The sequence below is a fragment of the Equus przewalskii genome, chromosome 15 (genome assembly GCF_037783145.1).
Source record: "Equus przewalskii isolate Varuska chromosome 15, EquPr2, whole genome shotgun sequence".
Taxonomy (NCBI): Eukaryota; Metazoa; Chordata; class Mammalia; order Perissodactyla; family Equidae; genus Equus; species Equus przewalskii.
Genome location: NC_091845.1, coordinates 56,924,903 through 57,069,081, shown reverse-complemented (window position 1 = coordinate 57,069,081; position 144,179 = coordinate 56,924,903). Strand labels below are relative to the sequence as shown.

At 37.2% G+C, this 144,179-nt stretch overlaps 1 protein-coding gene across 9 annotated transcripts; it reads left to right on the top strand.

The window, feature by feature from the left end:
• The first annotated feature begins 53,817 nt into the window (after nucleotides 1–53,817).
• On the top strand, nucleotides 53,818–143,631 carry CMC1 (C-X9-C motif containing 1). Of its 9 annotated transcripts, XM_070575940.1 has the most exons (6): nucleotides 54,840–55,036; nucleotides 82,115–82,191; nucleotides 82,779–82,868; nucleotides 131,443–131,537; nucleotides 139,814–139,904; nucleotides 143,367–143,631. In XM_070575940.1, exons 4-6 carry the CDS (start codon nucleotides 131,495–131,497, stop codon nucleotides 143,485–143,487), a joined length of 255 nt encoding a protein of 84 aa, XP_070432041.1. In that variant the 5' UTR covers nucleotides 54,840–55,036; nucleotides 82,115–82,191; nucleotides 82,779–82,868; nucleotides 131,443–131,494; the 3' UTR covers nucleotides 143,488–143,631. The 9 variants fall into 9 exon arrangements, with proteins under 9 accessions (XP_070432039.1, XP_008538174.1, XP_070432038.1 ...); XM_070575937.1 differs by lacking the exon at nucleotides 131,443–131,537 and having other exon boundaries at nucleotides 54,802–55,036; XM_070575941.1 differs by lacking the exons at nucleotides 82,115–82,191; nucleotides 131,443–131,537 and adding an exon at nucleotides 111,935–112,050 and having other exon boundaries at nucleotides 54,832–55,036.
• Nucleotides 143,632–144,179: the final 548 nt, after the last annotated feature.

The window sequence follows — 144,179 nt, the reverse complement described above, 5'->3', positions numbered from 1 at the left end:
TAATGAAACTGAAATAAAGTCAGTTTTTAAAGAGAAGACTACCACTGGATAAAGAGGCAGGAGGCTTAGAATAAAAAGAACAGTCTCTGGAGCAAGACGGAGCCAGATATGAGTCTCCATCCTTTATGAGCTTTGTGACCTTAGGCAAATTACTTAACCTCTCTGAACCTTCAATTTGCCATCTACAAAATAAAATAATCACTTGGCTGCCTTTAAAGTGTTAAAAATAAGGCATGTAAAGCACTGCATGGTGCATAGTATTTCAATATTATAAAAAGAAATTAAGCAATAAAGATTCCTTAATGCCATTTCAAAATGTCAATCCTACTTGACAAAATGATTTTCAAATTATTCTCAACATCACTTTTTCTAGTTTACCTTGAACCTCTGTTGAAAACAGCACATTCTCTCCCCAGAGTAATGCACATATTGATACGCACTTGAAATTTTACAAACATTTATTGGGGAGGCTCTAAAACTATTTTTGCAAAACTGTTGGTGGGCGTCTTTTAAAACAGAAACTGAGCTGCCAATCACAGAAGTGTAATTCCTCCTAAGCCCCACCCTCAATATTCCAACTTTCTTGGCAAGGTCACTTAACGTCTTTCTCCCTCTGTTGCTCGCTCCCCTTCTCTACCTCTGGTCTAACTGACCTCACTAAGCAAATGGGTAGGTTACAAGTTACTATCGGACACACAAAAGGAAAATCATATACAGTTTCATAATAAGGAAAGAAGAAGATCATGGAAGGTCCCAGCCATCACCACAGAAATGCTTTTCCTGTGGTGATTTTTGTCCTGAAAAATTGGGACAAGTCTGACTGTCCCTGAAATATACAGTCACATTGTCTCCTTCATTCCTCCACTAGGATAAGGTAACCCAAATCTTTGTGATTTACCACTGGTGCTAAAAGACTAGGACCATAAACACTCATCAATATCTAAAAGGACAACCCTTCTCAGGAATCTTGAGTAGTAATTATAGCAGCTCGCAAAGGAAGTCATCATCAAGATACCACAGACCTTATACTAGTTTTCTAGAGCTGCCGTAACAAAGCAGCACAAACTGAGAGGCCTAAACAGCAGAAGTTTGTCTCACGGTGCTGGAGGCCAGAAGTCCAAGTCAAGGTATTGGCAGAGTTGGTTCCTTCTGAAGGCCATGAGAGAGAACTTGTTTTATGCCTCTCTCTTACTCCTAGTAGTTTTCTGACAATGTGGGGCATTCCTTGGCTTCTAGATGCATCTCCCTGGTCTTTTGTCTTCATGTTCACATGGCTTTCTCTACAGAGGTACATTGTGTGAATGTCTACCTCCGCACATGGCATTCTTTTTATAAAGGACACCCTTGGAGTATGGTGCCCACCTTACTCCAATGACTTCATCGTACCTTTACAAATCACATCTGCAATGATCCTATTTCCAAATAAGGTCAAATTCTGAGGTACTGGGGGTTAGGACTTTGAACAAATGAATTTTGGGGAGACATGATTCAACCAATAACAATACTGAAATGAATCATTTTTATTTTAAATTTATTTATGCCCCACCCCCAAAGATTCTATTTGAACTTTTCTAGTTTAAAAAGATTTGAAATGGGAACTTTCTCAACTTAACAAAGAATATCTATAAAAAGTCTATAGCTAACATCATACTTAATAGTGAAATTTTTGAAGTTTTCCCACTAAGATCAGTAACAAGACATGGATGTCCCCTCTCACCACTCCTTTCCAACATTATGCTAGAAGTTCCAGCTAATGCACTGAGATAATAAAAGGTATACAGATTGGGAAGGAAGAAATAAAACTGTCTGTTTGTAGATGACATGATCATCTATGTAGAAAATCCAAAGGAAGCAAAAGAATCCAAAAAAACTCTTGGAACTAAGTGACTATAGCAAGATTGTAGGATACAAGGTTAATATACAAAAGTCAATCACTTTCCCATATAAGAGCAATGAACAAGTGGAATTTGAAGTTTAAAAAACAATGCCATTTACATTAGCACCTCCCAAAATGAAATAGTTATAAATCTAACAAAATATGCACAATACCTATATAAGGAAAACTACAAAACCCTGATGAATGAAATCAAAGGAGAACTAAATGAGTGGGGAGATAGTCCCCGTTCATGAATAGGAAGACTCAATATTGTCAAGATGCCAGTTCTTGCCAACTTGATCTACAGATTCAACACAATCCCAGTCAAAATACCACTCATTTATTTTGTGAATGTTACAAACTGATTCTAAAGTTTATATGGAGAGGCAAAAGACCCAGAATATCCAACATGATATTGAAGGAAAACAAAGTTGGAGGACAGACTCTACCCAACTTCAAGACTTACTCTAAAGCTACAATAATCAAGACAGTGTGATACTGATGAAAGAGTAGATAAACAGATCAACGGAACAGAATAGAGAGCCCAGAAATAGACTCACATAAATATAGTGAACTGATCTTTGGCAAAGGAACAAAGCAATACAATGGAGCAAAGATAGTCTTTTCAACAAATGGTGCTAGAATAACTGGACATCCACATGTAAAAAACAAAAAAGTGAATCTAGACACAGATCTTACACCTTTCATAAAAATTAATTCAGAACAGGGCCCGGTCCAGTGGCGCAGTGGTTAAGTTCGCACGCTCTGCTTCAGCGGCCCAGGGTTTGCTGGTTCAGATCCTGTGTGTGCACCTACATGCTGGTTGTCAAGCCATGCTGTGGCAGGCGTCCCACATATAAAGTAGAGGAAGATGTGCACAGATGTTAGCTCAGGGCCAGTCTTCCTCAGGAAAAAGAGGAGGATTGGTAGCAGATGTTATTAATCTTCCTCAAAAAAAATAAGTAAATAAGCATATGAAAAGAGGTTCTACATCCTACCTCATCAGGGAGAAGCAAATTAAAACAATGGATACCATTACATGCTTATTAGAATGGCCAAAATCTGGAACACTGATAAAACCAGATGCTGGCGAGGATGTGGAGCAACAGGAACTCTCATTCATTGCTGGTGGGAATGCAAAATGGTACACCCACTTTGGAAGACAATTTGATAATTTTTTAGAAAACTAAGCATACCCTTTTCATACAATCAAACAATCACACTCCTTGGTATTTACCCAAAGTTGAAAACGTATCCACACAAAAACCAGAACATGAATGTTTATAGCAGTTTAATTCATAATTGCCAAGACGTGGAAGCAACCAAGATGTCCTTCAGTGGGTGAAAGGATAAATAAACCATGGTACATCTAGACAATGGAATATTGTTCAGCAATAAAAAGAAATGAGCTATCAAGCCATAAACAGACATAAAGGAACTACAAATACTTATTACTAATGAAAGAAGCCAATCTGGAAAGAATATATACTGTATGATTCCAACTATATGACAATCTGGAAAAGGCAAAACTATGGAGACGGAAAAGAGATCAGTGGTTGCCAGGGGTTGGAGGAGGTTGGGGCAGAAAAATGAACAGAGGGTTTTTAGGGTGGTGAAAATACTCTGTGTGGTATTCTAATGACGGATACATGTCTTTATTATACATTTGCCCAAACCCATAGAATCTGCAACACCAAAAGTGAACCATACTGTAAACTATGAACTTTGGGTGACTATCACATGTCAATGTAGGTCATTAATTGTAACAAATGTACAACTCTGAGGGGGAGGCAGATGTTGATAATGAGGGAGTCTATTCACGTGTGGGGTCAGAGGTATATGGGAAATCTCTGTACTTTCCCCTAAATTTTGCTGTGAACTTTAAACTGCTCTAAAAAAATAAAGACTTAATTTAAAAGTGTGACTCTTTTTAAAAAGATATTAGAGCTACTTGAGTCATTCCTGTTTAAAAAGATATTTCCTTTGAAATATTATGCCTTGTTAAAAAATATACAGCATTGTAAAAAGGGATTAAAAATGGAAAAGAATCTGATGCAGACATCCCCAGAGGACCACCCCTGCCACCACTTGTTCTCAGAGTTGACATTTGAGTCCCAAGGGTAATCAAGAACATGGAATTCATTCCGAAAATCTCTGCTGCTCAGTTGGAACAACTGTTCGTGTTTATAAGGCACATGGTATGATGAAGATTACATTTATTTTAAATTAATCTTGGGGATGGCATTGTTGCTCTGAAAGTCTGAAGATGAAATTACAAATTTAAACAGTTCGGTTAGTAGCAAAGCCTGCTGTTTGCCGTAGCAGATGTTGTCACTGCTCTGCCCATATCCTGTAGGCACTTGTCCTGCCAAAATCACCTGTGACTCTCTGCCACAGGGCTTTCTTTAGTCCTGCATGGGGCGCAGGCTGGAAGTGCTGGGGGGTTAGAACCACTGGGAGGAACCCTTAGCCAATGGCAGATGGGAGTTGGCAGATGAATGCTCCAGGTTCCTCACAACTTCTTTGGGATGACCGAGAAATACCTACACTGACTCCCAGCATTCCCCAGCTAGATTAATCTTCAGTTGCCCATTCTTGGAACGTGATTTACAATGCACCCTTATTAGCTACCTTCCCTTCCTCCTCTCACTTCCCTACTTCCCTAATGATCCTGGTTTCATCTCCTAACTAAACTACTTACACGTTTTTTAAGGATCTGCTTCTGAGATCTAAACTAAGAGCATTATCTTTCCAATAGTTATTCCATTCTTCCTTGCTAACATGACTTCAATTTTCCTGAAGTTCTCACTCTCCTTTCTAGTATCAGAGGCTTCAAGGGAGGCTGGTTCATCCTCCCCCAGGGAAGGGATCCCATCCCATTGTGGTGTTCCTGTTCTTCTAACATGAGCAGTTGGCTCAGTTATGACCAATAAGGCTTGAAGGAAAATCAGCCAGGACACTTTAAGATGTAGGAAAAGTCAATGCATTTTCAGCCTCTGGATTTTGTCGTGTCTAGATGTGATGCTCGAACTGGTATAGTCATCGTGCAACAATGACAGGAAGGACAGAGCCAACACAGAGGAGGGCAGAGCCATGAGAACCCCCAAAAAGCAGAGTCAAAGCCCTAATTATATTAGACGTGGAGCTGCTCTGCCTTTGGAATTCTTGTTGTGTGAAATAATTCCTGTTGTTTAAAGTAGTTGAGTCAGGGATATTTGTTACTACAGGCAGAAAGCAACCAATTAATAACCTTTTACGACTAGAGAAAACAAAACCCACTATCCTTAGAATGTCAAGAGACTGGATATAGCCACCGAAGCAAAAATCAAGAGCCAAAAGGAGTCAAACAGACATCAGGAGAAATAATTCAAGGGCAGGGGGAGGAAATATAGAATTATATTTACCAAGTAATCATGGTAAACAAAGATGGGAGAAGTGGAGCACCAAGAGTGGATAATCTGCCAACTTCTCTTCTCCCCTTCCTTAAACTATCATTTATTGAGCCCATACTCTATCCCAGGCACTTCTAGGAATTAAGCATTCAGTGATGAGCAAAACTGACATGGCCCTTGGGAAGGTTGCATCCGAGAGCATCATTAATAAGTTAGAGCCTGAGTGCATTGTGGAATAAGAAGAGGGAAGGTAGACACATGTAAGGGCCCAGATAAAACTCTGTCAAGGCAGCTGAATACTATTTCCGCTGCTCTTTCACACAACATGTGGCTATCTCCACTCTAGGCCTCCAAGAAGCCAAGAATGAGTTCTGACTTAGACAATATCAGCGTCTAAGCTACCCCTAAAGAAAGAATATTCTTTGGAAGGCCTCAGCAGAACCCTGTCAACTTGGGAATATTTGGTGAAAAGGCTCTCTAGAAAAGTCCCTTTTATAAAAAATATCTCATGAGATGGAGACTGGTACTTGGCAAATGATTGTTTTCCCTCATGTAAGGAATGACCTAAGTTGGGAATATCAGGTAAGTTCAAACAAAACTCTACCAGGAAATCTGTGTTAGTAAATCCATGCTCAATAGGAAAAAAAATACTATGATATTTGTCATGGGCAAAAAAAGGATGATAGCCACCCAGATATCCACTTGCTGTAGCCTAATTGCAGCAAAACTTGGAAGAAGGGAAGTCTTGACTCCTCTCCATCCCTATAGGAGAAATCACTTTGTAACTAAGAGGAGAAGAGAGTCAAAATGTAAAACATGCTTGTTTCTCTTCTTGGAATTTACACCATAAAAACTGAATCTTGAAGATGGCAGGTACCCACTCCTGAGTGGTGAGCTATGAATCGACTCAAATCTCTCTTAAATGTAAAGTGCAGTGTTACTTATACAATTTAAATGTAGATTATGTTTTACTATTTATGACTCTCAGAGATTTACTTAAAATGTTTTACTGTTTAGCATTTGTACATAAAATCTGGTAACACCTTTTTTTTTTTGCACTCACTTGCAGATGGCTGTGTTACCTATTGTGCTGCTTTGCATATGATTTGCTTTATTTTCAAAAGTATCAAAAATATCCACATATACACATTTATGCTCTCATTTGAAGGTAATATGGCTGATAATTATGTTACAAAAATGTATGATTATTGTTAAATGTGTGTTTTTGTGCATACTATGGAAGCACAATGACTATTTTTGATTCATTTATTTACTCACTCATTCAACAAATATTTGTGGAATACCTATTACATGCTAGATACTGGAATACTGGGCTAGAAGCTAGATTTGTCACTATAAGTTTGTTTGTAGAAACTACTTTTCTACTGTTACCTTATAATGGAGCCAGTTAACCATGAGTCATGAGTACCAAGGTCTAAATAATAAATCATTACAAGATGGCAAAAAAAAAAAAAAGAGTCAAAAAACAGAAGAGCTTTGATGAGACATGAGAACCAAGTTTTTGGGGCAAAAGCAGAGTCTAAGCAGGGCCAGATTCAGATACTAAGATTCATAGAATGAAAGATACAAGATAAAAATGATCAAGAGAGGATATGAAGATCATGGGAAAATCTAGAGGCCAATGACCACAGAAGCCTACAAATAACAAAAAAAAGGCTTCTTGAGTCAATGCTTGGTTGGTGTGAGCAAATTCTCATTGACAGAGAACTGTGTTGAAAACCCTGATCCCCATCCTCTGGCCCCAAGTGACATCTGAGAGATGAACCTACAAGTACCTGCAAAGCACTATCTTCAACTATCTGAGACATCATCACAGAAAGCCAATCCTTCCACAGACTCTGCTTTATGGTTTTTTTCCTTTTTAGCTTTTTTTGGCCTGAGCTGAAGTCTCTTTCCAATCTTCCTCTTTTTATTTTTTTCTCCCCAAGGCCCTAGTATATAATTGTATATCATAGTTGTAAGTCCTTCTAGTTCTTCTATATGGGATGTGACCACAGTATGGCTTGATGAGTGGTGTATAGGTCCTCACCCAGGATCCAAAGCTGTAAACCCCAGCACGCTGAAATGCGGAGCACACAAACTTAACCACTATGCCACTGGGCTGGCCCTGCTTTACGTTTTTTCCTATGAAGTTCCAGTTACCTTCTAATTCTGAATGCAGAATTCCAGTGCTAAAATTGTAGGAGGTGTGATTTGGATTTTTTTGACCACAGCATCCTCTTTGGTTCATGACATAACAGTCATTTATGCTACCTGAACATCCCTGTCTTCTAAGATGCAAAGAACAGAATATCACATCATCAAAGTCAACAAGGTAGAAAATGGGAGACTTGAAGGCAGCAAGCTACAAACTAAGATAATCCCCCAGAAATGTGCAATTCTTAATGAGCGAGGTAGGAAAGTTGGCAGGGTAATGCTTAGAGAGTACTGAAATCTAATCAGTGGTATATATCGGAAATTCTGCTTTATTGTTTTTCACAGAACTAATTAGGCCCTGGAAATTGACTTAACTTTATCTCAGAAAAGACAGAAATATATATCAGTAGATCAATTGCTTATTTATGGTCAAAATCCGTATGTCACCTTTCTCAACCTCAAGGGACTTATAAAACCCATCAGGAGTTTTCTTGGGGACCATGGACTAAGAAGAACAAAAGTCAAATGGTCTTGAAGGGTCTTTTCTGCAGGCAGTGGCAAAGCCTGGTGATCTAACTGTTCCACATCATCTACGTGGTCATACCAAGCAGACAGAGCTGTGGGGCTCTGAACAAGCCTTCATTTCCAGGAACTACAGTTCTGAGACTCTGGAATGAGCACTAGAATGGAGTGGAGTTAACTCAGAGACTAGTTGTAGGAAGCATGTAGAGAGATAAGGATGGGGTTATTCAACATGCAAAGAACCAAAAGGAAACTCATGACTGAGCCAAATGGACAGTTAAGCTTCAAGCAGATAGGAGGTAAGGTCCAGGGAGACTCTCAGTATGTGGAGTTAGGCTCAGAGACCCTTTTCCGGGGCACTTATGGGCCTCACCAGTTGATGGGGAGAGATCTGTCAAGGATGCAAAGTAGTTCAGATACATGACAGATTCCACTGGAATTCCATGGACTGGAAACTGGTGTGCTCCTACAATCTGCTGGATAAAAACTGACAGATTTACCTGTTATGTTTCTGAACTTTGTGAAAATTACCCCCTTCTCTATGCAATCTATGAGTCTTGTTAAACATTAACGACAAGACTGAACGACCAAAATTGAGGCCTGGCACTCATTTGTTTGATCAGTCTTACTATGTAATCCCACAGACAGGAGGAAATAAATGGAATTACTCAGTAGCATATAGTCTCCTAGGAATTTTGAAGATAATAGGTTAAACCCAATACAGCACAAAGACCATCTCTGTTAAATGTTCTCTGTTTACCCCTCGACATCCACTCTCTAACCTCATCTGACCTGCTCTGTGCTGCAGGAAGCTAACTTTTATGGACACATCAACCAGATCATCTCCTTCTCTGGCTTCCACTTCTGTTCAGCCAATGGGAACCACCTACAGGAAGGCAAAAAGTCGAAGATGAGATTATGACAGCAGGCCTCAAACTTTCTGGTCTCAGGACCCATTTATACTCTTAAAAGATAAAAACTATATCTATTGATACTAGAAATTAAAACAAAAATTGTATCTATTGATTTCATCATATTAGAAATTAAAGCTGAAAAAATTATATCTATTGACATAGATATTATTATATGTTATAGATATAGATTAATATTGACAAATAAAAATTATATCTATTGATATTATAAATTAAAACAAAAATTATGTCTACTCATTTTACCACATTAGATATTAAAACTGAAACATTTTACATTAATTTATTAATTTATTTCAAAAACAAGAGTAAATCCATTGTATGTTAACATAATAGCATGTTTTTATGAAAAATTTATTTTCCCAAACAAGTAATAATTCATGAAAAATTGGCATTGTTTTACATTTTTGCAAATCTCCTTAATATCTGGCTTAATATAAGACAGTTGGAGTTTCATATCTTCTTCTGCATTCAATCTGTTGCAATACAATACCATATAGTCCCTGAAAAACTCCACTGTACCCTCATGAAAAAACTAGAGTAAACAAGGCCAATGATATATCAATATTTTGTGAAAGTAGTTATGAAAGGTCTTGAAGACACCAAGGAGTTGCCAGACCACTTTGAAAGCTGCTACTTGGACAATGCCCCTGACTTCCCCACTTCAAGTTGGCAGTAGCATTGTTTCCTTATCAGAGCTGCATCTCCTGTTGGGCAGCCAGCCTTCTCCTGCAATTATAGGATTCACTTTCCAGCCCCTCCCACACCCCCTGAGGCTGTTGTTCTAGCCCTGGCCTGCTGCTTTCTCTTAATCTTGCCCATACCTTTATAAACAGGCTCTTCATAACACTCTGATCAATCATCTTTTTTAGTGTGTGCCTGTGGTGGACAGACACCAAGCTGCCCCTCCATGATCTCTACCTCCTGGTATTCATGTCTTTGTGTAATCCTCTCCACTTGAATGTAGGAGGGACCTGTGATTTGCTACTAGCTAATAGAATGTGGTGAAGGCAATGAGACGTCACTCCTATGATTACATCATGTTGTATAAAACTCTGTATTGCTAACAGATACAATCTAGAGACTCTGCTTGCTGCCTTGATGAAGAAAGCAGCCATGTAGGAGAAGTGGCCCCCTGACAAGGAGCTGGAGACAACCTCTAGGAGTAGAATGCAACTTCCCACCAACAGCCAGCAAAAAGCTGGACCTCAGCTCCACAGCCACAAGGAAATTAACGTTGTCAATAATGTGAGGGAGCTTGAAAGCAATTCTTCCCCAGTTGAGCCCTAGATAAAACACAGCCCAGTCAACACCTTGATTGCAGCCCTGTGGGATCCTAAGCAGATGATTTAAGCCATGCCCAGATTCCTGATCCACAGAAACTGAGATATTAAATGCATGTTGTTTTAAGCTGCTAAGTTTTTGAGAATTTGTTACACAATAATAGATAATACAGTGCCATTTTTTTCTCCAAAAACTTTGACTCATAAACCATCCACACACCAACTTTTAAAAAAATCCTTTTTATCACTGCCTTTCCTTTTTAATAGCCTTTCCCATATTTATTTCCATATTACATGATAGCTACAAAGGCAGTAACAACAAAGACATGAATAAGTATGTAGTGATACTGGTATTTACCATTTTAGTTGTTTAAAACCTTGCTCCAGTTGACTTTTTTCTGGATTAGAAGGATATAGTCTATAATGGTCATACATGGAAGACTCTTTTGCTTTTAATTCCAGAGCAATTAATATCATTACAATCACACAGAATATTCGCACGTGGCTCAATATAAAGTATGTGTATAGTTTTAAAAAATTATAGTATCATGAGTGCCTGCATACCCACCACCCAACTCAAAAAACTGAATATGACAAAAACCTTTGATGTTAATTCCCTGGGTGTACATCTAAAAGGCTATATTTTTGCCTCCCCAACCAGGTAACCAGTATCCTGTATTTTGTGTTTGCCATTCCATTGCCCTTTTGTTATCAGTCACCAACTGTATATGTACATCTACCAGTCTAGTGTTTAGTTTTACATGTCTTTGAGCTGTGTGTGTGTGTTTGTGTATATACGGATGTGTATATGTATTCCTCTGCAACTTGCTTTTGTTTCTCAGTATTACTTTGAGATTCACCTATGTTACTGTATGTAGCTGTAATTCATGTTTTTTTGTACCTGAGCTTAGTTATCCACTCTCCTCTCTATGTATATTTAGATTATCTCCAGTTTTTGTTATGAACAATGTTGCTTTACACAGAAGCAGGAATTTCTCAACTCCAGGGTGTACAACTAAGAGTGGAATTGCTGGATTGTAGGACATTAATTTTTTGCCTTTTACCAAATAATGCCTAGCTCTTTTCCAAAGTGGTTCTACCATTTTATGCTCTTACAAGCAGTACATAAGACTTGCTGTTCTACATCTTGCCGACAAGCATAACTCACTTCTAAGTAGCATATTTACATTGTTCTTCATTTTCCCTGCCATGACTAAGCATAGGGGCAAAAAAGTAAAATTATGTCAGTTACAGAAAACAAAGAAAGCTGTATTTTCTTTTTTCATTAATTCATTTATTCAACAAATATTTGTTGAAAGCTTACTTCATATCAGGCACTGTTCTAGGCACTGTGGATATAGCAGTGGAAACAAACCACCCGACCCCATCAAACTGACATTCTACAAGAAGCAGACAGAGAGTAAATGATAAAAATAAGTAAAATATGTTGGAAACTGATCAATACAGTGCAGAAAAAAAGTCACAGAAGGAAAGAAAACAAGGTGCATTGGATGAGAAGAGGGGTACAATTTTAAATCGATTGGCCAGGGAAGGCTTCGCTGAGAGGACATCTGAGTAGAGACCTGCAAGGAAGTGAAGGAGGAGCCATGAGAAGTCTGTGGGAAAACAAGTGCAGCAGCCCAGAGGTGGGAGCACTTCTATTACACTCAAAAAAGAGCAAAGAGGTAAGGCTGGTGTAGTTGAGTGAGGTTATGAGTAATGGGAGGATGGTCAATAGAAGAGAGATACAGATTAAGTACGGCATTTAGGTCTTTGACAGGACCTTGACTTTTACTCTAAGTGACACAGGAAGTCATTGGAAGATTTTGAGCAAAAGGGTGGCATGACTTGACATGTATTTTAAGGGAATCACTGGCTGCTAGGTTGAGGATAGATTTTAGGGGACATTGCTGGGAGCAGGAGGCTACTTAGGAAATGAAGGCAATCATTTAGGCAGTAGATGATCTTGGTTTGAACCTAGGTAATAGTAGTAAAGGTGAGATTTCAAGATTGAGCACCAGTTTGCTGATGGATTTGTCATGAGGGATTAGGGTGGGAAAGAAGTTGTCAAGGATGATTTCAACTTTTTTGGCTTGAGCAACTATAAGGGTAAAGGTGCCATTAGTTGAGCTGGGAAAGGATGCAGAAAGGGCAGGTTTGGGGGGACATCAGTCAGAGCTGAGTTTTGGAGATGTTAAATTTTAAATGTCCAATAGACATCCACGTGGACATGTTAAATGTGCAGTTGTGTATTAGAATGGAGCAGGGTTTCTCAACTTCAGCAGTGTTGACATTTTGGGCCAGATAATCCTTTGTTGTGGGGAGCTGTCCTGTGCATTGTTAGATATTTAGTAGCATTCCTGGCACTCTATCCACTAGATACAAGTAGCACCCATCCCCCCAGTTGTGACAACCAAAAAGTCTCCAGTCACTGTTAAATATCCCCCAGGATGGAGTTTGGGGGCATAATTTTCCTGAGGTAAGAACCACTGAGATGGAATGAAGTTATGAAGAGAAATCTAGGCTGAAGATATAAGTTTGAGAGTCATCAGCATAAAGATGATATTTAAGGTTATTAGACCAATTGATATCACCAAAGAGTAGATGTAAAAGAGAGGGGGTCCAAGGACTGAGACTGGGCTGGGGATAGGTAGGGCTCCAATATTTGGAAGTCAGAGAGATGATGAGGAACCAGCCAAAGTTCAGCAAAAGAAACACATAAGGAACAGTCATTCCAGTGGAGAAAAATCAGGAGACTGTGATGTCCAAGTGGAAAAAAAAATTTATCAAAAATGGAGGGAATATACAACTGTGTCAAATATTGTCAATAAATCAAGTAAAATAAGGACTGAGAATTGATCATTGGGGAAGTTATTGATAAATGACATCATTTTTAGAGTGATTGGGGCAAGAAATGTGTTTCTAATTGATGCCAGAAATAATAGAAGGAAAATAATTATAGACATTGAGTACAAAAAAATATTTCCAGGGCCAGCCCCAGTGGCCTAGTGGGTAAGTTCATCATGCTCCGCTTTGGCAGCCTAGGTTTGGTTCTTGGGCATGGACCTACACCACTCTGTTAGTGGCCATGCTGTACTGGCAGCCTACATACTAAAAAATAGAGGATATTGGCACAGATGTTAGCTCAGGGTGAATCTTCCTCAGGAAAAAAAAAATTTTCAATGAGCTTAGCGTAAAAGGAAAGAGAGAAATCAGGCATCAACTAGAGGGAGAAGTGGAATCACCATGGGAAAAACGGCAGAGCATGTTTTATAATGATGCAAAAGCAAATCCAAATCAGAGGAAATTTTGAGGATGCAGAAGAGAAAGAAGAAAATTGTTAGAGTCACATCTTTGCGTAGGCAAGAGAGAATTTGAGTCATGATATGCACGTTTTAATATATTTAGCAGGCCAAGCATGTTAAGTTTGAAATATATACAGCAGATGCCCGTATCCTCTTGGTGCTTTGCATCCTGTACATGCAGGCTTAGTCCGAAAATGTTGGCCTCCCCTCCCTAAAGCAGTCCTCAGCCGATGACACATGGGAGTTGGAGTACAAGTACCCTGGCTTCTTCACCTCTAGTGAGAGGTCAGCTCTAAGGAGGTTTCTATGCCATCTCCTAGAGGTCTCCAGTGGAATTGGGCCCAAGCTGCCCACAGCAGGAATCTGCTCATTAGCTCACCCCGGGCTGGCTGCTTCCCCTTCCCTGTCTCACTCCTCTCTCCTACACTGCCAGTGCTTCCTGGGGTCATCTCTCAAACAAGCTATGACACTTGAAACCTTGTCTCAGTGTCTGCTCCAGGAAGCCCAACCCAAGACAGCGTAAATTCAAATAATTTTTACTAATCTCTACCTACTAGTTAATAGTACAGTACTTCCTACAAGTTGCATAGAAAAGTTGTCATTCCAGACTAACTTCAATGTCTATATGACTTAGCAGATTCCAACCCAGAATATAGCACAGTGGAGTATTTATCTTGCCTAAAATGGCCCCATATCTGTGCTTGAGTGTCATTCTCTGTCACATCAGCATGACAGCACTAAGTGTTTAGCTTGAATAAGTGGTTCCCTGTCCTTTGATAATACACCATGAGTCCAGCATCCTGCTCACTACAATTTTCAGCTCCATCAAGGGAAGCTGAACACATCTCAGAATTCCCAGAGATTTTCAAACTGTGCTTCATTTGTTCTGTTATGCGCTCAATCTGTCTTGTCCCTTTGAACTGGATTCCCCAGGGAATACAATTAAATAGTCACTTTTTCTTTTTTTTTCTTTTACTCTTTAGCCTACCATTTCATTTTCAGTCTGAATTGTTGTGTTGTTTCCTCATCCCCCACCTACCCCACCTCATTCACCTTTCATTTAAAATCCCACAGAGTTAGACAACTATAATAAAGTTCTTTCTCCTTTCTTAACACCAGAAGATTTCATTTTGCATAGTTAGGTAATAGTAGCTAATATTTATGTAGTGCTTCATATGTGCCAGACACTGTTGTAAGTGCTTTACATGAGTTGTTTTTTTTTTCTTCTGAGGAAGATTAGCCCTAAGCTAACTACTGCCAATCCTCCTCTTTTTGCTGAGGAAGACTGGCCCTGAGCTAACATCCATGCCCATCTTCCTCTACTTTATACGTGGGACCCCTACCTCAGTATGGCGTGTCAAGTAGTGCCATGTCCGCACCTGGGATCCGAACCAGCAAACCCTAGGCCACCGAAGTGGAACATGCGCACTTAACCGCTGCACCACAGGACAGCCCCTGAGTTTTTTAATTCACATCAACTCTGTGTAGCACGTGCTAGTATTATCTCCATTTTTTAAGATTGAATTATGGTGAATTTTAATTGTTACATTTTTAATTCCACAGTACCTCAGGGCAAGAAAACACCTTGAAAGTTCATTTAGGTGATCTTTTCTTGATAAATAGAGATATTTCCAAGTTCTGCTAGGATAATCATAGACCAAAATCTTTGAAATAGTTTGTTGATGCTGTGGTTGGAATTGTGTCGCCCCATCCCCAAAATTCCTATGTTGAAGTCATAACCATTAATGTGCTGGCATGTGGAGGTGGGGCCTCAGGCAGGTAATTAGGTTTAGGTGAGATCATGAGGCTGGGGCCCTCATGGTGGTATTAGTTCCCCTATAACAAGAGACCAGAGAGCTTGCTCTTGCTCTTGCTCTCTGTCCACCATGTGAGGACAGTAAGAAGATGGTCATTTGCAAGCTAGGAAGAGAGCTCTCACCAGGAACCAAAATGGCTGGCACTTTGATCTTAGACTCCTCAGCCTCCAGAACGCTGAGAAATAAATGTCTGTTGTTTAAGCCACCCAGTCAACAGTATTTTGTTACGACAGCCTGAGCTGACAAAGGTAACAGGTTTCTTCGGGACCCAGCCCTGGCTTCTCTCTCCAGGCCAATCTCCCATCACTGTCCCCTCTTACTCCAACACTCCGGTCACAGTAGCTTCATTCTGTTTCTCCAATAAGACAAACTCCTTCTATTTCCGGGCTTTGATAAATGCTGTTCCCTCTGTCTTACACTCTCTGGTAGACAAAATAACGGCCCCCAAAGATGTCCATGTTCTAATCTCTAAAACCTGTGAATATGTTGCATGACAAAGGGACTCTTGGCATTGTCGTGGCAGGATTTCAGAGAAACCCACCGGAGGCCACCTGGAATCTACACTGAACCGGCATTCGGTACCAATAAGGGCCCATTGAGCCCCCCGGATCACTGCATTCTTCAGGTGACCCTGGTGAGTTCTCCTGTGACCCGGACCTCCTTATTTTAAGTTGACGGCCCAAGAGTTTATATGAGCTGGGTAAAGTCTTAAGACTAGAGGTTTTGAGGAGTACTGGTACAGTTCCTAGGTGGAGAAAAACCTAGAGAGAATTCCTAAGCTGCAGGAGCTTAGAGGAGCTTGGAGTGAGCTGGGTTGGTTGTCCTTTTAATTTGGCTTTAAATTGGAAAGAATTGTATTTATAAAGTCTGAACAAACTGCTTGATAGAGAAATGAGAGACTGAACGTATTCAGCTCCAAAGAAAAGGGACACTTGCTCCTCCCGGCCTTTACCAAAAGGCGCCCTTAGGTGACTAAGGACCTCAGCGGGAGTGTCAGAGGATCAATCCTCAAGACGTGCAGCGGTCCCATAGGGAACTCCACTCTCATTCACGGTAATTAATTACAGGCTCGTCTGGGGACGTGCACATAAGGGCTGGTCACCCGCGCTCCGAGCCCCACGGTGGTTTTAGACTGCCGGAGGAAAAACCGAGGCACGTAAGAGAGTGTTTACGACCTTTCTATAGGGAGTAACACTCACAAGCAGCACACTTCTGACCCACTACACTGTCCTTAGAAGTTGTTCAGACTTTATTTAAAAAAAAAAACAGACAAGCAAAAAGAAAATGGGAAAACCGTGCTTTTTAAAGCTGGCCAGCTCCCGGATGGACAACCTCCCAGTGGAACTCCAGCTGGTTTCCTGTATGGAGACAATGCTTGCAAGTATCTAACAAAATGGGAAGGACTAACTAAGAATGACTTAAGTGGCCAAAGTGGGGAACGTTCGATATCTCAAAGCTACTGTATTTGCACGCACAAGTAGAAAGAGGCGGCTCTAAAACTAAAACGAAAGAATGGGAGGCTTATTATGATTGGCATTTAGAGGCTTCAAAACGTAATAATGATAAAGTGAATTCTTTACAGGAGACTAACCGTAAATTGGCAGAGACTGTATCTGAATTAAAAAAGGGTAAGAAGCCAGAGACCGTCCCAGCCCGCTTATCCCTTCCATCTCCTCTGCAGCTGCCTTTGGAATCTCAGAGCTCATCTCCTTCTTTTCTAAAGAGCTCTATTCCATTGACTTAAAGTAAGTTCTTACAAAAGGTTTTTCTGAATAGAACTAACCCAAATGTCTTCATCACTCTTAGAGTTACAATGGCCATGTTCACCTCCTTTTGAGCTTTGCAACCAGGAATCAAAGAAATCTTTAAAGAGTCAAAGGCTCCACCCCTGGGAGCCCCAACTTTGGGTTTCTGGGCCTGATCACCCCAGCAACCCTAAGTGGGGTGCCCTCTCTTGACAGTTGACTCATTGGGTATTGTAGTCACCTAATGAGTCAGTTATAAGGGTAGGAGACCTGTGATTTATTCTGTGAACTGTCCTGCTGGGGTTGTGTGCCCAGCATAGGAACTGTTGTGTGACTCTTATCTTGATGACCCTCTGGAAGAGGCCATGAGGGCGAGGTCTGATCTCTTCTCTTCTTTTCTTTGTCTGTTTTGCTCATCATCTCTTCTGTTGTCACCAAGTCGAGGTTAAGTTCAGGCTGGACCTGACCAGAACCTGGACCTTCTGTAAAATCAGAAACTTGGGTTTCTCTGTGCCTTTGTGATGCAGTTGGACAGGTAGATCAACCTGGAATGTAATTTGAGTTACAACCCAGTTTCTGGGAAATCAGGAGCAACTGTCCTTAGAAAATCCTTGCAAGACTGGAAATACTGCTCTAGAGGCAGTTGAGATTCCACCCAGTTCCTTTATCTCGAAAAGGATTATCATCTCCCCTCTCCAGGAACTACTACCTAGCCCATCACTAATTCCTAAGACTGAAGAAAAAAAAAAGGGGGAGAGGAAAAAACAGCTTCCAAATTCTTTTTGGTAGCAATCTTGAGTTCTGCCAAGTTAAGTGATAAAAATCTGAGTATCTGGGTAATTTTTGGATTGGATAGGACAAACGTTGCTAAACATCTAAGTTTATCTGCTTTTGGTTTTTATTGCAGAGATGCTAAAAGTCTTTGGGTCTTTTACTGTAAAGTGATGTGTTCCTAGAAATTATGAAGTGTTTAGGATGCTGATATAAAAGACAATTCATAATTGCTTACCTTTTGTCTGTTAATGGTTAAAAGTTCTAATTAGCGCTATTGGAAATTAATAAGGAAAACAGCTCTGCATTCAAGGAAAGTTAAAATGTAAGTTTTCAGTAAAGAAGGTATAAAGAATGGAAATATTTTTGTTTGGTTGTTTAAGAAAGATAAATTTGTCCTAATGTTCTAGAAGGCAAGAAAGAAAGCATGGGACAAATTCTGAAGGCAAAAAGAGAGTTATAGAAGGTTTGTGAAAGAAATTCTGAAAAGAGTTTTGTACCTGGTCAAGTTGGTTAAGATTGAAATGAATCTAATTAAGTAAATGGGTTTTAATATGAAAAAAAAAAAGGTAGACTGGTACAAAAATTAGAATTTGGCTCTCTCTCTTAAAAGGATAATTTTCTTAAACTCTTAGTCTGCTCTTGATAACAAGATTATAAAAGGTTTTTCCTTCTGAGTAAGTTTACAAAAGATCTATGTTTTGTTGTATCTATGTTTATGTTTCCTAGGTGCAAAAAGACAGAGGTCTCTCTATTAAGGTTTTTTTTTTTTTTGCTGTTGATACCTAAGCATTGTTTCATAGTGAGCATTGCTTAAATAAGTGTTTTAAAAACCTTTTGATATTTTTGACAAGATTTTCTCTCAAAATAAAAAAAATTATTCAAGTCCTAAATAATTTGACCTGAATGAAGCAAGAGAATTTCTCTGAGGATTTTCAGAGGGCCCCTGAGACTTCACAGAGAAAATTTGCTCTCTCTTTCTATAAGGTGGAAGATTCTAAACTAATTAGACTTATTTTGTCTGTTAAATTACATTGGAAGCATTGTCAGATAAGTGATGATAATCTTTCTTAGTTGGTATTATGTGGGTAAATGTTACTGATATAAGTGTTTTGAAAATTATATAACATTCCTAAAATTCTGATCTGTCCTGGTTATCAGTCATAATTCTAATTATTAGTTTAAGGTGGTGTATACCACAGGAATAATAAGTTTCTTGTCAATTGCCATTTTTAAGTCTTTTGTTGTTTACAGTCAGTTGTTTTACTCTGATGCTTTTTGCTTTTGCAAACATGTTTCATCTTCAGAGGAATTCACGGAAAGGACTCTGACGCTTACTCTGGAATACAGGTTTCTGACAAACTTTCAGATCATAGAACTGAACTGGGTAAGAAATTGCAGAAATCTAATGGAGAAACTAATGACCTCATAAAACTGCTAGTGAAAGATTAAGATCAACGATTATACAGGACTGTCTGAACTGATGAGGATGATTATAATTTTTTATGACTTCTGTTTGAAGTACTGAGTTTTGATGTTTGTTTTCTCAGATTTGAGAAAATCTTTTTCTCTTTTCTCTTATGCCAACTATGACTTAGCAATTTGGTGAAGTTGTACCTTTGTGAGCAAAACCGAAACATTTATCTTTTTCTCCCTACCTGATCTCTCCAGAATTTGGAAACTCTTTGTGAGTGAGTATGGTTATTTCATGGCAATATAGTTATTTGCATAAGTTCAATAAGAATCTGTTCTCCTTATAACAGGACATTTGTTATCTTACCAAAGCTTTGACTGGAATGTCATGTTTGAGAGAAACATACAGACTCAGATATGACAATACTGCCTTTGAGGAATAAGGTTGACTTTCTGGGAATAAAGCCACTTGGAAATATGGGCCTGGTACCTTGCTTTGCAGAGAGATTCCAGCAATCTTACCTGGTAAGTAAGGAAGCTTGCTTATCTGGCAGGTGCAATGAACCTCGAAATATTTTGGGGAATCTCAAGAAAGGAGAGAAATTCACCCAAATCTAAGGTATTGCAGGCAAGACTTGATGGCACAAATCCTTGGCTTGGCTTTCCTGGCCTCGAGAGGTCTTTAAAGTTCAATCTGAGATTCCTCATAAAAAAATTCCAGCAAAGCAGATTTAAGAATCTATATGATCAATTGCTATTCTTGCTGCACTTATGTAAATAATTGGGCCAAGTTTCTTGAAATTAAACTTATTTTGCAAACCAATTAGTCTTAATTTGACTATCTTTGGTCAAAATGAGGGTGATTTTAGAGAGAAGAATTAGGCTTCAGTGAAAAACTAAAATACACATTTGTGGATGTTGGATCTAGTTCTGTTAATTGTCTTTGAAGTTTTTTTTTTTCTACCTGTGAACTGTACCGGACCCTCAATTCTGCTGAAATATCTGGTTACAAATCTCCAAACTAATGTTTTCAATTTTTACCTCATTTTCATTTGGAATCATTGAGAATTGAACATGCTCTTTTTCCTGAAACCTTGCAAACTGAAGCTGAACGACTTAATAGAAACTTAAGAGAGATTCCTGTCTGTTGCTGTGTAAGGTGTAAACCGCTCAAAAAGATACCTGAATGCCCGATGACATCATCAGAGACCTTTCAAGCTGCAAAAAGATGCTTTGACTCTGACATCTAGAAGTCTTCTTGACTGCCTGCTCCCAGGACACAGGAACTAATTTATAATTTGCTCCAACCATTAACCTTGTTACCTTGCTTCCAACATCACAAGGGAGAGAAGACCACAACTGCATTCTATTGTTTAAAAACTATTTGGTTTACAAATGAGTCTTACTTAAATGATAAGTGAGGATGTTACACTGTCTAGCCTCAAGAATGGCTGCTACTTTCTGTTAACTCTGCTAACCCAGTAAAAGATTTCCTTCTACAGGCTCAAGAAATTGCCACGGATCAAGAGAAACAGATATGGCAGTCAAAAGGGGGAATTTTTGGCACCCCCTCGCAGATGTGGTTCGGGCCCAATAAGAAACCCACTCCATGGGTCACAAGGCCACTTTCCCTTCCTAAGGGACCCTTTGAGGTATGACAATTGGACATTGTCCAAATGCCACCATCTCAAGGATAAATATGTCTTGTAATGATCTGCATGTTCTCACATTGCTTTAAGGCCTTTCCTTGCAGAAGAGCAATGGCTTTAACAGTAGGTAAATTACTATTAGGATGATTCCTGTTTGGGGAATTCCTACTGAGTTACACAGTGACTGGGGAACTCAAATCTGTTTGTAATGTTTAGCCAATATTGCAGCATTTCCACTGTGCTTACCATCCTCGATCCTCAGGACTGGTAAAACTAACGGCACAACTAGAACTTAATTGGCAAGCTTTCAGAAGCATTTACTCTCTCACGGCCAAAAGCTCTTGTGCTAGTGCTCCTTAATCTTAGATCTACACTTTTTGTAAACATCAGCTGTCTCATTCTGAAATAATAATAAAACAGCCTATGCAATTGGATAAAGAAATACATGACCCAGCTTTGCTTAAGGGATGTATTACCTTGTTTTCATGGTCTTATTGTGGTGCTTAAAAGAAATGAAAGATTTGCAGCTGATTCTTTCACAGAGAAGTCCCAGAACTTAAGGATCATGGACTGTAACCTGAAGAATTTATTTATTGAAAGAGACATCAAACAAGACTCTTTGCAGCCCTGTTGAAAAGGACCAAACCAGGAGGAGAAGAAGACAACATCTGTTGTAGACAGCTGTCCCAAGACTCCGGACCAGGCCTGTATTCCCAACCTTATATCCCCTCATTTAAACATTTGTTATGCTTAAACTGTATACCTATTTTATAATTTGTTTGAAATGCTATCATACTTCAAGTGATTAATTTGGAACAGACTGGTCTTGAAGGCCAGGAATTTATCGAGTGACTCCTAATGGAACTCACTGGTTATGTGGATCAAATCTTTGGCCTTGGCTACTGCCTGGATGGCTAAAACACTTCACCCTGAGTTTCCTTTAAAAGCAGGGAAGGAGTCAGGCTGAGTTAAAACCTGTTGCCAATCTCCCTCTCTTTAAGGCCAGATGGGCTTGTTCAGTGTTCCACTGGTATGGCTATATTTGCAGCTATATTTGCTCCTTCTTTGGAGCTAAAAGACGTCATTATTACATATGGAAGATCTGACTAAATTTACTCAAGAAGCCCTTAATGATAGTCAAGCAGGAATGGCCTTATTAAATACTGAAATGTCTTTAATGAGAAGGGCTGTCCTTCAAAACGGAATGGCTTTAGATATTATTACTGCATCCCAAGGTGGTACATATACAATCATTCAGACTGGATGCTGTGCTTTTGTACGTGATGAATCTTCCAATGTGTCATCTCTGCTAAAACATATGAAGAAGCAAGTGGATGCCTTATGCGATCCGACACCCAGTCTTGAGTTGTTTGGTTAGCTCCCTTCCGGTATCAGTTCCCTTTTCCGATCCAGATTGGAATTCCTATTTCTACTACTTCTTGGAATTCTTGTACTAGTCATAATATTCAAACTAATTGTTGTTTTCTTTACTCAGTGTTGTAAGAGTAGCATACAAACTAGAGTAATGATTGCTCGACTGCTTGAGATGGTTGATCTGTCTTATAACCCTGGACAAATTTCCTTTTCTGATAGGGACTATGACTAAGAATTCATTTCAGACTAATCCTTTTAAAAATTCTGAGTTATTATCGTTACTGTACTTGTTCTATAATCATATACAATGTAAATGTGAAGTGTCATAAAAAAGCACATATACAATGTTTGCGCAACAATCAAAAATTAATTGGAAATTACATGACATATGAAATGCTTCCTCTGTTAATATATATACAACTCTATGCTTGTCCACTATTTCCCCCAATGTGGATGACTAGACAAATAAATGAAATAAAAGCCTAGCACCGAGGGACATGATGGACCCAGGGCAGGGAGCAACCACCCTGGCGCCGAGGGACAATATTTTGATCATCAATGCTTTCTATCGAAAGATTAGAGATCAAAAGGGGAAAATGACAAATAAAAATGGCAAGCAATAGGATATATTGGAGTATATGAGGAAGCCATTTGGTATAAACCTAATTCGGCCTGACTTTGTCTTTTCCAAAAGGGCCTGACTGTGGCTATTGAGCACGCATTGTATATCTGCGTAGACATTTCTTATGGCCAGAACAAAGGCTCTTGAGATAAAGGTGCAACTTCCCCCCACATTGGCATTTCCTTAGGGATAAGCATTTTTCCTTAGGCTAGGAACTGATTGCTGCACTCACCTTTGACCACCCAACTCACCTATGACCACTCAGCTGGAGACAACAGACTGCCACCCTGCTGTGTTCACTGAGACAGAAGACCTACCTGCTGTTTCCATCCATCACTGTGCCGACAGAGCAGTCTTGCAACTATTGTAAAAGGGACATTTCAATCCTATGTGAAACATCCTCTCTGGGGGTATATAACCAGTCTGTGCACCCCACTTCTTTGGTACCCTTTCTTCCTTCGGGAAGAAAGGCTCCGGGTTATAATCCTCAGATTTAAGCTCAGAATAAACTCACCCAAATTTTCATTTATAGATTGGTTATGGATTATTTTCGTCGACAGGACTTAGCAAAAGTGATTAAGTTAAGGATCCTGAGATGGGAAAATTATCTTGGATTGTCCAGCTGGGCCCAATGTAATCACAAGAGTCCTTAGAAGGGGGAGGCAAGAAGTTCAGAGTGAGGGAAGAAGATATGACCACAGAAGTAGAGCTCAGAGTGACACCATTGCTGGAAGAGGAACACGAGCCAAGGCACGTGGCCAACTCTAGAATCTGGAAAAGGCAATTCTTCCCTTAAACAGACTCTCCCGTAGAGCCTCCAGAAGGAATGATGCCCTGCTAACTCATTTTAGATTTCTACACTCCAGAATTTTAAGATAATAAACTGTGTTCGTTTATGCCACTAAGTTTGTGGCAATTTGGTACAGCAGCAACAAGAAACTAATACTCTCCTCCCACATACTCTCCTCTTCATTTTAACTCTTATCGATCCTTCAGGTTTTGATTCAAATATCACTTCCTGGGGAAAGTTGCCATTACCACTTCCAGAACAAACTCACCAAAGAAATTCCTCTGTTACATTTTCACAGCATCCCACATTTTCCTTCATGGCACTTAATATTGTTTGATTATTTGATTAATATCTGTGTAACGCCCCAGAGCACACCTTTTGTGAGGTCAGTCTATGCTGTTTTATCTCACCGGTATATTCCTAGCATCTCATACAGTAATATCACAAGCACTCAATAAATAGTTGTTTGGTGAATAAATAAATGAATTAAGTAATTAATATAGGATATGAAAATGATTTGATAGCCCTAAGGAACAAACAAATATTATTGTTATAATTTTAACTGGTTAAGCCTCCAAACGATAATCAATGTTTTATATAAAAGGCATCCCAACATGATGTCTATGAAGTATTATTTCTGTATTAAAAAGGCATCAGAAATTTACAGTTGCTGGTGAATGAGAAATTAGAGGCTTCCTCCTCATTTCTAGCTCCTTTTCTGTTTCTAAGTCATGTGGTTTTTTTGTTTCTACCGGTTTAAGTATACGAAAACTACCTTGAAAAGGAAATAAGCTTTGAAGTTGCTTTTATAATGCTATTAGTCAAGATAATCCCTGCTGTAACATAGTAACAAACCCTGAAATCTCAGTGGTTTCAGACACCAATAAAATTATTTCTTGTTCTTGCAATGTCTGAAGAGGGTCAGCAGAGTTGTCTTCCCTCTAGCCATTCAAGAACTCAGGCCCCCTGGGGTCAGCCCAGTGGCGCAGTGGTTAAGTTCGTAAGTTCCCCTCCGGCGGCCCGGGGTTCACCAGTTTGGATCCCTGGTGCGGACGTACATACTGCTTGTCAAGCCATGATCTTCCTCAAAAATAAATAAATAAATAAATAAATAGTAAAAAAAAGAATTCACCATTCCAACTTGTGCCTTCCAAGGCTAGTACATCAGGACAAAGGATAAAGAACTCAACAGTCTTTAACTACCTTGGTCCAGAAGTAACACATATCACTTCCACTCAAAGCCATTGGTCTGAATTTGCCACATGGGCCCGATCCAAATACAAAGGAGACTGGGAAATGTAAGGTGGCCTAGGGAATATTTGGTGAGTACTGCTGTAAATCAAAATTTTGTTTCCCAAATAATATTTTGATGCACTTAAAACTTCCAGCTCTTCAAAGAAGCGGTACAGTGACTCCCACTTTGGAGAGTCTTGTGAATATTTCTTCAAATATGTCTCTTATAAATAAAGACAGATATATTTATGTTGGCTTTTCTTAAAGTGGTATAATCATTCGTGTGCTAGAGCCAGCTCACACCAGCTCAGGAAGCTGATTTTGCACATCTCTTCCCAACTCCCAAGTGCGTGTTAGGTGACATCACAAGGCGGAGTTAAACGTGGCCACAGTGAGATTATCTATACCATAGAAATCAGCATGTGCTACAAATCAAGACTTTTCTCATTTTTCAAAGACCCAGTTGTTAAACATTTACTAGCACACTTCTGTATACACTAATAGTTAAAATGATTGTTTGGTCCTAGAAATCAGATTGTAACAAAGCACTGAAATGATTGAGTTATAAAATTTTTAAATCAAATTATGTTTTGTGCCCATAAGTACACACGCACATGTGTTGTGCACACGGCTGGTGATACACTATAGTAATAGGCTCTAAACAAAAGATCAGGCAACCAAAGGTCTATTCCAGATTCTGCCACAATCATTTACAAATCTGCAGCCAAATTGCTTAATCTCTCTCAGACACAGTTTTTCAAATGTAAAGTAAGGATATTGACCCAGCTGATCTCCCAGGTCCTCTCTTGTTCTAATATTTAGGATGCAAGTATGAGGCTGAGTCAAGTTGTGATCCTCATACTCGTTATGATTATACTCGTTAAGATTGAAGCTACCTAAAAACACCTAATTGTTTCAAGGGCAGAACGTTGTAATTTATTTCTAGATGATTCTGTTGGATTTGTGTTTACTTTGTAAGAAGTATGCAGGTATAACACCAAAATATATGTGAAAGAATGGCACTGCAGTATTGTAAAGTAAGTGAAAGATCCACATTGCAAGAAATTCACACTGTAAGCTCCACCCTCTTGAGAATTCATCTACCACAGCCATGGCATTTTCTTTCCTTTTAGATCGTGCTCTTAAATTGGCTTTTGTGTCAATTATCTATTGCAGCATAACAAATCGCTTCAAAATTCAATGACTTAAAACATAAACTAGTTTACTACATTGCACAATTTTTCTGGTCTAGGAATTCAGACACATACAATCAAATAGGGTTGCTAGGTTGTATTCAGCTGGCAGCTAAACTCATCTGAAGGATCCGAGACGTCTTTATTTATAAGCCTGGTGCCTTGGCAGGGACAGCTAGAGGGCTAGGCTCACCCTGGCCCCTTTCTTACGCTTCAGCAAAGTAGTCAGACTACTACATGGTGACTCAGGGTTCCCAGAAACCAAAGCCGAAGCTTCCAGTCCTCCAAAAGGGTGAGTCCAAAACTGGCATAGTGTCATTGGTGGCATACTCTACTTACCAAAGCAGTCACAGGCCAGTCCAGATCCAATGGGAACAGTGTCAAATAATTTGTGGCCACTTTTAATCTTCTGTAAAATCAAGATATATCTTAAATGCCACCAGTACTTCTTGAAGACCCTCTGTAATCCTGCTCTCCCCCAAATACACCCCTGCCACCACCACCAACAGAGAGATCAAATGTCTTTTTTACTCCCGCTACACTATGCCCTGCCCCTCTATATAAACCTTGCAACATTTAACACAGTGTTGGTATATAACAGCTGTACAAAAATATGTTAATTGTATCAATACATTAAAAAATGTTGTCTAGGGGCCATCCCGGTGTTGTAGTGGTTAAGTTCACGTGCTCTGCTTTAGAGGCCCAGGGTTCGCAGGTTCAGATCCTGGGCACAGACCTACACACCGCTCATCAAGCCAGGTTGTGGTGGCATCCCACACACAAAGTAGAGGAAGACTGGCACAGATATTAGCTCAGGGGCAATCTTCCTCAAGGAAAAAGAGGAAGATTGGCAACAGATGTTAGCTCAGGGCCAATCTTCCTCACAAATAAAAGTTTTTTGTCTACAAAATTGTATAAGTTATGGCTAGTGTGTTAGCAAAGGATTCTGCAGAGAAACAGAACTAATAGGATATATCGATACACACATATATATAAATTATATGTACTATATATAGTATATATAAAATATGTATATATTTATGAAGAGATATATCATAAGGTATTGACTCACACAATTATGAAGGCTGAGAAATCCCACTATCTACAGACAGCAAGCTGGACACCCAGAAAAGCCAGTAGTGTAGTTTGAAAGCTTGAGAGATGAAGAACCAATGGTGTAGTGTAGATTGCAGTCCAGGTCTGAAGGCCTGAGAACTAGGAGTGCCAAGGGTAAGAGAAGGTCATGTCCTAGCTTGAGCAGTCAAGCTGAGTTAATTCAACCTTCTTCTACCATCTTGTTCTATTCAGACTTCAGCAGATTGGATGATGCCCACTCATATTAAGGAGTTCACCAATTCAACCACTAATCTGTTCGCTACGTTACTCAGTTCATCAATTCAACTGCTAATCCAAACACCCTCACAGACACACCCAGAAATAATGTTTAATCAGCTACCTGGGCATCTCATGGCCCACTGAGATTGACAAATTAAATTAACCATCACAGCTAGTAACCCTGGTGCTTTATTTAACTGCTAGTAAAGAAAATACAGTAAATATGCTCATGACCTTGCTTATAATTTTGATAATATTGAAATTTAAATAAATCTTTATTACAAAATACCATGAGCAAAGTTCAGAGAAGTGACAAATTTGGAAAAAATATTTGTAACATATATAAATAGAATATGGATCAATATCCAAATTTTACAAAGAGCTCCTACAAATCAATAGAAAAAGATAAACCACATGAAAGAAAAATGGAGAAGGGATATAAAGAAGCCATTCACAGAAATAAAACTGCAAATGACTAAGAAAAAATGCTAAATCTTACTAGCAATCAGTGAATCACAAATTAAAATCAATTATATAGCATTCTTCACCTATCAGATTGAGAAAAACTTAAAAACTTGACAATATCAAGTGTTAACAATAATGTGAAGAAATGGGAGTTGCTGGTGGAACTGATGTTGGTACAGTTTGGAGGCCAATTCGGTGGTATTTATTGAAACAAAAAAATACACACCTTCTATGACCCAGTAAGTCTACTTCTCACTGATTTTCCTTGCTCTTGTGCAAAATGAAGCATTTGATATCATCAAAATTCTTGACAAAGTCACACATTTTACTATATTTTTTATTAGCAGTTAAGTAAAGTGCCCAGGTTACTAGTCATGACCTACAAATTTTGATAGGCAGGTATCATCTTTAATGTGTTAATTAATTGACATGTTTTGCTTATTATATAAGGAACTACATTTACAGTTACAAGGATAATATAGCATTACTTGTAAGCATGAAAAAACAGAAACAACCTAAATAATCACCAATCATGGAGGTCCTAAACAAAATGTACTATGCTCTCAGTTAAAAGAACGGGTAGATGTATGTGCATTAATATAGACTGGTCTCCAGGACAAGCGGCTGAGTTAAAAAGAACATAGTAGAACATTATATACAGTGGAAAACTATTTAAGTTAAGCAAATACACACAAAAAATATTATAAATTATTATGATTTTGTAAATAATGGCATGTAAATGCAAAGAGTAAGGTCTGGAAGGACATTTACAAAGCTGCTAAAGGTGGTGACCTAGAGAGGTGTTGAGGGTGGGGGCAGAAATCACAGCAGAGATTAAAAGGAATTGAAGGCCCATCAGTAACATTTTAATTTCTATCAAGATAATGTACTATTTGTAAAAAGCAAAACTAATTTTTAAAATTAACCACAAAATGTTTTACTTCAAAAGTTTTAAAGAGTTAGATTATTATTGGTAACAAAGTAAGATATCCACGTTATATTTTTAAATAAACAAAATAAATTTTAGGTCAGAATATATAGTGTAGCTTCATTTGGGTGGAGAGAGAGAAAGACTTATATTGATACATGTTGTATTTAAGTGGGAAATACATGGAAATGTTGAAAGATCCCTACAAACTGTTAATGGTGGTTATTTTGTGGGGCAAGGAGTTAAGGAGAGAGGCAGAGAGGACGGGGGAGACTTTTATTTTTCATATGCTTCTGTACAGTTTCCATTTTTATAGTGAGCATGTACTACTCTTATAATAAAAAAAATCAAACTAAAAAAGTTAATTCAGGAACGGCCTACATGGCTAGCTATGAAACATCCCGAATTTCACACCTAAACCATGGACTATTTCCAGGTCTCACTTTTGCGTAAAAGATGGAAGCATTTTTATCTCATGGATTGACTTGAAGTTTATGCATTCAGTCAATATGCATCAGCCTCCTCGGTTCACATGCGCACTGATTGCCCCGTTTGATTAGAAATGAAGGAAATAAGAATATGCAATTTTATTCTTCTCTAAGGGTTAAGGACAATGACCTAAAAGAGACACATTGCATTTCATTATCATTATTGGTTTGTAACTCTTCAAGCAAAGGGTGTAAGAGTTAAATAATCTGAACCAAATTTTAGTCAAGAATTTGATCCAGACCAAACTACAAAGCAAACACTGGAAGAGATGGTACTAAATGTACAATCATTTTTTATCATATGCACAAAGGGATACATATATAAACTGACTCTGTCCCACCCCTTTGTGCCACAAAAAAAGAAAAGAAAAAGATTTTACAAAAAGCGTCTGTTTTGATGGTATCAAACATGGTAGGAAGAGCGTCTTCCTTTAGTCGCTTCCTGTTTGTCAGTTTTCTATCTAGGTGTCAGGTTTAAATTTGGAACATGCAATAAGCAGTGAATTCATCTCAAGCAAAGGAAGAAAAATAAGGGAAGAAACAAAACTTTAGATTACCCATGCAAAACCAAAATATAATTTAATATATAATGCTACTTTTTCTAGTTATAAAAGCTATTGTACTATAAATGAAATTAATTTGCATAATGCCAATGCATGCCATAAATAAATACGGATCTAATTGTTTCTGATTTGAAGCTTGATTAGGGAAATGCTGACATTGAAAAATTATAAAATAAAAGTGATGATGAAAAGTGATAGATTCCAAAATTGGGTTAAGTCAAAAGTGAAATACCAGGAGTAAAAATAATGCAAGAACCTCCAAAGAGAATGATAAGAAATGAAAGAATATCCTACAAGAAATGGAATGGCAATAATTAAATCATATGGTTGTTATAAGCATTCACTGATACAAAAATGAAGTTCTTTTTTAGCTAAGACAGAAGAAGGAAGAGAGAGAAGTCCTGTTAGACCCTCCTAATGACTGACCTGAAGAATAGTGAAACACTAAGAGAATTTTCTTGGTGTATGCGTGTGCCTATCTAAACAGAAGGGAGGATAGCCACACCTGGATTTTCCAGTACAATGCCAATTTATTTATTTTTAGTTGTGATATAATGGACACAGTAAAAATGCACAAACCTTGAGTGTATAGCACAGCTAATTTTTGCATTTGCATCCATCCATGTGAGCATCACTCAGATCAAGATAAAAAATATTCCATCACCTTAGAAGCTTTTCTTAGGACTTTCAGTCAATTTCTCATCCTGTAAACGTAGCCAGCCACTCCTGCAACCCCTATGATCATGGCTTAAATTCTTGAACTTGATATAAATGGAATCATACAGTAGGTAGTTTTTTGTATCTGGCTTCTTTCATTTTTGAAGGATAATTGAATTGTTTCTATTTTGAGATCATTGTGAATGATGCTACTATGAGCATTCTTTAAGTCTTTTGGCAGACATAGGTTTTAACCTGAATATAGGTCATCAAGTACAGTTCTTAGTGATTATAGGACCTATGGATTAAAGAGAAAGGTTTCTCAATTTATAAGAGTGAGACAGAGATTGAATAACCAGAATAGACAGTCCCATCCAAAAGTGGAAGGAATAGAAGGTACGTAGCAATTATAGGTCCATAATAATTCTGAAATCCACCCAGACACATGGCACCCCTTTAATCCCTGATTAGGACCCAATTCCGCTCCCTGTGAATAGATTATTCTTGGCTGTTGGCTTTGACCTTTGTGCTCTTGGCTCCTCCCTGTAGATCATCATTTCTCTTCCACAAAATTTCTGTTCCTCAAAAAACGTCTGTGTGTGCAGCAAGATAGGTTTCTTAGCCTACTTCCTCCCTATAGATATTAATTTTGTACTCTCTCTGTCTTATTCCAAGCTGTTTTGATTCCTTTAGCAACTTTGTGGGTTTCTTATATCAATTTATAATAAACTCCAATAAGCATAGCCACACCCACTGTTCTTTCTGAGACAAGTCATTCTATACCTCAGTCACGTATAAGACTGTTGTGGGACAACGCCCTTAAAATTCTTGAAAGCCTTATTGTTTAACTGAAAGGGTCCATAAAAGTCTGCCGTTAAATCTGTCTGAGATCCTAAGAGTGTCTTACAGCTACATACTTGAGATATTTCCCCTGAGGCCATGTTCTACAAGTGGCTCTGGATTTGATCTTGCAATTTATTACTTTGGAAATCTTTTACTAGGAGACCCTGGGGATGGAAAATAGTTTTATTTTCGAGCCCAGCAAGTCCTGAATATATTCTAATACCTCTAAATTTGACTCAAAAACTTAACAGTTCCATCTTTATTTCATTTCTCTTTCTTCTTATGTCATCGTAATAAGTAGAAGAAGCCAGTCAGAACCTTCAGCATTCTGCCTGGAAAGCTCCACAGTGAAGTCCATGAGTCTTTAAGGACCTTTTTGATTTTCTGAGTCTCCACAGGCAACAGTGTTGCCAAACTGTGTGCTGCTACATATCAAGGGTCCCTTTTTCCCTATCATTGTACAACACTTTCCTCACTGTCACAGGAGCCCTCAGCAGTGGCCTCTTGAGGCTCTTTAAGCCTATATTTACAATGCTTTTGAGGTCCTACCAGCATCCACCCAGTCTCAAAGCCAATATCCCATACTTAAGATTTCTGTTATGGAGCATCCCCTTTCCAGGTACAATTTGCTGCACAAGAAATTGCGCCAAAATGTAATGGCTTCAAACAATAGCCATTTAATATACCTCATTATTTTGTGGGTCAGGAATTTGAATTTAGGCAAGGCTCAGCAGAGTGATTCTGCTTCCCCATGTGACATCGACTGGGTCACTCAGTGGTATTTGGCTGTGGCATATGGTTTGGAGAATCCAACATATCCTCCTCACACATCTGAAGCACTTTGGTGGGGATGGCTGAAGGCTGGGCTTAACTGAAGTGCCTCCACATGGCCTCTCCCACATGATGGCCTCAGGGCATTGGACTCCTTACAAAGGACATCAGCACTCCCAGAGAGTGTGTTTCAAGGGAACAAAGGCTTCTTCTGACCTGGTCTTGAAAGATACGCAGTACTGACTCATACTCCGAAATCTCTAGATGGCTCTGTTACATCTCAAGGTTATTCTGGAGAATGTCCCCAGAGACAGGGATGAAGAGGAGATTAATGTCAAGTACAGGATCTCCCTGGCTTAGACTACTCCAAAGAATGGGAGAGTTCATTTGCTTCATGCGCCAGAGAATCGTTCTGTTTCCCAACCAACAGAATTTCAGAGAAACATCAGAGTTGTATTTTTTGCACCAATTAGAGAGCCTATAGACAATGAGGCCAGCCAATGTATTGTTCTAATGAACACACATTATTTATTTATTTATTTGTTTGTTCGTTTGTTTTTTGAGGAAGATTAGCCCTGAGCTAACATCTTCTGCCAATCCTCCTCTTTTGTCTGAGAAAGACTGGCCCTGAGCTAACATCCATGCCCATCTTCCTCTACTTTATATGTGGGACTCCTACCACAGCATGGCTTGTCAAGCAGTGCCATGTGCATACCCGGGATCCAAACAGGAGAACCCCGGGCCACTGAAGCAGAACGTACGAACTTAACCACTGCGCCACCAGGCCGGCCTCACTAATGAACACATTTTAAAATGTGTGTGGTGCTCTTAGGGAAGCAAGCTCTTTTTTTTAGGAAGATTAGCCCTGAGCTAACATCTGCCGCGAATCCTCCTCTTTTTGCTGAGGAAGATTGTCCCTACACTAACATCTGTGCTCATCTTCCTCTATTTTATATGTGGCACACCTGCCACAGCATGGCTTGACAAGCAGTGTGTAGGTCCACAGCTAGGATCCATGCCTGTGAACCCTGGACAGCTGATGCAGAGCATGTGAACTTAACTGCTACGCTATTGGGCTGCCCTCTTTGAAGCTGGTCAAACCATTCAAAATGTTAAACCTTAAGATCTGAGGTTTCCTGGGAAAGACATCTTAGTTCCCCAGACTCCAAGTCCCCCTTTCTTTCAACCCATTTGTGTTTGCCCTCTCTTAGGTCTGCAGTAGTAGGGCAAGTAGTAGAGTTGGAATGAGCCCATGAAGGCATGGCATTTTTCTTCTTCAGGAGGCATGCCCAATGAAGATCAAGGTTACTTTTCTGGGATCTCTTTTATAAGAACAAGTCTCTGGCCTTGGCCACATTTCACTCTCTTTTTTTCAACCAGTTTTCTCCCGAATGTTGCTGGTGTAAGATTGCAAAGTCATCAGTGATGCTGCTAGAGTGAAGCTTTCTCGGGAGGTATCTGGTTAATTCAAGCCTTGTAGAAAGGTCAAAATAAGTTTGAGAACTTAGGGGTCCTCAATCTAAGTGAGGCCATGGTGATGAATGATGGACATTCTTATTCATTGAATGTAGAATACACTAGCATGGAGTTGGAAATTTAGGTTAGGGAAGAGTAACTAATTATGAATTGACCAGCCTATCTGCAATGATGCAAAATAGTATGCTACTAGTAGACTCGTTAGAAATATTGGGATGTTATGTTTCTTTGTCTAATCAACTAGTAGACTGGTTAGAAATATTGGAGTGTTACACTACTTTGCCCGACAAACCAATGTTATTTGGTTTTTATCTCATTTTCTTGCTACCCAAAACCCTAATGGCTTGGCATTTGCTTGCTGGATGTTATACCCACACCAAAAAAGAAGAAGCAATTTGAGGTTATGTACTTACAATGGGAGGCACTTAAAGAACAAAGTTGTCGCTCAGAGGTCTGCAAGCTTGCCTGAGTGTCCATACAGAACCACAGCTGGGAGAATGCTTTCACCCACATGCCTGAAGAAAGAAGACTCAGAAAGCATATGAGATGAAAAAGAATTTTCTGAATGAGAGAAATAAATCTTTGTTCATTTTCAGTACTTGGTTTCCATCATAAAGAAGAGCTTTAGGTGCCGGCCTCGTGGCCAAGTGGTTAAGTTTGTGCACTCCACTGCGGCAGCCCAGGGTTTTGCTGGTTCAGATCCAGGTGTGGACATGGCACTGCTCATCAAGCCATGCTGAGGCGACGTCGCACATAGCAGAACTACAAGACCTACAACTCGAATATACAACTACGTACTGGGGGGCCTTGGGGAGAAGAAGGAAAATGAAAAAAGATTGGCAACAGATGTTGGCTCAGGGCCAATCTTTAAAGAAAAAAAAGAAGATTTTTAGGATAGTAATGATCAATTACACCATGTTAGTATAAGACCAAAGCTAATACTGATCTAGGACTAAGGAATCATTACCTTTCATGATGGATTAAAATTTGAACATATCTTTACTTCAAAAAAAGAATGAGGTTACAGGTAAACTTCTACCCCTTAGTCCCTCTTTTCAGTCATGATACCACACACATCACAGCTAACAACTCACTGAGACAGAAAAATCAGTCCTCAAAGAGGTGACATCCATGCCCATCTTCTAAAGTCACAGACTTCATCATTAAGGTCAGAGAGCAAACTCAACAAAATCAAAAGCCTGCTGGAGAGTTTATTACTATTATAATTATAATAATAGTTATTACTATTATTATTTTGAGTTACTAGAGTGCTCAGAAGGCTTGATATATTTAATTAACTTTTCAGAGGACAAGTCTGAAATTTCTGGCTTTGTCCTCCTGAAGTTACAGCTATTGTTAAAATCTGGTAAAACATTGTTACCTTTTCTAATTCCATGAAAAACTAATTCATTTGTAAAATACTTCCACTTCATTCACTCATTTATAACCAAAGATATGCACCAATCCACTTGGGAAACAAATCTTGTTATACATGGGAGATCAACAGTTTTATGAAATAAAATTAAAAGTGTAATGCGGTTAACATTTCAAAGATATGTCAATTGAAAGTACTCCTTGAACTCATTTGACCAATACATTTTTTCCATTTTTTGAAATCACACCTGTGTTAAGACACGCACTCTCTTCCTCTATCTGGTAAGCACAAGGTGTGGGAACTTGTGCAATAGATAATTAATCTCTATTGCTATCTATAGTTTCATAGTTAACACTGTCTTAGCAGAAGTGTGAAAACACATTCACACCTTTGAAAATGGATGATTAACTAATCAAATGACAATATGAATGTTAGACAGAATTACAGAAATGACTGCAAGGCAGAGCTATTTATGATTATAACATTCTATTTAATTTTTAACTGTGGATTGTTCAGTGTAATCTGTGTTCCTCAAACATCTAAGCAGATTCTCAACTTTTTAATTGCATGACTCCTTAAAAAAGAATGAAGAAAATCTCAGATTCTCCTCTAATTAAGCATTTTTAAGTACAAGAGGTTAAGAAGGAAAAGAGAGGTATGGTTTAAGACCACAGGCAGGGAGGAGCCAAGAAAAGAGAATCACATTTGAGTGAATGGTCAGTTATTTTTTCCCTCTGGATCTTGTCCATTTAAACTGCAGACTAACCTGAATAGATAATTGAGTACCCAGTCCATCACAGCAAGTTCTCTTTTGATAGTCTCATGCATAAAAATCCAAATTGGGAGGTAGACCTCATCTTTATTAGTCTGTTAATTTTCTAAGTTTAACTGTGTGCTCTCTTTAAGAAATGATAACTGGGAAAGGGTGGTGGTGCTGTTGGAGGAATGCAAATCTAGTAAGCGGAGCTTTAAAAACAGTATTCCACGAACATTGTATTAAAAGCCCTTAGATAAGAATACTTATCCATATTTATATTTTAAAGTTATAGTGTCTATTTGCGGCACATATCACTTATTGCCTTATAGTGTGGTATTTTAAAGACATGTTAACTCCTCTATAGTACCTTGAAATCTGGCTACATATCTGACTCATTACGCCACCCCAAATTAGCCCAGATCTTTATACTAAATAGATATCATTGCCTATTAAATCAACGCTAAATAGTAAATGATGAGACCAAAGTTGTTATAAAGTTGCATTTTCATGGAAAAACAATTATTTAAAGTATAAAAAATATGATTTTTCAATTTATAAATTAGTCACACATTTCTTTGTTACATAGAAATAAAAACTTTAATTAATTAGCAATATTTTAATTCAGCACCAAGTGAATATACTATCAATTGTTGAATGTTGTAGTGACTATTGCTCCACCTTGAATGTGTGTGTGTGTAGGTGTATACACACACCTATTCCCCTGCTCCAGGCTGGCTTCTGTCTCCATTTCTTTACTGACACCACTCTGGTCAAGGTTTTCCCATCTTTCTTTACTTTGACTTCTCAATAATATTTGACACCAGCGAATACCACTTTCTTTTTGAAACATTACCTTCTCTTAGTTCCCATGCCATTGCGTGCTCCTAATTTTCCTCCTGCATGTCTTCTTGGGAGATCTCATTTACTCTGGTAGATTTGGTTACTATGTATATATTCCTATGCCTGTGAAATTTAAACCATTAGCCCAAATATCTCTTCTCACCTTCAGTCCTATATATGTATATGAATGTATGTACACACTCACGCACACACACGAGGTACAATTCTCTGTACCCCAAACCTGGTCCTTCACTGTGTTTCCCTCTCTCAGTGATTGAGGAGCTATTCATTCAGTTACCCATGTAGAAATCTGGGTGTCATCCTTTACCCTTCCTTCTCACATAGCCCCACATCTCATCTCTCATCATATCCTATTCATTCTGTCTCCCAAATATTTCTCAGATTCATCTACTTCTATACCTCCCCATATCCACCCAGACTGGGCAACATTGTCTGGCTTCATGCACTGCAACATCCTACTAGTCTTCTTGCCTCAAGTCTTGCCCCCTTCCACTCATTCTCATACTGTACTCAAAGAGACTTTTCTACAATGGTCATTAAACTTTTTTGCTTACAAACCCCCTGTAGAAATTTTGAAAAATATATGTACCTTCTTATACATTTTTAAGTTGGCATATAAATTATTTTACTATAAGTTTAAATAATTAAAAAGGGTGGAATATCGGTATAATGTAACACTTATACAAAAAAATAAAACAGCTGCATCCTATTTTGAATATATCCAAGTGAATCTAAATGATAAGATCTGATATCTGTCACCGTTCTCTTAAAAAATATGTGAGCAAGTTCTCTAGCAATTGGAAACGCCATGGTTTTTCCCCCTGAACTTGTATTTCCATTCCACTTCTCCAGGTTTTTTCCTAAACAGTAATTTTTAGTCTTTAGCTGCTTATGCTATTACACTGCAGAAAAGCAAATACATAAGCTAAAATTTTTGATTATTTCCTCTGACCATAAGGCTCTAAGTATTAAATAATTTCTTACAGATTGAATTACTGTTAAACTTATCCTGCAATATAATTGATGAAAACAACATAAATATATTATACATTTAGAAGAATACTTATTAAATACAAAAAGTAAAATTTTATAAGAAAATCACCTTTTAATGAGATAGATTAAGAGATAGATTTTCTCTTAATCTATGGCTGTGAATAAACCTTATGTATTTCTAGAATGAAATCACTCAGAATAAAATTCCTCTTAATGTTACCTATAAGGGGCAGTGACCTGTGTCTACAACCTCGCCTCTTACCCTTGTACTTAAGCATCAGCCAGAATGAACTTCCTTAGTCTTTTCAAATCCAAAAGGATTCCTTTCCTTCAGAGTTTTTGCACATGTTTTCCTCAACCTGGAACGTTTTTCTCTCCCCTCTCTTGTTATTTAGCCTGAATTACTCATATTAACCTCACATTTTAAATGTCAGTTTCTCTTAAAAGCCTTTCTGGACTGCCCGTCTCCAGCCCCGCTCCAACCAGAGCTGCATTAGGCATCCCTCCTGTGCACCTTTGGCCCAAACCCCATAAAGCCCCACTCACTTCTCAACTTGATTATGATAACTAAAAACTTACTTGTAGACACAAGCATCTTGAGGGCCATAAGCATTATTTTATTCATCACTCTATCATCAACACCTATGGCAATGCCTAGCGTATCAGAGATATCAATAGTGGGTATAGTTTTTCAACAGACATGAGAGAATTTACACATTCCAATAAATCCTGACCTTCAAAATGGTTACTTTAGCCAACTATTGGCTTATTCCATTGCTCAAAACAATTAGCAATTTCTCAACATGAAATGTTAGACAAATCAGTTGTAATGATCCCAGGAATGCCTGTCAGGAACTCTGAGTTCTAGGCTGGACTTTTTCATGGACTCATTTTCCATTGGGCAATCATTTAAGATCTCCTTATCCCTCTACTTCAAAGCCCTATAGCTCCTTATGAATACAGTCACCAAACTCACCTATGGGTCGTGAACAGAGGCTGAGATGCCTCACCTGTGCAATGAGATATTTTAGTGGGCAACATAGTTTTCTATTTGTAAATTAATCACATATCTTGTTTTTCTTTCCATTTTTTTTGATCATTTGAATTTGAGCCCTTGACTATCTTATCAAAATCATGAGAAAAGTTGATAAATCTTCATCAGTTCTTTGTTTATTACTTAGGAGTTCTGGTAAAATGTTTGGTATTAGAGAAGAGAAGGTGGACACTAAAATGAAATTGAAGCTTTTAGATTATGGTGGATTTCATGAAAAATAGGTTTCATATTTCCATTTAAAACAAGCAACATATCTATAAGAAATTTGATTAAATTTGCTATGGAAAACTATATCTTGGAATTCTCTGGTGATTTTCATCAATATACCACATTAATGTGTTTCTGTGTTTTTTTAAACCCCACATGTTCAATAAATGATTAAATTCATCTTTTAAAACATGTAAATAAGATGATCAAGAATTAAAAGTACAAAACCTGTTGAAAAGGAGAATAATAGATGTATCAGGGATGAGGGATGAGTTAATTTATGAAGCTTAGCAATTAAAATACTGCAAGTTTCCTGGCAGCTAAGATATGACGGGAAATTCACTGCGTTACTCAGTTCTGAGTCTAATAAAAGAATACCTACAGGTTTGCTCTTTCCTAGACAGACTCTTTTTCCATTCCCATCAAGTCATAGACACAAAAGTCTAACACAAATATTACACAAATCCCAATATATTTTGTATTTTCTGAGTCATTGCTACAGTATTAATTTATAGACCTTCAGGTGAACAAGAAGTTTGGGTCACAGGACTCATTATGTCTTATTATTCCCTTAGACACAGCCAAAGACAGGAATGCAAGAAATTTATTTGCTTCTTAATCAATAGATTAAAACCATAATATCCAATCATGAATAGTTATCAGTGAGCAAAACATTCATTCGTAGAATGAACTAAAGTAAAAAACATTTTTTAAAGTGAACTGCAGTAAATATCACCTTTTTTGATCTTTCCCATCTAGTAAATCTGGTGATGGGTACCAGGGTACCTATTATACTTTCCATTTAAAATATTTCATAATAAAAAATTAATTTTAAATTTCTAAAGTGATGAAAAACGCAAACGTTGAAGGATCAATTTCCGTTTATGATCTTCACGTGAATAATGAAAAAACTTGGAAAGTTGCACTTCTCAATGTTCAGATTATACGGAGAATGACAAAAAATGCTTATTAGGGGCAAGTTACAGAACTCTAGTGCCACTTTATATTTGTGGAATCAAGTTGGGTCTCTAAAGAAGGGGTTTGTAATCATGAGGAGGTGTCCTGAACAGAAAACAAAGCACCTCAGGAAAGTTTCAGGCTCTATTTTCCCTTCCTTTATACAGTCACTGCCTTTCTGAAACTCCCTATCAATGGAATGAGTTGGGGCTACAGAGGGATAGTGATAAGTGGGAAGTAGTGGGACTATAAAATCAGATTAGGCCAGATGTAGGTGTGGCAGTCCTGGGAGTTTGGAAATTAACCTGTAGAAAATCTGGAGTCATTAAAGGGCTTTCAGGAAGCAATGATACGATGAGCTAGAAAAGAATTTTTAAAAGGCATCGTTTAGCCATGGTGCATAAAATGAATTTTAGAGAAGAAAGGCTGGATGTCTGAAGTAGTTGGGAGGCTACAAAAATAGTCCAGGTGAGAAAGGATGTGGGTCTGCACAAAGATGTTGACTGTGGGCAAAGAAAGATATATGGTAGTACAGAAGGTTACATAACAGGATTTAGATTTAGAGAGTGAAATGCGGAACATAATTCAAAGATGATTGAGATGTTAAGCATGGGTTGAGTTCTGAAAACATTGATAGAAATAAAGATGACTGAAGGTAAGTCTTTTCTAATGTGCTGAGTCTGAGGTATCAAGACAGCATCAAAATTATTTGGTAAAGAGCTGGAGAGGCAAACCTGAAACCACTATTTGGGAACCCTTCATACAAAATGCAACAGTTGCACCCCCAAGAATGGATCAGTTCTCTAAGAGAAAGGCCACTCAGAGAAGGCCAAAGCTCTCAAGATCGAACATAATGGAAAAGTCACAGATTTAAAAATGGAAAAGGGTTACTCAGAGAGAAATAAAAGCAAAATTCATGCGAGAAGTAGATGAGTATAGTTTCAATCTGGTTCAAGAGGAAAAAGGCTTTGAAAAAGGACAGATGGGTGCAGGGGGAGTGAGCAACAGTGTTGGCTGAGTGGGCAACAGAGAGGCTGAAAATGAGGCCTGAGGAGAGGTCCAAATGCATTCAGCTTCCAAACCATGGAAGCAGCAATCTAATAATTTCCTACTTGTCTCGTCTCTTGACAATAAGTCTCCTCTTAGCGAATGTGATTCTGTTTTGCATAATGAAAAATGCACATCTCCCAAGGTGTAAAACTTCTCCAGCTCCCCTCCAATAGCCTTTCTAGAACACCAGGTGTGTCCAATTGGGCACTTATGTGCTCCAACATTCTTCTGGGGACCACTCCAAGGAGCACTTCACTCTACTTGATCAGAAAATACGACTGTTTATGGTCATTTCCATTTCCTGAGGGTAAGCCCATGGATGCCTAAGGTATTTCTGGAATTCAAAGATTGCAAAAGTACTATTGTAGGACATCTAACACTTATTGACTACCATGTGTGTGCCATGCACTGACTAGCACTTCCATAGTTATTTCCTTATTTAATATTGACAATAATACCAAAAGTTGGACACTATTGGGAATTATTATTCCTCATTTTTCTGAAGTGGTATCCCAGGATTGTTTTAATCTCCTTGTAGTAGAAGACAATATCTCTTTACCTTTTAACATGGATAATGAGAAATGAGAAAATGGCCCACTCATGGACTAAGAGATCAAAGAATCAAAATTAGAAAAGCATTTCAGCAATAGAGAATAATGTTTTATCAGGCCATATATCACCTATTCTTCTGATTTGTTATGAACAATTATTTGAAATTATGAATTATAGGGAATTTCATCTAGTAGAGATAAAATTGAGCTCCTTATATAAATGAAAAATGTCATAATTTTTGAGAATAAGGAATTTTTCACAAAGTCAATGTATTTGGCCCAAATACAGCTAAAACATTTAGCTTGAAATTTGACATAGTGGCTTAGCTATCATCTCTTGCTTATGGTTTATCAAAAGTTGACAGTTTCTTCTTTTTTGTTTTTAACCTACTTGGCTTATGGGAGAAATATATTATCATTTATACTCAAACCCAACCTACAAAGTAAAAATAATCTACAAATTTGAGAAGACACATTTCACCCTGAAAGTAAACAGGGTATGCAATTTTTCATGGCTAGTAATTTCTATAATTGGAATACTGTATACCTCCTGCATAATTAATGAAGAGTTGGGTTATTAATATCTTCTGAAAATCCAGCTTGTGTTGCCCTCTTAATGGTAAATTGAAGAAGCTGTCATTAGCAATATTTCACAGATGGGTTGTGACTGAAATTTTTTTCTATCTTTCTTTTCCAGCCAAGAGGTTTCTCTTCTTTTATGATTTCAGAATGTAATAATAAATAGTTTGAAGCACAAGTACAGTAGGTGACATCATACCCTTTGTCTCATGTGAGCGCTGAGTCGAAGAATGAATAGAAAAATGAATTGAAGAATGGTCGAATAATGAGTCAAGGCCAGTAGAAAAGTGCTGATGGGTGGGTTTAGGGAAAAGAGAAGGTCAGAAGGAAAGTTCAGCCCGGAGGCTCTGTCCAGACAATAGTAACTGCAGCTGGATAGGCCATTAGTCTATGGTTGCAGCCAGTTTCAAAATTTAGGAATCAGTGAGCCAAATCAGATCAAACAAATTGACTGTGATATTCTGATAAAAAGTAGAGGCCAGGGAGGCCAGTGATGAGACAGCTAGAGGACCTAATCTGAACCTCAAGAAGCAAATGTGTAAGCTAAAGAGAATGCTGCTGGAAGGTGTCAGACAAGAGCATAGTCAGCAAAGCCTGGAATGCAGCCACATAGAATTGGTGAATGTAAGATCTAGTAAACAAGAGAAGCTACAGGCAGGAGTTGAAAGGAGTTGAAATGCTCCCTGGGAGGGTCTCAGACCCTAAGAGAATGAAAGAAACCTTATGAAATGTCAGTTATCATATATCCCATAAATGGTTTAAACCTTTTGCAAATAATTAGATTAACTTTAAATTAAACACAAATTCAACACACACCAAGCAGCTGTTCTTGCCAGACACTGTGTGAATGATCAGAAATGCAAAAGTAAGTGAGATATGGCCCCTGTATGGCCAAACCCCATAGCCTGGTGAAGGAGAAGGTCTTGAAAGCAATCAGAAGAAAGCATTAATATAAAACAGACACGACACAGTGTGTGGAATCATCATTAAAATACTGAGAAAGTAAGACAAGGCTGCAGAGGAGGGACATGTGAGCTGGTTAGGAAATAGACTTTGCCAGGCAAAAAGGCATGAAGTATGACAGTGTCTGAAGTGTTCCAGGCATGGTGAAAATATGTGGGTAGAGTGTTAGATATACCGGGGTTAGGAGAAGGGGGCACAGAATGAGGAGAGGGAGAGGGATGAGCAAACTGGAGCCAGATAGAGGCAAGAGCTGTAGTTATTCTTACCTGTAGGCCGGTGGTTCCCAAAGTGCGCTCCCAGGATCAGTTGCATTAGCAACACTTTGGAACAACTTAGAAACGCAAATTCTTAGTCCTCACCCCAGCCCTACAAAATCGGAAACTCTGAGGGAGGGGTGGGGCCCAGAAATCCATGTTTTATGAGCCACCCAGGTGATTCTGATGAGCAATAGAGTTTTAGAACCACTGCTACAGGGAAAAGTAGGACTATAGGGAGTAGTTAAGCAAGAGAGTGACAAGGTGCCATTTTCTTCTTAGGATGAAAACTAGCCCACGTACGGAGGATGGACTAGACTAATGGCTGGAGACCATGGCTATTGAAACATCCAAAAAAGAGAAGCGGAAAGCCAAATATCTTTAACGAGAAAATATGGGTCAGAATTTGATATCGTGATGAAGAAGGTGCTTCATGGTCTGACAGAAATTTGGAGTCAATTATAATTAGGGGAGGACCAAATAACCCCAATGTTGAAGTACTATTGTCCATTTTAAAAAGTTACTCATACCTTTCATATCAACATTTTTCTAATTTTCTCTTATTTCTTACATAATTGGACACAAATGGCAGCATTACTTCAATAACAGGAGTGCAGAAGGCCCTGGAGAGTCCCACAGTCCTGCCTAAGGTAGGCTCTCTAAATCTTTGTGTCTTTATAATAAACCCTGGAAATCTATCTGTTATGGACTGGACTGTGGCCCCCATCCTCCCGCATTACTATGTTGAAGCCCTAACCCCCAGTGTGACTACATTTGGAGATAGGGCCTATAAAGAGGACATAAAGGTTAAATGAGGTCATAAGGGCGGGACCTTAGTCTGATAGGACTGGTGTCCTTATGGGAAGAGGAAGAGACATCAGAGATCTCTCTCTCTTTGTTTGTGTACAGAAAAGAGCCCACGTGAAGATACAGCAAGAAGGCATCCCTACAAGCCAGGAAGAGAGGTCTCACCAGAAACCAACCCTGATGGCACTTGATCTCGGACTTCCAGCCTCCAGAACCGTGAGAAAATAAATTTCTTTTGTCTAAGCCACTCAGTCTGTGGTATTTTGTTTTGGCGGCCTGAGCTGACTAAGACTATCATAGTGGAAAGAGCATGACCTCTGGAACCAAACAGATGTGGATTTAAATCCCAGCTCTGCCATTTATTAGGCATATCTTTGTGCTTCACTTTCATCATAAAATATAGACAATGAGGATACTATTGCCCCCCCTAGTCATTTATTTATTCAGTAATTGTTTATTGAGTGCTTTGTGTGTGCCAGGTACCCAACAAAAAATTGCTGTGCTCTGATGCTACAATAGAGATTAAAAATAGACATGGTCCTTTACCTTCTGGAGCTTATGATATAGAGTGAGACAGACAATAATGAATGAATTTCACAAAGTCATGTTCATTTGTAATTACATTAGTGCTATAGCTTCTGCTAAAGAGATTTGTCTTACCCAAGGCGAGGCCCCTTCCTAGGCCAGCCTTTTACCAATGATTGGTCAAGGCAGGAGGATAAAGCCCAGCCCCTCGCTCCAATTGACCACAATTCTGAAGGGCCATCCCAGCTTCAGAGCTCTGTATGGAGTTGGCTAAATTCTTGTTTTGACTACACCACAGCTTAACTTCTCCCTCCTCCTAATTCTGTTTCTTTCCCTTCTCTTCCAAAAGTATTGACCACCAGAGCATGCCCTAATAAACTTCCCACGTGCTAGTCTTCACCTCAGAGGCTGCTTCCCAGGGACCCAAGGTGCAAAAGCTGGTTTGTACAGAATAAACATAAACATGCTCTGCAACCAAGGATGGAAAGTCAAGGTTCTTTAGCTGAACCTGAGGAGTGGGATATGAGCTCCCATAGCCCACCCCTCATCTGTCTGCTCATAAACTAGAAGCCAGCAGGCACAGAACCAGGATGGACAGGGCAGGTGACACTGTTCATTGTCCTGACACTGACCAATCACAGATCTTGTCTGAGCCTTCAAAAATTCCAGTGGTCAAATGTGCTGAGACATGGCCTAAAAATAGAAGAGATAAAAATATCATTTGTACCTTTATTTATCTATCCAGAGAATAAGAGTCAGTTGAAAATGAAAAGACTATGACATAGTCACAGAAATAGGCAGGAAGATAGACAAGATGAACGGCCAAGAAATGGACCCAAGATAAGAAAGAACTGACAAAGGAAAGGTCAGCTATTCAGTAAATACTTCTGGGAAAATAATATTAGAAAAATTCATTAGTTATTTGGAAAAAAAAGAAAGTTAGACATTCACTTCCCATATGATAAGATGAAATAAAGAGGAAAAGAAAGGAAATAGATGTAAAATAGCAATTTATTATGTTTTTTAAATCAGAAAACAGAAGAAATATAGAGGATAAGATGTATTATCTCTCACTAAGAATTAACTAATGGAATAAATAACAAAGAAAAATACTCCATCTATGTATGTCTGTCAGGTTATTATTAATAAAAGTAAAAGGAAAACAACAATTACAATAAACACCACAAACAGGATAGAAAAAGGCTTCATATAGAAAGACAATATATAAATCAGTGAGAAAAATAGTAATAGTCTAATTTAAAATGGGAAAGAACGTGGATAGACAGTTCATAGAAGAACTATAAAAAGGCTATTAGCATGCAAAATATTTATCACTACTAATAAAAATTAATAAGTGGTAACAGTATGCCTGTTTGTATCAATTTAGCAAATATCTTTACAATGACTTTACCTATTGTTGACAGTTTATCCACAGTAATTGGCACAGTAATTCCACTTCTAGGAATTATCCTTTAGAAATAAACAGAGCTAGAGATGAAAAGTTTATTTTTAGAATATTTATCTCAGTGTTAATTTTAAAAGAAAAATTAGAAACAATCTAAAACTTCAACAATAGATAAACGGTGAGATAAAGTGCAGAATCTAGATATAGCTCACAACAGAAAAAGAACATGCAGATAGTGGACTTGGATAATCCTGAAACAGTAGGCTGTTTTTTGTGCCTGGATTTTTAGGTATTCCCATTGGCATATCACACAGTTAGGGAGAGGGTGGCAGACATTTACACAGCAGCAGAGAAGTTAGGAATGTAAACTCTGGATCAGATTTACATGTGTTTCCATCCAGTTCTGTTGCTGTGTGATCTTATCCTATGGGCAATGAGGGACACATTGCAGGTATTTATATAAATTAGGACAATATCTTTGAGTAGCAAGGAGTAAGGACCAATTTGAATCAGTTTAAACAAAAAGTGAGAAACGATGAGCAAGTGCTCTTTTAGCCTAGATGTATACAAGCAGATCGTTTTGATAATACCAGGGAGCAAGAGTGAGGGACAAGGAAGTCCTTCAGGGGAGGAGGGAAAGAGAATCCACGGACGTTTTCTTGAGTTTCCCACTTTACAGGTGACTGGTGTTAGATATCACGAGACCTTTGGAGGTGTCTTATAAAATGTGCTTCAGAACTGTCTCCCCAGGGAATAGAAAGCAGGACACATTTACCCATTGGATTCCATTCATTATGGATCCAGGTGGCCTCACAGGCATTAACCTCCCCTGCACTTCTGGGTTGTATAGCTGTGACTGCTGAGAGGGTCCCAAAGGGTGTTCCATGCAGTAGCGTCAGAGAAGCAAATGAGAGGTATAAGGTGCTGGTAGGTGCACCTACATGAAGATGGTTTGAAGCCTACAAAGAACTAGAGGCTACACATAAGAGTTGGGGCTGAGAGATTTTGGCGGGATATACAAAAGATGTCCTATATGTAAGTCTTTGGCGGCTCAAGAAGAGCAAAGACCCAGACAGGCAGGAATAGAGCTGGACCTCAAAGCAGCTACAACCAGAGGTTCAAACTCCATCTGGATTTTCTCAGTCTTAAATCTCTATATCTCTTTGGTTGGGCATCATCTTTTCTTTCTCCTTAGAGATAGCTTTCTCTATGTGGCAGGAAACTTGTCTTTTAATGGCTTTTATGTTTTGCATTTTACAATTTCAGCCTCAGGAGACAAACTGGTATACTTACACCTACATCTAACATTTCACAGGGCAAGCTTCACTGGCCTATTTAAGGTCAAGCATCCATTCTTGGACAAATGAGTATGGTTAAAGAGAGGTGTCTTGTAAGGACATGAGGACATTTTTAGAAACCATATAATAAAGTAGGGAAGGAGGAGTTTCCAAAAGAAGATCAAGATGCCAAGCAAACAATGTCAAGCACTGAAACTGGACAGCAATTATCAATATTTGATTGTTTTTCTCCTTGGGTCTTATCTATATGGCTCCAAATAACAGTGGCCAATGTAGCTATTTCAACCATGTTTGTGGTTCATGATGGTTATTCTAAGCCTATTCTATGTGTAAAATGTTGTCAATTAGGACTTCCTTTGTCTTTCTCTTGTTGAATATATAATCATTTTTAAAGACTCACCTCAAATATAAGCATTTATATGTGTGTTGCCTGTTCTAAGTGAAGAGGTGCCTTGACCAGAAAACATTTCTTAAAGCATGTAGAGCCTGGAAGTCCCTTTAGCCAAAGATCATAAAGAACATGGCAGCATTTACTTTGCCAGATAAAGTCCTGTGAGAGGTGCCACAATGGTGCATAAGACACAGTCTCTCTCCTCAAGAGCATGTGACTTAGCAACAGCCATCCCTCATTTCTATAAGAAAGCTTTTATCCACATCTTGGGATCCCTGGCTCCATGACACAGAATTTAGTTCATGGAATATGTTAGTATAAACATTCTTCTTTACAGAAGGTTGAGCCTGACCTTTTGGGAGCTCTTCATTTGGACTTTTGCTTCATGTCCGATTGACAAAAGATACCAAATTCAATGACACAGGATTGTTTTGTCCGGGCATACCACTGATGAGAAAGCACTGAAACTGGACAGCAATTATCAATATTTGATTGTTTTTCTCCTTGGATCTTATCTATATGGCTCCAAATAACAGTGGCCAATGTAGCTATTTCAACCATGTTTGTGGTTCATGATGGTTATTCTAAGCCTATTCTATGTGTAAAATGTTGTCAATTAGGACTTCCTTTGTCTTTCTCTTGTTGAATATCTAATCATTTTTAAAGACTCACTTCATATATAAGCATTTATATTTGTATTTGTTTTCTGGAAGTCAAATTAATTTCTCCCTCCTCGAGGCTCCCACATCATCTCCTATCATGTTGGACTGGAATTATTTGCTCACGTGTTTGTCTTTTTCCTTCTAGACTCTGAGTTGCTCGCGGGCAGGGCCTTCATCTGATTTTTCTGTGTTTCCCAGGACTCAGTACAATGCATGGCACATAGCAGGTTCTCCAGTTTGGGGGAGGAGTGGATAATGAATTCAAGAAGTTTGTCTTCTGTCAGATTAACAGTGCAGAGACACTTGGTGTAAGTCGTCAAATTTTCACTGACTTTATTTCCTCTAAATAAGCAAAAGATCCTTGAGAGGTTTTCAGTGCAGCTGGGCATCAAACTAGAATGTCACTCATAATTCAGACTCAGTGTGCAACAAAAAGTACTTCTGTTTTTTGCCTGCCAAGTTTGCCAGCTCCTGTGAGAGATTCTGCAAAGGATCATACCATCTTTACAAGACCAAGGTAAGAGAAACTCAGTGTAAGTGATGTCATGGTATTATCATTATCCTTATTATTATTTTATTTTTTAGGAATAAGAGTCTCTGACCCCAGAGAAAATTGTGGTCTGTCTCAAAGGAGGCCACCCAGAAAACAATACACAGTAAAAACAAAACATAAAATATAGAAAGCCTTCCGCAGAGGTGAGAGGTGAATTTTTCACACTTTTTTTTCTCACCTGATAAGTGATAGGGCACACTGCTAAATCTCCTTTGTTCATTTGGAGGGTGTTCCCATAATACCGATTTAAACATTCATTACCTAGATTTCAGTCCTGAAGGCAGAGTAGCTCTGATCTATTACGTCAAAAAAGACTGAACATAGTGCAATAAGAGTTCAAAAGAACAGTTTTCTAAAAGATAATTATCACAGTAACAATAACTAGAATCTAGGAATGGCCTACTGTGTGCTGGAAACCACTGTGAGTGTTTATCATAGGTCTTTAATGCTTGAATCAATCATGCAGGTATGGTGTTATTGAGGAAACTGAGGCTCAGGAGGAGAAATGATTGACCAAATGTAAATTAGAAGTAGGAGAGCAAATATGTAGATAGATGCAACAGCATGAATGAGTGTCACAGCTATTGAGTTGAGCAAAAGAAGCCAGATACGAAAGACTGCACACTATGACTACATTTATATGAGTTCAAAAACAGACAGAGCTAACAAATTGTCATAGAAGTCAGAAGAATAATTACTTTTGTGGGGTGGGGTTTGACTAGGTGGGGGTATAAAGGAACCTTTTGGATGACAAGAAATGCTCTTTATCTTGACATGGGTGGTAGTTCAAAAGTGTATAGATATGTAAAAATTCATTCAGCTGCACAAGGATTTGTACCCTTTTCTGTATATAAGTTATATCTCAATAAAAAAGTAGAAGAAGGGGAAAGGAATTAGAATTTAGCCTCTGTTTAGTTCCAAAGACCCTCTCTTTCCACTACACACTCTTTCTGCAATCAGTTTCAAGTTTTTCTGTTCAACAGAGACTCTTACCCATTTTCCTGTGACAGTGCACAGAAAAGTCAACACAGATACTTGAATAAACTATTGCAAGTAAGTTCTTACAACAGAAATTGCAGAGTACAAGCAGGTTGGTTGTGAAAGGATGTTGTAGTAAGCTGGAACTAGGTTATAAAGAGTTTCGTGGACCTTGTTAAAGGAAAAGCTTGGATTTTATTTATATGGGGAACCACTGAGGGATTTTACATAAAAAAGTTTATCAGCAAATTTGCTGTTGTGGGTGAAATGGATTAGAAAGAATAGATACGAGGAGAAAAAGCCTACGAACAGAGAGCAAGTTAGGAGGCTGTTGGAATCATCTCTGCAAAAGTATATAGATCTTGGACTGAGAGTTATGATAGTATGGTTGGTAGATGAATAAAGATATGTTAAAAAACTGAGTGGATGTTGTGGGCAATGAGGGACAGACAGGAATTGACTGAAGTGCCTAGGTGGACTGATCCACAGTGAAACAGGCCTTATCCAACTACCAGGAAAACAGGGACAAAGTATATCGCTCTGGGGAGAGGCTTACAGCTAGGCAGGTTGTCAGGGCTCTAGCCAAGTGATTTGGGATTCAGGGGAGGGTTCTCATTCTTATAAAGAACTAGACTGTTGTTATGGGCTGAATTGTGTCCCCCAAAATTCATATGTTGAACTCCTAAGCCCAGGACCTGAGAATGCGAGTATATTTGGAGATAGGGTCTTTAAAGAGGTAATTAAGTAAAATGAGGTCATTAGAGTAGGCCCTAATACAGTATGACTGATCTCCTTATAAAAAAAGGAAATTTGGACACAGACATGCACAGAGAGAAGACCATATGGAGAGACAGAGAGAAGATGGCTGCCTAAAAGCCAAAGAGAGAGGCCTCAGAAGAAACCAGACCTGCAGACACCTTGATCTTGGAATCCTAGCCACCAATTGTGAGAAAATAAATTTCTGTTGTTTAAGCCACGCAGTCTGTGGTACTTGGTTATGGCAGCCCTAGCTAACTAATGTAAGTACCAACCTAGACCTAAGCCCATTCAGATAAAAGAGGGCACAGTCCATGGGGAGCTGGAGGCTAAGTTATGCAGCTCAGAAAGCAGACAGGGCCATCAGGGACCTCAATAGTGATCTTCCAACCAAGAACTAGTTCCAAACCCCATCTACTGGTAGGGATGGGGCTTCTAACGTTCCTCCAAATTTCATTCTCATTGGCTTAAAGATAGCGCAGAGCAGAGCTACAGATGGAAAGTGTTTAATTCTGAGTCTGGACAGAGTTGGAAGCATGCAGGGGCTGAGTGACCATCTCAATTTTTAAAAATAACCAACTGGATATCACCAGTGAGCAAAAAGGAACGCTAGATCTAGTCAGAATCGACTCGATAAATAATTAAGATATTTGTTTGTACTTGCACATTCTTTGGATAGTAGACTGAAAAATATATATGTGTGCGTATTAATGTCTAGGCTACATACCAAACACCTCACTTCTCTTTGCCTTCACATGCTCTGCTATGGGTCAACTGCTAACCTTGCTCCCTTGGGTTACTATAACTTCCTCCTAACTGTTCTCTCTGTCTCTGTATTGCTCCCCGATAATGATGATCAGGTTCAGATCATTTGAGGCATGAATGGGTGCATTGCCATGATTTTTTCACTTGTTTGTATACATTTGCCAAGGAACAGAATCACCTAGATATCCTTCTTGCCTCCTTGTTCTAGTCTCCTAAGTCCAATTATGAAGTATAGCTTCTTCCTTTGCAGTTACTGTCACATCCATCCTTTCTTTCTACATTTCTACATATCCTAGCTCAGGCTCTTTTCAGATCTTGCCTGAACTACCGCAATAGCCTCCTTATGTAACTGAGCAAAGGCTCGCTGCCCAATGTGCACAGAAGCCAATACTACAGCACCAGCTTTTGAGAGAACAAAGAGCTTTATTGCCTGGCCCACCAGCAAGGAGACAGAAGGCAAAGCTCAACTATGTCTCCCTGAGCTGAAGCAGAGACAAACTTTTAAGGAGTTGGGAGTGGAAGTGGTTATGTGAAATGTTAACTTGGTGGAATCTGATTGGAGGGTGGGAGGGTAACAGTCTTATAAGTCGGATGTGCTACATATCAAGGGACCCTTCCATTCTTATAAGGTTGCCCATTCTGCTTTCTCCTCATATTGAGTTCCATAATTAGGGAACTTTTGGTTCTTAAGCAGCTTGAAGTCATCTGAGGACAAGGTTTCCATCTTCTGAGCATGCTCCAGCTCCATGACGTGCAGTTCTGTTTGTTGCCCCTGCAAAACAACTTCAATACGTGGTTATTGATATAATAAGATACAATAGTGCCACTACAACGTGGTCTATGATGGTTGCACTTACTGTTCTGCTTACCCCCTGGTTCTCTCCTTACCACCTAAATCTATCCTATACAAAATCTTTAAAAAACATCACTTTGACCATAATGCCATTTTTCTGCTTGTTAACCTTCAATGGCCCCTGACTGCTTATAGCAATAGATTCAAACACTCCTCAGCCTAATGTTTAAGGCTTTGGGAATCCCGCCTCTTCTAACATTTTCAGTCTCATTTATAACTATCCTAGCTTCTCAAATTCTCAAACACATTGAAGCAGTTTCAGGCATTGCTCTCCAACATGCCTGCCACACAGCCCTGAGCTTCAGACCCCTGTGCTTTGGCTTATATGCTTCCATTCCTCGTCTTCCACCTTTTCCAAGCCCCATTTGTCCTTTAAGAACAGCTGAAATCCCAGATACTTTTGCTCATTTTTCTCCTAGCATGACATGCTTTCTTACTCTGCCTACCCATGCTACCCATCTTTCAAGGGCAACCTCATCTTTGAAGTCTTTCCCAACCACCCTGGCATTCAATCCTTTAAGAAAGGCTACTGTGGGGCCATTAGGTGTCAGATACTGTGTGAGCCCTAGGAATCATGGTTGGATGATACCTAATTCCTCATTTCCAGGATAATGTGCTCTCCTCCCTCTTAACGCTCCTGTTGCAGTTATTGCCCAAAGCATTGTCTATTAATAATGTGACAACTTAGGAAATTTCTCCTGTTTTGAATTGCCAATTAAATTTCTATGATTTAAGTTTTTAAGAAATGATTTATCTTTCCCAGTTACATTGTAAAGACTTTGCCCTCAAATGACCTAGTTTAACGCGCGCGAGAGAAGTATACACTATTATGTACAAGGAATTGAGGTGGTGTTTTAGCTAGCGCTTCTCATAGTGAGATAGGTCTAGCAGTCCATTTTATGCGGCACACAAAACCCATGATTTTACAGATATTCTTGCTTAGGATACGGCGAGAGTAGATAGTGCCCATTTAAGTCTTTTTAAAAGTGAGTTGATTTAAACAAAAAACATTAAATAATAATGGTTCAAGGGATACTCAGTTATGGCAAAAACTGTAGAAGTGGTCCTTCAATGACTGAAATAGCACCATATATCACATTTATGTCTCACAACAATCTTGTGAATTAGAAACTAAAGTCTAGAGAAACATTGAAATTTATTCAAATCACAAAGCTAGTAGGCAGTGATGCAGGATTCAGACGGAGTCACCTAGATCTCTGACTAAGCCTCTCCAGGTTTCCCTCTTTACTATGATGTCCTTTTGCATGTAGGAAGATTTAGTTTAATTACTTAAGTGTGTGTCTGATTTGTGTTTTTTATACCCCATCATCTCAAAAAGATTTACTTTCTAAATGAAATTCTTCACCTCCAGAAAAATAAAAGGGGCACCAGAATTTGGTGTGTTTCTAAGCACATTTATAAAACATACAAGGAAAAGACCTGATTTCCTGCCTGGCTGAGTGAAACATTAATTCTTCACCTTGGCACCTCAACCTACAGCTGTAATAAGGGCCGTTATGCCCAAATAGGCCCTTAAACGGAAGACCTGCTGAGCAGAGACCCACTTTCCCAGCCCTGCTCAACTGCGTCAGCTTTTCTGCCAACTGACCAGGCGGAAGCAGCAGCAGGGGAGGAGGGACTGCAGGTAGGTGGGGAGGGGATCATTCTGAAAGCCCTAAATCCCTCTCAGGGAAGAAGCAGCTGCTCCTTGTTTTTTTTTAACATCTGTCCCATCTGTCCCCGGCTGCACCTCACCCTCTGGAGGCTCGAGCTAAACGTGGACACGACAAGGAAGCATTTCTGAAGGCTGGTTGGTGAGTGGAAATGAGCATAATTGCCACCCAGAAAGTTTCTTCGACTGAGAAGAGGGCAGTTGTGGTTCTTAAAGAGGATGGCTACCACCTTCCTTCATTTTTCTCTCAAAACATACAGCCTTAATTGATGAAGTCGAGATTTGTAACATCACCCAAATCGGACTGTACGCCCTGAGGATATTTCACAAAACACAGGTACCCTTAGCGCACAGTTTTTTATTTTAACCCCCAGGGGAGCCACAGGCTGCTGATTTGGGGGAGGAAATAATGATACTGCACACATTATACCACCTCTACGGTCGAACAAGCTGTGCATATCTCGCGCGTGGGGGGTTTATCACATTTAACAGCGTGCTGCTTGTACCTAATTCCCCTGCCAACAAGGTGCTCCTCGAGAATAGGGACCTTATTTTTATTCAATAACTTCCCCCTAGTATTCAGAATCGTGGCTGGAACTTGGCAGGCATGAAATTGACATTTATGAATGAATGAACGTTAACGAAGGAAAAAAAAAAGGAACAGGATGATTCATTTGGTTCTCCTAAGGAGGATGTGGGGGACGGGCGTGGACTTGGACCGAGTCGCCAAGTGAGTCGCAGTCCGAAAGGCCCACAGCTTCTGCTCCCCTCCCCGCAGACCGGGCGTGCAAGGGGGTGTTCACGGTCAGCCCCAAACCAGGCTGCGCGCGCCTGAGACGCTCCCGCCCCCAAGGCGCTCGCGCAGCCCCGCCCCCTTCCCGGTCATTCCTTCTGCGAAGTCCATTCCACGCTTGTTATGGGATTAGGGGCGGGGCCAGGAGAGCGCAAGCGCAATGGGCGGCGGAAGTAGCGACTAGGGAAGTGAGAGGGAGAGGGGCCTGCAGCTTTGCGAAGGGCGCAGCGCTCCTCCTCCTTCTCCTCCTCCTTCTCCTCCCGCGGGAAGCCCGGGGCGGCGGCAAGTGCAGCCGAGCCCAGCCTCCTCCCTTCCCCGCCCCCTGCCCCAGAGCGGCCTGGCTTCCTCTCCGCTCGCCGAGATGGCGCTTGACCCCGCAGGTACCGGGGCGGGAAGCGGGTTTGCTGAGACGTCTCGGCCCGGGGCTCTAACCGCGGGCCTGCGGCTGGGGGCCGGCCTGGGAAAGGTGCCGAGCTCTGAGGTTGCACCGCTTCCGCAGACGTCCCCTCACGCCCCGCCGGCTGCCGTAGGGTTCTGGCCCGCCCCAGCTCCTTCCTTGCGGTCGTAGGTCATCTTCCTGCTGCTTGGGGTTAGGGCTAGGTGAAAGGCATCGGATTTGTTGTTTAAACTCTTGTCCATTTGTGGCTTACAAACATTTTCTCCTTAATGTGCTACTGGTCTCTTCATCGTCATCCTTCTTTTCACTCCTTTGGGGCACAGATTCCTTTGAATATCTGTAGCCCAACTTGAAAACAGATCAGAGTCCATCACTGTGGCAGGAGTCAGTTTCTTTGGAAGGCTCCCCAAAGCCGTGATCAATGTTAGTTTACCTTTCATGCCTCCACTTGACTTTCATTTGCAGCGGGGGTTTCACTTGCCCTCGAATTCCCGTCCTTAGAGAAGCTCACGTGAGATATCTTTGCTTTAGGCTATTTGTATAAGGATATAGTGAACTTCACTTTTGGAGGGAATGCTAATTGGGCTAGTCCATGCCCTTCATTTTATGGATATGAAAACTCAAGGCTTTGGGAGGAGAAATGACTTCAAAGCTTCAGAGATTCAGAAATGAAAAAGTCACATTGGTGGGCTCTCAAGGAGAATGAAAAATATGTGTAGCAGACGAGTAACACATTTATTGAACACTTTATTATCAAGCCAAGAATTCTCAATTAACCAACAATAGTGTGTGGTATGCTAGATGCTATTATCCATTTTAAGGATTAGGAAACAGGCTGAGAGAGGATCAGAGATTACTTGAATTTGAAGCGTAAAGGAATTTCCAGAACACATAATGATCAGACCAATATTGGGCCAGGTGATTGAATCGGACGTTATGAAGCAGTTCACAATTGATCTGAGCTTTGAAGGATGGAATTTCCAGTGGCTGGCGTTGGAGAAGAGGCGGTGGAATGCGCAGATGTATAGGCGGCAGAGTGCACTGTGTGATGTTTGGTTGCAGGGGAATACCTTGATTTTGTTGGGGGTAGGAGGGATGTAAATGAAGAATGGGTAAGAAAGTTCAGGTTGGAAAGTAGATTAGGGCCTATATAATTCTACTATTTCTGAACTGTGACATTCAAAAAAATCTCATTCAGATGAGGAAATAGAGAGGTTAAGAAGGCTTCCATATGTCTGTATTCTTGAATTTAGACAAGGAAGTTTAGAAAAAAAATCTTCATACTTGCTGCCTGCACTTTCTTACTGCCCGGTTACCCTTAACCCACTCCGGTCTTGTGGTGTGCCCAAGGCCAAACAGCTAACTGCTGGTAGGGCCAAGTCTGTGTAGAACTCAGATAATTTCATTTCCAGTCCAGTGCTGTAGACCATGCTACCATTTGAGTATTTATTTATTTGTTTATTTTTTAAAGAAACGTTTTATTTTTTTGTGAGGAAGATTGGCCCTGAGCTAATGTCTATTGCCAGTTTTCCTCCTGTTGCTTGAGGAAGATTGTCACTGAGCTAACATCTGTGCCAGTTTTCCTCTACTTTATGCAGGATGCTGCCACAGTGTGGCTTGGCGAGTGGTGCTAGGTCTGCGCCTGGGATCCAAACCCATGAACCCCAGGCTGCTGAAGCAGAGTGCGCGAACTTAACCACTATGCCACGGGCTGGTCCCCCATTTGAGTATTTATTGATTATACAAATACTTGAGTGCCCATTATATATCATGGGTTATTCTAGGTCCTAGGAAACTGATAGGACAGACGCGATCCCTGTTCCAAATAGAGCTTGTATTCTAGTGGTAGAAGAAAGAAGACCAGTGGCACCCCCACCCCCCAGACACACACATTTTTACAGATTGTGATAAACATGGAGAAAATTAGCAGTGTCATGTGGTAGATGGTGAAGAGAGGACTGCTTTAGATAGCGTGGTCAGTGAAGAGCTCTATGAGGAGGTGTCACTGGAATTGGAATCTGAAGGAGGAGAGGAAGCAGTCCTGTGAAGAGGTAGGGCAAGGGAATGCCGGGCAGTCAAAGTAGCAAATGCTTAAAATATTTGACTAGAATGAGGGCCAGAGTGTGGAGATGTATAGGGAAAGATGTTGGGAAATTAGTCAGGAGCTAGATGCCTCAGGGCCTTGAAGGCTCTGATAAGAAAGCATTTGGGCTTTTCTGATGTTATCAAAAGCCTTTGGAAGCTTTTAGAGAGGGCAGTGACGTAGCTTTTGTCATTGCTACCCTGGCTGCAGTGGTAGCCTGCATTGTGGGGGGTTCTGAGTGGAAGCAGAAAGACAGGTTAAGAGGTGGTAGCAGTAAATCCAGGCCACATATGTTAATATCTTGGCCTGGGGTGGTTTTAGAAAAGATGGAAAGAAATATAAAACTTCAGTAGGTGTTTTGGAGGAGAAATTGACAGGACCCCCTGTTGCTGTGAATAAAGGTGGTGAGGGGAAGGGAGGCATTAAGGATAATTCCCAGGCTTTTTACTTCAGCAACTGAGTGGATGGTGATGGTCAAATCTAGCAACATGATCTTTGGAAACTTTGGCAAAAGCAGGGATGGAAGCAAAGTTGGAATGGAAAGTAAGAAAGCGGAGTCAGCAAATGGGAATTTTTTTTTTTTTTTTTAAATTTCCTTGTCTCTTTAAACTCTAGAATACTAATGTATTGAAACTGGCTTTTTTTTTTTTTAAACATAATTTTTGTTTGGTTCATAAATTGAAACATAGGTTCATGTTTTGATATTTCTCTTGCTTTCTAAGTCCGCATTGTTTTGTGTCCAACTGAGTAGATGTGTTTCTGAGTAGATGAGTAGATGGTAATGCCAAATGAGGTTTATGTGGCGAAATCTGTTTCCCCATTGGTTCATATTACAGTCTTTGGGATCTTTATATAAGTTTGATCTTCATTTGGCAGCAGCTTTTAGCTAACTTTGTAGGGTCCATTCTCATAGAACTCTGAAACCAACAATGAAATGCAAGTTACATACTTATTTTTTTGTGTAGTTTTATTTAAACTGGTTTCCTTTTTGTTAATGGAGAGGTAATAGGACTGTTTGTAAGTTTATCAGCCATAATTATGTTTGTTATGTTCTCTTACTACTTGATTGCAGAGAGAAAATGCTGGAGAGAGTACCTAACACCCCGGAAAAGTGGCTGTAGAGAGAGATTAAATTTTTAAAAAATACTAGTGCCTAGGTTACACTCCCAGTTATTCAGATTTTATGTGCCCAAGCCTCTGACTTTAAAATATTCCGTAGGCAGTTCTCATATGTAAATAGAGTAGAGGAGAACCACTGTTCTGAACTCTCCCAGTTTTATTGACTTGTTCTTCACCTTTGTTTTCTTATCCATCTAATCTTCTCTCTTTTCCCAGAGGAAATTCTCCCTACATCTTTAGCCATAAATGGGACCTGTGATTGCATAGGAATGATTCAGAAATATACAGTATAGCTCATTCTCCTGTAATAGGACTTAAGCATAGTTAGTTTTATTCCAAGTTGTAGCTTCTTTACCAATTTATAACCCTTTCTACAAGTATTGTATAGTTCAAAAGTTCAGTCAAACTTAGGTGATTGGAAATTTAAAAGGTGGTTTATTTTCAATGTGTAATCTGTGATCATGTATAGAAACAATGCTTAAAGTAGTGCCTGTTAAAGTAGAATTTTCAGAAAGGCAAAAGTATTATTTATGCAAATACAAAATGGATATGTGTTGAAGACTTTCAACTCATTAATTAGTGAGGGAAGCAGTTAACTGTAAAAAACAGTTCAGGAAGCATTTGAGAAGCTAGATACATAGACAGTTTCATAGATTGCCGGCTTAAGATAAAAACTGGTTAATTTAGGGGCTGGCCCCGTGGCCGAGTGGTTAAGTTTGCGAGCTCCGCTGCAGGCGGCCCACTGTTTCATTGGTTCCAATCCTGGGTGCGGACATGGCACTGCTCATCAGACCACGCTGAGGCAGCGTCCCACATGCCACAACTAGAAGGACCCACAATGAAGAATATACAACTATGTACTGGGGGACTTTGGGGAGAAAAAGGAAAAAAATAAAATCTTTAAAAAAAAAAAGCTGGTTAATTTAGGGGCTGGCCCCATGGCTGAGTGGTTAAGTTCGTGCGCTCTGCTGCAGGCAGCCCAGTGTTTCGTTGGTTCGAATCCTGGATGCGGACATGGTACTGCTCATCAAACCACGCTGAGGCAGCATCCCACATGCCACAACTAGAAGGACCCACAACGAAGAATATACGACTATGTACCGGGGGGCTTTGGGGAGAAAAAGGAAAAAAATAAAATCTTAAAAAAAAAAAACTGGTTAATTGACAACAGGGCCATGAACAAATCTTTGAGGTTATCTTTTCCACTGGTCAGAAATTATTTCTATCGCTTATTTGACAGATTCTCAAAGTTGACCTCTCCCCCTAACAAGTTGTAAAATAGCCCAGTAACGGAAAGTCAGCCCAATGCTGTACTGAAAGAACGTCCAGTTAGGTCTTTGCCGTTTCCAGGTTCCAGATAAATTTTCTGACATGATTGCATTCCCAGGTGGTAACCCGCAGGAATCTGGGCCTGATAATTTTGATTTCTGACGTTCTAAAATGACGAGAAAAGATTTCCCTTCTTTTTCTTCTACATTTCCTCTCTTGGCAGGGTAGGGAGTTTCCTTTCCTCCTGTCAACTAGTGTGGATTCGTTCTCTACTTTTGCACCGTGGAGCAGTGGCAGCATGAGAGGTTTCCTTAATCAAGTGTGCGTGTGAGTGTGCCTCCATTGGTGTTTTCTTCCAGAAATCTGGTCAGGGGAGGAAGATGGGCTAGTGATAGTGTTCAGCGGGTGGGAAGTGGGGGTTGGGAATTTCATGACATTCCATGAGGAGCTGTTTAAGGTGTATGTGTCTTGGGAGGATGTCATTATGGTAGCTCTTGGAGTATTTGGGTTGCAGGGCTTCTTTTAGTTCCTGTGGGGATGTATGTAGATTAGCTTTAGGGGTACTAGCACTTGGTACTAACACTTACATTTGCTGGAAATTTTTACTTTTTAGGTTAGATAGATTTGAAGAATCTGGTTTTTTCTGAGCATTGTGTGATTCATATGCAAAAGATTATGTGGTTGATTAGAAAAATTTTTATTTTATTATTGTTTCTATATCTCTACAGGATCTTCTTAGACATAAATTATATTGGTAGTTCAGAGCTAAAAATCTGTTTAACGTCTACATTTTGTCTGTATCTAGCCTCAAAGTGTATTTGCGATAGAAAATATGTTGTTTTTGCCTCGGTAGATTAATTTAACAACCTTGTAATGGGTTGCTCTCTGAAATTTGAAAAACACTAGCTTAAGCAAAGAGCATAAGAAAGAGAGAAGAGTTGAGATCAAAGAGGAGTGTGTTCTATGGCAGTGGAGGGATTTGAGTTGTGAATCATGAAATGTCCTGTAAACTATTTCCAGGAGTTTGAATTTTATCCTAAGAGCAATGGGAAGACATTATAAATTTTTAGGCAAAGGAGTGACATGTAGAACTTTCCTTATTTTGTGTTGGTGACTTTTGATTAGATAGGGGTTATGCATTCTCAGCCAAATACTGCACACGTGGTGATGTGTCTTTCTCAGGGTGTCATACCTGGAGCACATGACAGCTGGCTGACTCTCACAGGCGATATTAATTCCGATCATACAGTCAAAGTCTTGTCCCATTTCATTGCTATGTTTTTCCTCTCTCGTAATTAATACATAATCTGTGGGGAGACCATTTAAGACTATGCAAATGTCCTTTCCTCATCAAAAATCCCCCTTTGATTTAGCATCCATTGATGATTTTTGCCTTATTCAGTCTTTCCTATGATAGTTGCAAAATAATGATTTTTTACCTCCAGCGTTCTCTCCACATTTGTTAGCTGGTTGTTGACATTTTGCTGTAAGCAAGAGACTACGTTGTTTCTTGTTTGTTTATTTATAGATTTATTATTGGTGGAGACTCATAGGATTCCTGTGTTTCAGTGGCTTATAATTTGTTACTCTATATAATTATTTGGTGCTCACATTTTCCCAGATTTGGCCAGTTAGCGTTCCTTCAAACCAGCTTCTGGGTCCTTGTGATGTGCTGCCATCATTTTTTTGAGCATTTCTTTTTCCTCTCACGTAAGATGTCCCTGGCTGATCTTGTACCTACCCTGACCCATCTGTAGAATTAGTCATTTCTCCGACAGGCCCTGGTTCCTTCTATTTGGGCACAGTGTTAGAGAACAAGATCTGGGTACTAGGTCTGTGTATCACTTAGGCGTTTTATATGCAAGTGGTTTATTAATGGAGTGTTCTCAGGAAAAAACCTGTAAGGGAGTGAGGGGAATGGGAGAGGGAAGGGGAGGAATCTGAGCAAGGATGTGGTTTTAGGGAAGGCCTGTCTCAGCCTGATCAGCTCTGGTGCACAACAAAGTGCAAAGTTTGTCCTGCTTTGGAGGTAATGGAGCTGGGCCTTTGTGCCATCTGTCAGTCATTGCCCACTGCAGGAGTTGGGAGCGCGGGCAGCAGCGAGGAAAACTGCACAGTGCTGCCATGCCTAGGGCAGTCCTGAGAAGGCTGCAGGTGTGAACACTTCAACAGTCTCTCCTATGTGAGGCACCAACATTCTCTGCTACAGGAGGGATGCAGGAGGGATCTCCTAAAAATAACTGATCCGAATCTATTAGGAGCCTTGGTCTGGATAATGAGAGTTCAGATGGTGATGGGTCAGGTAGGAAGGGGCCCTTGCACAAATATATACAAACACACAGGAGCATTCACTTGTGAAGTATTGTGGGCTTGTGGTAAAAAAGTTGAGTAACGTTGGCCTAAGATGTATCTAACATATGCCAAACTGTGCTTTGCTTTTTTTTTGCCTTTAGGCTATTTGATGCTGTTTCTTTTTGAAATTTTCCCTCTCTTTCTCATCCCCAAATCTGTGTAATTCTTGTTCATTTTTCACGCCTCATTTTGAAATCAGTTTCGTAGGAGGTCTTCCCTGATTGTCACCACACCGTAATCTTTGAAAAATTAAAAAAAGTATATTTGGAATTAAAAAACCCACCAAGGGGCTGGCCCCCTGGCCGAGTGGTTAAGTTCGCGCGCTCCGCTGCAGGCGGTCCAGTGTTTCGTTGGGTGGAATCCTGGGAGCGGACATGGCACTGCTCATCAAACCACGCTGAGGCAATGTCCCACATGCCACAACTAGAAGGACCCACAACGAAGAATATACAACTTTGTACCGGGGGGCTTTGGGGAGAGAAAGGAAAAAAAAATAAAATAAAATCTTTAGAAAAAAAAAAAAACCCACCAAAATGTCACATGACCTGGGTATAGAGTTTCTTTCATTCTAGATCTAGAGTTTTTTCCTTGAGAAACACAATGAAACCTACAGATGTGATGTGTCTGTAGGCATCAACTCGTTTGAGAGATGAAGAGAAATATGATGTGGAGATGGGAATATCCTACCTGTGTAGTAAATAGTAAACATTTTTCATATGATTTCATTTCTTTCAATTTATTAGAGACTAGATGATTAGAAAGAATAGGCCAGTTAACTGCAACTAGACAGTAAGAGATGGCCCATCAACTCCAGAGAAGCACTGTACTGTTATGTACTGTTATAAAAACAGCACTGACTTGAATTGGGGAGTTAGTAGGACTGACTTCTTGTTTCAGACTTTGCCCTTAACCTCAGGCCCTTAAAGTATTCCAAACGGAGTAATCTGAGGTTTGGGGATGAGGGGTGGGGAGAATCAGCTGTCAGATGACTGCTAACGCTGCTTCAAGCCCTAAACTTTTATGGTTTTCAATACTTGCAATTGGTCCCAAGGGGTTCTTGACTCAGCACAGAAAGTTCACCACAGGAAAAAATAACTTCAAGTTTTTGTTTCATTTACTGGATTAGTATCGTTATTTTTGTATAGGGGTGCTAATAGTGTATTTTTAGAAATCTCTAGGTTTATAAATGTCAAAAATGCAAGAAATAATACCTTATACTTATATAAGTACACCAAACAAAACTGTGCCCAGATAAGAACGTTGATTCCCAAAGTACCCTTCTCCCCCGTCATCCCTGATTACATTTTTAAGTAAGGAGATTGAGGGGAAAAAATTTTAAGAGCATGGTGTTTACCATCCTGCATTGTAGTTTTGCTAAACAACTGTTACTGGGAGGTTTTTACAGATCAAAGGATATGTTAATTAACTAAGCATGATTAATTGAAATACATAGTTTTAAATGTTTGTACTGCAGAATAAGGAATCTTGCCTGTCTTACTCATCATCGAATATATAATCCCTAGCATGATAATTGGTGTCTAGTGGGTGCCAATAAATATTTGTTACCAGAATGAATATCTGTAATTATCAAATATTGAAACTTTTAAATATATGTGTCATTTATTGAACACTTTTATTGCATATTTACCATGGGCTAGGAGTTAGAGGGGGTTAGAGAGATGAATTAGACATGTTCTTTGACCTCTTTAAGTTTCACACAGTGATTCTTAATCTAGCTGCATATGAGAATTATTTGGGGAGCTTTTAAAAATATCAGTGCCTGGGTTTTAGGTTTTACCCCAGCATTTCTGATTTATCTGGTCTGGGGTGGAGCCCAGGCATCAGAATTTTATAAAGTCCTTTCAAGTGGTTGTTAGATGCAGCCAGAATTGAGAATATCTGGTATGAAAATCAGTTTTAGTCTGCTGGGGCTGCCACAGCAACATACCAAAGACTGGGAGGCTTACACAACAGAACTTTATTTTCTCGCAGTTTGGGAGGCTGGGAAGTCCAAGATCAAGGTGCTGGCTGATTCAGTTGCTGGTTCTTCCCTTTATAAGGCCCCCAATTGGATTAGGGTCCTCCTCATATGACTTCATTTAATCTTAATTACCTCCTAAAAGTCTTGTCTCCAAATATAATCATATTGGGGTTTTATGGCTTCAATATGAATTATGGGGGGTGGCACACACAGTTTAGTCTATAGCAAGCACTGATCTATCAGAGAAGAAGATCGCACAGATAGTGTGATGCGATATGTTGTAAGCACAGATGTGATTAGAGCCGTAGTATTGGTGCACTGGAAATCTTGGGGTTAGAGGAAGGAGAAATCTCATCCAGATGCTGGGGTCAGGGAGAACTTTGGGATGGAACAAGTGTTGAGTTTGTTTTTAAATAAGTAAACTTTGATAAGAAAATAAGAAGTAGAAGATGGAAAATAAAGACGGAAGATTGAGAAGGAGTTTGACTTTACCAGTTATTTCCTAAGTAATGTTGCAAGATTGCTTTGAGCTTTCTGAGCCTCAGCTTCTTCATAATACCTGCTCCTGCACGTGATGATGTTTGTAAAACAATTCCTTCTACCACTCTTTCCTTTCTTCTGCAAATATTTATTGTGCTTCTGTGTACTATATCAATGTCAGCTGATTTTTTTAGGTGAGGAGAATAACATAAGAGTCGGGATGGGAGAAGGAAGATTTAAATCGTAGAAATTTTAAGTTGAAATTGCAATGGTGGTGGGACTTGGAAATTATCAAGAGATATTTGAAAATGTGGGCAGAGTTGATTTGGAGATGATGGTAAGCACTGAGAAGTCAGCATAGTGAACACCATCTTGAAAGATAGAACTGTGTGGGATTGCTGCAAGAGGAATAGGAGCAGATCTTATCTTGGAAGCATTCACACTTTTTCTAGTATTATTACCATTGTGTAGAATATTTTTGAAACTCCTTTAAGAATTTACCTTCAGCCTCTACCATACGTTCATCTTAATATCCTCATTTTGGCAATATTTTGTTCAGAAAGTGAACTTGACTTTCAGCCAGGGTTAGCCACAGGCAGTCTGGTGAAGGTGGTTGATGATCATCCTGGGAAATGCTACCCCCCAAAAAAGTTATGTTATGGAACTGGTTTTCATGTTAACTCAAACTCTCTCTGAAGGCCATACCAAGAAAGATGTTGTGAGTGATTTGAGCCAAGTTTGAATTTTTGAAATGAGTGAATAACCTCTCAATATAAAAATATTTACCCCCCTCTATTTTCAAAGTGGTACATGTTTTTTATGAGATTTATGAAATATTGTAAGATGAAGAAGAAGCAGTAGAGACACGGTGGTCATAGATTTGAGAATAGTCTGCCATGTTCTAGATGTACATCAGAGAAAAAAATAAATCAGTTAGGCATATATTGCTGAGAAGGCAAACACATACTGTCATTTATTCCTTTCTCAAATGTCTACTTCTGTCTCCCATAACTTTGCTGATTTTCTATTAGATGTCAGTGGGAAATTGTGCTTGTAGGAAAAGTTAGTCTTGATGTTTTACCAAATAAAGTAAATGTGAAACCTTTTCATTAAAGAAATTATGGTCACAATGGAGATTGTAGCACATTTCTAAAATTGGCCTGTCTTATTGCATAAGTTGATTTCCTGCTTTGCTATACTTTTAGATTTGTTGTCCTTTTCTGGCCTCATCTTGGTTAAAGTAATGTGGGTGGAAGAGGAAGTTTTCACACGTAGCAATTTGCAGAATCTGAGGTCCAAGAAATAGGTGCTTTTGGGAAATGGGCACATCTGGTGTGAACTAGGTATTTATTAACAGTGAAAGCTTATAGGACAAAGAAGCTCAAATGAAGCATACTGTTGTGGGATATAGGTGGCATTTGAGCCAGAAACTAAGCAGAAATAGGCACGTCTACCTTGTTGATGTGCTCTCCGAATTTCCTAAGAGTTTGAGCTTATAAAAAAAATTAGATTGTTACGGATTGACCTAATATTTGATGTTTACTCTCTTTGAAGGTATTTTTCAGCCAACTGACAAATCACTCCTCTTGCTTTTTTTGAAAAAAATAATTTTCTCCATGATAGGAATGAGTCAGAATTCCATTTAAAATGAGAAATGTGGAGTTGTAAATTTTGCTTATTCAAAATGATGCTCCTGAAACAAACAGTAGTGTTGTCTAAGGGTTGTTTCCGTGCTTCAGCTTAACTGCAGAAGCTCAAATAACCTTGTTTGCTGAAATTCCCTTAGATAGGCCACCACCCCGTGTGTGTAGTAGTGTCGTGGAAGAAGATTTGGGACCTGGGTTAGTATGATCTTGACATTGCCACTTTGTCAGAGGCTTGGGTCATTTCACCTCTGTGAGCCTCTTTATCTGCAAAATGGGATCAGAATACTTCTGAGAGGCCTGTTATGAACACTATAGGGCATTCATTGCCCTCCTCTTGAGGTTTCATGGACAGAGGCAGGCTGGAATACTGGCAGGCTGGGGTCTCTCCTACTGCTGATTTTGTTTTTTGTTTTTGTTTTGTCAGTTAAAGTATGACTCAAAAGGAAGAAGGTGAAAGGAACACTAATCTTCACTATCATAATTTTCCCAGTTTAAGTACCTCTGCCAACCACACCCCCCTTCCTCATTTTACACTATCATTATAGCAAAAAGGTGTGAACAACCTGGCAAGAACATGAAAATCTGGTCAAGAGTATCCATATCTGTGTGCTGTCGAGGAGAACTGGAGTCTGCCTAGCTTTCTGGTGTGAAGCCCTTAATGTGAACCTAACAACTGAGAACTCCCGTCTTACTGTTCTGTACATGATGCCATCTGCCCGGAGCCCTTCATTTAGAGACTCTTGCTAGCCAGTAAAGAAGGGGGACCTAAAGATAGAAACTGTTGCTAATGAGAACACTTGCACATTTACTACAAGCGTTTTTCTTGTTTTTCCTCCAGAATAAACAGTAGCATGGAAATGTCTTCAGGAGCAAATAAACATAACTAGGAAGTTAAAAAAAAAAGTAGCATTATCTAAATAAGAATCAAATTAGTTAAATTAGAACATATTAATTATTGAGAAGGCACCTTGCTCTTCAGGTGTCACTTCTTTCCAGTGAAAGACTCGATTATATTGTGATTTGCTTCATCGTTGTCTTTGTGGATTCATAGCAAGTGCTTTTGTCAGTAGCCTTATAGTCTAATACTGCCGTATTGCAAGACCACGTGAGCCCCAAAGCAAGATCTGAGCTAATCAATTCAGCCAGTGGAAAAGGTGAAAATTGACTTTCAGGTGATGATAGAATGTTGAGAAGTTAGAGCTTTGGAAATTTTCCCTGGTGGTGTTATTCTTTACCTCAGTATAAATTCATGTGACTATATAGTAGCAAACTCTTAAAATTTTCTTTTTTCTTTTTTTTTTGCAGGCTGTTGTACAAATGTGTAACATATGTATGCATCACACTGACGTTGAGGGAAGCACACTGTAATTTTATGAATAAAAGATGCCATGTCTATGATATTTGTATTGTTGAAGATAGCTTTGAAATATGTATAAAATCATAATTAATAATTGATATATAGTGATTAGTATGCTACCAGATGGGAAAATCTTTAGCAGAATTTATTTATATATTTTTAAGTCTGTTATTTTTGATTTAACACCTAGAGTTTGGAAAATCTAAATCAATATTCGTGTGATTCTAGAATTGTTTCTTTGCCCTAGGAAGTTTTAGAAGAAGGATCTGAAGGAATTCTTGCAAGCCATTTAAAAATGTGTTTACATAGGAATATTATAACCTAGAATTCATATTATAGGTAAATATCTATTATAATTTACCTGTGGAAAAATAGTTCAATACTACGAAGCTATGTCTGTATTCAGGGAAGTGATTCAAAAGATTAGGGCTTTATTATCTAAGACCGCTGCAAGATTTATGGAACAAACAGTAGATTCATCAGGACACATTACAAATAAGTTGTACAGATTAAAACGATATAAGTGAAAAGAAGAGGTAACATTTTGAAGTTGATTTTATAAAATAGATCAGTGTATCACAATATATTTTCCAATCTGTAATTCTACTGTTCAGTAATTCAGTAATTCTACTGTTAATTACTGATGCCTAATTATAATTTATGCGATAGACAAGGAGAAAAGAACTGTGTGGAGGTAGTCCCTGTTTCATTATTTTCTCTTGAAGTAGGCATCAGCTTTCCACTCCACACGATATCTCCTAGGCCTTTCAAATTCAACATGTCTGCAACTGAATTCCTCTCCCACCTGGTTTCTTTTTTATTCCCTATCTCAATGAGTGGTCACATGATTTCACTTGGAGCCATAAAACTGGGATTGCTCCTTAATCATCCATTTTCGTTGGTCCTTTGGGGCCCCACCAATCTTGTAGGGCCTCTCTCCCAATCTGTGCTTTTCTCTCTGTCCATGCTTCCAGTTCCTTCTATAAGCTCAGTGTTCTTTTTCTCATCTTACAGCAGCTCTGGCAAAGCTAAGGAAAAAGAGAAGTCATAAGTTAACAGTATAGGCCACAGTTCAGCAAACTGTGGCCCTGGGCAAGATCTGGTAAGGCCTGCAAGCTAAGAATGGTTAGTAACATTTTTGAAAAGTTTTTTTTTTTTTTTAAAGAATATACATGACAGAAATGGTTTGTAGCCTGCAAAGCTTAAAATATTTACACTCTGGTCCTTAATAGAAAAAGTTTGTTGACCCCTGGCATAGGCAAAGAAAATTATGAAAATTGAGATACAGCTATAGGCGTGGTAAAGAGAAAAAAATCATGTGAACATCTTCATATCATTATTTTGAAAATTTAGATGAGATGGATAGTTTCCTTGAGAAAGATAAACTTAGTAAAACTGCAGCTGCCTCAAGAATAAGTGAAAAACCCTTAGAAAATTGAATCAGTAGTTAAAATTCTCCTTGTGTCTGTCTGTCTCTCTCACACATATACGCATACACACTCCAAAACCTGGGCCCTGGTAGGTCGTGTATCAGTCAGGGTTCCACCAGAGAAACCACCAGTAGGAGAGAGAGATATATGTACATATACAGACATCCACACACATGTGCACACACACACATGTACATATATACATGAGAAGATATTGGCTTATGGGATTGTGGGAGCTAGTTGGGTAAGTCTGAAATGTGTAGGTCAGGGCACCTGGATTAGGGTTTGTTTGAATAACTGGGGACTATAGACTAGCCGAGTTGACCCATTAAATTGAACATTGCAAGTGGTTTCTACCGCACTTTCAAGGAACTGATAATAATCTTACTTTATAAAAAATGTTCTGGAGAATATAAAGGAAGAGAAAGGTGCCTAATTTATTGCTTAAGTAATGTAACTTTGATACCGAAACAACACAAAGATAAGAGAGGAAAGTCATAGGCAGATCTCAACATGAAGATAACTATAAAAATTCTAAACAAAATTTGGGCACCCAAGACAGAGGTGCTGCTAGCTGCTACTCACCATTTTTCTAAAGGACATAGCCAGTAAGAATGAAAAAGAAAGATGCAGAGCTGTCCCTATGATTGTCTGCATAGAAATTGGAAGAGAATCTATTGTCCAGTTATTAGAATTAATGAGAGTTAAGTAAGATTGTGTTGGTTGTAAGGACTATATAAAAAATTCACTTGAATCTATACACCAGTAATAAACACGTTATTTATGAAAAGATACCTTTACCAATAGAAATAAATCTAATAATAGATGAACAGTATATTTAAGAAGAAAATTATAAAACTTTTTGTCTACTTAATTATCTAATTTCTGATAGTTATGGGTTAAAATCACCCACTATGAGTGCAGATTTATATCATGTTTTAAAGCTAACATTATAAATTGAGGTAAAATATACAGTGAAATTTATAGATGATGAGTTTTGATAAATGTATTCACCTCTATAAAGACATTTTTCAACTCCCATAGATAACTGGTGTTATAATTTTTATCAGCATAGATTAATTTTGCATGTTCTTGAATCATGCAGTATATACTCTGTCTGGCTTCTTTTTCTCAACAGAATTTTTGAGATTCACCCATATTATGTGTATCTTGTGTATTTTGTATTTTTGTGATTTGTATGTATTTTGAGTTCATTCTTTTGTATTGCTAAGTAGTATTCAATTGGGCATTTAGGTTGTTTCCAATTTTCGGCTATTAGGAATAATGCTTCCATAAGAACTTGAACAGGTTGTTTTTCAGACATATATTTTCATTGATCATGAGTAAATTAATACCTAGGAGTGGAAAATAGGTGGGGTGTATATTTAACTTTATAACTTAACAAGAAGTTTTCCAAAGAAGTTTATCATTTCACACTATCACCAGCAATGTATGAAAGTTCCAGTTGATCCACATTCTCCCTAACATTTGGTGTTGTCAGTGTTTTTAATTTTAGTCATTCTGGTGGGTGTGAAATATCATGGGTTTCATTTGCATTTTCTTAATGACTAACGATTTTGAGCACCTTTTCATGTATGTATTTACAATTTGTATATCTTCATTTTAAAGTGTCCAATCCAGGCTTTTGCCCCTTTTTTATAGGGTTGTTTATATTTTTGTTATTGATATGTAGGAGTTCTTTATGTATTCTAGATTCAAGTCCTTTGTCAGATATATATAGCGAACACTTTCTTCTGGTCTCTGGCTTGCCTTTTAATTTCCTTAATGTTGTCTTTAGATGAACAGCAGATTTTATATATGTATTTTTTTTTTTTTTTGAGGAAAATTAACCCTGACCTAACTACTGCCAATCCTTGTCTTTTTGCTGAGGAAGACTGGCCCTGAGCTAACATCCATTCCCATCTTCCTCTTCTTTATATGTGGGACGCCTACCACAGCATGGCTTTTGCCAAGCAGTGCCATGTCTGCACCCAGGATCCGAACTGGTGAACCCTGGGCCGCCGAGAAGCTGAATGTGCGGCCTGCGCCACCAGGCCGGCCCTAGCAGATTTTATATTTGATGAAATAAAATTTATAATTTTTTTCCTTTCTGTTTAGTTCCTGTGTCCTCTTTGAGAAATCTTTGTCTACTCTAAGAAATTGAAGGTTTTTTTGTTTGTTTAATAGTTTTAGTTTTTACATTTAGGTTTATGATCTGTGGCAAATAAATTTTTGTGAGTTCTGTGAAGTGAGGGTCGAAGGGTTCAGGCTGAGTTTTTTTTTTCTTTTTCATGGTTTTCCAGGTCTACCACCATTTGTTGAAAATACTTTTATTTCTTCATTGAGTAGCCTTGATGCATGTCAAAATAAATTGACCGTATATATGTGGAAGTATTCCTGGACTCTCTTTGGTTACATTAATCTATGTGTTTATCCTAATTATGCCAATACTACCCCACCTTGATTGCTGTAGCTTTGTAGTAAGACTTGAAATCAAGAAGTGCAAATCATCAAAGTTTGGTCTTCTGTTTTAATGTTGTTTTGGCTGTCCTAGGTCCGCTGCTCTTTCTTATACATTATTAAGCTTTTTTATTATAGCTTTATTTTGAAATAGTTGAATACGTCAAACTGCAATATAGGGTAGTTTTCATGGCAATTGAATTTGCATGGTAATTTTCCATGAAAAGCTGGTAGTTTCCCCCAGCTTTCCCTAATGATACCATCTTACACAACCATAGTGCATGTCTTCAGTGAGTGTGACATTGCCCTGAAGGGGGCAAAAATGGGTTTGAGGGAGAAAATAATCTTACTCTTTCGACGTGTAGAGCACTGTTAACACGTACAGTACATGAACAGACAATATATCTGTGATATTAACATTTCATAGCGGGGGCATTAGGAAAAATGGCTGAAACGTGTCCTTTAGGGGCAAAAAAGTTGGGCCACACTGCTACACTTCACTGTAACGAAGGAAATCAGGAATTGGCATTAGTATAGTACTAACTCAGGTACATATCTTAGTTGAATTTCACCAGTTTTTGCATGTATTTTGTGTGTGTGTGTAGTTTATGACATTCTTACTACATATGAAGACTCAAGTAGCCATGATCACAATCAGCATACAGAACTGTTCTGTCACCAAAAAGAAAATCGCTCACATTTCCTCTCGATAGTCACACTGCTTCCTTGGCTCTGACTACTGGCAGCCAATGATCTGCTTTCCATCACTCTAGTTTTGTCGCGTTAAGAATGATATGTAAATGAAATCATGCAGTATGAACCCTTTGAGATCGTCATCTTTTCATTCAACATAGTGCCCTAGAGATCCATCCAGGTTGCTGCTGCTGTTGTATGTCAGTAGTCCATTCTGTTTTATTGTTGAATAATACTCCATTGTCTAGATGAACCACTCTGTCCATTCACTTGAAGGACTTTTGGGTTATTTCTCTGTTTTGACCATTACAGGTAGAGCCACAGTGAACATCTGTGTACAGGTTTTTGTGTGAACGTAAGTTTTCATTTCTGTAGAATAAATCCTGAGGAGTATATTTGCAGGATCATATGGTAAGTGTATGTTTTACTTTCAAGAAGCTGCCCAGTTATCTTCCGGAGTGGCTGTACCGTTTAATGTTCCCAGCAGCAATGTATGAGATATCCAGGTACGCCACATCCTTGTTAGCACTTGGTATGTCACATTTTTAAATTTTAGCCATCTGAATAGGTCTTCAGTGGTATCTCTTGTAACTTTAATTTGCATTTCCCTAATGACTAATGATGTTGAGCATCGCTTCATATGCTTATTTGCTATCCATATATCTTTTTTGTTGTTAGTGCCATCGAGTAGATTCCAACTCCTAGCAACCTGTATGCAGCAGAGCGAAACCCTATCCAGTATTTTTGGTATAGTGTCTAAGTCTTTTGCCCATTTCTAAATAGATTATTGTTTTCATACTGTTGAGTTTAAAGCATTCTTTATACGTTCTGGATAAAAGTCCGTTTGTCAGATAGGAGATTTGCAAATAATTTTTCCCGTTATGTGGCTTGTCTTTTATGTTCCTAACAGGGGCTTTTGCATAGTGAAACTTTTTAATTTTGATGAAGTCTAATTTATCAATTTTGTTTTTCTTTTATGCATCATGAGTTTGGTGTTATATATAAGAACTCTGGATCATGAAGATGTTCTCCTATGATTTCCTTTAGCAGTTTTTTTCCCTTAACTTTTTATTTTGAAATAATTATAGACTCACAAGAAGTTGCAAAAAATACTTTATTGAGTCTAATATACCCTTCACACTGCTTTCCCCAGTGGTGACATCTCACATAACTGTAGTACAATATCAAAAGTAGGAAATTGAAGTTGTTACAATACTGTTAACTATGGGCCTTTTCAGTTTTCACCAGTTTCTATATGGACACATGTGTTTGTATAGTTCCATGCAATTTTACTCCATATTCTTGGTCTTAGGGGGAAAGCATTTAGTGTTTTACCATTAAGTATGATGCTAGCTGTAGGTTTTTTGCAGATACTCTTTATTAGGTTGAAGAAGTTCCTTTCCATTCTTAGTTTATTGAGAGTTTTGTTTGTTTGTTTTTAATGAATGAGTGTTGAATTTTCTTAAATGTTTTTTCGGCTTCAATTGATGTGACTATGATTTTCCTTTTTTAGACTGTTCATGTGATAGATCACATTGATTGATTTCAAATAGGAATGAGCTTGCATCCTTGGAATAAACCCAGCTCGATGTGGTGTATTTTTCTTTTTATATATTGCTGGATTTGATTTGCTGATATTTTGTTGAGGTTTATTGCGTCTGTAGTAATCAGGGATGTTGGTCTGTGGGTTTGTTTTTTTTTTTAAATATTGCCTTTGCTTTTGGTATCAGAGTAATGCTGGCCTCATAAAATGTGTTAGGAAGAGGCTGTAGTATTGGTGTTATTTGTGCTTTAAATATTTTGTCGAATGTGCCACTGAAGCCGTCTGAACCAATTTTATTGATCTTTCTGAAAAAACAGCTTTAGTGTGATTATCTCATTTGTTTTTCTCTTGTCAATTTTATTGATTTCTGCTCTTTATTATCTTTTTGTTTCTGCTTGCTTTAGGTTCATTTTTGTCCTTTTTCTGGTTTTGTCAGTTGGAAGGTTAGATTATTGGTTTGAGACTTTCTTTTCTATTATGAGCATTTATTGCTATAAATTTCCCTATAAGCACTGCTTTAGCTTTGTCTTACAAATTTTGATGTGTTGTGTTTTCAGGTCAGTTTAGGTCAGTGTACTTTTTTGTTTCCCTTGATACTTCCTCTTTGACCTATGAATTATTTAGAAGTGTGTTGTTTAATTTCCCAGTCTTAGAAATTTTCCTGTTTTCTTTTTTTTTTTTTTTTAAAGATTTTATTTTTTCCTTTTTCTCCCCAAAGCCCCCTGGTACATAGTTGTGTATTCTTCGTTGTGGGTTCCTCTAGTTGTGGCATGTGGGACGCTGCCTCAGCGTGGTCTGACGAGCAGTGCCATGTCCGCGCCCAGGATTCGAACCGACGAAACACTGGGCCGCCTGCAGCGGAGCGCGCGAACTTAACCACTCGGCCACGGGGCCAGCCCCAGAAATTTTCCTGTTTTCTGTTATTGCTATCTAGTTGATTCCAGTATGGTCAGAGAAAATACTTTAAATTTTTCGGTATTCCATTTGATTTATCTATAGTGTTTTTTAATTTATTTCTTAGTTTTTAGTGGTTGCTCTAAAGATTTCACTACACATACCTAGTTTATCACAGTCTACTAGCATCAACATTTTTTCAAGTGGAATGTAGATTTCATACCACCAAGAAATCACTTTATCCTCTCTCCTTTATGATATAGTCATCTTTGATATTAGCTCTATGTACATTGAGAATGCTGTAACTTTTGCTTCTGTCAAAAACAGTTTTTAACATTCAAGAAGAACAGTTTAGTACATTTACCCTTTCTTCATTCCTGTTGTTCTGAGTTTCTTCTTGTTACTATTTCCTTCCTGCCTGAATAGCTTCCTCTAGCCATTCTTTAGAACAGATCTGCTGAAAGAAATTACCTTAGCTTCCTTTCATCGAGTTGTCTTTATTTCATTTTCAATGCTGAAGAATGTTTTTGCTGGATATAGAATTCTTGATTGACAGTTCTTTTTTATTAATACTTGAAATTATGTCACTTCCTTCTGGCCTCTGTGGTTTCTGATGAGAAATCCTTTGTCCTTGGAATCTTTGTTCCCCTGTATTTTTCTCTGATGCTTTCAAGGTTTTTCTTTGCCTCTCATTTTAGAATTTTGATTATGATGTGTATGGGTATGGGTTTCTTTGGGTTTTTATTATTTTCTTGAATTTGTAGGTTTATGTCATTTGCCTAATTTGCAAAGTTTTCAGCTATTTCTTCTTCAAATATTTTTTCAGCCCTACATTTTTTTTTCTCTTTTTCTCAGACTCTGGTAACATGAATGATAGATCTTTTGTTTTTGTCCCACAGGTCCCTGATCCTCAGTTAATTTTTTAAAAGGCTATTTTCTCTTCTTTTCAGATTGGATAATTTCTATTGAATTATCTCCTAGTTGTCTGACTTTTTATTATGTCATCTCCATTTGATTCTTGTATATTAATCTTATAACTGGAAACCTTTCTAAACTCACTTATTAGTTCTAGAGACTCTTGTAAATTCCATTGGATTTTCTATATAGATCATCATATTATCGTTGAATAACTACAGTTTTAATTCTTACTTTCCAATCTGGAAGCCTTTTATTTATTTTTCTTGTCTTATTGCATTGGCTAGGAATAATTGCATTCATTATTGTGCTCAATAGAAATGATAAGAGTAGACTTCTTTATCTTTTTTCTATCTTAAGGGGAAAACATTTAGTATTCCACCAAAAGTTATGATGTTAGTTGTGGGTTTTTTCTGTAGTTGCCAGTTATCATGTTGAGGAAGTTTCCTTCTGCTCCTACTTTACTGAGAGTTTTTATTAGGAATGGATGTTGAATTTTTGTCAGATGTATTTTCTGAGTCTATTGTGATAACCATGTGTGTTTTCTTTGCTAATGTTTTTAAGATGAATTACATTTATTGATTTTTTTTTTTTACTTTTTATTAAGGTTATGATAGTTTACAACCTTGTGAAATTTCAGTTGTACATTATTGTCAGTCATGTTGTAGGTGTACCACTTCACCCTTTATGCCCACCCCCCCACCCCACCTTTCAATCTGTTCTCTTTGTCTACATTTTTAAATTCCTCATGTGAGTGGAGTCATACAGAGATTGTCCTTCCTTATCTGGCTTATTTCACTTAACATAATTGCCTCAAGGTCCATCCGTGTTGTTGCAAATGGGACGATTTTGTCCTTTTTTTTACATCTGAGTGGTATTCCATTGTATGTATATACCATATCTTCTTTATCCAATCATCTGTTGATGGGCACTTAGGTTGCTTCCACATCTTGGCTGTTGTAAATAATGCTGCAGTGAACATTGGGGTGCATGGGACTTTTGGAATTGCTGACTTCAAGCTCTTTGGATAGATACCCAGTAATGGGATAGCTGGGTCGTATGGTAGTTCTATTTTTAATTTTTTGAGAAATCTCCATACTGTTTTCCATAGTGGCTGCACCAGTTTGCATCCCCACCAGTAGTGTATGAGGGTTCCTTTTTCTCCACAACGTCTCCAACATTTGTTACTATTAGTTTTAGTTATTTTTGTCATTCTAATGGGTGTAAGGTGATATCTTAGTGTGGTTTTGATTTGCATTTCCCTGATGATCAGCAATGATGAACATCTTTTCATGTGCCTATTGGCCATCCGTATATCTTCTTTGAAGAAATGTCTGTTCATGTCTCCTGCCCATTTTTTGATCGTGGTGTTTGATTTTTTGTTGTTGAGCTGTGTGAGTTCTTTATATATTATGGAGATTAACCTTTTGTCGGATATATAGCTTGTAAATATTTTTTCCCAATTAGTGGATTGTTTTTTTGTTTCAATCCTCTTTTCCATTGTGTTGAAGAAGCTCTTTAGTCTGATGAAGTCCCATTTGTTTATTCTTTCTATTGTTTCCCTCGTCTGAGAAGACATGGTGTCCAAAAAGATCCTTTTGATGCTATTGTCAAAGAATGTACTGCCGATATTTTCTTCTAGAAGCCTTATGGTTTCAGGTCTTATCTTTAGGTGTTTGATCCATTTTGAGTTTATTTTTGTGAATGGTGAAAAAGAATGGTCAATTTTCATTCTTTTACATGTGGCTGTCCAGTTTTCCCAGCACCATTTGTGGAAGAGACTTCTTTTCTTCATTGTATGCCCTCAGCTCCTTTGTCAAAGATTAGGTGTCCATAGATGTGTGGTTTTATTTCTGGGCTTTCAATTCTGTTCCATTGATCTGTGCACCTGTTTTTGTACCAGTACCATGCTGTTTTGATTACTGTAGCTTTGTAGTATGTTTTGAAGTCAGGGATTGTGATGCCTCCCATTTTGTGCTTTTTTCTCAGGATTGCTTTAGAAATTCAGGGTCTTTTGTTGCCCCAGATGAATTTTAGGATTCTTTGTTCTATTTCTGTAAAGAATGTCATTGGGATTCTGATTGGGATAGCATTGAATCTGTAGATTGCTTTAGGTAGTATGGACATTTTAACTATGGTTTTTCTCCAATCCATGTGCATGGAATGTCTTTCCATCTTTTTATGTCGTCATCAATTTCTTTCAGGAAAGTCTTGTAGTTTTCGTTGTATAGATCTTTCACTTCCTTGGTTAAATTTACCCCAAGGTATTTTATTCATTTTGTTGTGATTGTGAATGGGATTGTGTTCTTGAGTTCTTTTTCTGTTATTTCATTGTTAGAGTATAGAAATGCTACTGATTTATGTATGTTGATTTTATACCCTGCAACTTTGCTGTAGTTGTTGATTATTTTTAATAGTTTTCCAGTGGGCATTTATTGATTTTTGAATGTCAAATGAACCTTGCTATCCTGGGATAAACTTTGTTTGGGAATGAAGTTTTATCCTTTTTTATGTTGTTGGACTCAATTTGCTAATTTTTTGTTAATACTTTTATATCCTCATTCATGATGGGGTATTGGACTGTAGTTTTCTTTTCTTGTAATGCCTGTGTCTGATTTTGGTATCTGGGTAATACTGACCTTACAGCAATTTTCTAGAAGAGCTTGTATGGATTTGACAGTATTTCTTTTGTAAATGTTTGGTCAATTTCACCAGTAAGGCTATCAAGGTCTGGAATTTTCTTGGTGAGGGGGCTTTTAACTACAGATTCAATTGCTTTTATAGGTACAGGACTATACTGGTTATCTGTATCTTTGAATAAGCTTTGGTTATTTGTGTTTTTCAAGGACTTTTCCATTTCATCTTTGTTGTGAAATTTATTGACCTACATTTGTTTATACTGTTTTCTTATTATCACTTAAAAATGTTTATCATTTCTGATGTTTATGACCTCTCTTTTTGTCTGGCTAGTGATTTACCAATTTTAATGATCTCAAAGAACCAGCTTTGGTTTCATTGCTTTTCTTTATCATTTTGTTTGCTTTGATCTCTCTTTCATTGATTTCTGCTTTGTTCTTTATTATTTCCCTCTTTTTGTTTGTTTTTTGTTTAGTTTACTCTTTTTCTGGTTTCTCAAGTTGGAAGCTTAAGTCATTGATTTATGACCATCCCTCTTTTCCAGTGTAGGCTTTTAGTGCTACAAATTTTCCTCTAAGTACTGTTTTAGCTGCATCACACAAATTTTGATATGTTGTATTTTCATTTTCATTCATTTCAAAATACTTCCTGATTTCCCTTTTGATTGTTTCTTAGACTCATGAGTTAATTTAAAGTGTGTTATTTAGTTTCCAAATATGTGGAGATTATCAAGAGATCTTTCTGTTACTGATTTCTAATCTAATTACATTGGTGTCAGGGAACATGCTTTGTATGACTTGAATTCTTTTACATTTATTGAGATTTGTTTCATAGCTCAGACTATGATCTTTCTTTGTTAATATTCTGTTGTTATTGAGTGAAATATTCTATAAAAGTTAGGTCAAGTTAGTTGGTGGCATTATTCAAGTACTTTATAGTTTTAACATATAAATTTAAGTGTATGTTTTTCTAATATGCCTTATATACTTTGCATTTGTACATCATGGATTCATTTGTATTTTATCATACTATATTCTCTATTACTTCTTGTGGCAAATTTTATTTTACAAAGAAGACCACAACATTATGTTTCATCCCTCATTCTCTTCTGTAATGTGGCCTTGCCACAAAGAATGGGGTCTTAATTCCCCTCCACTTGAGTATAGGCTGTCGTTAGTGACTTGAACCATAATGTGGCAGGAATGATTCTGCATGGCTCTCATGACAGGGTGAGAAAAGGCCATGTCACTTTCACTTGGTTATCTTGGAATGCTTGCTTCTCAGATTGCTTTCTCTCATAACATACCTGCCTTACTGTGAGAAGCCAAATCAAATGGAGAGGCCATGTATAGGGGCTCTGGTTTACAGTCCTCACTGAGCCAGTTCTTCAGGCATTCCAGCCTGGATGTCAGATGCATAAGTGAAAAAAGTCATCTTGAAAGTAAATTCACCAGCCCCAGTTTTGCAGTGTTAAAGTTAACACCTGTCATTACGGTCTTCGTGGATAAGGTCCCAGACATTGTGAAGCAGAGAAGAATCCATTGTGCTTTACCTTTCTGCATTCCTGACCTAGAGGATCTCTATGCAAAACAAAATATTTTTGTTTTACATCAATAAGTTTGATTAGTGGGTTGTTGCACAACAGTAGGATCACTTCTTTTTCAGTAAGGTGTGAAGGTGGTAAACTTTTCAATATCTACCTTTCAGAAAATGTCTTTAACTTCATTCTTAATTTGCTCTAGAATTCTTGGATTTAAAGTAATTCTGTCTTAGAACTTGAAGTTATTTCTCTGTTGTCTTCTTGCCAGTGACACATTATATAGATCTGATCTCATTCTTTTGTGTGGGTAATGTTTTTTCCCTTTTGAACCTTTTAGGATTTTTGAGTTTGAGACATTTCATCGAAGTGTGTTTAGGTAATCTATGATCCATTTCTATCTGAGGATTCAGGGCTGTCTTTTTGCCTCAGTATATTTATTATGCTTATTCTAAAATCTTATTTTCTTTACTCTTTTAATTTGCAGAGGAGTTGGTTACGTCTTGATTAAATACAGTTGGTTTCTCTCTTTTGCTGTTGTCCTCCATCAAATTTGGGTGATTCTTAGCTGTCTTTTTTTTTCTTTTTTGAGGAAGATTACCCCTGAGGTAAATCTGCCACCAATCCTCCTCTTTTTGCTGAGGAGGAGTGGTCCTGAGCTAACATCTATGCTCGTCTTCCTCTATTTTATATGTGGGACACCTGCCACAGGATGGCTTGATAAGCGGTGCATAGGTCCGCACCCAGGATGTGAGCCAGTGAACCCCAGGCCACTGAAGCAGAGTGCATGAACTTAATTGCTAACACCACCGGGCTGGCCCCTTTGAGGTATAATTGGCATATAACATTGCATTGGTTTCAAGCATACAGCATAATGATGCAGTATTTGTATATCTTCCAAAATGATCACCACAGTAAGTGTAGTTAACATCCATCACCATACATAATTACAGATTTTTTTTTCTTGTGATGAGAACTTTCAAGGTTTAGTTTTAACAACTTTCAAATAATGCAGTACAGTATTATCAACTATAGTCACCATGCTGTACGTTACATCCTCATGACTTATTTACTTTATAACCAGAAGTTTGTACCTTTTGACCCCCTTCACCCATTTAGCTCACCCCATCACCCACCTCTGGCAATGACTAGTCTTTCTGTTCTCTGTATCTGTGAGTTTGTTTTTGTATTGTTTTATTTTAGATTCCACTTACAAGTGAGATCATATGGTATTTGCCTTTCTCTGTCTTTCTCTGTATTTCACTTAGCATAATGCCATCAAGTTTCATCCATGTTGTCACAAATGGCAAGATTTCATTCCTTTTTATGGCTGAATAATATTCCATTGAGTCTATTCATCCATCGATGTACACAGGTTATTTCCATATCTTGGCTATTCTAAATAATGCTGCAATGAACATGAGGGTGCATATATCTTTTCAAGTTAGTGTTTTTGTATTCTTTGGATAAATACCCAGAAGTGGAATTGTTGATCATATGGTAGTTCTATTTTTAATTTTTTGAGGAATCTCCATACTGTTTTCCATACTGACTCCACCAATTTATATCCCCACCAACAGTGCACAAGGATTCCCTACATCCTTCACAACACTTGTTATTTCTTGTCTTTTTGGTAATAGACATTCTAAAGGGTGTAAGGTTTTGATTTGCATTTCCCTGGTGACTAGTGATGTTGAGTACCTTTTCGTGTACCTATTGACCATCTGTATGTCCTCTTTGGAAAAATATGTTTTTAGATCCTTTGCCCATTTTTTAATTGTTTTTTTCTTTTTTTTTGGTGAGGAAGATTAACCTTGAGCTAACATCTGTTGCTAATCTTCCCCTTTTTGCTTGAGGAAGATGGTCCCTGAGCTAACATCCGTCCCAGTCTTCCTCTACTTTGTATATGGGATGCTGCCACAGCATGGCTTGATGAGTGGTGTGTAGGTCCATGCCAGGGATCTGAACATGCAAACCTTGGGCCACTGAAGTGGAGCATGTGAACTTCACCACTACACCACGGGGCTGGCCCTGGATTGTTTGCTTTTTTGCTGTTGAGTTATATGAGTTCTTTATATATTTTAGATATTAAACCCTTATCAGAGATATGATTTGCAAATATTTTCTCCCTTTTGTTAGATTGCCTTTTCATTTTGTCGATTTCCTTTGCTGTGCAGAAGCTTTTTAGTTTGATGTCGTCCCACTTTTTTTATTTTTGCTTTTGTTACCTTTGGCTGCTTTGTCGTTGATTTTCTTGCTTTTTGAGATTCCCTGTTACCCTTTCTGCAAATACTATAATTCATAACTGCTTGCATCCAGCATACTATGTTGGGAACCACATAGTACTGGGAGAAGTTTAGGGGTTCCTGATCTCCCTAGGTGTCACTAGATACTGGGAAACTTCCTGACCTCTTGGGGATAAATAGTTATATTTATTTCTTTTACTCATGGTCTGAAGGTAACAAGAAGTGACCCACTTGGCTCCTACTGAGGTATTTCAACCAATAATGCTTTTGTTTTTCTAGGGAAGTCTCTTGCTCTCCATTTTTACTGCTTTAGAGCAGGGAGCAACACCCACTTTTGGCATCAGTTTTTTCCTGGGGAAAAACTCTATGGGAATATGATTCCCTCCTATAATCTCATCTCATCTGCCTTTGTCTTTCAGAGATTCCTGTTCATTTTGGTTGCCTGAGGACACTTACCCTTTTGCTTTTCAGGGCTCTCTGGGAATTTGAGGAACAGGTGGGACTCTGGAGCAGGTGCTCAGTCTACCGTCTTAGTCTGGTGTGGTGGTTGTGTTTAAAATGCACAGAAATTTCACGTGCTTTGTTTTTGTGTGCACCTGTAGTTCCACTTTTTCGTCTGCCAGTTCTTTCTTTCTTAGGCTACTCTTATTGCTAGATAGAGAAACTACTCCTGTGTCTCTTAATCTTGGATCTCTTTATCTATCCTTGGATCTCAATATTGATAAAAATGCTCTTTTCGTGGACTATATTAGTAAGAAAAATGATAAGTTTTAGTCTGCGACTTTAATTTTGACAAGACTACATAGAATATGTTATCAAATAAAAGTGTTGTAATATAGTTTCCAGAAACTTTTAGAAAAATGTTGCCTATGTCCTTCACATTTTTTCTGTTATAAAAAGATAAATATTTAGAATGATTTTAAGTGACTAAAATAATCAAAATTTTATGACGTTATAAGTCCGTTTTTAATATATTTGCTTATTAGACTTTTATTTTAAGTGAATTATAGTGCTTATTTTCTCCCTAAACTGGTGATTTATTTGAGACTTTACTATATTAAAGAAAGATATTTTTTTTTTCAGAGCAGCATCTCAGACATGTTGAAAAAGATGTTTTGATCCCTAAAATAATGAGAGAAAAGGCCCGTGAGAGATGTTTTGAACAAGTTCAAGGTAAGATTCAAATACTCATATAAAAATCAAATTCATTTTTTAAAATGTAATCTGAATTTAATCCTTAGCCTCAGACTCAAGTAGTCGATGAATTAATATGTATGAATTGCTTCTCACCCTTTCACTGAGATACCAGTATTTCAGCTTTCAGAACTTCCAGGTGGTGTTCACTTCATTTACAATTTAAAAATATTCTCCCAAATTACTACTAAAAAACATTTTTTTCCCAGAAGTACAGTTACATATAGAGAAAAACTTGGTACGCATATTTTGGAGAAATAATTATTCTGGTGACTTTGATAGGGAACAAAGAAACATCAAATGTAACCTGTACCTTTTTTTCATCTATCGATATATTCATATAGCTATGTATTCTAAGATGATTTTTTTTGTGTCATTGTCTGTTAGTGAATTGTTAGTGGAATCCCAATAGTGCTTAAAATGAGTCTAGTTTATGTTTTTACATTTTATGTTTCTAAGTGAAAGATATTTATGTAAATGCATGCACTAGGCACCCATATATGCATGTTTTCTTTGGAAAATGTTTTTTTTAACATGAAATACTTCTGTATTCTATATATCTAGAGGTATATTATCAAATCTGGAATATTATAATGAAAAGGGAAACCAAGCAGTGGAAGGTAAAAAATGAGGCCATGAATGTTGGATAATCAGAAAAGCAGATGGAAGTATTACTGTAAAAAGAAATGTCTTTTTAAAAAAAATCTGCCTCTTGGAATGGCCATCTAACAAGAAGTAGTAGTAAAATTTTGCTGATGTAGACTATTTTTCTGACTCCCCTTAACTTTCCCCTATAGTCGTCTTTGTTGAAGGACCATAATAATTTTTAGTGAGGATGATGGGCTGCATTTGCACTGCAAGTTTTGCTACAGGGGAGCTAGGCTGTGTCAACTGTAGTTTCAGGACTGTGTCAACAACATTTGGATGCCGGGGACATTTCTGTCCCTCTGATGCTATCTCCTTAGAGAATGACCTTTGCAATTGATGGATGGAGGCAATAAAAGTAGTCCTCAGACTTGACGTTGTGTGATAGTTGTTTCTGTTTCTTAAATTAAGTGACTGATGACATATTCCAGTTTTAAATCCAATCCAATAAATTAGATTTGTTATCCATCCATAAATAAATTTATTAGTAAATTATCAATAATTTACTAGTATCATTCTGTGAAATAACTCTTGCTTTTACAATGAATTAATTGTTTAATCAGCGCACCCTCCTTCCACCCCTACCCCTGGGTGTCAGGAGAAATGAACCCATTGGCACCTGCAGACAGGGTTCATTGTACATCTGGCATTGGCAGGTGTCATGCTGATAGTCTCAAGAGATAATCCTCCACCTGCCTCATAGAACTTTAAAAAATATACATCGTGATTCTGGTGAGGGAGGATAAAACTTCAAAATGGATAATAATGTTGGAGGGTTAACTTTTCACTACCAGAAAAATTTACTTATTACTCATATATTGGTCTAAAGTTATAAATAGTAGTTGTATTTATGTTGTTTTTTAATACATTATTCTAATATCTAAAATGAAAGAAAGCTGGCTAACTCAATTATAGAATGAGTTTTTACTCACATGATACAGATGAAAATGCAGAAGGATTATTTGGCTTTGGGTTGCAGAAATGCCTTGGCTTACTCTTAGATGATGAAACTTTGCTTTTAGTTTTTGAAAAGAAAGAAATAGTATAACTTTAATATTTATTTGTTCGTGTTGCACATCTACTATTTTGTAATGGTACAGAAAAGAAAATGTTCATTTTCACGTCTTTATCAAAAGTTAAGTTGTTTAGGATATTGACATGGTTGTTAAATTTTTGTTTTTTTGATATATTTAAAATCTTCTGAAGACTGAAAGCATCTTAAAATTTGAGATGTTTGGGTTATTTCCATGCATTTGTCCTTATTAGAACATGTTATAACAATTGAGTTTTGAATATTTGAATTTTTATAATCACATATTGATTTTTTTAGGCCATATGGTCCAAAACAGTGTTTTAGAATCTAAAATTGATTATTTTATAGAAGAATAATCATTAGTATTCTCCTTGGTTAACCATGTGAATTAGGAAAGTACATACATTGGCATTGCTCAAGCAGCAGCAGAACAGGTACGTTTAAACTGAACGGTAAGATGTAATTTAGAATCAGGACACTTCCATTGTTGTGTATGTACTATTTGTAGCCTATGCTTTATTTAATAATTATAGGATTTATAAAAAATAATTATGCATGCTAATTGTATAGTTCTTTGATAAAGATACAGGAATTTTAAGAAGTGATCTGACTTTCTGCTAAATGCCTGAAACATGATTATGTGGGAGAGCTTTTCTGTTTGACTTTTTTTTTTCATGCATTTCAACCCAGCTGATCATAAGAACTGGGTCAGACTGCCAGCAACTTAGGTTTGTGAAGGGAATGGAACAGCTTTTCCGAGGACAAAGAGAAATGAAATCACTTTCAATGAAAGAAAGATGCCTCATTATAGTCACCAACAGCAGTTATTGACAGCTACACTTCCTATTAACAAGGAGCATTTAACTAAGAGTTTGGCTGTTGGATCTTTGGACTTGATCTAATTTGCTAGCATTAATTAGTTTCTTTTGAGCACAGACACTTGGTGCTCACAGCTATAGATTTGGAGGGCTAATTAGGATAGAAAATTGAACAGAATGGGGTAAAGCATTAACCTTCAACCATTACCAGCTGGGACACTGATAAAGACCACAGAGTCCAAATGCTCCCTATTGATGTGAAGAGTACCCTAATGAATATCAATTTCAGCCAGGTTGCTATATTTTTACTAGTTCTCTTTTCATTATAATTTTTAACCAGCTTCCATGATATCTTCATTATCTATATATACACTATTGGTTTTTACTCTACACTGATTTAATCTGAGTTGCACATTTCACCTTATGTTTAAACACAATTAAAATATATCTTAAGTACCAGATAATATTTAGAATGTTTCATTGTTATATACACTAGTACTTCTTAAATTTGACTTTTATCTCAAACTACATGATTCTGATTCTACAGTGAATTTTTATAAAGTCACAATAACTTTGCCATTTCAATACAAAGAAAACTATAACCCGAAACGAGAAGATCTGAGCTTTTGGGTGACAATTAAGCAGTGTTTGTATTAAACTGGTCAACTTGAGAATCTTTGTCTTTATAAAATACATATACTTTTTTGTTTCTTTTTGAACAGAAAATAGTGCTCATCACCTTTTCTTTTGGAACTTAACTTTGATTTGATGAGTAAAGGTGGCTTAACTTAGAGGTTACGTACAGAATTAAGAATCCAGATCTTACACAAACTTTGAGAAGATTATAAACTCTGTTGGTAGAGCATATATCAAAAGAAAAGAAATTGAGCAATTGATTTAAATAGAAAACTCTATAGTATTCTTCTTTTGCCACTGATATTATTGACAGTTAATGGAGCCACTAACACAAATGACTAACGTATATTTGTAGACATTAACACATTAACACAGTGAACACTGAGTACTTTGGTAATGGAACTGAAGGAAAATTTTAGAATGGCCAGTCTTTCTCTCACTTCCTCCCTTCTCCTCCCTCCCGCTTGCCCAAACTCCCAAAAGCCAAAACAGAAATCCCCTTCCACCAAGTGTGACGATGGAATCATTGCTTTTTCTTGGATCTGGGAGTTATCAGCTTGTGGTGTTTTAGGAAGATGGTTTGATGACCTCTGGAGGTTACTTTCCACTCTGTGACTTTTTCCATGTGTTTCACTCTTCGCTGATTCAATGATTTATATTTTTTATGTTAGTAATATTTTTTAAAATATTGTTTGTCATATATATTGGTAAAGTATGTATTCTAGTATTATAAATTTTTCTTCTGGAAATAGAGCCTCCCATAAGAGGAAGAGTCATTGAATAGCTGTTTTTTAAAAATTCTTCATTACATTTCTTTGCTTTTTTTGAATTGCATAATTGGCATTGCATATAAAGTCTAATATGTTGAATAATGAAGTTTGTTTTAAAAATAAGCTTTTCTTCTATCTGCTGTGACAGATCAAGACCAAAAAAGTTCTTTGTCATCAGGGAGGCCTGGAACTTTCTTTTACCTAGATATTCTCCTATCACTGACTCCTTTCACCCTTCGTCCTTCTTTTACCTTATTTTAATGTTTCTTTTGTATCAGTGTTTTCTGTTGTAGTCTTTTTGATTTTTTGCCCAATAGGTGGGGTTAGTTCTAAAGGAATTGTATAAAATATAAGGAAGCATGGATTTTTTTTATTTTTGAGGAAGACTAGCCCTGAGCTAACATCTGCCAATCCTTCTCTTTTTGCTGAGGAAGGCTGGCCCTGAGCTAACAGCCGTGCCCATCTTCCTCCACTTTATGTGTGGGGCGCCAACCACAGCATGGTGTGCCAAGTGGTGCCATGTCCACACCCGCGATCCGAACCAGCAAACCCTGGGCCGCCGAAGTGGAATGTGCACACTTAACCGCTGCGCCACTGGGCCGGCCCCTGGATTTTTTTTTTGAAACATTGCAGAGCTGTAGTTAAATAACACAACAGCTTGATAAAATGCCTGTCGTCTTCTCTCAGTTGCATACAACTGAAGTATGTTACGTTTTGCCAAATTCCAGAGATATGTGAATTGACAACAAAGAAAATCAAATTAAGAATGCTTAGGATATTCTTTAGGATGTTTGCAGACAGAGAACTATCAAAACATCATTAAAACAAATTGGAGGGCTACAGACTGTAAATGGTTGAAGTAATCAATCTTCTCTCCAGCTGTGTTACTTGAACCTGCCCAAAACTTTTCATTTGTTGTTTGAATTGTGCCATTATTATCACATATATTTTTTCCATTTAACCAGTTCACCAAGGTTAACTAACACTGAAGTGGAGATGCAATGCTTCTTTAGACTGGTTTGGATGTATCAGGAGGATAATATATAAAATCACCAAATATGATGAATATCTGTTGTGTACAAGAGTATGCTATGGACCCTAAGAAATATAAAGAGATATAAGATACAATTTCTTTTCTTTGGACCTACATCAGATTGTATTGGGGGTCCCCAAGACCACCCCTGGGTTTGCTGATTTGCTAGGAGGACTCATAGGACTCAGCAGGTAGTCATAGTCATGGCTAAGATTTCTTACAGCAAAAGGATGCAAGCAAAACTAGCAAAGGAGAAAGGCACATGGCATGAAGTCCAGAGGAAACTAGGTGCCAGCTTCCAAGAGTCTTCCCCCAGCAGAGTCACTCATCATGTACTTAATTCCTCCAGCATCGAATTGTGACAACATGTGTGAAATGTTTTCTACCAGCGAAGTTCATTAGAGACTCAGTCCTCAGAGTTTTTATTGGGAGTTGGTCATGTGGGCACCCTCTGCACAGCATATACCAAAATTTTAGAGTCCCGGAAGGAAAGCAGATGTTCAGCATAAACCATATAGTTTGCACAAACAGTTTAGGCCCAGTAAGCCACTATTACAATTAGAGAATGGTGGGAATGCTCCCCAATCCAAGTTCTCAGATGCCAGCTAAGGGCCAACCTTGCAAGCACACCTTTCTAAGTATAGCAGTTTCAGCCCTGCCATGTTAATTCTTTTCTGCACATAGACATACAGTCATGCATCACATAATAACATTTTGGTCAATGACAGACCACATGTACAACGGTGGTCCCATAAGATTAGTTCCGTATCGCCTAGGTGTGTAGTAGGCTGTGCCTTCTAGGTTTGTTTAACTCCTGTAGGGGAGGAAGAAATTTTCCCCTACCATTGTAGGTTCTTCTGTCTGGTCTAATTAAATTGACATGAGACAGATTAACAGGAGAAAAACAAACAAAAGTTTAATAATATGTCTACATGGGAGAAATCCAGGAAAACTAACTAGCCAAATGGCTAAAGCCCTCACCTTAAATACCATCCTCAGCTAATGACAAAAGAAGATGTTGGGGGTGGGGAGAGTCAGGGACTTCAAAGGGAAGGAAGGCAATTCATGGGTAGGGGGAAAGAAGCAAATGTTTGGAAAACAAGTGTTTGGCCACACAGAAACAGAAGACACAGAGGGGAGCCCAACAAATAGGCTTCTCTGTGTTTCTCCCTGTCTACCACCTACTTCATGTTATGCTAAAGTGATAGCTCATTTCCTGAGACAGGTTTTTTTAATCTGAATTCTTTTAGGCAGTTGAGGGGGTGGTAACAAGAAAAACTTTGAGGTTTTGTTTCTTAAAAATAATCAGCCAAAAATAATCCTCATGTTAAAGAGACACATTTGGGATGGCAAATTTTGTTCCCCTTCAGTACACTCTATGATGTTCGCACAACAACGAAATCGCCTGACTTGTTTCTCAGAATGTATCCCCATTGTTAACTGACATGTGATTGTAATAGAAGTTAATTAGCAGTAAGTATTTGTGTGCACCTATTGGGCCTGATGTCATGAGTGATAGATCTATGTCAATCGCAAATACAGCTGAATTATTTTTAAAACAACTGAAGAAAGTATGTAACAGTCATTACTCATTGATTTAGTGGTTCTCAGTTACATTTGTTAACTCATGCCTCTATTGTAGGACTTAATGGTTTATTATGGTAGTCTTGTTTCTGAATAACAGGGCAATTTTGTAATAAAATTGTGTGTAATTGGACATAAATACTCTTGAATAAAATGGCTAGTTGTTTTCTCAACAGAGAAAGGTACAGCATGTTTTAGTTTTAGAGGTAAGTTAAGGCTTTAAATGCTAAATCTTTAAATAACTAAATTAGCAGGGAATTTTGTCAGGGCAAGTGGATTTAATATTTACACAACCAATTTATGCAACTTATCTTTGACGGTATTAAGTGTGAAAAGTCTACATTTGAACATAAAAGCAAAGAATTACATGACTTGAAACTTAGAAATATTGTGAAAATGAATAAATATTAATGTAAAATATGAGTTCTAACTTCTGTCAGTATTTCATTAACAAGTTTTTATTATTTTTCTAGTTTTCTTAGAAAAATCAACTTTCAATTGCTTTGCTGTAATAGACTTAAATCCTATCATCTTATGAGAAATTAATCCAAAATTAAATATGGTCTTTAAGCAGTATCATGCCCTTATATATAAAATCTGAGAACAAGATCACACTTTCCTTAAGCTGCCTCATGATGCTCCAGTTATAATTGGCATTGTTTCCAGATAATCAGAGCCTGTGATTGGTAAACTTTTCGCAAATACTTGTAAATAATTATGTTTTGACCGAAGTGCATTCTTAGAGGAATCTTGTATGTCTGTTGGAAAAATAAAAAAGGGGGAAATTTGGTTTGTACAAAACTCTGGATTGCATTATACTAGGAGATTCAGAACCATTTAAAAAATAATCAGTTCTTTTTTGGAGGGGCTAGAATTTGCTTTAAACTGTAATGTATGAAACAGACAAAAGCAGTATTTTATTTTGTTATGCTTAATTTTGTTACATTTACAGAGAGTCAATGCATGAAAACAATGTTATTTTCATGAAGCAGTTTTAAATTGGATGTTATAGATTACAGTTGCAGCCTAGTATATATCTCCTCTTCCAGTTTGTTTTTGTGGTTTAATTTTTTGAGGGATGCAAAATATGGAGTAAATCCTAAATCACATAAAAAAGTAGTTCTACATACTAATGATTTCTTATGATTTCTCAGATTTTCAGAATATTGTTCAGTTAAACAGATATGATAGATATTTTATTCTGAGGCCCATAAACAAGTTTAATATTTGGTAATATTATTTGCATATATTTTAGTGTTAGTCAATTATTGCATCACTAAAAATGTGTTTTTACAAAGCAAAAACAGAATTTCCAAATTCCCTTAAGCACTTGAATGGAACCTTAGGGTTGTATGAAACATACTCATTCAAAAATATTTACTTAGTATTTCTCATATGCCAGTCACCATTATATGAACAGTGAATAAAATAGGCAAAAATCTTTACCATTATAGTCCTTATATTTCAATGAAGGAAGGATTAAAATATAAGTTATTATAAGTAAATATAAGTGATATGGAGAAAAATAAAGTCGGGTAAGGGCAGTGGGAGGTGCTGGGGTTAGAATGGGGCTGCAGTTTTTAATGGGTGGTCAGTAGAGGTCTCACTGAGAAAGTGACATTGGGACAAAACTCTTGAAAGAGTGAGACATGCAGATATCTCTGGGAAGAATGACGTGAAGAGAAGGGATAGCATATGGAAAGACTCTCAAGCATTAGGTGAAGCTGCCGTGTTTGAGGGGCACCGAAAAGGTCACTGTGATTAGGATGGAATGAATGCGGAGGAGAGTGGAAAGTGAGGGTTCAGCAAAGTGATCGGGGGCAGAATCATTTAGGGTCTTACTAGGTGCTGAGGACTTGCAGGTACTAGGGAGAGAAATGGAAAGACGTCGGTGGCTTAGAGTAGTGGAGTGAGACAGGGTCTGATTTACAGTTTCATAGCATCACTCACTGCTATGTTAAGAATAGATGGAATAGGGGCAAGGGCAGAATCAGGGATGCCAGGTTAAGGATGTGATTGTGTTAGTCCATGTGACAGATGATGGTGGATTGGAAGGGTGGTAGCAATGGAAATGATGAGAATGAGCTTACCTGGATCTATTTTGAAGATAGAGCCAAGAGAGAAAGAGATGACTCCCTATCATTTGTCCTGAACAAGGAAAAGGATAAAGTTGTAATTAACAGAGATGAGGAAGGCTGTGTGTGGAGAAATTTTATTATTTTGTTTTAGTTTTTGGTAATTGATAAATCAGGAGTATAGTTTTGGATATGTTAACTTTGAGGTGTCTAGTAGATGTCTAAGTTTGAAACCATTGCATTAGACAGGAGTAAAAATTAAGCACTCTTTTTAAAGGAAACAAAGGAATAGAATGTTTATCTAATTGTGGTGGTCTGGTATTTTTCTAATATTTTTATGTAACTAGTGCAAGTTCTTAGTCTACATATGGTACACATTTTCAACTTGGACAGTGATAGATTAGAAACTGACATTTTTATTCCTTGGTTTTCTTTTTAAGATTCCACATGGACCACTTCCCTTCCAGAAAAAATCATGGCTACCCTGATTTGTTAATTCAACAAACTGTACTTTGGTACTGCTATGTGTACTTTATGGTGCTAGGTACAGTGGGGAATACAAGGACATGGTCTTATGCCACAGTAAAGAGATTAAATTATTCAGTATCATATGACTTGTTAATATATCAGAATTGATATTAAAATCCAGGTATCTTAATTCCCATCCTCGTGCTCTTTCCATTATAACATACCATTTGACTGTGTCAAAGATGGCAAATACAGTTCATCTGTGCCAACTTGAATCAGTTGGAAGTGGCTGCCTAGCACACTATCAGTCAGAAAGAGTGTCCTTAGCTCAATTACCTGTGTCTGTCAGGAGTGGTAACTTTGGTGGTGATGATATGCTTTGCCTAGTGTTTGTCCTTTCTGGCCTATGTGCTAGTTTGTTTCTAGTTATGGGATTGTCTTTGCTATGTGCCCCTTATCCTAGACTTCACCAAGATGGAAAAGTTATTTTCTTCCAATAGCTTAAGTAATTTTTAATTTTTATTTCATTTTCTGGGAACACTTCTAATATTGTTTGCTGTAGCACTCTTTTAAAAGGGGCTGTAGCCTTCCATATACAAACTATAGGCCCATTTTGCTCATTAAAAATGCAGTCATACACTCATAGCATAGTAATTTGAGTTATGTGTTGAAGTTAAATGTTTTATTTGTTTTTATAGTTTATGATTAACACTGTCTACTTCTCTGATGTTTAGTTTTTACTGAAATTGAAACTCTTTTCTTGGTTTTTATTACCTTATATCTTCTTATGAAAAATAACATCAAGTAAAATATTTTGTGCTAATAGTTGATTTTGTGAAAGATCAACAGACGTGAACATGTACGTACGCTCAGTTTAAAAAAGCATGATATAAAATTATATACATAGTATAATTCTAATTATAAAATACATGTATGTAGGAAAAAATAAATACATTCAAAATTTAATAATCATCTGGAATTATGAGAAGGAAGGAGGTGGATCATAGATTATTTCTTTTCCTATGTGTAGTCTTTCATATTCTCCAAATGAAAACATTATTTTCTTTAAGTAAACTTTTTTATATCTTCTATGAACAATTTACAAGTGTATAACTTGATGAAGTATGACAGAGTAAACATATCTGTGTAACTATTACTGAGATCAAGAAATAGAAATTACTAGAAGCCAGCCTTCTTTGTGCTCACTCCCAATCACTATCCTTTCCTTCTAGCAAAAAGTAATCACCATTTTGACTGCAAACTGCATAGATTAGTTCATCCATTTTTTAATTTAAATGGAATCATACAGTATGTGCTCTTTGTGTTGGACTTCTTTTACTCAACATGATGTTTGTTAGATTCATTCATTTTTTGATGTAATAATAGTTCTTTCATTTTCATTGTCATATAATACCATTATATGAATGTGCTATAATTTATTCATCCATTCTACTGTGATGGATATTTAGGTCATTTTGAGATTTTATACAAATAATACCCCTATACACATTCTTGTTCATGTCCTTTGGTATCCATATGTCTGTATTTCTGTTAGTTATATACCTAGCAATGAAATTTCTCCATCATATGATATGTATAATTTCAACTTCAGCAGATAATGTTAAACAGACTTCCAAATGATTAGAAGTGTATCCAAGTTTTAAAAACACCATAAGGGATAAGGGAGGAAGAAAGTGGATTATGGGTGATTTTTATTTTCATAGGCTTTTAAAAATTCTCCATAATGAACTTATGTTTCTTTAAAAAATAACGCTGTCAAGAATCAAATGTTATATTTTATAATACAAAACTATAAATATATAAAATAAAATTTTCTATATGTCATATACTATAAACATAATAGAAAGATCACAAACTAAGAAAATATTTTTCTACCATGTGTGACAAAAGTTTAATATTCTTAGTGTATAAAGACTTATCAGTAAGGAATCGATGAATAGCCAATTTAAAGAATGAGCAAAGGGCACAAAGTTTCTTTCTGATAAATTCATATTATCGAACATGGAAAATATTTGCTCTCACTTTCAGTGGTTTACTTGCAAACCATGCCTTATACCACTATATGTAACCCATAAACTTGATGTGATTTAAAAATTCATAATGGAGGAGTTCAGTTTCTGGCTTAGCTCTTATCATGTACGTCCTTCTGCAGAAAACAACTATAAACTATGAACAATATTTAAAAACAACTACCTGAAGGCATTGGAGGGTAAACAAAAGCAGATGGAAATCAGAGGGAAGTCAAACACTGAAGGAAGGGAATAGCACTGGGGGAATGTGCCCCGTAGGGTGGCTGAGACTGACCAGTTGGCATTTGGTGTTGCTGGTTTGAAGAAGCAAGCTCAGGGTTTAGTGTAACTACAGGCCCTGGAAGTTTTTTAGTTGTGTGTTGGGGTGAGGTGGGGGGAAGAGCATAAATCCTAATAAGGAGAGAGCCAGAGAAAGGGGCCTCAAAGTCTGTGCATATACTCTGCCTATATCTCTAGCTTAATCCTAAACTACATATGGGGCAAACTCCAAGCAGCTCGGTTAAGGCTAAGAGAACTGAACCAAAATTTGAGCTGCTTCCTGCTGTATGTTGCAGAGGAGATGGGGTTCTGCAGTTTGAGTTCAGTGAAGAAGACTGACTGCTGAAATGAAAAAGAAAAACAGTTCTTCAGAGAAACAGAACAGAATCTAAACACAATAGTTTATAACATTGTGAAATTTCAGTTTTACCATATTATTTGTCAGTCACCATGTAATTGTGCCCCTTTACCCCTTATGCCCACCCTCCAACTCCTTTCCCCTCTATAACCACTAATCTGTTCTCTTTGTCCATGTATTTGTTTATCTTCCACATATGAGTGAAATTATGTGGTGCTTGTCTTTCTCTGGCTAATTTCGCTTAACATAATACCCTCAAGATCCATCCATATGGTTGCAAATGGGATGATTTTGTCTTTTGTTATGGCTGAGTAGTATTCCATTGTGTATATTCCACATCTTCTTTATCCAATCATCAGTCAGTGGGCACTTGGCTTGCTTCCACTTCATGGTTATTGTGAATAATGCTGCAGTGAACATAGGGGCGCATAACTCTCTTTGAATTGTTTATTTCAAGTTCTTTGGGTAAATACCCAGTAGTGGGATAGCTGGGCCATATGGTATTTCTATTTTTAATATTTTGAGAAATCTTCATACTGTTTCCATACTGGCTACACCAGTTTGCATTCCCAACAGCAGTGTATGAGGATTCCCTTTTCTCCACATCCTCTCCAACATTTGTAATTTTTTGTCTTGGTTATTATAGCCATTCTCCTGGGTGTAAGACGATATCTTAGTGTAGTTCATTTCCCTGATGATTAGTGATGTTGAACATCTTTTCGTGTGCCTATTGCCTATCTGTACCTCTTCTTTGGAAAGATGTCCTTTCATATCCTCTGCCCATTTTTTGATGGGGTTGTTTGTTTTTTTGTTGTTGAGTTTTATGAGTTCTTTATATGTTTTGGAGATTAACCCCTTGTTGGATATGTGAGTTGCAAATATTTTCTCGCAGTTGAGGGGTTGTCTTTTTGTTTTGTTCCTGGTTTCCTTTGCCTTGCAGAAGCTCTTTAGTCTGATGAAGTCCCATTTGTTTATTTTTTCTTTTGTTTCTCTTTCCCCGGTAGACATGGTATTCGAAAAGATCCTTCTAAGACTTGATGTCAAAGAGTGTTCTGCCTATATTTTCTTGTGGGAGTTTTATGGTTTCACATCTTACCTTCAAGTCTTTTGTCCATTTTGAGTTAATTTTTGTGTATGGCAAAAGACAATGGTCTACTTTCATTCTTTTGCATGCAGCTGTCCTGTTTTCCCAACACCATTTATTGAAGATATTTTGCTTTCTGTATTGTATATTCTTAGCTCCTTTGTTGAAGATTAGCAGTCCTCAGATGTGTGGTTTTATTTCTGGGCTTTCAATTCTGTTCCATTTATCTGTGTGTCTGTTTTTGTACCAGTCCCATGCTGTTTTGATTACTATAGATTGTAGTATAATTTGAAGTCCAAGATTGTGATGCCTCCACCTTTGTTCTTTTTTCTCCGGATTGCTTTAGCTATTCTATATTTTGTTTGTTGCTGTAGCTATTCTAATTTCCTTGCCCCATATGAATTTTGGGATTCTTTGTTCTATTTCCATGAAGACTGTCATTGGGATTCTGATTGGGATTGCATCGAATCTGTAGATTGCTTTAGGTAGTATGAACATTTTAACCATTTTTATTCTTCAAATCCACGTGCATGGAATATCTTTCCTTTTCTTTATGTCATCATCAATTTCGTCCAATAATGTCTTACAGTTTTCATTATATAGCTCTTTCACCCTCTTGGTGATTTTGTACCTTGCAACTTTCCTGTAGTTGTTGATTATTTCTAGTAGTTTTCTGATGTGTTCTCCTTATAAAATTGTGTCATCTACAAACAGTGAGAATTTCACTTCTTCATTGCTTATTTGGGTTCCTTTTATTTCTTTTTCTTGTCTAAATGCTCTGCCCAAGACCTCCAGTACCATGTTAAGTAAGAGTGATGAGAGTGGGCATCCTTGTCTTGTTCTGTTCTCAGAGGGATGGCTTTTAGTTTTTCCTCATTGAGTATGATGTTGGCTGTGGTTTTGTCATATATGGCCTTTATTATGTTGAGGTACTTTCCTTCTGTACCCATTTTATGAAAATTTTTATCATAAATGGATGCTGGATCTTGTCCAATGCTTTCTCTGCATCTATTGAGATGATCATGTGGTTTTTATTCCTCGTTTTGTTAATGTGGTGTATCACATTGATTGATTTGCGGATGTTCAACCATCACTCGTCCCTGATATAAATCTCACTTGATCATGGTGTTTGATCTTTTTAATGTATTGCTGTATTCGGTTTGCCAATATTTTGTTGAGGATTTTTGTATCTATGTTCATCAGCGATACTGGCCTGTAATTTTCCTTCTTTGTGTTGTCCTTCTCTGGCTTTGGGATCAGTGTGATGTTGACCTTGTAAAATAGGAAGTGTGCTGTCTTCTTCAACTTTTTGGAATAGTTTTAGAAAGATAGATATTAAATCTTTGAATGTTTGGTAGAATTCTCCAGAGAAGCCATCTGGTCCTGGACTTCTATTTTTTGGGAGTTTTTGATAACAGTTTCAATCTCATTACTTGTGATTGATCTATTCAGATTCTCTATTTCTTCTTGATTTAGTTTTGGGAGGTTGTATGAGTCTAAGAATTTATCTATTTCTTCTAGATTGTCTAATATGTTGCCAAGTAGTTTTTCATACTATTTTCTTATAATCCTTTGTATTTCTGTGGTATCCATTGTAATTTCTCCTCTTTCATTTCTAATTTTATTTATTTGAGCCTTTTCTCTTTTTTTCATAGTGAGTCTGGCTAAGGGTTTGTCAATTTTGTTGTCTTCTCAAAGAGTCAGCTCTTACTTTCATTGATCCTTTCTACTATTTTTTTTGTTTCAGTTTCATTTATTTTTGCTCTAATTTTTATTATTTCCCTCCTTCTGCTGAGTTTGTTTGTTTTTCTTTTTCTAGTTCTGGTAGCTGTAGTTTAAGATTGCTTATTTGTTTAGGTGGGCCTGTATTGCTATGAATTTCCCTCTTCGGACTGCTTTTGCTGCCTCCCATATGAGTTGTTATGGTGTATTTTCATTTTCATTTGTCTCCAGATATTTTTTGATTTTGCCTTTAATTTCTTCAGTGATCCATTTGTTGTTCAGTAGCATGTTGTTTAGTCTCCACATATTTGTCACTTTCCCAGCTTTTTTCTTGTAGTTGACTTCTAGTTTCATAGCATTATGGTCAGAAAAGATGCTTGATATGATTTCAATCTTCTTAAATTTATTGAGGCTTGCCTTGTTTCTCAGCATATAGTCTATTCTTGAGAATGTTCCATGTGCACTTGAGAAGAATGTGTATTCTTCTGTTTTTGGGTGGAATGTTCTATATCTATCTATTAAGTCCATCTGGTCTACTTTTTCATTTAAATCCACTATTTCCTTGTTGACTTTCTGTCTGGATGATCTATCCATTGATATAAGTGGAATGTTAAGGTCCTCTACTATTATTGTGTTATTGTTAATATCTCCTTTTAGGTTTGTTAATAGTTGCTTTATGTACTTTGGTGTCCTGTGTTGGGTACATATATTTTTATAAGTGTTATGTCTTCTGAGTGGAGTGTTCCTTTTATCATTATATGCTGTCCCTCTTTGTCTCTGTCTCTCATTGCCTGTTTTATCTTGATGTCTACTTTGTCTCATATAAATATGGCAACACCTGCTTTCTTTTGTTTGCCATTAGCTTGGAGTATAGTCTTCCATCCCTTCACTCAGAGCCTGTGTTTCTCTTTAGAGCTGAGATGTGTTTCCTGGAGGCAGCATATTCTTGGGTCTTGTTCTTTAATTCATTCCACCACTCTGTCTTTTGATTGGAGAATTCAGTCCATTTACATTTAGAATGACTATTGATATATGAGGGCTTAATGCTGCCAATTTATCCCTCATTTCCACATTGTTCTGTATGTCCTTTGTTTCTCATCCTGTGTATTTCAGACTACCAGTTCAGTTTGGTAGTTCTTTATAAGGGTTTTCTCAGTTTTCTTTTTATTTGTCATTTGTATCTCTATTCTGATTATTTGTTTAGTGGTTACCATGAAGTTTGTATAAAAAAATCTCATAGATGAGATAGTTCATTTTCTGATAGCCTCTTATTTCCTTATTCTGAGCTGATTCCATCCCTTTTCTCTTCCCCTTCTAAGTTACTGTTGTCACAACTTATTCCATCTTGTGTTATGAGTTTGTGGTTAAAATAACGAGATTATATTTATTTTTGATGTTTTCCTTCCCTTTATCTTTAATGTTATAATTGTTTGCTAACCTGTTCTGATAGACAGCTGCAATTTTCTGATTTTGTCTGCCTGTTTTTTTCCTTGCTCAAGGTGGGGTCTTATGGTGATGAACTCCCTCAGCTTTTGTTTATCTGGGAAAATTTTTATTTCTCCATCATATCTGAAGGATATCTTTGCTGGATGGAGTATTCTTGGCTGAAAGTTTTTGTCTTTCAGAATTTTGAATATATTCCACTCTCTCCTAGCCTATAAGGTGTCTGCTGAGAAATCTGCTGGAAGCTTGATTGGGTTGCTTTGTAGGTTAATTTCTTCTGCCTTGCTGCCCTTAATATTTTTTCTTTTTCATTGACTTTTGCCAGTTTTGCTACTGTATGCCTTGCAGAATGTCTTTATACAGTTGATATAATTTGGAGTTCTATTAGCTTCTTTTACTTGTATTTCCAGTTCCTTCTGCTGGTTTGGATAATCCTCAGCTATTATTTCTTTGAACAAGCTTTCTTCTCTTTTCTATTTCTCTTCTCCCTCTGGGATACCTGTAATCCTTAAGTTGCATTCCCTAATTGAGTCAGATATTTCTTGGAGAATTTCTTCATTTCTTTTTAGTCTTAGTTCTCTATCCTCCATCTGAAGCATTTCTATGTTTCTGTCCTCGATACTGTTAATTCTGCCCTCCATAAATCAGCTCTGTTATTCAGGGAGTGCAGATTTTTCTTTATCTCACACATTGTGTCTTTCATCTCCAACATTTCTGATTTGTTTTTCTTTATAGTTTGAATCTCTGTGAAGAATTCCCTTTGTTCATTAATTTTGTTTCTGATTTCATTAAACTGTCTATCTGTATTTTCTTGTAACACATTGGGTTTTTCTGTGATGGCTATTTTGAATACTCTGTCATTTAGATTGTAAATTTCTGTTCCTTCAGGATAATTTCTGGGTGCTTGTCTTTTTCCTTCTGGTCTGGACTACTAATATATTTCTTCAGACTGTTTGATAGCGTGGAGTTTTGCCCTCGCGTAGTGATGGTATCTGGTTGCAGATTCCACCTGTGGCCACTGGGGAGGGGGGTCAGGAACTGTGTATTCTGATCCCACAGCTATCCCTGGTGTCTCTGCCTTTCCTTAGAATCTATGCTGACAGGGTCTATCTGCGATTTCTGGCTTGCTCACTCACAGCTGCTGTTTTTCTAACCTATGCATGGGTGCTCTGGCTGACTTGCTGAGCTGGAGCCTGGCTGTGGGAGGGGTGCTTTCTTTTGCATGCCTAATCCTGGGGTGTTCTTCCTCTGCCCTCACTATCTGCTCTCCTTGGGTGCTGGCCTGATGAAGACACCACCTGCAATAACCTCTGTGTAGGGCTTTCTCATGGACTGTGAAGGAACTTGGAAAGAGAAGGTATTCCCATGGAGAGCCACCCCTTCCCCCTCCTCTCATAGCCACTTGTGGTGTGGCACTCTGGGTCTCTGCTGGGGAGGGAGAGGAGCATCCCTTACCTCCTCCCACTTCCTCCCAGGGGGTCCAGCACCTCGGCCTTCAGACATGTGGCTGTGTGGGTCTCTCAGATGTCTTTTGTGTTGTATGAATGTCCTCTGTTGGTTTATGAATGTCCTTTTTGTTGTATCTTAGCGGGGAGAGTCTAAGGGAAGAGCTCTCACTGCCATGATGCTGACATCACTCCTCAGAATCCAAACTTTTTATATGATATCATTCACAATATTCATGATCCAATGCCACATTATTCAGTGTACGCAGAAACGTGAAAATATTACCTATTCTGAAAAGAAATCAATGGAGGCTAACTTCAAGATAACTAAGACATTGAAATTAGCAGACAAGGATTGTAAATCAGCTGTTGTACTTACTTAAGAATGTAAAGGACAATATGATTGCAGTGAATAAAAAGACAAGAAATCTTAACAGAGAATATGAAACAATAAAAGAAGACCTAAATTGAAATTCTAGAACTGAAAAAAAACCTGCTGTAAAAACTTCAGAATGAAAATGACAGAAGGAGTCATGAGTGTAAAGATAGATCAATAGAAATATACAATCTAAAGAACAGAGAAAAAGATTTAAAAAGATGAACAGAATCTTATGGGCTTGGAGGACAATATCATAATGATAATGTTTATGTAATTGGAATTGCATTCCTACCAGAATGGCTACAATTAAAACACTGACAGCATTCACTAAACGCACACTTGCCCAATGACCCAGAAATTCTATCCAGGAGAAATGAGACTTATGTTTCACTATAATGCTTATAGTAGCTTATTCCTAATAGCCAAAAATGGAAAATAGCCCAGGCATCTCTCAAAAGGAAAAGAGAGAGACTAATTCTGGTATACTTATACAATGGAATACTCTTCAGCAGTAAAATTGAATAAAGTAGTATTATGCATAATAGCAGAGTTGAATCTCAAAACTGTTATTCTGAGTGAAATGTAAATAAAAGGGAAATATAAAAGTAATACCTTTTAGAAATACTAGGTTCTAGAACAGACAGCATTTATATGGTGTTCTAGAATAAGCTAAATTAATTCAAACAATGATTGCATCATTGGAGTGGGAGTGCTTCAGGTATCGAATGGAAAGGAACATTAAAGGAACTTTCTGGAGTGATTTTAGTGTTCTATATTTTGCTGTTTTGTGTTGCACAGGTGTATACTTTTGTTTCATTGAGTGCTGTATTTAAGATTTGTTTATTTCATTGTATATAAATGTCATCCCATAAGAAAAAAGTAAACAAACATAGAACTCTAATCACGTGCATGATGGAGTATTTGTGGGTAAGAAAATATATATAATGTATAATGTTGATGAGATTTTAGACAAGCCACTATTTACATTGCTGGCTAGGAATATAGACCAGCACAATGTCATGAAGGGGGTTTGTATGTACTTTAAAAAATTAACAAAAATTTATAAATGGGGCTGTTTCTTGACCTAGCAATTCTATTGATAGGAATGTGTCTTAAGGACATGATCAGAGGAGGTGTGCAATAAAATATGCATTAGTGTGTTCAACATAGCATTATATAAATATGGAATATTGCCAAAAACTTAGATGTCAACTGAGTCTGATTAATTATGAAAATTATAGTATGGGAAATGATATACACACATTGTGATCATAATAAATGCATTATTGATATGAGAGACTAGTTGTAATATATTATTTTCGTTTGGGAGTTGGCAGTCTACAGCCTAATGGTCAAATCTTGCCTGCTGCTTGTCTCTGTTTTATTGGAACACAGCCACGCCCATTTACTTATGTCTTGCCTCTGGCTGCTTTCATGCTATAACAGTAGATTTGAGTAGTTGCAGCAGAGACCAGATAGCTCACAAAGGCTAAAATGTTTACCGTATGGCTCTTTACTGAAAAAATCTCCTGATTTCTGGTTAAATTAAATTAAATTAAAATTTAAAAATACAGGAAGGGCTTACCAAAATTAACTAATTCCATAAATTCTTTATGAGCGCTTACCATGTATGAAGCACTGTAAATACACTACACTGTGTACATAAATGTGACTGAAACAGATTCAGTCCTTGTTCTTACAGAGTTTAAGTGTGGTGGGGGAGATGGTTATTATAAATATTTAAATTAAAATTATGATTAATACTATGAAGAAATGTTAACAGAAGTTATTTCTAAGTGTTGGGAATATGGATAATTTTTAAAACTTGTTCTTTTTCTAAGTTTTCTAGGATTTTGTTTTGCATTTGTCAATTATTTTTCATTGGATATAGGTAAAGAAGATTGAGTAGCTAACCAGACATTAGCTTCTTCAAAAATTTTTAAAACTTTTAAAAATGATGTTCTCTTAATTTACAGAATTAATTTTAGTAGCATTCTTATTAAATATTTATTGAATGCCTATCACATGTTTAACATTGTGAGAGGTGTTATAGAGGCAGAGTAGAAATATGAGACTTACTTTTAAGAACCTATTGTCTGGTTGATGAGAGACAAACCAAGCATACATAAAATAGAATTACACCATATAAAACAATTTATAATAAGATAACTACATGTTAGAAAAAAAGACCCCAGTGAATTCTGATTTAGTCAGGTGAGACTTAATGAAGAACATGGGCTAAGAACTGGACTTTGAAGTATGGCTTATGATTTGGGTAAGTGTGGGGAAGCTGAAAAGCATTTCAGACCATAGACTCAGCATTCAAGGCACAGAAGTGAGAATGGGCATCGTTTGTCTATACAGCAGTAGGGAGATTGACCTGAGGAGACCACTGCTGCTTTTAGGGGATAATGGCAAATAAAGACTGGGAGTCAAGACTGACTTTGGAGTGCCTTGTAAACCTGAAACAGAAGTTTAGATTTGTTTTCTAGTAAGAAATCAGAAGCATGTGAAGTCTGTCCTTTCTCCCTCTCTTTGGTCCCTCTCTCCTGTCTTCCTCTCTCCCTTCCCAGAAAAAGACTATACAAATAGAATGGAAAGAAGATTAATTCTGCAACAGAACACAAGACATATTGCCAACTTTTCTTTCTAAATTTTGGCTTTCTGCATTCTTTTAAAACTAGAAGCTGTTATTCATTAAAGTGACAGGCAATGATGTGTGTTGCTAGTGCTAAAGGGACACCCCTGGCTCAGGCTGCTGTAGCATAACCGCTGGCAGTTATGAAAAGTGTCAGGCTGCTGTGAGAGGATGAGCATTAACTGCAGTGTAGTCCTTCTACGGAGTTAATTGGGACATAGTCTTTTCTTGTTCTTACAGGTATCCTGAGGCATGTGTTATTCGTTATCTTTTCTAGAGAAATTGATTCATCAGATTTGTCAGATTTTTAAATCCAACATTTTATTTTAAGTCCCCCAAGCTAAAGAAAAACCTTCTTTGGTCTAAGAATGGCTAAATAGCAACTTATTCTCTTAATTTAATGGCAATTGACTTCTGCTTACACGAACTGAAAGTTCGCATTGTGAGGCTGCCTTTTTTCCCCCTAATTGACACTAGTAGTTTTACTCTGCATTCTAGTATAATACCTGTGCCCTTATCTTTAAATTGCATGAGTGATTAATATGTTTGTTGAATTTTTTTTATCCCTTTGATTCTTCCTCATATCCTTAAAACTGGTTTTAAAGATGACCACACTCAAAAACGTAGCACAGATTTAACTCTGGGTTCATAGTATTAGACATCTTTTCTTATTTTAAATATCTCTACTAGCAAAGCTTGAGAAAATCTTACTGGATTTGACTTATTAGGACATATTATCTTTCTATAAGAGTTCCAGGTCATCACACACAAGTTCAGCTTCCTCTTGACTTTCTGCACTTTGCCATATGTTTATTATAAAGTATTTCTGTAGTTCAGTCCCATACTTTCACCTCCCTAGTCAGTGACCTTGCCAAAGAACTAAGTCTTGCATAGAATTTAAATGATGGGCAGAATCTTTAAATGTCATCTTTTCCAGTGTCCCTTAGGTAAGAGATTAGATAATTGATTAGCCTTAGGTCAAACTATGGGTTAATATCAAATACCTGATTAGAACCCAGTTCTCTCTGCAATAATATTGTCTCACCTCTCTTTTAGTTGTCTTTCTAAGCCTCTTGGAGTCCTGAGCTCAGGTGATTTCATTTCGGTTTTGACTGACTTTTCCAGAGAGATAGTAGCCCTTTGTTTTGGTGAAAGGTGCCGCTATTGGATCAGCAGGAGCAATTCTATTCCAACTAAGTGCAGATGGGTGCAGTTACAGTCCTTACTTACTTTTCTCATCACTCACCTACAGAACTGAACTAGACCGTCCTAGAAGGAGAGTCAAGACTACATTTGGAATTTTGAAACTCACTTTCAGGAGAGCTAGACATTCCCTGAATCCCAGATTGTGTTAGTACAGGGCGCAAACTTAAATTTAAGATATGTTACATCCTATTCTTTGCCTGGGGTGTCCTCCCATAGATTTATTTATGCTAAGCTCATAAAATTTAAACTTTTGCAAAATTGAATTTTCAATCATGTTTGAAGGTTTGACTAACCATACTTTCTGATGTACTATAGTGTGAAAAATCTGAACTGTTTGTTTTTCTCTTATGTTGGCCTCAGGAGACCATATAGTTGACATATATGGTTGAGTTTATTAAGGAATTCTTTAATTTCATTAGTACCCCATGATTTTCAGAGTGGGCCTGTTTACACAATGCCCCAGTGATAAAGGCTCCATGCAATTGCTTCTGTGTCTTTTCCTCCCACGTCTTCCCCAGTCAAATCTATTCACATGATGGGATTCAAATCATCATATTCCTACAGAACTTCTTATTCTACCTTGATGATTGAAGCTCCTCAGGCAATCTGAACGTGCAGCAAGGTTGACAAACAAGGGTCAGCGCAGAATTGCCTCTTAAAGCAGCATATAGTAAAAGCCATGTGGATTTTACTCCTGTCCTCCGCTCATTTTTTATATCTTAAAGTTACATTCTTTTACTACTCAGAACACTCTTTCATAAAGACTCTAAGGTTTTGGTTGTTTTGTTGTTGCTGCTGCTACTCCTAGCTTTTGTGTGTGTGTTTTCTCTTTCTTTAACCTTTCTTTCCTTTACTTCCATCTTGGAGGTTGAGCCCCAAATTATCGAGTCCAGCCTTCAAGTTCTTTTCCACTGGGCCAAAGATTCTCAGCAAACTCTTAGGAAGTGGTGAGCTAAGTATGCTCTTGCAGTCTTAAACTTTGGCCCCCTTTCTATCACATAAATTCTATGACTACTCCTTTTCTCTCTTTCCTATTCTGAAAATTGCTAACCTCATGGCACACAAACTCCACCCTCCTTGGTAGCCTCTCTCTTCTCCATGTTCCATCAGTACATTCTTTGGTTTGTCAGGTTTCATGTATGGATTCTAATCTAAATGAGCAGAGACTGATTTGTGGTTGTTTTAGATCACTAAGTCCACAGGTATATACACAGTAGACTCGTATATGCCCAATTTCTGAGTTTCATTAAAAAAAGGCTGAATGAAATATACCATTGTTGAGTGGTATAGGTTAGTGGCCTTGCTAACTTGTATTTTTTCACATTGATACAATAACTCTTTTTTTTGCTACATCAGTATTTTGAGTGGGCCTGTTTGAACATCAGCACTTCTACTTCATGATACAGATTTAGCTTAGATGGGCAGTCAGGAAACCTCTTCATATTTTTGACCTTGAAGGAACATTGCTTTTCCTATAATGGGTTATGTTGGGTAGTTTATGTAGGGTTAATTGTTATTGAGATTGGATTCTTCACCTTTTTCCCCCTATACATTTTAACATGCCATTTAATGAATGTAAAGTTATGCAAAGCATTTATATTAAATAGACTTAAGTATGTCTTTCCTATCTGCTACATGGTTCCTACTGAGAGTGTTGATATTCAAATATTCATTTATGATTTGTGTTATTCAGGAACATGCCTATAAGAATATACTCTATTGTTCATCTTTGAATTATCACTGTTCAAGAATACATTCCATAATGATATTTTTTATTAGTAGGTGAAATATCTCAGTTTTCTTCTTTCCATTTAACCTTTCGTTTTAAAAGAAAAGTTCCAAAGTTAAGGAATTAGTTCATGGTATCTATAAACTGGTTAGGAACTAAAGTATATTATGAAGTAAAAATTGAAGCTGAGTTGCCCTCTAGGGGTTCAGTTTTAACACAGCACATGTAGAAATAATCTATTGAGATCTTTTGGGGGAGGGGTAGATCTGCTGAATAGAGGAGCTCTGTTTTTCATTTTCTCTTGGAGTGTGACTAGTCAACAGCACATGGATTTCGACTGTTTCTTGCAAATGAGAACATCCCAATTTTGTAACCTACAGACAGTTTAAACATCCGTTTTGGCTCATTTTAAAAGTCAGAGCATTTGTGCCAGAATAATCCAACCATTAACATATTTTCAAGAAGTATTTGGTGACCAGACCACTAATTTTTTCCTAGCACTCGTTTGTTTCCTCACTGTCACCTCTATAGCACTTTTAGGTCAGCTCTCACCCCTCTTCTGCCCAGACCCAATACAGACTTCAGTGAAGTGGTTTAATCATGAATCTTTATGCTTTCAGGGTGTGATCATGAAATTTTTTTCTTTTGTTTTCGGCACTTTGACTGGCATCTTTGTCTGGACTGGTGAGAATGCTTCTGGTTTGAAGCACAGTGGCTGTCTGCCCTTTAGCCTCATTGGTACCTGCTTTGCGTTGCTTCAGGTCCAGTGATTCTCGTTGGAATCTGTCTCTGATGCAACGCGCTCTGCTTTGTTAGAGTTAGATTCTTACTGTTTGGTAAGAGTGAGCAACTTTTTTCTCATTATTGAAAATGTTACTTAAACATTGATGAGTAAATGGTAAATATAGAGTTTATTTCCTATGCAGATATTTAAATGTTTTAAGTATTTAAGCACTTTTCTATGTCAGATATGAAAATTTGTGTGTATGGTGTGTAGCGTATGTTTTAATAATGCTCTGTCATTCCCTTTGAAGAAGGTTATAAAATTTTACTCCTTTTAATATACAATTTTTTTCTCCTCTGTGTTATATTGAGCTTTTCCATTTTTTTTCCCCATGGTTATGGAAAAACCTTGATTGTTAATAGTCAGAACCTATTTTTAATCATTAATTTATAAGTATTTTTTAAGTTCAGTTTTTATCTATTAATTATTTTAGTATCTGAAAGCCCCTATTAGATTTTGATATATATTAAAATATTAAATTAGCTATGATCTATAGATCTGTGCTGTCCTAGTATAGCAGTCAAGAGGCACATTAGCTACTTAATTTTTCTTACTAGCACCAGCCGCATTTCAAATGCTCAAGAACCACATATGGCCTGTGGTTACCGTATTGGATAACACAGATATTGATCATTTTCATCATCGCAGAAAGTTCTATTGGACAGTGCTGATATAGACATATGAATCATCTTCAGTGTATTTTAAAAAATATCTTACTATGGTAAATTCCTGTGTAAAATGAATTGAAACATGAAAACATTATATATCTTTATATTTTCTTCTCTTTTATCAAGAGAATATTTTGGAAATAACTGTAATTGAAACTATCACATAGAAGTAGTTTTACCTTTCTATTTATCTTAAAGATCATCGTATATTTCTGATTACGAGCTAAGTGATATCAAGTGTTTTAATAAAATTACATGTTTTTGAATTATGTAAATCCATCTACTTTATCTTCGTCTTGTGTTAGAAATACAGGGAAATCCTGTGTTCTTAGGAATATAGTTAAACTGTGTTCATCTTTACATTGACTTACTCTGCTCCTTCCCATTACTGTAAATGTAACATTAAGTGCTGACTGTTTAACCAAGTTTTAGGTCTTACTCAAGGAGCCAATTAAAAGTGATTTTAGATTTTATAATTACTATTAAGGGAGAAATCCAAAAGTGCAACTGCCGTTCTGAATGTGTTAGGATATTAAAACAAGGAATATAAACATTTTAATCATAGTTGAGAGGAAAAATAAGGAAGCTTTAGCTGCTTACTTGAAAGTGTATTTTTGTGTTGTTAAAGAGGATTATGATGAATATGTTTCTGTGATAAATCTATGAAGTTTCATAAACTGTTTTCTTACTGACTATAGTAGTTTTTAAAAATAATTTTCATTTTTATGGTTTCTAGTTTTTCAATGTGTTCACAGACCTTTTGTGGATAGTTATAACTGTAAAAGTATCTTTAGAAGTAAATGAAAAAATGAACATTAAAATTTGTAGATTTTAGCATTCTATAAAAATACATGAACATATCTTTTAAAATACCTACCATGAAATATTTGGTTGGGAAGACCGTATCAAAGGTTTAAGAATGTATTTCAAATCAGACTTATTTGTATCACTGTTTTGTTTTCTTTTTAATTTTTTGGTGAGTTTTTTTTTTCAACTAAGTATATTTAACATAATATTTTTAAATTTTTTTGTTCTTTTAGGTTTTTTTCAGTTTTTTTGAGTTGACATAAAATTTTACAAAGCAGTATTAATTTAGAGTTGTTTTTATATAGAAAAGTCTGTGAATGCTCTAGGAATTCTGAAAGAATATTTTAGTTAAATTCTGAAAGAGTTTAGGCAGAATTTTATGCAGCAAACAGACTTTTTAGCTAGGTTAGATTTACATAGCTTGTTTTTTTAATTCACTTTCTTTGTCTTATTACTGGGGAAGAAATAGCCTATGAATTGATAACATCTAGATTACCTATCTATTTAGAAGATATACCAAATAGGAGTTAAAAGGTGAAAGCTGTGTATAGTGCAAGATATTAGTGGGACAGTGAGCAGATTAGCCTAATTATGTAGGACTAATTACAGTTTAGGATCATGTTTTGGTGCTCTGTAAAAGCCAAGCAAAGAAGTCTAGAAGTGATATAATAGAAAACAGAAATTTCCATGTAGCAAAAATTTTTGTTTAGGGGAAATTCTGTGATCTTAGAAATGCAGCATTAGATGGAGCCTTTGAGGTTAACTAGTCCCAATTCAGGAATATTTCCAACAAATGTGAGACTTTCCATTTTCAGTACACCTCTGCCCCAATTCAGGCTTTTGTTATTAATTTCCCTCTGCATTTTATTGTTTTTTAGAAAAATAACATTGTTCTTTTAATAAAAATTATAAATAATTAATATAATGTAAGGAATATAGAAAAGTTGCAGCCTTCTCCAAAAAATTACTCTAAATCCTACCATTCGCAGATACAGATATCTGTGAACATATAAAGATGAGATTATATAATATAGACTATTTTTTAAAGTTGAATTTAGCAAAGCAAAGCTAAAATGGAAGATTTGCTGAAGTTCAGGTACAATTTTCTTTATAAAACGTGTATTACTTCTGAAGTTGCCTCAAATCTTAAGAAAAAATTATGTAAAAGCCATTGATAAATTTCAGTCATTGTGGTTTTTTTTAACTTTTATTCTACTGTTGGACAGTATTGATTGATTCCCTGCTTTGAAAGTATGATTATACTTCCCCCACATCCTCTCTTTTAGGTTCAAGTTTTTTTAAGTTGTATTTTTGCATGGTCAAAATTTATAATACTTGTATTCTTGTCTGTAACCATAAATTTAGTGCTCACCACATCATCTCTTCTCCTTATTTCTGTGTTTTGTCCTGTTGCTTGATTGGCTAGATTTCACTGTTGAATATTTTATTTAAGAGGAGTCTTTGGGTTCTAGAATCTTTGACATGTGTCATGTTTGGAAATGACTGCTTGTTGCTTTATTTATGAATGACACATAGAATTGGTGTAGAATTTTTGGGTCATAGTGTCTTTCCCTCCAAACTTTGTACACATTGCTTTAGTGTTTTATAACATTGAATGTTGCCCTGGGAAGTCTGAGGCCAGCCTAATTTTCATCCCTGCCCCACCTTGCAACCACCCTGTCAGAGGTGATTTGATTTTTCTGTTTGGATACTAGAGTCATTTTTTCCTTATCCTTGAGTTTGGTAATTTAAGCAGGATGTGTCTTAGGTATTGATTGTTCTGTATAGTTCTTTGTGGAACATACTATGTCCTTTTGATTTGTAGATTCAGCTTCATGTCAGAAAACTTTTCTTAATTTGTAATTTAAAATATTTTTTCTTTTCCTTTTTTTGAGTTCTTTATCTCAAAGATACCAGTCCTTCTTGGAACTTTTAAGCAAGGTTTAACACTTCACGTTATTTGCTACATAACAAGTTACCCCAAAATTTAGTGACTAAAACAACACACATTTATTATCCGACAGTTTCTGTGGGTCAGGACTCCAACATGGCTTAGCTGGGTCCTCTGCTTCAGTCTCTCAAAGGCCGCAATTAAGATGTCAGCTTAGGGGCTGCAGCTTTGTTTTATTTTGTTTTGTTTTAACTTTTTATTAAGATTATGATAGTTTACAACCTTGTGAAATTTCAGTTGTACATTATTGTTAGTCATGTTGTAGGTGCACCAAAGGTCTGCAGTTTTATCAAAGCCTTGACTGGGGAAGGATCTCTTTTCAACTCACTTAGTGGTTGTGGGCAGGATTCAGTTCCCCCACAGGACATTGTGCTGACAGCCTCAGTTCCTTGCTGACTGTTGACCAGAGGCCACTCTGTTCCTTGCCACATGAGCTTCTCCCCCGTGGCAGTTTTCTTCATCAAAGCTTGCAGGCTAGGAAGGTAATAGAGAGCATCTGCTAACAAGACAGAAGTCATGATCTTTTGTAACCTAATCATGGCAGTAACATCCTGTCTGCATTATATTCTTTGGTTAGAAGCAAATCCCTAGGCTTAGGCTACCCTCAAGGGGAGTGGTTTACACAAGGGCATGGAAACCAGGAGACTGGGATCATTTGAGGCCATCCTAGAAGCTGCCTACCACACCTTGGTTTTCTCTATTTGCATTAACCCTCTTTTCCCCTCTATATTTACTGTGATTACCTTAAGTCACTTTTATAAAATCTCTCACTTGAGTTTTACCTGGGTCTGTTCTGTTCCTTTTATGTTTCTAATATATTTATTTTCACTGTTAGGGATTTGTTTTGGTCTTCACCTTAGATTTTTATCTCCTCTTTCTTCTCAGTCTACTTTATCAACTATTCCTTGAAGTCTAGGTTTCTCTTTTTTGTTTTGTTTTAAAGATTGGCACCTGAGCTAACAACTGTTGCCAGTCTTCTTCCTTTTTTTTTCATTGCTTTTTCTCCCCAAATCCCCCCAGTACATAGTTGTATATCTTAGCTGTGGGTCCTTCTAGTTGGGGCGTGTGGGACGCTGCCTCAACATGGCCAGATGAGCGTTGCCACGTCCGCGCCCAGGATCCGAACTGGCGGAACCCTGGGCTGCTGAAGCGGAGTGCAAGAACTTAACCACTTGGCCAGCCCCTAGGTTTCTTGAATGTATGTTTTCATTAAGTTCTTATATAGAGTGACATTTAAGATGAATCTTCTTTTCCTTAGGGTGTGTTGCCCTGCTGTTTCTTTGAAAAATTGTGAGCAAATTCTCTTTAACACTCCTGCCACCTTTTTGTGATATGTTTGTCTTCCCTTGTGGGCTATAGTGTGAGGGCTGAGGTGTTCTTCTGTGTCCTTTCCTGAAGCCTGGAGGGAGGGGGAGGAGGGGCACACTGGCCAATGCACTGTTTCTGTTAAATACCTTCAGGAAGGTTTCCTCTTTTCCTGTGGGGTTACCTTTGGATTGTCCTCTCTATTAACTGTGGAGCCCTGAAAAATGGCATACCTGGATGGCTTTTCTACCCCTGCTGAGATCCTCTGAAGGTGAGTAGAGGCTTTTGTTGTCAGGGGTTTTGTTTTGTTTTTACTTTTCTCCAGGTTTCCTATTTATTTATTTATTAATTTATTTTCCTTGGTCTGCTTCTCCCAAGAGCGAGGAGTGCTATTAGTGGAAATTCTCATGGTTTTTAATTCATTTTGTTTCCCAGTGTGTTCTGGGGGTGGAATCAGGACTAGGAGCTGTGCCATGCTGAGCCTTGCCAGAATCTTTTCTTTCTTTCCTGTCTACTACTTTTTGAAGTTTATGGTATGAGACTGTACCTCTTTTCTTGTATTGTGGCAGCTGGCCAATTTCTCCCTTTTTAAAACTCCTTTTGTTTATCTTATTCAGGAAGGAGGAGTTTATGAGCTTGCAATTTCCTGCAATTTTTACCCAGAAGTCTTCCATATTTTTGCCTGAATTGTTTTATTAGCATATAGACTAGCTTTCCTTATCTAGAAAATTTCTTTTCCTTCCTCCTCCCTACCTTTACCCTAAATGTCGTTGCTAGGTAAAGCTTTCTGAAATGTACAGTTTAGTTTGTGTCACTCTCTGCTGCCTATGTGGTTGAGCCTAAACTCTTAAATTTAACGTCTTCCAGGATTTTACTTAAGCCTACTTTACTAAATTAGAGTCTCATTCCCTCTCTTAAGCCTCCTTTCTGGCTAAATTTAAATATTTTCTACTTCCAGTACGTACCCTGGGTTGATTTACAAGATATGGTTAGTACATAATATAGTGTGCATATATATGTAGTGGTTTTTACACCTGTCAGTCTCCTGATCACCTTTCTATAGGAAAATCTCATTTGTCAGGATCCATCTAAAAATGTGATCTCCAGAGAAGAACACAAATATGTTGTGAGCTCCTGTCCACTGTGATTGAAACAGTGATATTAAGATTGGTTTAGGTGTTCTGTCATGTTTCATCATATCATTGGATCACATTGAGTTTATTTGTCATTCTGTTCTAATATTTGAAAGTATTTTTTAACTTAAATGTAGGAATTTGCATTTATTCTGGGCAATTTTCACCTTTAAAAATTTTTTTACTCTGGTTGTCCCTATTTTTGAGGTTATTTTTAATTTCAAATCAATCGTCTCTTATATCTGTATATGCTAATCATGCCCATTGTCGTTTCCTACAAGTCTCTAACAGAAATAGTAATTTTGTGGGACAGTGAATGCAGTAGTTCCACTATTTTTGCATCCTTTTAATCTCATCCAGTCTGTTTTCTTCCCCATGTCTTTGGTGACATAAGAGAGAAAAATTATGATTGTTCTGTATATGGGCTAGGCTGAATGGAGGAGGGTGATAATAGAAAAAGAGGAAGCTTTTTCTTTGATTAAGCTATAAGTAGAGGGCCTGTTTTGGTGAGATGATAGTGAGAATGGGAAGCATCAAAGGAAACATTAGCAGGAGTTGGTGACTAGAGAGAAGATCACTGAAGAGAGAAACATGATGATGTCAAAAGTTTGATTTCGAATGATTTGCAAGAAGTAGTGAACCTGGACACCTTACATTTGAGGTATACGGTTATGAGATATCAAAGAATATATCCAACTTTCAAGAAAATATTTTAACAAAAATGTGCTTCTACCAGAAGGAGAAGAGAGAGAAAAAGGTACAGAAATCTTATTTGAAGAAATGATGACTCAAAACCTCCCTTACGTGGGGAAACAAACAAGCATCCAGATCCAGGAAGCTCAGAGAGTTCCAAATAAGATGAACCCAAAGACACCCACACGAAGACACATTATAATTAAAATGTCAAAAAGTTAGACAAGGAGAGAATCTTCAAAGCAGCAAGAGAAAAACAACTTGTTACATATAAGGGAACCCCCATAAGACTTTCAGCAGATTTTTCAGTACAAACTTTTCAGGCCAGATTGGAGTGGCACCATATATTCAAAGTGCTGAAAGAAAAAAACTTCCAACCAAGAATACTCTACCTGGCAAAATTATTTTTCAGAATTGAAGGAGAGATAAAGAATTTTCCAGACAAGCAAAAGCTAAAGGGGTTCATCATCACTAAACCGGCCTTGCAAGAAATGTTAAAGGGACTTGGTTTTTTTTTTCTTTCCTTAAAGATTGGCACCTAGGCTAACAACTGTTGCCAATGTTCCTTTTTTTTTTTTTTTTTTAAAGTTTGGCACCTGGGCTAACAACTGTTGCCAATATTTTTTTTTTCTGCTTTATCTCCCCAAACCCCCCCTGTACACAGTTGTATATCTTAGTTGCAGGTCCTTCTAGTTGTGGGATGTGGGATGCCGCCTCAACGTGGCCTGATGAGTGGTGCCATGTCTGTGCCCAGGATCCGAACCCTGGGCCGCCGCAGCGGAGGGCGCGAACTTAACCACTCAGCCACAGGGCCGGCCCCCTAAAGGGACTTCTTTAAGCTGAAAAGAAAGGGCACTAATTAGTAACAAGAACACAGATGAAAGAATCTCATTGGAAAATTAAATATATAGTAAAGATAGTGGATTAATTACTTATAAAGCTAGCATGAAAGTCAAAAGACAAAGGTAGTGAAAATAATTAGGATTACAATAATTAGTGAAGGGATACAAAAGGTAAAAAGATGTAAAATGTGACATCAAAAACAAGGGGAGAAGGGGAGTAAAAATGTTGGGCTTTAGAATGGGATTAAACTGAAGTTACTATCAACTTAAAATAGACTGTTATAGATGTAAGTTGTTATATGTAAGCCTCATGGTAACCACAAAGCAAAAACCTGTAGTAAATACACAAACGAAAGAGAAAGGACTATAAGCATAGCACTGAAGGAAGTCATCAAACCACAAAGGAAGAGAGCATGAGAAGAAGAAAGGAACAGAGAAGAACTACAAAAACAGCTACAGAACCGTAACAGCAATAAGCACATACCTATCAATAATTACTTTAAATGTAAATGGACTAAATTTTCCAACCAAAAGACATAGAGTGGCTGATTGGGTAAAAAAGCAAGATCCATCTATACACTGCTGACAGGAGACACACTTTAGATGTAAGGACACATACAGACTGAAAGCAGAGGGATGGAAAAAGATGTTCCATACAAATGGAAACCAAAAGAAAGCTGAACTGGCTATACTTGTATCAGACAAAATAGACTATAAAACAAAGACTCTACTAAGAGACAAAGAAGGGCATTACATAATGATAAAGGGGTTAATTCAACAAGAGGATATAACATTTGTAAATATTTATGCACCGAACATAGGAACACCTAAATGTATAAAGCAAATATTAAGACACCTGAACGGAGAAATTGACAGCAATACAATAATAGTAGGGGACTTTAATACCCTACTTACATCAGTGGATAGATTATCCAGACAAAATACCAATAAGGGAACATTGGCCTTAAATGATATGTTAGACCAGATAGACTTAACAGATATTTAGACAATATTCCTCCAAAAGAAACAGAATACGCATTCTTCTCAAGTGCACATGGAACATTTTCCAAGATCATATGTTAGGCCACAAAACAAGCCTTATTAAATTTAAGAGGATTCAGATTATGTCAAGCATCTTTTTTGACTAAAATGATATGAAAGTAGAAATTAATTACATGAATAAAACTGGAAAATTCATATATATGGGGAGATGAAACAACACACCACTGAATAATCAGTGGGTCAAGGAAGAAATAAAAAAATAACTTGAGACAAACAAAAATGGAAATGTAACATACCAAAAGTCATGGGATGCAGCAAAAGAAGTTCTTATTTATTTATTTACTTATATTTGTTTTTTTTTAAAAGATTGGCTCTGAGCTAACATATGTTGCCAATATTTTTCTTCTTCTTCTCCCCAAAGTCCTCTTACATAGTTGTATAATCTAGTTGTAGGTCCTTCTAGTTTTGCTATGTGGGACGCTGCCTCACCATGGCTTGATGAGCAGCGCTAGGTCCATGCCCAGGATCTGAACTGGCAAAACCCTGGGCTGCCTAAGTGGAGTGTGCAAACTTACCACCCGGCCATGGGGTCGGCCCCACAAAAGCAATTTGAAGAGGGATGTTCCTAGCAATAAATGTCTACCTCAAGAAACAAGAAAAGTCTCAAACAACCTAACTTTACACCTAAGGAACTAGAAAAAGAACAACACACGAAGCCTGAAGTTAATAGAAGGAAGGAAATAATGGAGATTAGAGCAGAAATAAATGAAATAGAGACTAAAAAGGCAATAGAAAAGATCAACAAAATTAAGAGCTAGTTCTTTGGAAAGATAAGCAAAATTGACAAACCTTTAGCTAGACTCACCAAGAAAAAAGGAGGACTCAAAATTGAAATGAAAGGGGAGATCTTACAATTGATACCACAGAAATACAAAGGATCATAAAAGACTACTATGAACAATTATATGCCAACAAATTGGACAACCTAGACGAAATGGATAAAGTTGTAGAAACGTATAACCTACCAAGACTGAATGTGATGAAATAGAAAGTCTGAACAAACTGATTACTAGCAAAGAGATTGAATCAGTAATCAAAAACCTCCCAACAAACAAAAATCCAGGACCAGACGGTTTCACAGGTGAATTCTACCAAGCATTCAGAGAAGAATTAATACCAGTCTTTCTCAAACTATTCCAAAAAATAGAAGAGGGGGGAAGTCCTCCAAACACATTCTGTGGGCCAACATTACCCTGATACCAAAACCAGACAAGGATTGCTCCCCCCCCCCAAAGAAAAATTACAGGCCAATATCCCTGATGAACATAGATGCAAAAATCTCCAACAAAATATTAACAAACTAAATTCAGCAATACATTAAAAGGATCATACACCATGATCAAGTGGGATTTATTCCAGGGGTGTGAGGATGGTTCAACATCTGCAAATCAGTCATTGTGATACTCCACATTAAGAAAATGAAGGCTAAAAATCCTACAGTCATCTCAATCGATGCAGAAAAAGCATCTGACAAAATTCAACATCCATTTGTGATAAAAACTCTTAATAAAGTGGCTATAGAGGGAAGGTACTGCAAAATAATAAAAGCTGTATATGACAAGCCCACAGCTAACATCATACTCAAAGCTGAAAAGCTGAAAGCTTTTCCTCTAAGATCAGGAACAAGACAAGGATGTCCACTCTTGTCACTTTTATTCAGCATCTTATTGGAAGTTCTAGCCAGGGCAGTTCGGCAAGAAAAAGAAATAAAAGGCATCCAAATTGGAAAGGAAGAAATAAAATGGGCACTATTTTCAGATGACATGGTATTAAATATAAAAAAACCTTAAAGATTCCATCAAAAAACTGTTAGAACTAATATAAATGAATTCAGTAAAGTTGCAGGATGTAAAATCAATACACAAAACTCTGTTGCTTTTCTTTACATTAATAATGAACTATCAGAAAGAGAAATTAAGAAAATCCTATTTATAGTTCCATCAAAAAGAATAAAATACCTAGGAATAAATTTAACCAAGGAGATGAGAGACCTGTATATTGAAAACGATAAGACATTAATGACAGAAATTGAAGAAGGCACAAAAAAGTGGAAAGATATTCTGTGCTCATGGATTGGAAGAATTGTTAAAGTGTCTGTATTACCCAAAACAATCTATAGATTTCAGTGGCATTTTTCGCAGAAATGGAAGAAAGAATACTAAAATTTTTTTGGACCCACAAAAGACGCCAAATAGCCAAAGTTATCTTGAGAAAGAAGAACAAAGCTGGGGGCATCAAACTACATTAAAATCACTAGTAATTAAAACAGTATGGTATTGACATAAAAACAGATACATTGATCAATGGAACAGAAGAGAGAACCCAGAAATAAACTCATGCATATAAGGTCAATTAATTTCTGACAAAGGAGCCAAGAATATACAATGGGTAAAGGACACTCTCTTCAATAAATAGTGTTAGGAAAATTGGACAGCCACATGAAAAGGAATGATCCTGGACCGCTATCTTATACCATACACAAAAATTAACTCAAAATGGATTAAAGACTTAAATGTAAAATTTACATTCAAATCTTCAGATTTGAACCCTGAAACCATAAAACTTCTAGAAGAAAGCATAGGCAGTAAGCTCCTTGACATAGTCTTGGTGATGATTTTTTGAATCTGACACCAAAAGCAAAAGCAACAAAAGCGAAAATAAACAAGTGGGAATACATCCAACTAAAACCTTCTGCACAGCAAGGAAACCATAAGCAATATGAAAAGGCAACCTATTGAATGAGATTAAGTAATTGCAAATCCTACATCTGATAAGGAGCTAATATCCAAAATATACAAAGAACTCATACAACTCAATAGCAAAAAACCAAACAGTCCAATTAAAAAATAGAGGATCTGAATAGACATTTTTCCAAAGACATGCAGATGGCCAACAGGTACGTGAAAAGATGTCAGACATCACGAATCATAAGGGAAATGCAAATCAAAACCACAGTGAGATGTTACCTAACCTCTGTTAGAATGGCTATTATTGAAAAGACAAGAGATGTTGGTGAGGATGTGGAGAGAATGGAACGCTTGTGTACTGTTGGTAGGAATGTAAATTAGTGCAACACTATGGAAAATAGTATGGAATTTCCTCAGAAAATTAAAGCTAGAACTGCTATATGATCCACCAGTTCCACTTCTGGGTATTTAACCAAAGAAAGTGAAAACACTCACTCTAAAAGGTATATGCACCCTCATGCAGCATTATTTACAATAGCCAAGGTATGGAAACACCCTAAGTATATATCTGGGATGAATGGACAAAGAAATTTTGGCATATATATATGCAATGAAATATTATTCAGCCATAAAAAATAATGAAATCTTGCTATTTACAACAGTATGGATGGACCTCAAGGGCATTATGCTAAGTGAAATAAGACAGAGAAAGACGAATACGAGAGAAAGATAGTATGATCTTTCTTATATGTGGAATCAAAAAAACCCTAACAAGCTCATAGAATAGATCAGTGGTTCCAAGAGGCAGGAGGTGGCAGGTGGGAGAAATGGGTGAGTCTTTTTTTTCAGTTTAAATAAAATGAATGAAATTAAAAAAAAATTTGCCTGAGTGTTACGTTTCTAATATAAGACATACAACAAGGTTTTAAAACAAACCATATACCTTTTGAAAGTATTCTTTCTTTAACATGAAAGCTCATTTGGTCCTATAAAATTTGTGTTAATTTTCTTCCTAAGACATTTTGTATTTTGAGTGTAAGATTAAATTTGAACTATATGGATTTCAAATAAGTAAAGAGAATAATTGTTATTTTTTGAAGAACACATTTTAATTGGGTGAAATACAGGTGAAGTTAGTGATTTTTAGTTTAAAAGATAAAATGTTAATGCCTGGTTATTTAGAAAGTGCTATCACAGGATCTTCCTATCTCCCACAGCTTGATATATGCCCATTAATTGTAGCTCTCAGTGCCAGCTGTGGGGCAGTTATGTAAATGAATTCCGTCAAGAAAATTATAGAACTGGCATTGCAGTCATGTAAGCCTTACTTAATTGTTATGTGTGCAAAACAGACATATTTTTTCCATTAATATGCAAAAAATTCTATAATTGCTTTATTTTCTTACAGAATAGCTTTCCAAAGTTGCACATTATGTAGTTAAATAGCAAAATTTGGGGATAGTATTTCCTTATTGTCATGTGAAATAAATTAGTCTCTTCTACAATATAGGACAAACTTTTACTAACCATCTCAGATGTCAGATGGATTTGAGAGAATTTTTCACAAAATAAGTCAGATAAAGAACTTGTCTACCTGTGTGGACATTAGAGTGAGTATCAGAAGTTAAGTACTAACCTGCTTGTATTTCATAAATAAGAAGGAATAAAACCCTTTAATTGCAAGTTAAAAAGCTAATGGAAACTGATATAGGTAGGTGAAACTCAAAGTAATAATACCAGAAATCCTAAATTTACCCATGCTATTTCAGTCATTTTTAGGAATTAAAAAAATCCTTTTAACCTGGGACCTTGTATTCTTACTTTCCCCATCTTCTCTTTAGGAAATCTGTTTGTGTCCAGTGACTTAGGTGAAAGAGGACTTAGGTTCTTAATGGGTGCCAGCAGGTTTGCTTCTAGGTTTGTTATTCCAAAACATCAGCCAATACTTACATTCCCTGTTACTTAGGGAACTAGTTATGTTAGAAGTCAGGCCTGGGTTATTAACTAAACTTACTTCTTCCTTCTTTTGTTACCCAGGTAGAAGTTACAGAGATGCTTAGTTTATGTTACTGAATTTTTAGAAAAACAAAAAAAGAATTTGTAGACTGTGGAAGGAGTGAAGAATGCTGTTTTCACACTTTGCTACCCTAGAAATACATTTAGTGAGTAATGTTTTTTCAATAGATTCTTTTTAATCTGAGCTCATTTTTGCCTTAATATTTTAAATCATTTTTATGTATTTCTTTTGTCTTCAGTCCTTACTTTCATTTTAGTGACATCTTAAAATTAAGCCCTGTCTGATTTCCATAAGAGTAACTTAGTTGGCATTAGTAGCTGTGCCTTCTCTTTGGTCGTTGGTGGGGTGGCCACCTTTCTTGTGTTTAGGAATCCAGTTGTGGAAATGTTGTCTTAGGCACAGTTATTCTTTCTTCATGTCTGTTTTCCTTAGAAGTAATTTTTGATCTGTCATGGATAGAATAGACACTTTAGTGTTTGTATTATGTTGTCATCGGGTATATAAATGATGTTATTGATTCCTTCACTTCTTTTCAGTTTTTCCCCAAAATTCTCCTCAGAGAGGCTTACTTTAACGACCCTGCTTAAAATGCAACCCACTCTCTTCACCCTCCCATATTCCCTTTTACCTTTCTCTACTTTTTTCCTGTAACTTTCCACATTCTAATGTACTATACAGTATTATGTTTCCTGTCTTTCTCTTCCTTTTTCATAAACTTTCCAAAGGCAGAGAGCCTGGTTTGTTTTACTCATTTATCCCAAGTACTTAGAATAGGACTTGATGTATAGAAATTCTCAGTAAATATTTAACAAAAGAATGAATTAAGATTATGCTGTTTGAGCTGTTCTACTATTGTTGAAGATAAGAATTAACTTGCCTTAGGCCAGTGGCTTTTAAAAATTCTTTTCACCTGGCCTGTGGTAAGAAATACATTTTGAGGGGCTGGCCCCGTGGCTGAGTGGTTAAGTTTGTGTGCTCCACTTTGGCGGCCCAGGGTTTCACCGGTTCGGATCCTGGGCACGGACATGGCACCACTCATCAGGTCATGCTGAGGCGGTGTCCCACATAGCACAACCAGAAGGACCTACAACCTCAACTATGTACTGAGGGGCTTTAGGGAGAAGAAGAAGAAGAAAAAAAGATTGGCACCTGAGCTAACATCTGTTGCCAATCTTTAAAAAAAAAGAAATACATTTTAAAGTGCAACTCAGTGTACACATACAGATACATTTTTGTGTCTGTTGCATTTATATGGATGAAGTGCACACTGTACATTGATATTTCCTGTTCTCTTATTTTTAAAAACAAATACTGTGTGCAGTCTGCTAAATTTTCACAATTCACTAAAGAGTTGCAGACTGGAGCTTGCATTAGGCAATAGATAAACCTAAAAAATTTTTATGTAAATAGAACCTGATTTTTCCCTTTGTCTTATGTGACTGGAAGTGTTTTATTTTAATTTCAAATTGGTCTTTGAGGGTACTTACAACATTTTAATTTTCAAATTTCTGTATCTATTAGCTGCTGTTAGGAGAAACTGATTGTTAGAAGAACTATGGATTAATTATTTAGTAAAAATAAGCTTAATTTGTAATATGTGCAATTTCTCTCAGGTGCTTGTTTTTTTAAGTTTGGGTTCATTTGTTTCTAAAGAAGGAAGAGCTCCTTCTTGATACGTGGGAGCAAGAAGTTAGGAGACCTCAATGGAACTGCAGTGGAGTTAAAAGGCGGCCATAGGATTCATTTTGAGATCTGAATAGAATCCAGGACCAAGTGCATGGGGAACAGATTGTTAGAAATCTGAATTCCTTTCTCCTCCTGGCTGTTGTAAGACTTAACTGCCAAGAATTATACATATATTCAGTTAACTAGAAGGTGACAGCTAGCCTCCTTTGAAAAATGTAATGCTGAGACTCCTTAAATGGTTGGTTGATTACCATTGTAACCATGTAATAGTTCATACTAAAACCAGAAAACTTAGGAAATAACTTTTTTCTGTTTGACGTAAGAAATATGATGATTCTTTAGTTTTAAAGTTTGTACATTTTGAGAAAGCTCTTTTTAGCTTAATGTCAGCAAAGCAGCTGCTGTTTGAATTTACTTTGTAAAACACTGAATTATTCATTTCCATAAACAAAACTTCTTTAGTAATTATTTAGCATTAATTTATTTCTCTTTATTTCAATCAACCCTGTTGACATTCTGTTTTAAAATTAAAAATATTCTTTGTGGAATTTAACAAATAAGACTGTGACAGCCACTTTCTCTACTTTCTTCTGTTCTTATGACAGAAAATTTCCAAATCTGTTTTTATTTTTATGTTTTAAATATTTTATATTTTAACTTTTTTATTATTTTAATCAAATTTTACTAATAAAATACAAACAAAGAAAATTCTTATTTAGCAGTGTCTTATAAGTAGCTTCTTAAGACCAAGCCCCATGGTTTTGACCTGCTAGATTTTGCCATAATGCTTAATGTGTGAGTATATTTAATAACTGCTTTGTTGAATCCTGACAATATAAAATTATTATAAATATTTTAAACAGTTATTCATTTCATCATTTGTACTCACAGATTAATAGATTTCTTGAAATTTTTCCATCCATCTTTGCAGATGTGAAAATAGTCCTTTAAATTTTGTGCTGCCTTCTAGTAGCCTGTGGTGAGCCCTTCCACCTGCGAACTCTTATTATTAGTCATTGCATGTGCCTCCTGGGCAATCAGTCTTTTACTGCCATATGATATTTGTTGTCATTCTTCCGCAATTGCTATTTTATCTTGTATTGTTTAATTTTTTAAGCGTGTCATTGTTTTGCTGCTGTGTTGGAGACTTTTTGAGGGCAGCAAACAAACTATTTGTTAGCTTACCAAATATCTGGTGATTTAATAGAGAAGGAAAAGAAACCCTTTATGTTATAAAGTAGCATCCATTCCAATGAAACATTCTTCTTACCTCAAGTGCTTCTTGGAGCGTGGATTTAGAGAGGTTTAGCAACCGATACATAATAAATTTAGGGTGGGCTTGAAGGAAATGTAAACCTTTAATTAAGGGCCCATTTTGTTTCCCTCCCTGTTATTGGTCCCTGAAAGGAAGTAAACATATTACATCCATCGTGACTGAGATAGCCTCGCGGGACCCTGGAAAGGATGAGGAATTAGAGATTGGGTAGTTTGAGGTGGGACTGTCTCCATTTAATTCCTCTGCTTATCGGGCTAAGGTGCTCTTTAGAGTAATTATGAGACTTCTACTTTTTAGTAGTTGTCAAGTGAGTGATAGTAGTTTTTGAAGGGATAACCACATTTGCATCATTAGTCTACACTTGAAATGTTCAAGAAAGCCTTTCAAGCTGATGACACAGACCATCAGCCTTCAGCCAAGAGCCATTAGGTAGACTTATTTTGTTTTTCCTCTGTGCAGTGTCTAGAAAACAAATTTAACTTTGTTTTAGTTTACCAAGTTAAGCTATTTAAAATTGTGAGATTTTATATAAAGCAAAAATTTCCAGCTTTAAAAGAATATAGATCTTTAGTCCTGGTAATGCTTTGTTTCCATTCCTGCAAGGTAAACAATTATCTGGAAGAAAGTAACAGCTGCCCCTTTAAACGTGGAGCATGTGCACTGGTTTGTTACAGTTTTTGCACTGTTATTTTATTTGTATTTATATAGAGAGAGCATATACTAGAGGAATATTTCTCTGAAAATATGCTTCAGTCATAAGAAAATCAAACAGATGTCTGTGTGGTTCAGGAAAAATAGGACAGAGCCTTTCATGAAAGTAAAGAATATCCTTTTGTATATAACATGCAGATAGCCCAACTTTCAAGTTGTATAAGCAGCCCCAGATTCAGATTCTGTAAGTCATTTGTTGGGAGTATCATATCTTAACCAATTTTGATTTTCGTGCCCTTAGTTATGGTCTATAAGTAACTTGTATGACCGTTTCTCATAGGATACAAATTTTGGAAATCTGTGTTTCCAGGTTAATGTGCATAATTCTTGCTTCCTAATATTCTTTTCTATGAAATGATGTATCTAAGGCACCAGAAAAAGCACATCTAAAGTAACACTTATGAATTATTTAGTACAAAGTAATAACCAACTTTGTGAGGCTTAAAAAAATGTATAAAAATACATAATTATATTTCATATAAAATGTATCTTTATATCTAAAGTATTTTACATGTTACATATACATAATGTATATAATAAGTATATATGATGTACGTTTGGCACACACTAAGTACTCAAAATTATATTATTATTTTCAATTCTAATATAGTACATTTAGCCATGATTTTGCTTTCTTAAATATATTGTTTAAAATTTGAAAAATATCTGTCATTTTCATCTGAATTGTTGAGTTTGCTAACAAGTGAAACAATACTTTCTGTTCAATTAATCGAACAAATAATTTGGCTTTATTTTCTCCTCCATCTTAAATTTGAAAGGAATTAAGGACTGAAAGAGGAGGAAAATCTATTTCATGTTCTCTTTAGTAGTAAGAGTTACAAATATGTAAGCATTTTGTTATTTTTGGGTTCACTAATTTTCCTCCTCAGCCAGGACAGGTCAGTATGTCTTGCTTTTTCTGGACGAGTCATGTAGAAATAATTCGGTTGTTTTTAGGTATGTGCTTCCTTTTTGGAGGGGGCTGTAGTCAAGAGAGTGTGATCTAAAAAGAACGGCTTCTTTGCCCACCTTATAAATATCTGTGCCTGAAACATGACTCTTCTCTGAGAGTAATCAATCTTTAATAAAACCGTATTCCTAACTACTTGAGCTGATAAACAGTGAGGTTTGTTGTAAAGAAGTCAAGTTTATTTTATGTCAATTTTCTATTTGCCCTGTATAAGACATATTTAATTACTTTATTCCATCTCTGTGTTCAAATTAATCAGATTCTGCTACATATTGGTGCTCAAATTAGAATAATTCTTTAATCAACTGTGTTATCCATGCCATGGTAGACTAGAATAGAAAAGCTACTCTTGGCATATTGAACATGGCTACATTTTATTTTCTATTGTAATTTAAAAGTAAAATCAGAAATATTGATTTCTACTTGACTGGAGAGATGATTTAGTTTGAATATCAGTCTGATCTTAATCAGGTGAGAATTAATTGAGTTGGAGGTATTAGATATTCAGTGATGTTAACTGAACCATGATCAATCTACAGAGAAGCTTTCTTTTGTACTATGTTAGAATTATCAAATAGCTCATGCACTACAATGTAAAATAATCTTTTCATGTTCATCCTTCTCCCTTCTTGTCTCATTAAATGCACCACTAAAGTCGTTCTGTACACAGACTAATCTTTAAAGAAGCAAGCTAATCACAATTTAATAGAAAATTAAAAGCATAATAATTTTGTCATAAAATGCTATTGTCAGAATTTTATAATGATATATTTTTAATGCCTAATTTTAAAACCAAGTGATTAAAATCTCTTCTTTTCAAGTATAACTGGATTTCAAAAAAAAAAGCTTAGTTTTTTTTTATATTCAACATTACAAGAATAAAGTGAGCAATACAGAATTATTTTAATGTTTATTGCCAGGAATAAAAATAGAGTCTGTAGCATTATATTGTCTGAAATGTGGCATGGGGCTTTTCATTTATTTTAAGAGTGTGATAGCAATATCATAAGTGTTGTGAAAATATAAATGGTGAGATAACACCTCCATAGGACTTGTTCTTAAGTAGTAAAATTGTAAAGTCTTTAAATAAATTGCAGCCAGAATTGAAAGGATCGATTTGCCTTGTTAAGTAGAGATACTACACTTACTAAATGTCTAATTAAATTTAGCATAACATGTCTTTTATTCTTTTCTTTCCCTTTAAAACTGAGAATTTGGACCTATTTATTAGCAAAGTAGCACATGTTATCATTGTCGAATTTCTTCCATTTTGGCAGTTGGTGTGACCGTGTTAAATTAAAAGAAAGCCAATAGTGTGATTTCTGATGGTGTCATTTTACCCTGGAAGAGTGCTTTTCACTTGGTATTGGTATAATGGGAATAGTAGGATCTGTGTAGCTGTATATTTTGTGAGAAGCAGTGTCCAGATTTGTATTTGAGAACAGTTAGCATTTAATGAAATGAAGCCATACGTGCAGCAATACCCCTACAGTGTCGTGAGTGGATTGTTCTTAGTGAGATGTCGTCGGGTTCCTCACCCAGTTGTTGCTCAGCAGCAATTCAGGGAAGAGGGCTGGCTTAGGGAAAAAATCGAGAGAGGTGGTTTTCTCTGCTCATCAAAGCCAAGGCTCCCTTTATGTGGATTCCACTGTCTGAAGTGCACTCTCCCCTCTCCTCCACCCAAAGCTATTACTTTCCTTCTTTTTTTTAAAATTACATTTTGTAAGATTACACTTGTACAGACTACCAAACGCGGTACATATGTGTTCCTTCAATTTGTGCCCCCAGAGCCCCAGTTTTCCTCTTGAGACAACCACGATGACCAGTTTCATACCTATTCTTCCACAGCCATTTTGTGTTTACACAAACACCTGTGTGTCTATATAGATACATATGTATACATACCTCCACACAGGTGTATGTGTGTGTTCTAAACAGAAATGGTAACCTGCTCAACTGCACTCTTCTGCACCTTGCTCTTTTCACTTTAACTCTTGAAGACCATTCCCTGTCAGCGCACTGTTTTTCAGTGGCCACATAGTATTTTGTGGTATAGTATGTCTACTTTTGGTGTGACAGTGTTAAATTAAAAGGAAGCTGATAAGTGGCTTTTAATGGTGTCAAAGGCTATTTTTTACTTATGTAAAAGTATTTTTTTGCTTCAGCTAAGTGAAGACAGGATGAGGAATGGCTAGTGACATGTCATTCTCTTAGTGATTCCCTACAAATGAGAACCTTATTTATATATTTGTTTTTGTTAAGAAAGACATAGCCATAATTATTTTTATATTCAAATTGCTTGTTGTGTTTGGATTTGAAGAAATTATTGTCTTTATGGATGCTGTTTTTTAAGGGAGATGCCAGGCTGTTTCAAATCTTTTTTGGAGCAAAGCAAGGTGTTAAATACATAAATTTGACAAACCAACAGAATGTGAGGAGAGTGACCAGGTTTTGTCAGTAGTCTGGAAACCACATCCAACTAGGAGGAGGGAGGAGTGTTCAACTGTCTCTAAACCAGGAGGAGGAAAAAAATGAGAATGTTATTTCCTGTAGTGTTTGAAGAAGAGGCAGCGTTAGACTTAACTCTTATTTTTTTCAGGCTATAAATCCTCCAGATCCTACCCCCATCACACTCACGCGCTCACTCTCGCGCTCTCTCTCTCTCTCTCTCTCTCTCTCTCACACACACACACACACACACACACACACACAGGAACTGGCTACCTTGTGCGATAAGAAGATTTCTGTCTCCACAAGTGTTTAAACAATGACATGGATTAGGAAGGACTTTCTGGATTTAAGGATTTAGATTAGGTGACCTCTGCGGTCCCTCCCACTCTAACCATTTCCATCCCGGAATTCTAGAACAAGGCAGCTGGTCTTCTCCTGCACCTTCCCTGAGTGGCAGTTAACGGTCACTGTTGGCCCATACTCATCCCCAGAATAGGCTATAAAACCTCTTGCAAGAATGAAGTACAGCAGGTTAGTTTATTGCTTGCATTACTTACATTATTAAAATTATTGTGCCTACTTTTGTGTGATCCTACTTTTTGTTAGGGGGTGGGAGAGGGTGGAGCATCTGCCAAGAGATGGCAGGGAAGCCCAAAAGTCTCCACGTTCACAAATGTGCCAGTGTCTTTGTCGGTTGCTTTGATCAATGCCTATTAATGAATGAATAGGTCTTTTATCTTTGAAGGCTGTGGGGGGAACAAAGAGGGGACATGTATCAAAAATGTATGGTATAAACCAGACTCAGTCACTTATATTTCTCTTGCTTTGCCATTTTCTAAATCCTCCACCTCTGTCATTAACAATAATGCTCATGAATTCTATTTGGGGAGACTTAAAGCATCTCTTATGTGCAGACTTTTTTTAAAAGATGGGGTGATTTGGTGCTTTTCTTGGCCACAGTAGGCTGTGCTAATGTCTACCTTTCAAATTCTAATAGCACTTAAAATCTGAAACACAGAATTTAGCATTTCATTATGTACTGACTGGAGAAGACACTTTCTAATGTGTAAAATCCTTATTTTAAGTATTTAAATGTATTTTATGGGAATTCTGGAAAATGGGGTGTGGAACTAGAGAGTGAGGTATCTGATGTTCTTTACTTTAGATGATTGCTACATAGCATAAAAGCAGAGCAAATAAGCTGTAGCTTACTTTTTCTTATGCTAGCGATAGAATGTGCAGAGCCATCCTCACTTACTTCCCAGGTCTCAGTTGTGGCCTCATGTGAGATAACTGGCCTGGGTTAATTAAGTCTATTCTGTGGGCATGGACATTTCTGTTAGGTGTGGAGGTTTTTCCTGTGTTCTGATTGTGGAAAGAAGTAAGTGGAATTCGATAGTAGTTAACAAGTATTTTTCCAGAATTAAAAAGGCCTGGTTCTAGGCCACTCTGTACCATACTGTGTGATCTTGGAAATGTGACGTAGCCTACTTAACACTCAGTTTCTCATCTGGCAAATGAAGATAAGGGTAGTGCTTATCTGATAGTATTTTTTGTAAAATTCACGTGAGCTAATAAATGTAAAGTGCTCCATATAGTGCCTGGTACGTAATAAATACTCAGTATATTTTAGTGGCCATTATCGTTTTTTGTTCTTATTGCTATTATTAACACCTTTAAATACCTTGCAAAAAAATTATGAAGTTACATGAGAAAAATAGAAAAACAAAAAATTTGTCGCCTGAAATAAGACAGTTTCTTCTAAAGGGGAAATGAGTTAAGAACCATTTTAGACCCCGCTCAACATCTATGTATCATTGCCCTTTGATTTTCCATAAATAGAAATCATCTGTTCCAAGTGCTACATACTAAGGGCTCCTTGCTGGAATCACATCTTATTCCCATTAAACTTATATTCTAATAAATGGAAATAATGAATCTGAATAGTCCTCTCCAACTTTTTAATTTCAGCTAAACCCCTAAATTGTTTTGTTTTGTTTTTGGTGAGGAAGATTGGCCCTGAGCTAACATGTGTTGCCAGACTTCCTCTTTTTGCTCGAGGAAGATTGTCACTGAGCTAACATCTTCCTCTGTTTTGTATGTGGGTTGCCCCCACAGCGTGGTTTGATGAGGGGCGTGTAGGTCTGCTCCTGGGATCCAAACCTGCGAACCCTGGGCCACTGAAGCAGAGTGCGCGAACTTAACCACTATGCCGCTGCACTGGCCCTAAACCCCTACATTTTATGTAATGTCTTTTGAACTTTGTCTTTGGATGAATTCTAAATACAACCCTGACTAAACTCAAGAACTAATGATGATAGAGAACATTGTCAAAAATTTAGATCTGTGTCATTACATAACAGTCTATGCCATGGGAGAGATTATTTAACAAAACCATATTCATAAATATAAGGGTGAGTTAAATCAACTGAAGCCTAGTAGAAAGCCAGAATTATAAATTTTACACTCATTCATAGAATTTATTGATTTACTTATTCAGCTGTTTGTTGAATACCAGCTAAGTGGCTAAAGTTTATTGAATGATTATTTATACTTAGTTTTTATTTCCTTAAATATTGTATTTTGATTAGGTATTTTAATAGGCTTAAAAAGGATCAATGGATAGAAAAATATGCCTTAAGGAAAGATAAGGAAGATTATTGAGCCTAAAATGATCATAAAGTTCAAATCATGAAGCAATAGCCAACTCAGCACCAGCTGCCTATTTGCATCTCACCTGCAGTATAGGGAACTAAAAATGTCTAGAGCTGCGTTGTCCAGTATGGCTGCCACTAGTCACATGTGGCTATTTAAGTTAATTAAAGTTAATTAAAATGAAAAATTCAGTTTCTCAGTTGCATTAGCCATGTTTCAAGTGCTCAGTGTGGCTAGTGGCCACAGTATTGGAAAGTGCAGAGAACATTTCCATCATTGCAGAAAGTTTTATTGGACAATAGAAATATAATGTGAGCCATATTTATAATTTTAAATTTATAGCAGCCACATTTTAAAAATGTGAAATTAGTTAAAAAAGATAAAATTAACTTCAGTATGGTATTTTATTTCATCTGTCATATGCAAAATATTATCTTTTCAACATGCAGTCAGTATAAAAATGATTAATGAGATATTTTACATAACTTTTTTCATCCTAAGCTTTTAACATCCACTATGTATTTTACACTTGCAACATGCCACAATTCAGTCTACCCACATTTAAAGTGTTCAAGAACCACATGTGACTAGTGGCTACCATATTGCACAATGCAAGGTTTAGAGGGTTACAAACCCAAGTTGACTGAATGAAGACACAACTACATGGTATTATTATTGAATTCCTTCCTGTGTCTGCCACTGTATAATAAACACGTTGAAGTTAGGAACCATATTTTGTATTTAATGAACACTTGATTAAGGAAATCATTATCCTAGAGAGTTGAAAATAAAAGCTCTGTTTAATGCATCATTGATAAGGAGCAAAGATTTTTGTTTGGCCTAATCCCCTCCTTGGCATTATGCAAATCAAAGATATTTCTGGACAGTAGTAGGACTTAAAATTTTAACGTTAAAAACTAATAGGTGATTTTCTCTCTTTATCTTAGTAGACGTCTCAGCAGCATTTGGTAATAATGACCGCTCCTTCTTTAACCCAGACCATCCCAGAAAAGATAGTCATCTGATGGACGATCTTTTATGTTTATCTTTATATTTTAAAATCGTGTTCAAAAAATGTACAAAAGAACAAAGGGATACTGACTTTAGAAATTTTAGTAAGAAGTAAACACAGCAAGCCCCAATTTTTATTCCATGTTTTCCTGTTTTGAAAATTTTGTATTTGAAATGGTCAATGTCCTTTGAATGCAACCAACTGTTTATCATGAACCTGGAACATATCTATCTTGTACATGCTGGCTCCAGATTTCAAACACATCTCTAATGGGTTCTAGTTTACCGTTAAGCCTGCTTCTTGTACTTACATCTTTAAAATGCAACATTTTTGAAAACGCTGATGGCTACCTATTTTGTTAAAGAGAGGATGGCCATCTTTTTTCCTCCTTAATTTTAAAATGTTTCCATTTTTAGACTTATACGTACCATAAATACTGTTTCCTTCTAATTATCTTTGTTTATACAGCTACCTTTCACATTTGGATCAAGGAAATTTCAGCACTCAGATATCATAAAAGATGGATGCTGCCATATCTCCTTTAACACAATGGAATTGTACAGGTTCTTGTTACATAATATTGCATGAAAAATCCCTCCTGTTGAATGACTAATGGCATGAGAATACCATATTTCTTTTTTGTCCTTCAAAATGTACTATTTACTCATCAGTTCCTGATTTGGGGAAAGGTCATCTAGGATATTGTCATCTGAAGATTCAGAATCGATGATTACGCTTATACAATCAATTTCACCATCATCATTAGAGTCTAGAGTACTGCTGCAGGTTTCTTTGCATTCATCTTCTGATTCATCTAATAATTGTGTAGCATCTTTTTGTCAGTTTTCTTTTTTCCATTATAGGCAGTGTATTAGTTTACTATTGCTGCTGTAACAAATCATACAAACTTAGTAGCTTGAAACAACACAAAGTTATTATGTTACAGTTCTGTAGTTCAGAAGTCTTACTGAGGTCTTACTGACTTAAAATCAAGATATTGGCAAAGCTTTCTGGAGGCTCTATGGAAAGTCTGGTTGTTTCAGCTTCTAGATGCCTGTCTTAGCTCGAGCTGCTATAACAAAAATACCATAAATGGGATGACTAATAAACAACAGAACTTCATTTCTCACATTTCTGGAGGCTGGAAGTCCTAGATTAGGTTGCCAGCTTGATTAGGTCCTGGTAAGAAGCCTCTTCAGGGTTTCAGACTGCTGACTTCTTTTTGTGTTCTCACATGGTGGAGAGCAGAGAGAGGAAGCAAGCCCTCTCATGACTCTTAGAAGGTCATTCTTCTCATTCATGAGGGCTCCACCCTCATGACTTTATCTAATCCTAATTATCTCCCAGAGGTCCTACTGCCTAATGCCATTGCATGGCTGGGGAGTAGGGGAGCAGAAGGGTTTCAACATATGAATTTTGAGGGAACACAGTCAGTCTATAAGAAAGCCCCTCATTGTTTGGCTGGTGTTCCCCTTTTGCCATCTTTAAAGCCAGCAGGGTAACATTTGTTTGACCCTGCTTCCATCATCATATCTTTCTCTTCCGTTTTTTTTCTGCCTCCTCCTTCTACTTTTAAGGCTCCTTGTGATTACGTTGGGCCCACCTAGGTAATCCAGGATAATCTCCCTTAAGATCGTCTGATTAGCAACCTTAATCCCCCTTTGCCAGGTAACCTAACATATTCACTGGTTCTTGGAATTAGGACTTGGACATCTTTTGGGGCTATTATTCTACCTAACATAGTAATAAAATTAAAAAAAAAAAATCTCAAATCTCAACTGTGTTCAAGGAGAGCAAAACCCAAAAAGACAACATTTATACAGTCATGCATTGCTTAACAAGGGGGATGTGTTCTGAGAAATGCGTCCTTAGGTGATTTTGTAGTTGTGTGCACATCATGTAGCGTGCTTACACAAACCTAGATGGTAGATAGCCTACTTGACACCTAGGCTATATGGTACTAATCTTTTGAGACCACTGCTGTATTTGTAGTCCATTTGACCAAAATGTCCTTATATGGTACATGATTGTATATTCATGAACAATGATGTAATACAGTAGGCAATACAATAAGAAAACTAATGTAGTAATGAAGGTTTATTTCACTGTTGCATCATGCTTCTAGGTGATTCTATCATTTTGTTTTCTTATTATTTTAGTCATTTTTTACATCCTTGGGGATAATTGATGAGTCATGATGAAATAATTCCTAGGATGATATAGTAAAATCTTTCAAGATATAGGAAAAATAAGACCACTAAGAGTCTATATCATATCTTAGCTTTGTAACAGTCATGATCCAATGAACTTATATGATAATTGCAAGATAAAATAGTTTTATTGTATTACAAAATATGTCAATTTTCTTTGGTTTTTTGGAAGGCCTCTAAAACATAAAAGTCATAAAATATCATCTTTACAATAGTTAGAACTACTCATAAAAGAAACTCAAAAACTAAAATTGGGTCCGATGGACCCTGATTATATACTTGAGGCTCAATCACTTGGTTTCCATGACTTCTCTAACGCCACATAGTCCTCCCCATCTTTCTAGTCTCCTCACTCTCTGCTACACCCTTAAATACTGGTGTTCCTCAGTGGTTGAATAGGGCCTCTTTTCTTTCCATTATTTTTAATGAGTTACTTCTATCAAAACAGTGTCTGCAGACTTGCTTCAGACCCATATAGTTAACTACCTTTTGGACAACTCTACTTGGATGTTTCACAGGCCCCCTGGCTGAACGTGTCTTAAACTCATCATCATCTTTACCCCGTCTCCCTCCACTGGCTCCCACCAAAAGAGAACAACATCATATGCTGTTCTTTTTCTGGTGTTTTTTAAGTCATCAAACTGTGCATCATGCTCCCAGCAAGGAATTTAACAGTTATCCTTGCCTCCTTCATCTCTTACCCTCCTAACTAATTTTACTCCAAGTCCTGTCAAGTTTCAGTTGTAGTCATCTACATTCCCACTTCATTGGCCCTTTTAGCCCCTTGCCATCTCTTGCTTGGATTAGTGTACTCACTTCCTAATGCATTTTCCTATTGTTTCCATTCCTGCCTCCCCTGCCTGCTCTTCTCGTTCTCTGCAGAAGGAAATCTGATTATGCTGTTCCACTGTTTGAAACTCTCTAAGGATTTCCATTGCCCTTAGGACAAAGCCTTCCTACCAGTCATGATTGGTACATGCCTTTCCTCCCCACCTGCTATCCACCAAACACACACACATGCATGCACACACAACCAAATAACCTGAAAAGTTCCCGCTCTTCTGGATTACTCTCTGTAATATGTCCTGCCTGTTGACCTTCAGACCTTCTCCTGCACCTTGCCCTTTGTCCAGAACACTCTTCCTCCTCCTCTTTGGCAGGTCTGTATAGGTTGTAGCTTAAAAGTACTTCTCATGGGAAGTCTCTCGAATAGGTTTGGAGATCCAATTCTGTGCTTCCATAGCACCCTCCCTGCCCTTCCCCTCTCAGAGTAGATGTCAAACTCAACTCTTAGCATTTTTTACCTGTCTTCCTCAGAGATTGTTTTTAGCTCCCATAGGGCAGGAACGCTCTGTTTTGTTCAGCGTGGAAACCCTAGAGCCTAGCACAGTGCTAGGCTCATAGTAAGTACTTTGAAATTTTGTTGAACGAATGAATGATATTTTGTGAGCTTACGGATAAGTACTGAAAATATGTGAAAAAAATAAAAATTTTAATTTATCGAATCAGTTAATACCTATGAAACCTGAAATAACCCATTGGACAGTGCCTGCACATAGTAAACACAAAAAGTGTTAGCTATTATTATTGTTGTTGTTGCTATTGTGAAGGCAGGAATATAAGTGAGTTTTTTCTTTTTCATTCTACTTTGGTAATTTAAGAAAAAATTAATGAAATATTTACGATTGGATCTCTTCTTAAACATTAAGGTGACAGCCTGATTTGGCGATTTCCCATCTGTAGTATTTTAGATTTACCTTTGGACAGTTTTAAAGGGGTGAGTGCAGTGAAGAAGCCACTGTTTCATATGTGTCTTATGAGAGATCCTCTGGTTTCTGCATGTCATGTTTTTCCATTTGAACGATTAGTTTTACAGATCCCTTGAAAAAGTGTGGAATTTTGTTGTTGTTAGAATTTTTACTGGCAAATACTCACTGATAGACCTTTTTCAACTGTTTGAACAAATCACGCTTGTCCTAATTAGCTTCTCATCCAGTCTGGAATTATTTATAATATTAGGTTTTGTTTGTAGGTTGCATTGGCCTGAATTCTTTCCAAACATCAGCCTACTGGGGTCATTGACTTAGAGGTTGCAAAGAGATCTACAATTTTGTTACTAGATTTTATAAACAGAGGTACATAAAGTCAGAACTGTTTACAAAATCTTTCACATAAAATACTGTTCGTGCTGACGGTTATATAGAATGATGTGCTTGTGGCCTTGCGGCCTTGGTTTCCTTCAGCTGAGTAGTCTTCAGAAAGGAGAGGGTGTCTGTTGTCTTCATTGTCTCTGCCTTGGTTCAGGCCTCCATCACTGCATCTGAAACTGGGGAGCTCAAACCTGAGAGTGACCTCCTGTCATCTTCAGGCACTTTTAACTTCACAGTTTCCAGAGGGGATGATGATTACTGAGAGCTGCACAGCACTTAGGCACTGTCTACAGGGACCTGACATGACACTGTTCACTATGGCAGTCTTCACTTAAAAGATTGCTTTTCCTGAGAAAAATTAGTTTTAGATTTTAATTTATATTAAAAATTTAAAACTGCAGACACCTTTATCTGGAGGAAAATCTTACTAAAAGTCAGCACCTACCCAACACTCTCCAAATTGTATCATTTTTAGTTCTATATTTTTAAAAGCTCTTATGATTCAATAACTGGTCAAAAGATCTTTTGTACATTATATTTAAAGTACATTTCTGTTTTTATTCTTATCCACTTCTATATAAGGAAAAAGTTTTATGCATAAGATTTCCAGTTGTAGAGTTGATGATATATTATGAATTTAGAATCATTTTAAAATCTGCCCTACTACATGTGTTTAATAGGCAAGACCTCCTAAAAGTTTATCATTTAAATTCAATTGAAGTTCCGGATTTAAAGGTGAAACCATTAAGATGATGGTATAGTCACACAAATATTACACATAGATTAATGTTAAAATTCTAAATTATATTGGTATCCAAATGTATCTTTGCTTTTTGTAATACTGGAAAAAATAGGTACTTTATAAATATTTTACTGATTAAGGAAATAAAAGTACTGGAAAGTTAGAAATAAGTACTATATCTAAAGGTAGTTGTATAAAAATTCATAAGACTAAGATTTTAAAAAATTATAAATTAGCGGAGATATAAAGGAATGGTTTTAGTCAAAAACATGAGACATTGGGGATTATTTCTTTTAATTTGATATGTTTTTAAATTCTCTCTCATTGAATGCTTTAGTTCTAACTAGATGACTAAATTTGCAAAATAAGTTGCTTGAGACCGCCTAAATGAAAAGTGTAAAACATCGAGTACCTGGTATTTCTATTTCCATGCACAGTTGTTGCTCCATAAATTCTTATCCATGGCTTAATTAAGAAACCTTATTATTGGTTATTTAAATATTAAAATATTTGAAAGTTCCATAAATTGAGTTATAAACAATTCCAATCCATTATCTCTCTTACTGCTTTTATATGGAGGCTCCCCCCAAATTTTCTGTTATGTAAACTGGAAATTATATAGACTACATGTACTTGATTACAATAGGATTACTTTACTTAGACTAAAGTTGGGAGAAGACTTTATCTCTTTCTATTTTTCCTAGATGTACTTGATCCAAATCTTATTATACCCAAACAGTATTTTTACCAATTGTTTATTATATAGTACTAAGTGGTTTCTTTTAGAGAAATGAAGGTTTACAAAAGAAAGAATCTCATGTTCTTGATATTTTAAAGAAAAAAAGCCTTGAATGCTTTCTTTAAGCACATTTCTTTAAACTTTGGAAAACCTTTTAATCATCTCTACTCTCACTGTTTATTGATACTCATTTGTATTACCTTAAAATATACTGAAGTAAACGAAATTTTATTTTCATAGTCTTTAATGGTAATTAAAATTGTTATTTATATACAAGTGTACAAGCTTTTTAACGTTTAACGTAACATTGAAAGACAGAAGCAATTTAAATTGGATTCGTTTCAGAATACTATTTTAGACATCAGTTGGCAGTATTAGCAACATCACTATTATATGAACGTATGCTAATGTAGTATGAAAGAAGGATCCTCATTAAAATCTTGTTGCTAAACAAGTGACAAAAATCTTACAAACAGCTTGAGGCTTCAGGCCAGTCGCAGTTATCCCTGAAGAGATTTGGACAAGTGTGAAAATATATAGACTGTGCCTTTATTGCAATCAGAACACATAAATGCTTTCTTGCATCAATTCCCTACTAAGGACATTTTGCTCATATTAGGGAAAACAAATCTTAAAATAATGCGATACCTAAGCATTCTATTGTGAATTTCTCAAGTGTAAAAGTATTGGGTTTGTTAAATTCAGAAAGTAGACTTTTGATAATAGTCATGATTTTTGTGTTTTCCAGAAAAGGACTGGGGTTTGCTTAACTAGCATATTTCCATTAGGCAAAACTCATGATGCTAATGATCCTTCTTCTAGACATTATCTGAGTGAACTGAGTGACCGCTCCGGGTCTCTGAGGTTACAGTAAGGGTAAAGTGGTGCAGAGGAGTCAGCCCGGGGTTCATCACCACCATGGAACATGGCAGTTCCCTTAAAGAAGCCCTTAGTCTTCTGGATTAATTTAATGTACATATTCCCTTTGAGGATTGCCCATGTCTTGATTTTTACTTGGTATCATGATCTTTACTTCTAGAAAGGTAGATCTTATTGCCATGCTATAAGTAGAAAAATTAACATGTAGGAATGCTAATGACATTCCAGAGTGAAATGTTAATGGACTTTTTGATAGCCATGCAAACTTTGGATAGCCTCAGGCTCTCCACTGATAACGAGCTGATTGTAAGTCAACTTTGAGTTTTTGAGTTGTAAGGGTTCCTTAGTCAAATTCTCTCAGTCTGATCTGGCGCGTGTGCCCAGCTCATCTGCACAGAGAGGAACAAGAACATTTGTAGTTGGAATAAGAGATACGTGATTAGGTTCAGGAATCAGAGAGCAAATGGTGGTACTGCTGGGACTAGCCAACAAGGAGCTGAAGGAAGCTAATCCTGTGTGTCTTTTAAGTAGAGTATTACATGTCACCCATAATTTAATGTGACCAACCACATTAAATTATTTGAATTAAAGTAATTTCCTGCATCTGTTGTCCTTGTTCCACTTCTACTCCTTATCCTTCAAAGTAGGCTATGATGCTGCAGGTAGATACAGATATCTATGCTGTAGGGCTCTTGTCTCAGCACAGTCCCTCTAATGAGTTTTTTCTGCATTTAACAGATTCAATCAGTCCAGTTTGCTTGTAGTTTAAAAATCTTTTTGTTACATATTATAAGTATCTGTCTTCTTGGAGACTCCTAAAACTTACCTGCTTACTTTAAGATGATTATAAATTATATTCCTTAGTAACTGGAAGGGTAACACAGCTCAAGAAAAGAGAGGAATCTTGATAATTTTGTGTTAAAGGAATTATAGAAAATATTCAGAAAATATTTATTTTTTTGCCTACAGCTTCTTTGCGAGGGTGATATCATATTATAAGATTTGCCATGGAGATGGTTGGTTACTTACAGCAGATTGGATGTGGCAGAGCCTGGAACTAGAGCAGCCAGTGGTCGGGAGGAAGGATCAGGATAGTTCAGGAGAGTAGCTGCAAAAGGTGGGGAGCGAAGCACGCTGTCCTCTGGAAGGAGAAGGTAGGATCGAGTCTGACTCAAAGCAAACACCAGACAGATTAGCAAGTGGCCCAGCTGTGGGTGGATCGTGGCACCAGGCTTTTCTGAGTTGCTGGTCCTCAGATCTCAGATCTGAGAAGGCAGGATACCAAAGGAGCCAGTACAATTGAAAAGGTAAACTGCCAGAATGGAAATTTGACAGAAAGCCATGTGAATTTTCTGGGGCAGCTAAGAGGTGACTCGGGAATTGAGTGGGAGCCCTGTTATCAGGAGTTAAGGCACTGTGGCAGGTTGTCTTAAAGAAAGGGGATATCTTTTTTTTTTTTTCCCCCTAAAGATTGGCACCTGAGCTAAAAACTGTTGCCAATCTTTTTTTTTTTTTCTGCTTTATCTCCTCAAACCCTGCCATACATAGTTGTATATCTTAGTTGCAGGTCCTTCTAGTTGTGGGATATGGGACGCTGCTTCAACGTGGCCTGACAAGTTCTGCTATGTCTGTGCCCAGGATCCGAACCCTGGGCTGCCGCAGCAGAGCACGCAAACTTAACCACTCGGCCACGGAGCCAGCCCCGAGAAAGGGGATATCTTGATGCCATCAGAAGACTTGCAGAGACAGGACCCCAGATGCCAATGTCTGGAAACAACTCCCCTTTTAGTTTTCTTACTCATTTCTTCTAGAATATGCTCTTTTTCTCTATTAGAAATCCTAGTTATTCTCTGCATCCCATCTGCCTCCATGGAACCTCCTCACTCTAACTCAGAGGTCCTCTCTCCCTCCTTGCAAATCGCATTCTTAATTTTTACAAAGTAGACGATGCTCAGTGTACTCTGCCTTTTGTTCATGTTCGTGTCTTTTGTGGAGTGTGAACTCTGTGCCAAGAACAATCTAGGTCATAGATGTTAAATGAATGAATATTTTAGAGCTGTTAATAATTATATTGATGTCATTACCAGTTAATGTTTTCCTTCCAAATTTTCTATTTCAGATTTTACCAAATGTTGCAAGGACTCTGGAGTCCTTATGGTAGTAAAATGCCGGAAAGAAAATTCTGCCTTGAAAGAATGTCTAATTGCTCAGTAAGTAGTTACCTCATAGTGTTTGTGCTTCTGTATGTGTGTAATATATGTAGGAGGTAAGAGTATGTTATTTATCTCAATATATATTCTGTACTTCCCCCCACCAAATCCATCATATTGTTGGCTGAATCTAAAATTTCAATTTGTTAAAGATTATTCTAAAAAAAGTAACACATTTATGAAGGGTCTTTTCAAGTTATGCGGGTTGACATTGTATCTGATTAGAAATATGAGGTCAGTAAACAAAAATATATGATTTTTCAAGTGATTTAACAAATTCCTTTTCATGGACAATTTGATCTATAGAATATATTATAGATGAGTTTATTTCTCTCTTCTAATGAAAAGATACTGAATTAGACTATCTCTAAGACCTTTGCCAGCCTTGTGATTTTTTGGATTAATTTAATTTAACTCTTAGGAAAGTTGCAGTAAATCAAATGAAGGATACAAAGGCAAATTTAGATTTCTGAAGTTAAATTAATTTTAAAAATAATTCTTAAATTTGTTCACTGATATTTTGTTGTAGTTCCTTGAATCGTAAAGTAAAAATATGGGAAATTCTTTGAATGCAGGTGCTTTTTGTTGTATCTCCCCACATTTTATTACATACGTTATTGACAGACAGTACTTGGCAGTACTTAAGTAAATACAGTTAATTAATAGTTGTGAGACTGTAGTTTTGGTAAGCCCTTATTTCCTTCTGTACTCTGCTCCCCTAGCCTGTGAAGCATATATGTCAGTATGGCTTGATGCTTCTTAGGGAATTAGATAAAGAGAAATTAATGGTTATCTGAGTCTTATATTTGTCTTCTTTTCTTTTCTTTTCTTTGTTTTTGGTGAGGAAGATTCGATGTGAGCTAACACCTTTACCAATCTTCCTTTTTTTTGCTTGAGGAAGATTATCCCTGAGCTAACATCTGTGCCAATTTTCCTCTGTTTTGTATGTGAGTTGCCACCACAGCATGGCTTGATGAGGGATGTAGGTCTGTGCCCAGGATCCCAACGTGCAAACCCAGGCTGCTAAAGCGGAGCATGCCAGACTTAACCACTATGCCACAGGGCCATCCCCTGTTTTCTTTTTTGATAACAAATAATGTACATATAAATTTATGGATTTTTTTTCAAATGCTGTAGTTGGAAGACTAGAGATTATTTCAATTAATATCTACATTTATAGATGAAGAAACACTCTCTAAGGTCACATGTTTTTTCTCAAGTTAATAATAAATAAAAATAATTGTAATAGCAGCCCTTATTTATGGTCCAGGACCTGCACTAAGTGTTTCCTGTAGAGGAGTAAGAGTTCATTCTGTGACGACTTATTCTTCTAGTTCTATTCCCTAGTGCTCCCAAGAGATGTTTAATCGATAAATGAACCTCTTTAACTTCTGTGTGACTGACTGAATTGGTTGAATTCTTTTACATATTGATTAAAGAATTTTTACACCCTAGTTTCAATCATCATAACTTGTTATGATTAGTTTGACAAATCATCCCTCCTTCCAGACAGGGCAGCACTGAAGCAGGAAGGACAGGAGCATGGACTGTGGAGAAGGCAGCCTGGGCTTGACTCTGGATCAGCCAGAGCTTAGCTAGCCGTGCGACCTGGGGCAGGTTCCTCACTCTAAGTTGGGTTAATTATTCCCCATGGAGTGATTGTGAGGTACTATGTGTAAACACATTACCATAATGCCTGGCACATAGTGGGTACTCAGTAAATGTTAGCTCTTTTTTTAATTGTATTTGTTAGCTTTTATCTGAATATTAATCATTTGAATATTCTTCCATCTCTCATCTCAGAAATAGGAGGGGAAAATAACAGGTTCTAGTCCGTTCTAGGGGAGGAAGTAGGAAGGATGAGAGGAGGCTGCTTGTTTGTTTAGAGGAGAGATAAGCAGTGAAGGAAACAAAGAGGGATGTGACATTTGCTGAAAGTAGATGCACAGTTACTAAGGAAGAATTTTGCTTGACCTTAGGTATCAACGTACTCTAAGAAATAGTATTTTTTCATTTGTGAAAAAGCAAGTGCTCTGCTTTGTTATTTACTATTGACATTCCTTGAAATGAATGTAGCCACTACCCTCTCTCATCTCTTCATAGTGACATCTTGAAACATTAATTGTTTGTGCTCTTTTATTTCTCGCTGTCTTATCTTCATTCCTTCCTCAATAAACTGCAATCTGACTTCCGCCCTCACTCCACTGAAACTGCTCCTCCCAAAGGTTCTGGTGGGTTCGTGGTAGCCAAATCCAATGAACATCTTTTCATTTTTTTCTCTTTTACTTGACCTCTCTCTAGAACTCACTTAAAATTCACTTCTACCTGTTTTCCTATATAATGCTCTTTCCCATTTCCCTAACTTTTCTACCTACTTCTCAGCCTTTTCTTCCTTAATCTGTTCCTTAAAGTGGGTTCCCCAGTTCTATTCTCGAATCTAGAGAAAGCTCAGTTTGGACCTATGGATTCAATTACTTCCTATAGGTCCTGACATGTCTCTGCTGCTTTTTTCACGTCTGAGACTGAACTCTTCCTGCATCATGTGTCTTTGTGAATTAGACAGTTGTCTAGAATCTAGAATCTTCCTTGTCTCTCCTAACTCTAATTCATTATTTCCTATTGACTTCATTTCCTTAAATGTCTCCTGGATCCATTTCATCCTTTTCATCACAACTCCTTTGGCTTAGGCCCTCATCATTTCTTGTCTGGATTATTGTTAACAGTTTATTTATAGGACATCCAGCTTTAACCTTTCTGCCCCCTTTTAGCCTGTCTGCCACATGCTCTCAGATTCATCTGACATGTAGCTGATCTTACAGTTGCTCTGTTAATAGTGCCCATTGCCTTCAGGGTAGATTTAACTTCACAGTATGGCGTAAGTGGACCGTCGTGATTTGGCCTTTGCGCATTCCAGCCTCTTCTCAAGCGTTTTGTCCTCTGTGCATAATCTGCTTTAGTGGCACCAATTTACCTGCAGTTCTTCAGGCATCACAGTTCCTCCTCATCTGTGGTGGCTTTCTACATGTGCCTTCTATATGGGTTTCTGTTGGTCGTTCAAAATGCAACCTAAGCATTTCCCCATGACATCTCCCCGCTCCTCCACGTCTTCTCCATGTTTCCATGGTGCACTGGGCCATCCTCTATTATAGCATTTTGTCTACTTGATAGTAATGCAGTCATTCCTTGTCTGCTCTGTAACACCACTGGCTCCTTGGGGTTAGGTGCTGTGCTTCTCATTGCTGTATTCTGGGACAGGGCTATTCAAAAAAGACAGTATTTTCTTTTTTTCCCCTTTTCTTTAACTAGTTTGGAAGTCTGATGTTTACAATGAATTTATGACCATTACTAAAAATCTATTTCTAAAGATTGTGCCTGATGACCTGGATATCTGAATATTATTAAGCTTACATTAAATACTTGCAAAGTGATTCACTTTAAAAGATTTTCATTTCCTTCTTGTAGCTATAATGATCCAGCCTTTTATGAAGAATGCAAAATGGAATACCTGAAGGAGAGGGAAGAATTCAGAAAAACTGGAATTCCTACCAAGAAGAGGCTCCAGAAGCTTCCCACAAGCATGTAGACAGATAGTCAAGTGATACTCAGGAACTCTAATATTCATGGAAATTGCAGTCACCTGAAATAATGGACTCAAGGAAGTGTGTTTCCTTTATCCTAAATTATGGAAGTAATTAATTTTACCTGAAATAAAGATTTTTTTTTTAAATTTCAAAGTTAAGTTTATTAAATGGGATAGGAATAAATAGTGAAATGGAATATGGTTTGCCTGATCATCATGGATTTCTCGTTTTTCCACAACTATAGTTCTCTAACAGTAATATTGGTTTTTAGGGTTCCATTAGGGATCTTATGTTACTCTCTTCCAATATATAGACTAATGGCTAAACATGGGGGCTACAAGTAACTGAAGGAAAGCAGGAATGGACCACCTTCAATGTGTTAAAAACTAGGCAGTAAAGCAGAATGGTTAGGAACCAGAAGCCTTCCTGCTTCTACCACTTATGAGCTACGCAACCATGAAAATAAGTCTCATACAATTATTGTGAGGATTAACTGAGTATTGCAGGTAAGTAGAGTACGTAGGACAGTGCCTTGGACATGGCAAATGCTCTTTAATGCTTATTGTTGTTATTAGTAGTAAAGACTTATTTGGAAACATAGATAAGTACTTAAATATGAATTAATTTTATTTACATCTTTGATGGAAAATTTGCTAAAACGTATTATTACATTCTTTGACCTGTTAATTTGGCT

Bases quoted from the DNA above. Each gene is read 5' to 3' on its own strand.
- CMC1 (XM_008539950.2), top strand. The intron at 82,869-139,813 runs GTAAGATTCAAA...TTTCTATTTCAG, and splicing joins ATGTTTTGAACAAGTTCAAG to ATTTTACCAAATGTTGCAAG. The intron at 139,905-143,366 runs GTAAGTAGTTAC...TCCTTCTTGTAG, and splicing joins AAAGAATGTCTAATTGCTCA to CTATAATGATCCAGCCTTTT.